The 132,121-nt window shown below is 44.2% G+C and overlaps 3 protein-coding genes across 7 annotated transcripts; all 3 read right to left on the bottom strand.

The window, feature by feature from the left end:
* Positions 1–20,901: 20,901 nt before the first annotated feature.
* On the bottom strand, positions 20,902–23,458 carry LOC142185171 (thymosin beta-10-like). The gene is made up of 3 exons (XM_075260446.1): positions 23,417–23,458; positions 21,851–21,955; positions 20,902–21,102 (listed from the first exon to the last, which is right to left on the bottom strand). Exons 2-3 carry the CDS (start codon positions 21,948–21,950, stop codon positions 21,065–21,067), a joined length of 138 nt encoding a protein of 45 aa, XP_075116547.1. The 5' UTR covers positions 21,951–21,955; positions 23,417–23,458; the 3' UTR covers positions 20,902–21,064.
* Positions 23,459–35,237: 11,779 nt separating this feature from the next.
* Positions 35,238–67,568, bottom strand: VSIG4 (V-set and immunoglobulin domain containing 4). Of its 4 annotated transcripts, XM_075259185.1 has the most exons (13): positions 67,483–67,568; positions 64,072–64,428; positions 63,330–63,386; positions 62,287–62,343; positions 60,760–60,816; positions 58,675–58,740; positions 56,244–56,300; positions 55,836–55,901; positions 55,594–55,647; positions 48,940–49,083; positions 44,070–44,171; positions 43,634–43,655; positions 35,238–37,306 (listed from the first exon to the last, which is right to left on the bottom strand). In XM_075259185.1, exons 1-13 carry the CDS (start codon positions 67,535–67,537, stop codon positions 37,117–37,119), a joined length of 1,284 nt encoding a protein of 427 aa, XP_075115286.1. In that variant the 5' UTR covers positions 67,538–67,568; the 3' UTR covers positions 35,238–37,116. The 4 variants fall into 4 exon arrangements, with proteins under 4 accessions (XP_075115286.1, XP_075115287.1, XP_075115288.1 ...); XM_075259186.1 differs by lacking the exon at positions 56,244–56,300; XM_075259187.1 differs by lacking the exons at positions 60,760–60,816; positions 62,287–62,343.
* A 15,086-nt stretch (positions 67,569–82,654) lies between these two features.
* Positions 82,655–105,066, bottom strand: LOC142184367 (heat shock factor protein 3-like). Of its 2 annotated transcripts, XM_075259182.1 has the most exons (14): positions 104,922–105,066; positions 100,192–100,300; positions 99,006–99,133; positions 95,937–96,061; positions 92,887–92,962; positions 91,298–91,359; positions 90,027–90,111; positions 89,522–89,679; positions 89,225–89,431; positions 87,513–87,618; positions 86,464–86,536; positions 85,694–85,731; positions 85,532–85,592; positions 82,655–84,274 (listed from the first exon to the last, which is right to left on the bottom strand). In XM_075259182.1, the coding sequence occupies exons 1-14, from the start codon at positions 105,030–105,032 to the stop codon at positions 83,982–83,984; spliced, it is 1,632 nt and encodes a 543-aa protein (XP_075115283.1). In that variant the 5' UTR covers positions 105,033–105,066; the 3' UTR covers positions 82,655–83,981. The 2 variants fall into 2 exon arrangements, with proteins under 2 accessions (XP_075115283.1, XP_075115285.1); XM_075259184.1 differs by lacking the exon at positions 86,464–86,536 and having other exon boundaries at positions 85,694–85,759.
* Positions 105,067–132,121: the final 27,055 nt, after the last annotated feature.

Here is a 132,121-nt window from a genome sequence, read left to right as displayed (position 1 = left end):
GTAATGTGTATGTAGCAGAGCTGGGTGTGTGGGAGGTGCATGTAACCCAGCCATGTATGTAATGTGTATGTAGCAGAGCTGTGTGTGTGGGAGGTGCATGTAACCCAGCCATGTATGTAACGTGTATGTAGCAGGGCTGTGTGTGTGTGTGTGGGAGGTGCATGCAACCCAGCCATGTATGTAATGTGTATGTAGCAGAGATGTGTGTGTGTGTGTGAGGTGCATGTAACCCAGCCATGTATGTAATGTGTATGTAGCAGAGCTGTGTGTGTGAGGTGCATGTAACCCAGCCATGTATGTAATGTGTATGTAGCAGAGCTGTGTGTGTGAGGTGCATGTAACCCAGCCATGTATGTAATGTGTATGTAGCAGGGCTGTGTGTGTGTGTGTGTGTGTGTGTGTGGGAGGTGCATGTAACCCAGCCATGTATGTAATGTGTATGTAGCAGAGCTGGGTGTGTGTGAGGTGCATGCAACCCAGCCATGTATGTAATGTGTATGTAGCAGAGCTGAGTGTGTGGGAGGTGCATGCAACCCAGCCATGTATGTAATGTGTATGTAGCAGGGGTGTGTGTGTGTGTGTGAGGTGCATGCAACCCAGCCATGTATGTAATGTGTATGTAGCAGAGCTGTGTGTGCGGGAGGTGCATGTAACCCAGCCATGTATGTAATGTGTATGTAGCAGAGCTGGGTGTGTGGGAGGTGCATGTAACCCAGCCATGTATGTAATGTGTATGTAGCAGAGCTGGGTGTGTGTGAGGTGCATGTAACCCAGCCATGTATGTAATGTGTATGTAGCAGAGCTGTGTGTGTGGGAGGTGCATGCAACCCAGCCATGTATGTAATGTGTATGTAGCAGAGCTGGGTGTGTGGGAGGTGCATGTAACCCAGCCATGTATGTAATGTGTATGTAGCAGAGCTGTGTGTGTGCGGGAGGTGCATGCAACCCAGACATGTATGTAGCAGAGCTGTGTGTGTGTGTGTGTGTGTGTGTGTGAGGTGCATGTAACCCAGCCATGTATGTAATGTGTATGTAGCAGAGCTGGGTGTGTGTGAGAGGTGCATGTAACCCAGCCATGTATGTAATGTGTATGTACAGAGCTGTGTGTGTGTGGGAGGTGCATGCAACCCAGCCATGTATGTAATGTGTATGTAGCAGAGCTGGGTGTGTGGGAGGTGCATGTAACCCAGCCATGTATGTAATGTGTATGTAGCAGAGCTGGGTGTGTGGGAGGTGCATGTAACCCAGCCATGTATGTAATGTGTATGTAGCAGAGCTGTGTGTGTGGGAGGTGCATGTAACCCAGCCATGTATGTAATGTGTATGTGTCAGAGCTGGGTGTGTGGGAGGTGCATGTAACCCAGCCATGTATGTAATGTGTATGTAGCAGAGCTGTGTGTGTGTGGGAGGTGCATGTAACCCAGCCAAGTATGTAATGTGTATGTAGCAGAGCTGTGTGTGTGTGGGAGGTGCATGTAACCCAGCCATGTATGTAATGTGTATGTAGCAGAGCTGTGTGTGTGTGGGAGGTGCATGTAACCCAGCCATGTATGTAATGTGTATGTAGCAGAGCTGGGTGTGTGGGAGGTGCATGTAACCCAGCCATGTATGTAATGTGTATGTGTCAGAGCTGGGTGTGTGGGAGGTGCATGTAACCCAGCCATGTATGTAATGTGTATGTAGCAGAACTGTGTGTGTGTGGGAGGTGCATGTAACCCAGCCAAGTATGTAATGTGTATGTAGCAGAGCTGTGTGTGTGTGGGAGGTGCATGTAACCCAGCCATGTATGTAATGTGTATGTAGCAGAGCTGTGTGTGTGTGGGAGGTGCATGTAACCCAGCCATGTATGTAATGTGTATGTAGCAGAGCTGGGTGTGTGGGAGGTGCATGTAACCCAGCCATGTATGTAATGTGTATGTGTCAGAGCTGGGTGTGTGGGAGGTGCATGTAACCCAGCCATGTATGTAATGTGTATGTAGCAGAGCTGTGTGTGTGTGGGAGGTGCATGTAACCCAGCCAAGTATGTAATGTGTATGTAGCAGAGCTGGGTGTGTGGGAGGTGCATGTAACCCAGCCATGTATGTAATGTGTATGTAGCAGAGCTGTGTGTGTGCGGGAGGTGCATGCAACCCAGACATGTATGTAGCAGAGCTGGGTGTGTGGGAGGTGCATGCAACCCAGCCATGTATGTAATGTGTATGTGTCAGAGCTGGGTGTGTGGGAGGTGCATGCAACCCAGACATGTATGTAGCAGAGCTGGGTGTGTGGGAGGTGCATGCAACCCAGCCATGTATGTAATGTGTATGTGTCAGAGCTGGGTGTGTGGGAGGTGCATGTAACCCAGCCATGTATGTAATGTGTATGTAGCAGAGCTGTGTGTGTGGGAGGTGCATGTAACCCAGCCATGTATGTAATGTGTATGTAGCAGAGCTGGGTGTGTGGGAGGTGCATGTAAGCCAGCCATGTATGTAATGTGTATGTAGCAGAGCTGGGTGTGTGGGAGGTGCATGTAACCCAGCCATGTATGTAATGTGTATGTAGCAGAGCTGTGTGTGTGGGAGGTGCATGTAACCCAGCCATGTATGTAATGTGTATGTAGCAGGGCTGTGTGTATGTGAGGTGCATGTAACCCAGCCATGTATGTAATGTGTATGTAGCAGAGCTGGGTGTGTGGGAGGTGCATGTAACCCAGCCATGTATGTAATGTGTATGTAGCAGAGCTGGGTGTGTGGGAGGTGCATGTAACCCAGCCATGTATGTAATGTGTATGTAGCAGAGCTGTGTGTGTGGGAGGTGCATGTAACCCAGCCATGTATGTAACGTGTATGTAGCAGGGCTGTGTGTGTGTGTGTGGGAGGTGCATGCAACCCAGCCATGTATGTAATGTGTATGTAGCAGAGATGTGTGTGTGTGTGAGGTGCATGTAACCCAGCCATGTATGTAATGTGTATGTAGCAGAGCTGTGTGTGTGAGGTGCATGTAACCCAGCCATGTATGTAATGTGTATGTAGCAGAGCTGTGTGTGTGAGGTGCATGTAACCCAGCCATGTATGTAATGTGTATGTAGCAGGGCTGTGTGTGTGTGTGTGTGTGTGTGTGTGTGTGAGGTGCATGTAACCCAGCCATGTATGTAATGTGTATGTAGCAGAGCTGGGTGTGTGTGAGGTGCATGCAACCCAGCCATGTATGTAATGTGTATGTAGCAGAGCTGGGTGTGTGGGAGGTGCATGCAACCCAGCCATGTATGTAATGTGTATGTAGCAGGGGTGTGTGTGTGTGTGTGAGGTGCATGTAACCCAGCCATGTATGTAATGTGTATGTAGCAGAGCTGGGTGTGTGGGAGGTGCATGTAAGCCAGCCATGTATGTAATGTGTATGTAGCAGAGCTGTGTGTGCGGGAGGTGCATGTAACCCAGCCATGTATGTAATGTGTATGTAGCAGAGCTGTGTGTGTGGGAGGTGCATGTAACCCAGCCATGTATGTAATGTGTATGTAGCAGAGCTAGGTGTGTGGGAGGTGCATGTAAGCCAGCCATGTATGTAATGTGTATGTAGCAGAGCTGGGTGTGTGGGAGGTGCATGTAACCCAGCCATGTATGTAATGTGTATGTAGCAGAGCTGTGTGTGTGGGAGGTGCATGTAACCCAGCCATGTATGTAATGTGTATGTAGCAGGGCTGTGTGTATGTGAGGTGCATGTAACCCAGCCATGTATGTAATGTGTATGTAGCAGAGCTGGGTGTGTGGGAGGTGCATGTAACCCAGCCATGTATGTAATGTGTATGTAGCAGAGCTGGGTGTGTGGGAGGTGCATGTAACCCAGCCATGTATGTAATGTGTATGTAGCAGAGCTGTGTGTGTGGGAGGTGCATGTAACCCAGCCATGTATGTAACGTGTATGTAGCAGGGCTGTGTGTGTGTGTGTGTGGGAGGTGCATGCAACCCAGCCATGTATGTAATGTGTATGTAGCAGAGATGTGTGTGTGTGTGTGAGGTGCATGTAACCCAGCCATGTATGTAATGTGTATGTAGCAGAGCTGTGTGTGTGAGGTGCATGTAACCCAGCCATGTATGTAATGTGTATGTAGCAGAGCTGTGTGTGTGAGGTGCATGTAACCCAGCCATGTATGTAATGTGTATGTAGCAGGGCTGTGTGTGTGTGTGTGTGTGTGTGTGTGTGTGTGGGAGGTGCATGTAACCCAGCCATGTATGTAATGTGTATGTAGCAGAGCTGGGTGTGTGTGAGGTGCATGCAACCCAGCCATGTATGTAATGTGTATGTAGCAGAGCTGAGTGTGTGGGAGGTGCATGCAACCCAGCCATGTATGTAATGTGTATGTAGCAGGGGTGTGTGTGTGTGTGTGAGGTGCATGCAACCCAGCCATGTATGTAATGTGTATGTAGCAGAGCTGTGTGTGCGGGAGGTGCATGTAACCCAGCCATGTATGTAATGTGTATGTAGCAGAGCTGGGTGTGTGGGAGGTGCATGTAACCCAGCCATGTATGTAATGTGTATGTAGCAGAGCTGGGTGTGTGTGAGGTGCATGTAACCCAGCCATGTATGTAATGTGTATGTAGCAGAGCTGTGTGTGTGGGAGGTGCATGCAACCCAGCCATGTATGTAATGTGTATGTAGCAGAGCTGGGTGTGTGGGAGGTGCATGTAACCCAGCCATGTATGTAATGTGTATGTAGCAGAGCTGTGTGTGTGCGGGAGGTGCATGCAACCCAGACATGTATGTAGCAGAGCTGTGTGTGTGTGTGTGTGTGTGTGTGTGAGGTGCATGTAACCCAGCCATGTATGTAATGTGTATGTAGCAGAGCTGGGTGTGTGTGAGAGGTGCATGTAACCCAGCCATGTATGTAATGTGTATGTACAGAGCTGTGTGTGTGTGGGAGGTGCATGCAACCCAGCCATGTATGTAATGTGTATGTAGCAGAGCTGGGTGTGTGGGAGGTGCATGTAACCCAGCCATGTATGTAATGTGTATGTAGCAGAGCTGGGTGTGTGGGAGGTGCATGTAACCCAGCCATGTATGTAATGTGTATGTAGCAGAGCTGTGTGTGTGGGAGGTGCATGTAACCCAGCCATGTATGTAATGTGTATGTGTCAGAGCTGGGTGTGTGGGAGGTGCATGTAACCCAGCCATGTATGTAATGTGTATGTAGCAGAGCTGTGTGTGTGTGGGAGGTGCATGTAACCCAGCCAAGTATGTAATGTGTATGTAGCAGAGCTGTGTGTGTGTGGGAGGTGCATGTAACCCAGCCATGTATGTAATGTGTATGTAGCAGAGCTGTGTGTGTGTGGGAGGTGCATGTAACCCAGCCATGTATGTAATGTGTATGTAGCAGAGCTGGGTGTGTGGGAGGTGCATGTAACCCAGCCATGTATGTAATGTGTATGTGTCAGAGCTGGGTGTGTGGGAGGTGCATGTAACCCAGCCATGTATGTAATGTGTATGTAGCAGAACTGTGTGTGTGTGGGAGGTGCATGTAACCCAGCCAAGTATGTAATGTGTATGTAGCAGAGCTGTGTGTGTGTGGGAGGTGCATGTAACCCAGCCATGTATGTAATGTGTATGTAGCAGAGCTGTGTGTGTGTGGGAGGTGCATGTAACCCAGCCATGTATGTAATGTGTATGTAGCAGAGCTGGGTGTGTGGGAGGTGCATGTAACCCAGCCATGTATGTAATGTGTATGTGTCAGAGCTGGGTGTGTGGGAGGTGCATGTAACCCAGCCATGTATGTAATGTGTATGTAGCAGAGCTGTGTGTGTGTGGGAGGTGCATGTAACCCAGCCAAGTATGTAATGTGTATGTAGCAGAGCTGTGTGTGTGTGTGAGGTGCATGTAACCCAGCCATGTATGTAATGTGTATGTAGCAGAGCTGTGTGTGTGAGGTGCATGTAACCCAGCCATGTATGTAATGTGTATGTAGCAGGGCTGTGTGTGTGTGTGTGTGTGTGTGTGTGTGTGTGTGTGTGTGTGTGTGTGTGTGTGTGTGGGAGGTGCATGTAACCCAGCCATGTATGTAATGTGTATGTAGCAGAGCTGGGTGTGTGTGAGGTGCATGCAACCCAGCCATGTATGTAATGTGTATGTAGCAGAGCTGGGTGTGTGGGAGGTGCATGCAACCCAGCCATGTATGTAATGTGTATGTAGCAGGGGTGTGTGTGTGTGTGTGAGGTGCATGCAACCCAGCCATGTATGTAATGTGTATGTAGCAGAGCTGTGTGTGCGGGAGGTGCATGTAACCCAGCCATGTATGTAATGTGTATGTAGCAGAGCTGGGTGTGTGGAAGGTGCATGTAACCCAGCCATGTATGTAATGTGTATGTAGCAGAGCTGGGTGTGTGTGAGGTGCATGTAACCCAGCCATGTATGTAATGTGTATGTAGCAGAGCTGTGTGTGTGGGAGGTGCATGCAACCCAGCCATGTATGTAATGTGTATGTAGCAGAGCTGGGTGTGTGGGAGGTGCATGTAACCCAGCCATGTATTTAATGTGTATGTAGCAGAGCTGTGTGTGTGCGGGAGGTGCATGCAACCCAGACATGTATGTAGCAGAGCTGGGTGTGTGGGAGGTGCATGCAACCCAGCCATGTATGTAATGTGTATGTGTCAGAGCTGGGTGTGTGGGAGGTGCATGCAACCCAGACATGTATGTAGCAGAGCTGGGTGTGTGGGAGGTGCATGCAACCCAGCCATGTATGTAATGTGTATGTGTCAGAGCTGGGTGTGTGGGAGGTGCATGTAACCCAGCCATGTATGTAATGTGTATGTAGCAGAGCTGTGTGTGTGGGAGGTGCATGTAACCCAGCCATGTATGTAATGTGTATGTAGCAGAGCTGGGTGTGTGGGAGGTGCATGTAAGCCAGCCATGTATGTAATGTGTATGTAGCAGAGCTGGGTGTGTGGGAGGTGCATGTAACCCAGCCATGTATGTAATGTGTATGTAGCAGAGCTGTGTGTGTGGGAGGTGCATGTAACCCAGCCATGTATGTAATGTGTATGTAGCAGGGCTGTGTGTATGTGAGGTGCATGTAACCCAGCCATGTATGTAATGTGTATGTAGCAGAGCTGGGTGTGTGGGAGGTGCATGTAACCCAGCCATGTATGTAATGTGTATGTAGCAGAGCTGGGTGTGTGGGAGGTGCATGTAACCCAGCCATGTATGTAATGTGTATGTAGCAGAGCTGTGTGTGTGGGAGGTGCATGTAACCCAGCCATGTATGTAACGTGTATGTAGCAGGGCTGTGTGTGTGTGTGTGGGAGGTGCATGCAACCCAGCCATGTATGTAATGTGTATGTAGCAGAGATGTGTGTGTGTGTGAGGTGCATGTAACCCAGCCATGTATGTAATGTGTATGTAGCAGAGCTGTGTGTGTGAGGTGCATGTAACCCAGCCATGTATGTAATGTGTATGTAGCAGAGCTGTGTGTGTGAGGTGCATGTAACCCAGCCATGTATGTAATGTGTATGTAGCAGGGCTGTGTGTGTGTGTGTGTGTGTGTGTGTGTGTGTGTGTGTGTGTGTGTGAGGTGCATGTAACCCAGCCATGTATGTAATGTGTATGTAGCAGAGCTGGGTGTTTGTGAGGTGCATGCAACCCAGCCATGTATGTAATGTGTATGTAGCAGAGCTGGGTGTGTGGGAGGTGCATGCAACCCAGCCATGTATGTAATGTGTATGTAGCAGGGGTGTGTGTGTGTGTGTGAGGTGCATGCAACCCAGCCATGTATGTAATGTGTATGTAGCAGAGCTGTGTGTGCGGGAGGTGCATGTAACCCAGCCATGTATGTAATGTGTATGTAGCAGAGCTGGGTGTGTGGGAGGTGCATGTAACCCAGCCATGTATGTAATGTGTATGTAGCAGAGCTGGGTGTGTGTGAGGTGCATGTAACCCAGCCATGTATGTAATGTGTATGTAGCAGAGCTGTGTGTGTGGGAGGTGCATGCAACCCAGCCATGTATGTAATGTGTATGTAGCAGAGCTGGGTGTGTGGGAGGTGCATGTAACCCAGCCATGTATGTAATGTGTATGTAGCAGAGCTGTGTGTGTGCGGGAGGTGCATGCAACCCAGACATGTATGTAGCAGAGCTGTGTGTGTGTGTGTGTGTGTGTGTGTGTGTGTGTGTGTGTGTGTGTGTGTGTGTGTGAGGTGCATGTAACCCAGCCATGTATGTAATGTGTATGTAGCAGAGCTGGGTGTGTGTGAGAGGTGCATGTAACCCAGCCATGTATGTAATGTGTATGTAGCAGAGCTGTGTGTGTGTGGGAGGTGCATGCAACCCAGCCATGTATGTAATGTGTATGTAGCAGAGCTGGGTGTGTGGGAGGTGCATGTAACCCAGCCATGTATGTAATGTGTATGTAGCAGAGCTGGGTGTGTGGGAGGTGCATGTAACCCAGCCATGTATGTAATGTGTGTGTAGCAGAGCTGGGTGTGTGGGAGGTGCATGTAACCCAGCCATGTATGTAATGTGTATGTAGCAGAGCTGTGTGTGTGGGAGGTGCATGTAACCCAGCCATGTATGTAATGTGTATGTGTCAGAGCTGGGTGTGTGGGAGGTGCATGTAACCCAGCCATGTATGTAATGTGTATGTAGCAGAGCTGTGTGTGTGTGGGAGGTGCATGTAACCCAGCCAAGTATGTAATGTGTATGTAGCAGAGCTGTGTGTGTGTGGGAGGTGCATGTAACCCAGCCATGTATGTAATGTGTATGTAGCAGAGCTGTGTGTGTGTGGGAGGTGCATGTAACCCAGCCATGTATGTAATGTGTATGTAGCAGAGCTGGGTGTGTGGGAGGTGCATGTAACCCAGCCATGTATGTAACGTGTATGTGTCAGAGCTGGGTGTGTGGGAGGTGCATGTAACCCAGCCATGTATGTAATGTGTATGTAGCAGAGCTGTGTGTGTGTGTGGGAGGTGCATGTAACCCAGCCAAGTATGTAATGTGTATGTAGCAGAGCTGTGTGTGTGTGGGAGGTGCATGTAACCCAGCCATGTATGTAATGTGTATGTAGCAGAGCTGTGTGTGTGTGGGAGGTGCATGTAACCCAGCCATGTATGTAATGTGTATGTAGCAGAGCTGGGTGTGTGGGAGGTGCATGTAACCCAGCCATGTATGTAATGTGTATGTGTCAGAGCTGGGTGTGTGGGAGGTGCATGTAACCCAGCCATGTATGTAATGTGTATGTAGCAGAGCTGTGTGTGTGTGGGAGGTGCATGTAACCCAGCCAAGTATGTAATGTGTATGTAGCAGAGCTGTGTGTGTGTGTGAGGTGCATGTAACCCAGCCATGTATGTAATGTGTATGTAGCAGAGCTGTGTGTGTGAGGTGCATGTAACCCAGCCATGTATGTAATGTGTATGTAGCAGGGCTGTGTGTGTGTGTGTGTGTGTGTGTGTGTGTGTGTGTGTGTGTGTGTGTGTGTGTGTGTGTGTGTGTGTGTGTGAGAGGTGCATGTAACCCAGCCATGTATGTAATGTGTATGTAGCAGAGCTGGGTGTGTGTGAGGTGCATGCAACCCAGCCATGTATGTAATGTGTATGTAGCAGAGCTGGGTGTGTGGGAGGTGCATGCAACCCAGCCATGTATGTAATGTGTATGTAGCAGGGGTGTGTGTGTGTGTGTGAGGTGCATGCAACCCAGCCATGTATGTAATGTGTATGTAGCAGAGCTGTGTGTGCGGGAGGTGCATGTAACCCAGCCATGTATGTAATGTGTATGTAGCAGAGCTGGGTGTGTGGGAGGTGCATGTAACCCAGCCATGTATGTAATGTGTATGTAGCAGAGCTGGGTGTGTGTGAGGTGCATGTAACCCAGCCATGTATGTAATGTGTATGTAGCAGAGCTGTGTGTGTGGGAGGTGCATGCAACCCAGCCATGTATGTAATGTGTATGTAGCAGAGCTGGGTGTGTGGGAGGTGCATGTAACCCAGCCATGTATGTAATGTGTATGTAGCAGAGCTGTGTGTGTGCGGGAGGTGCATGCAACCCAGACATGTATGTAGCAGAGCTGGGTGTGTGGGAGGTGCATGCAACCCAGCCATGTATGTAATGTGTATGTGTCAGAGCTGGGTGTGTGGGAGGTGCATGCAACCCAGCCATGTATGTAGCAGAGCTGTGTGTGTGTGTGTGTGTGTGTGTGTGTGTGTGTGTGTGAGGTGCATGTAACCCAGCCATGTATGTAATGTGTATGTAGCAGAGCTGGGTGTGTGTGAGAGGTGCATGTAACCCAGCCATGTATGTAATGTGTATGTACAGAGCTGTGTGTGTGTGGGAGGTGCATGCAACCCAGCCCATGTGACGTCTGGGACTTTAGGAAATAAGCCTGAAGTCTTCTGAAGGGCTGGCCCTCCGATCATTATACTCTAGGGTCTGGGTCTCGTTGTGTGCGTAAGGCCTTAGACTTGAACTAAATTGACTACACCTTCAGTCTGAAGCCCCAACGTTGCGAAATGCAGATTTTTTTTGTTGCCGTTTTTTGAGCCAAAGTTGGTTGAGCAGAAGGTAGAAGTATAAGAGCTTCTTATATATTCCTCATTTGTAGCCACACCTAAATTTGGCTCAAAAGAACACAGCAAAACCTGCAACAAAAGTAACTCTGTTTCCGCAACGTGGGGCCTCAGCCTCAATGTGCCACTACTGTACAGCAGAGTCATGCTACATGCCGAGCAACAGAATAATAAAGAGAAGGGTTTTATCTTATGGTACCTGATGATACGTGTTATCAGACATATCCTAAAGATGAAAGTCAATCCATATTTCTATAGTACAGAATTAATTAGGTAACCTGATGAGTCATGAATGAGGAGTCTGGTTGTACAACTTCAGTTACATGTACAGATTTGTTCACATCGTTAAATATTTCTTCCCGTAAAGCAGACAATTATTTTCCACATCTTGGGCTGAAAAGTACTGGAGAAATAATAGGGAGAATTTATTAAAGTAGTTTCTGCCGGTAAAATTTTGTTTCTTTGGCGCAGGCCCATATTTTGTGTCAAATTTGGGGGTAACTTTTTATACCCCACTTTTCCACTCTTAGTGGGAGGTGGTGTGACTCTCCCCTGTCCGGCAGATTTATTATAATTCATACTAGTTCATAGTTGGGATCAATTTGGGTTAATATAATTAAAAAGCATGTGTCTCTTAATAAAATGACTGTAGGAGTATTTGTACTCTGGTGCACAGGCAGTGGCATAACTACTACTGTAGGAGACGTAGCTGCTACGGGGACCGCGACCTTAGGGGAACCGGTGGGCCCCTATTTTTGTTTTTTCTCATGTTGCTTACCGATTCCCGCTCCTGCTCAAGGTTGCTTCAGCTTCTGCCCTCCAGGGGACCTCATGTGTCCCATATCATGTTGCTGGGGTTACACCAGCAGGTAACAGGGCCTATTTATTTACCGACCTCCATTCCTGCTCATTCCTGCCTCTGCTTCCCTTTCTGCCCTCCAGGGGGCCTGTGTGTCAGCAACGTGATATGGGACGCAAGAGGCCCTCTGGAGGGCAGAAGGAGTAGCAGCTATGAGCATGAGCGGGGATCAGTAAGTAAGGCCGCAGGCCTGCAGCAAGAGTATTTGGGGCCACTATGAGACAATATACTGTGTACAGGGGCCGCTATGTGACAGTACACTGTGTGCAGGGGTCACTATGGGATATTATACTGTGTGCAGGGGCTGCTATGTGACATTATACTGTGTGTAGGGGGCAGTGTGTGGCAGTATACTGTGTGAAGAAGCCACTATGTGACATTATACTGTGTGGAGGGGTCACTATAAGACATTATACTGTGTGCAAGGTGCAGTATGTGGCCTCTCACCTCTGCCAAGTCAGTCTTCTCTGCGCCGGGCTGAAGAGATCCAATCAGATCGAAACAGCTGTCCTCGGCTGAGAGACTGTACTTGGTAAAATCCCACATCATTGCATTGCAGCAAAGGCCTCTGGGAAGGTCAGGCATGATGTTAAAGGGAGCGCCCTCTATTTGGCTGCATGACTGAGGTACTGTCTTCCTAATTACATCATGGAAGACAGATTTGCATATTCTTCCCATGCAGTATGATGTGTGAAGAAGCCACTATGTGACATTATACTGTGTGCAGGGGCCACTATGGGACATTATACTGTGTGCAGGGGCCACTATGGGACATTATACTGTGTGCAGGGGCCACTATGGGACATTATACTGTGTGCAGGGGCCACTATGGGACATTATACTGAGTGAAGAAGCCACTATGTGCAATTATACTGTGTGCAGGGGCCACTATGGGGGATAATACTGTGTGCAAGGACCACTATGTGACATTATACTGTGTGCAGGGGCCACTGTGGGACATTATACTGTGTGCAGGGGCCACTATGGGACATTATTCTGTGTGCAGGGGCTGCTATGCGTCATTATAGTGTGTGTGTAAATAGGCGGTATACCGTGTGCCATTATGGGACATTATAGTGTGTTCAAAGTTTGCCGTAGAGTTCAGTCTTTGCTAGTTATGCCCCTGCACACAGGGGAGGTTTTAGAGCAGTGCTTTTGTAAGTCCGGACTGAGAAATTCTGCAGTCTGAACAGTTTTCTTAACCACCTTACTGGATACTACCATAAAAACACACAAAATTCAGAGTTAAAGTGGTATAAAGTTCAAATCCACCACTCATGAAGAGCTCCACTCATGTTGGACAATAGCAAAAACCAAAAAACCTCCTAAAGTAAATGCTGGAACTTGTCTCATTTGTTCTAACCAAACCCACAAGACATTCCTAAGTAGAGCAGATGTATACAGAACACGTTCTGATGATCTTACTTTTTTCCCCCTAAGGCAAGCTCTTGTAGGAGCAGGTAGAAATTGAAGGTGTGGTGCTGCCTGTGAGAACTTACATTCCTTCTCAAGGTGGGTTGATGAGGACACAGAGAAGAAGGTCCAGAGATACAGAGAGAGATAAAAGAAAGTATTCCTGTGTCATGGCATAGTAAACTGTGCATTTCTTGCCTTGTGTTACTAAATGGATGCTACGACCCTGGTATTTTTCTTTTTTGCATTACCCAGTGCAGAAAAATAAAGCTGTGAGGTTTGTAAAACCTGTATACTATATATGAGAAAGTACTGAGCTCCTTTACTGTAGCCCTATCTGCAAAATATAAAGTCCAGGTGTGTCGTACTTCAGCAAATATTGATAGACACTCCCTTAAAGTTAACATTTGGTAGGAATTGTTATTGTAATTTTATCATCCCCTGTAGGAGGACTGTGTCGGAGATCTGGCACAAGCTCCCATTCGCCTAAAGTACCAAAGAATAATTTATTGCATCCCATTACTCCGTGATTTAGCAATTTCTAGGAAGCAAAAAAAAAAAAAAATGCAATAATAAAACCTGTACTAACAAGTATGTCTAATTATATAATGTATAGAAACTCAGCCGAAATAGGAACCTCACCCCATTAGGGAAGGACACAGTCATTCCTAAAGGAACAGATCAAAAACTGTTAAAAGGATCAGGAATAGGATCTGTCCGAAATTTAGGATTTCAAGAACATGGTCATGTGTATGAGGCCATAGAAAAGAATGCAAAAACTCCAGTTCCACCCCATTTTCAATTTTTTTCCAGCTTCCCAGTACATTGTACAGAATAATACATGGTACAATGGTTATGAAGTGAAGAACAATTTGTCCCACAAACATTAATTCCTCATATGGCTCTCGGAACAAAAAAATTGAAAAGTTATGGCGTTGGAAAGCGATAGTTGAAAATCGAAAAATGTCTCAGGGCTCGTTCACATCTGCGCCCCGGGCCTCCGTTATACAGGTTACCGCTTCCTGCATAAAACTGGGCATGAGACGGAAGCCTGCCGGCATCTTTAAGTTAACAGAACCACAATTACTCCTGTCTCTCAGGCCCGATGTCTTGGGGTAACCCTGGACTCTGACCTATCCTTCAAGTCACATGTTCAAACCCTCAACACCTCCTGCCGCCTCCAGCTCAAGAACATCCATTGAATCTGCTCCTTCCTCACCCCTGAAACTTACCAAGATGCTTGTCCAGGCCCTCATAATCTCCTGCTTAGATTACTGCAACACCCTTCTCCATGGACTCCCAGCTAACACCCTCGCCCCCCTCCAGTCCACCTTAAACTGTGCTGCTCGCTTAATTCACCTCACCCCCCCGATCTTCATCGGCTGCTCCCCTCTGCCAGTCCCTCCACTGGCTACCTATAGCCCAGCGAATTGAGTTCAAGCTACTAACGCTAACATACAAAGCAATCAACAACCTGTCCCCTCCATATATCTCTGACCTAATCTCCCGCTACCTGCCCACACGTAACCTTAGATCCTCCAATGACCTCCTACTCCGCTCTGCCCTCATCCACTCCTCACACAACCGTCTCCAAGATTTCTCCCGTGCATCCCCCATACTCTGGAACTCCTTACCAAGACACATAAGACTGACCCCCACAATCACAGGATTCAAGAAGGCCCTGAAGACTCAGCTATTCAGGAAGGCCTACAACCTCCAATAACACTATCACCGCACCGCCATCTGTACAGTCTCCCCCTCTCCTTCTGTCTCTACCCCCTTCCCTCATAGATTGTAAGCCGTTGCGGGCAGGGCCCTCTACCCCGCTGTGCCAGTCGGTCACTGTTAGTATTATATCTACCTGTATATTTTGTGTAAATAGAATTAGTGGTGGTATATAAATAAACAATAATAATAATCTTTGAAACCCATTCATTTGAATGGGTTTGAAAAGTGTCCGGCCGTGAGCGGCGAAACCGTTTTTTTTAACCGGACATGCAGGAGTTTGTGTCCGGTTTAAAAAACCCGGTTTCGCTGCAGAAAGCATAAAACACTTACCGCTGCTCACGGCCAGACTTGGTCTGACAGGCTTTCGTCTTCTGCATGCAGAAGACGGAAACCTCAGAACGGAGACCTGAATTCTGGTGTGAACCCAGCGTAAGGCGGGAATGGGTCATATCATCCCTCGTCACAGAAAACTGGTATAGAGGGATTGATGAATTCTCCCCACTGTTTCTGGAATTTTTGTGTGTGAATTAGACTAAATCAAATACAGACAAATCCTCATTTTCAAGTGCAATATCCAGGACAACTTATTCTGAAGGAGTTGAAGGAATCTAAGAGGCAGTATGTGTAGAAGATTTAACCCCTGATGGCTCCTATTCTGATAAAGAGAAAGGTTAAAATATATATATTGTGGGGAAGGTATCTCGGTAGAAGCAGTGGTGCAGACTCAACCAGTCAGAGACAGGGACACAAATCTTGCAGCAAAATTGGTTTATTTAAAAAAACAAACAAACAGCAAAATAAATAAAAAGGCAAAACAAAACCCTGCTCGTCTGAGCACAAAATAACAGAAAATACTAACTGCATGTGAGGCTTACTAAGTTACCAGTCACATGACTTAACCAGAACAACACTGTACTGTAACACAAGGCTCTCAGTGTCAGGACAGACCCAGCCACTTCCTCTTCTCCCAGGATCTGCCCTGAAGTGCAGGATCTACAGGCTTTTATGGCCCAAGTAACGGACTTGTGACCCATACCTAGGGCTGAAACCTATTCCTGACCCGCCCTGGACCACATATATGTCAAGAATCTGGGGAAGATATACCGTGATTCCAGCACTCTGCCTGTCAGTATGAGGCTGAGTAGTGTGTGTGGCCTCCACGTGCCTGTATGACCTCCCTACAACACCTGGGCATGTTCCTGATGAGGTTGCAGATGGTCTCCTGAGGGATCTCTTCCCAGACCTGGACTTAAGCATCTGCCAACTCCTGGACAGTCTGTGGTCCAATGTGACGTTGGTGGATGGAGCGAGACATGATGTCCCAGATGTGCTCAATCAGATTCAGGTCTGAGGAACGGGCGGGCCAGTCCATAGCTTCAATGCCTTCATCTTGTAGGAACTGCTGACACTCCAGCCACATGAGGTCTGGCAAAGTCCTGCATTAGGAGGAACGCAGGGCCAATCGCACCAGCATATGGTCTCACAAGGGGTCTGAGGATCTCATCTCGGTACCTAATGGCAGTCAGGCTACCTCTGGTGAGCACATGGAGGGCTGTGCGGCCCTCCAAAGAATTGCCACATCATTACTGACCCACTGCCAAACCGCTCATGCTGAAGGATGTTGCAGGCAGCAGATCGCTCTCCACGGAGTCTCCAGACTGTCACGTCTGTCACATGTGCTCAGTGTGAACCTGTTTTCATCTGTGAAGAGCACAGGGCTCCAGTGGCGAAGTTGCCAATCCTGGTGTTCTGTGCAAAATGCCAAGCATCCTGCACAGTGTTGGACTGTGAGCACAACCCCCATCTGTGGACGTCAAGCCCTCATACCATCCTCATGGAGTCGGTTTCTAACCATTTGTGGCCTGCTGGAGGTCATTTTGCAGGGCTCTGGCAGTGCTCCTCCTGTTCCTGCTTGCACAGAGGTGGAGGTAGCGGGTTGTTGCCGTTCTACGGCCCCCTCCATGTCTCCTGGTGTACTGGCCTGTCTCCTGGTAGCGCCTCCAGCCTCTGGACACTACGCTGACAAACACAGCAAACCTTCTTGCCACAGCTCACATTGATGTGCCATCCTGGATGAGGTGCACTACCTTTGCCACTTGTGTGGGTTGTAGAGTCCGTCTCATGCTATCACGAGTGTGAAAGCACAACCACCATTCAAAGGTGACCAAAACATCAGCCAGAAAGCATTGGTACTGAGATGTGGTCCCCACCTGCAGACCCCTCCTTTATTGAGTATGTCTCGATAATTGCCAATAATTTCCATCTGTTGTCTATTCCATTTGCACAACAGCAGGTGATATTGATTTTCAATCAGTGTTGCCTGGCGTTACATTGTGTTGCTTAAGTGGTCCCTTTATTTTTTTTGAGCAGTGTATGTGTAGCTTGTGTCAAAAACAGACTGGAATGTGCAGGTACCAGACAACCTTGTTTTTTTTTTTTTCTAGCTCTGGGCACCTGGATGTTTCTCTTGTAAATCTTGTCCTGACACTTGCTTTGAGAATGAATATCCTATTTGTTGGCTGTACTATCGGAATCACCTTAAGGGGATTATATCACTAAAACCCATCATATTAACCCAGATAACGTAGGGTCACCTAAGTCAAACGTGTTTGTACCCTAGTGAATCGGTGCCTAAATTGCAGAAATATCACTGTTTTTGTCAATTTTCATATGAGCTTTTTGGGGCATTGCTGTTGCTCCAAACAGGTAAATGACATCACCCTCGTTGCTCTAAAGAGCTTATTAGATATTGACAAAAGTTGGAACATCTAGGTAACAGAGGTGCTGTTTCACAAGAGGATAACACAGTTTGATTCAGATTACACTAACCTATTTATCTGCAGGCTGGGGTGATATCTTGGTTCTGGTGACACTAACCTATCTATGTGATGAGCTGTGTATGTCATCCTCCGACGTGCGATACTGCGTGCTGAGCTGTGTATCTAATCCTACGGCATGTGATATTGTGTGCTGAGCTGTGTATCTAATCCTCCAACATGTGATACTATTTTCTGAGCTGTGTATCTAATCCTCCAACTTGTGATTCTGTGTATCTAATCCTCCGATGTGTGATACTGTGTGTTGAGCTGCATATCTAATCCTCCGACGTTTGACACTGTGAGTTGACCTATGTATCTAATCCTCCAATGTGTGATACTGTGTGCTGAGCTGTGTATCTCACCCTCTGACGTGTGATACTGTGTTCTGAGCTGTGTATCTCACCCTCTGACGTGTGATACTGTGTGCTGAGCTGTGTATCTAATCCTCTGATGGTTGGATATTAGTGTCGGATATCAGTGTTAGATATACATGGAGTAATGCTGTGTGCATGTGGAGTGACCGTGTGTATGGCAGTTGTAATATGAGTGAAAGAATCAGAGGTTTGTATTGTTTTGGGAATAGTGTACTTCAGGAACGGTACGTCTGAGAGAGTTGAGGCCCAGTCTAAAACCTTCCCGGACACCTGATGTACCTGTGTGCCAAATTTGGTGAAGATCGGTCCAGTCGTCTGGTCGCGCATAGAGAACAGACAGACATACAGACAGACATAAATTCATTGTTTATATATATATATATATATATGTATATATATATATACAGTATATACAGTATATATATATATATATATATATATATTCTTAAAACAGTCTTGAGGAGAAGGCAAATTGTTTCAAACAGCAAATACCTCCAAATTGTGTATAAGGAATAGAAATCTGCAAGAAAAATGCTGCCTTTCCACAATGTGTGGCCTCAGCCTTAATTAGTTAAAGGAACCCTCCAGTCCAAAGTAAAAATTTGAGTATTTGAAAGCTGGTCTGTTCTGGTCTATTCTGAAGCCCCATTTGTCACATATCTGCTACAGGGTAGATGCTACCGTAGAATGGAGTGGAATTTGATGGAAATTTGGAAACATTCACAAACAATATATCTGCTTTATATCGGCATCATCTTTTATTCGCTTTGGACATTAGAAGGCTTAGAAGTAAACTGCAATTTTCCAGATTTCTCCCGGAGGTCCCACATTGTGAAAATGCAGTGTTTGCCACGATACATTTCCGCTGCGGTCTTTTCAACAATATTTTTTGGCTGTGGAAGCACTACGTGGGGCAACAAGAAAATTTAGAAGATTTATCAAATTTACAAGAAAAACCCATTTGTTAGGGACCACTTCAAGGGACATTTTGGAAACTGAAGTGGAAATGGCAATTTGGTTTCCCAATGTGTTGACAAGAATGAATTGAGTCTGTGGACACTAGCAAATAATTCATGTAAGGCTTAAAATAATTTTGTTACTGAATTTTTTTTTTAAAAAAAGAGTCACCACTGCAATAACTTCTCAACATTATTCCTCCACAAGATTACAAACCTGCTGTTCTAGTTTTTAAAATAAAAAAACAACAATCTCTCTTTTCTGAGACAGCCTTATGGAGAACAATATGAAGTCTGTAACTAGTTTGTGACCTTGACCTCTCTGTGTAATCTTGATATAATATGGGACAGTACGTATGTCGCTGGAGGCAGAGACTTCTAATGGCAAAGATAACTATACAGCTAGGAGCAGGGTGGTAACTAGCAAAGATTGGGCCCCATAACAAACTTTGACTTGAGCCCCCCCATGTCATAGCACCTCCTTTCCTAGTTCCCTCCACACAGTATTTTGCACCATTTATGTACAAAAAGAGGTGTGTTGCCGGACCACACGGTCGCTAACCCTGCGGGTGCTGTGTTGTGGTTGCGGCGGTCACTGTGCGGCGCCGCACCCAGTAGAGTAGGGACCCACTATAAAGAGGTTGCCGTGAAGTCTCTAGTGGGCTTATACACATTGATCAATATGTATACTAAGCACCTCATTTTCGGTATTGTAAAATTTGCTGAGAAGCCTTAGATCAATGTATAAGGTTGGGATGTGCGGGGCATGTTTTTCTCTTTTTGCACACATTTTGCACCATTTAGACATACATTATAATGTCCTAAAGTGGCCTCCATGTTCCAAAGTGGCCTCCCCACAATATAATATCCAATTGTAGCCCTTCCTCACAGTATAATGTCCCATAGAGGCCCCTCCACACAGTATAATTTCCTAAAGGGCCCGTGCAAAAAATGCAGGGTGTAACTCATATAGTGGCCCCTGCACACAGTATTATGTCACATAGTGGCCCCTTCTCACAGTATTATGGCCCACCATGACTCCTGCATTGTTTGTTGTAAGTATTTAAAAAAATTCAGGTTTGGCAGAATCCAAAATTTTAGGTGTACACCCCAGGGGAGGTGACAAACATACAAAACAGTGTTACTTACCTCTCCTGTGCCACTCCCTGCTGTTTTCGGCCCTCAATGATGTCACTGGCATGTTACACCAGCGTCATTTTGTATCACAATGCTGGCCTGACCTTTGTGACGTCTGTGATGTCACTACAGAGACCCGAAGACAGCAGGAAGTTATGTCGGAGCCCAGGGAACATGAGCAACACTATTTTTCATGCTCGTTCACCTTACCTGGACCTTCAGTCATTCTACTCCAGGGTCTGAATAGGCCCCCTTACATCACAGGCCCTGTAGCCACTGGCTAGTAGTCTCTCTCCCGACACACTATTCAGGCTGGTAAATCTGGTCAAAACCTGAGCTGAGTTTCACAGCTGAAACAATGTTGTGTGAATTTGGGGTTACCAATTCTATATTGTAGCTGGAAATAAGTAATCTTAGTGCATTCCTAGGATAGTAAGATGGAGCCTGTCATAAAAATATGTGGAGAGTACGATTTACGGTTCGCTGAACACTGCGTGAACCGGTGTGTCAGACAGGAGATCACATGGGGTAGAGGTATATCACTCACATTATACTAATAAACCATTTACTTAGAAATGTGGATGTAAAAAATAAAATAGCGTTTCTGCTGGGCCTCCGTGGTCCACCGGGGCCCATGACGTCCCTGAAGAGGCCAGAAAATGACCAACGGAGACTCAGAAGGAGCACTGGATAGAGCGACGGAGAGTATAAATGTTTATTATTAGAGATGAGTGAGTAGTATTCGATCGAATACCTCGCTGCCATAGGAATGCATGTAAGCGGCCGAACACCAAGGAGTTAAGCTCAGTGAATATTCGACCCCTTGGTGTTCGGCCGCTTACACGCATTCCTATGGCAGCGAGGTATTCGATTGAATACTACTCACTCATCTCTATTTATTATGTTTATGCCCCTTCCATAGAACTCCACTTCCTATACTCCGGGGTCTGAAGATTCTCCATAATACAAAAGATTGACGATCTTGTGAATATCCATGAAAATAATCTCGTGAAATCAATGTGTCAACACTACTACTGGAACAGCTGTTACACTCTGCATTAGTATAAGAAAACCACTGAATAAAATATAAAATAAGTTGGATATAAAACATTTTAATCACAAAAAAGTATCTTTAAACTTTACAGAGGAATCATTCCTGGCAGATAGTCGGAGCAGAAAATCATGTTGTGCAGCAGCTCTTTCTACAATCGGCCATGTTAGAAGAGAAGCGATCGTAAGCGGTCAGGAGTCACGTAGGTTTAGGTCTTCTTATTTGCTTCTTTTTCCTGTTCAATAGCTGTAAATACATAAGTTATTATATGAGCAGTTTTCTAAAATACTAATAGGATACAATGGAGATCTCTTTTATATGGTACCTTTTACAAATATGCAGTAAAATTGACAGCTTGACATGTGTTGTCCATTTTTTATCTATGCAATGATATGCACCACCAGTATTCACTGTTAGCACTGGGTTAGAAGCTGACGCGTGTAAGGGCTAGTTCACAAGGGGCAAAATGGTCAGGATTTTGACGCGGAATCCGCGTCAAAATCCTGCTACAAAACCATTGATATCAATGGGAGACAGTCATTTCCAATGGGAACTGGTCATTTCCAATGGGAACTGGTCATTTCCAATGGGAGACGATCATTTCCAATGGGAACTGGTCATTTCCAATGGGAGACGGTCATTTCCAATGGGAACTGGTCATTTCCAATGGAAACTGGTCATTTCCAATGGAAACTTCAGGCTGATTCAGCCCTGGCCTCCGCCTCGCGACACCACCCTCTGAACTAGGCCCATTCATTTGGGCCTAATCCGGAGCGGAAAGCTGCGACGGAACATGTACATGCGGAATCCCGTGTGACATAGCCCTAAAATCTACAAATTCAGAAGAGCAGAGGAAAAAGCTGAGAATGAACTGAATATGTCGGCCAGTGCTTGCTTGCATTTGCCTACCACACTGACAAATACAAAGGTACAGGTGACTATAGTAGGATAAATAAATCACTACAGTATTTTAACCCATGCAAGATGTACTCACTCTCTTTAGAAGGAAGCGTATTCTTTTCCGCCGTGTTCGTTTTTTTGAGTTTCTTAGTATCAAAGTTGCTCACCTCTGCCATATCAAGTTTATCAGCCATTGTTACTATAAAAAAAAAAAAAAAAAAAAAAGTTAAAAAACCCCCATCTATTGTTTAGTTCACTTTGAGTTGGCACACGTTCTAGATCATGTGCCTGTCCCTATAAACCACACCCTATTACATATCAAAAAGTGTCTAAGGCTAAGAAACGCTGCTGAAATAAAAATGCATCATGTTTTTTTACTGCAGTGTTTTTCACTGCTAATTTTTGTCCCTTATTAATCCCATAGAGAAAACGCCAGCATTTCCGCTGGCATGCTGCGATTTAAAAAAAAATGTGAAAAAACAACCACCTAGCATGGGCTGACATTAGACATTAAATAGTTGGATGATCGGTTCAATGTTATGGCATAAAGCAAGTCAAGTAGGCCCTATGTAAACAATCGACATTGCACTGGAGGCTGTCCTCAAGCATGCACCAACATACATAGCAAGCTCTCTTGGCCATAATACAACGCGTTTCTGTCCCCATATAACAGCTGCAAATCTGAGCATGATCTGATTTTCCCAAACCAAAATAAAGAAAAGTGAAACTGGGTGATCAGTCCCATATGGTCTGCTATAGGGTACCCATATGGTCTGCTATAGGGTACCCATATGGCAAGCACAGGATTGTATCCCATCAGGATAGAACATTGAAATATTTCCAAAACAAAACCGTTTGGAACAGAATACTGTTTTGCATTGATCAGATTCATCTGCATTCTTGGCACCAACTATTACTGCACTACCCCCGACAGATTTAATAAATGTGGTTTGAGAAGGTTTCTCAAAACTAAACTGCGAATTCATGAGAAGACATTGACATTGAATCTTGTCTTTCCAAGAAAGTTTGCAGGTACGTGGAACATATGTCAGATTGCACTCTATTCACTGACATGAAACAAGACTGTAAGAGTACGCATCCACATTACTTGACTATGACATGGACTATTAGTCAAAACTAGAAAATAGCAATAAAAGCCTAAATTATACTCCAAAAGTATTTTCTGTAAATTCATAGCAGAAGCCTGTCACACTGTGAAGTGCCTGTACATATATATGAATTCCTCCTGGTATTTGGAAAACTGTACACAGCTACTTGCACAGACAGATCCAGTCATGTGGCAGCCGCGCCCTGTTGCAGTACAATATAGTCAGTGCACAGTTTTGTCTAAAGCAGCTGCAGGTCCTCTCTAGGTAATAATATCTATAGTACAGTATAGGAACAATAGGTTAATAATCTATACCAAGCACAATAAGTACAGCTGGTATCTGAACAGCACACTGCACTCCTGCAAAACCAGTCCATTACCGTATGGCTAAGATCACACGTAGCAGAAATCCAACAAATCTATTCCCATGAATGCAACTGTTACTTAGTTGTAGAAATTTCTGCAAAAAAATCTGTTTTGGGTGAATTCATTGTCTTAAGGCATACAGGGTGGGTCCTCCAAGCCAGAGGCATCGAAATTACAACAACTTACCCAGCACTGCCTGCACTGTCCAGCACACGAGATTTACACCAAATGCTGGGTGTGAGTTTTATATACGGTCCTTAATACACACCTTTCAGTGCTCATTGGGTTGAGTTTCCCCACCCCTGTAATGCCCGCCTTCATAAACTGATCACATTCTCCCTCAAGCCACTGTCTGTATATAGAAATCTAGACAACACTGCCATAAAAGTGAAGATATTACCCATGATTATTGCTGTGACCATATACTGTAGTTCCATCTTATTATTACAATTATATCCTATTATTTCTACAGTAATATACTCCCATTATTATTACTGCAATCATACACATTATTATTTCTACCCTCATATACCACATTGTTATTACTCTAATACTACACTGATCAACCATAGCATTACAATCTCCCACCTAATGTTGTGTAGGTCCCCCCTTGTGCCTCAAAAACGGGCCTGATTGTTTGATGCATGGACTGCACAAGACCATTAAAGGTGTCACATGGTATCTGTCATCAGTGGCAGCGTAACTAGGAATGGCGGGGCCCCATGGTGAACTTTTGGCATGAGGCCCCCCCCCCGACAACTGTCCCCTCGACTGACCCCCCACACATTCTTGCAAGCAGTATTATGTCCCATAGTGACCCCTGCACACAGTATTATGTCCCAAAGAGACCCCTGCACACAGTATTATGTCCCATAGTGGCCCCTGCACAAAGTATTATGTCCCATAGTGGCCCCTGCACAAAGTATTATGTCCCATAGTGGTCCCTGCGCACAGTATTATGTCCCATAGTGGCCCCTGCACACAGTATTATGCCCCATAGTGGCCCCTGCACACAGTATTATGTCCCATAGTGGCCCCTGCACAAAGTATTATGCCCCAAAGAGACCCCTGCGCACAGTATTATGCCCCATAGTGGTCCCAGTACACAGTATTATGTCCCCATAGTAGCCCCTACACACAGTATTATCCCCCATAGTGGCCCCAGTACACAGTATTATCCCCCATAGTGGCCCCTGTACACCGTATTATGCCCCATAGTGGCCCCTGCACACAGTATTATCCCCCATAGTGGCCCCTGCACACAGTATTATGCCCCATAGTGGCCCCTGCACACAGTATTATGCCCCATAGTGGTCCCAGTACACAGTATTATGTCCCCATAGTAGCCCCTACACACAGTATTATCCCCCATAGTGGCCCCAGTACACAGTATTATCCCCCATAGTGGCCTCTACACACCGTATTATGCCCCATAGTAATCCCTGCACACCTTATTATGCCCTATAGTGGCCCCTGCACACAGTATTATGTTCCATAGTGGCCCCTGCACACTGTATTATGCCCCATAGTGGCCCCAGTACACAGTATTATCCCCCATAGTGGCCCCTGCACATAGTATTATGCCCCATAGTGGCCCCTGTACACAGTATTATCCCCCATAGTGGCCCCTGCACACCTTATTATGCCCCATAGTGGTCCTTGCACACAGTATTATGCCCCATTGCTTCTATGGGCGAGTCCGTTCCGCAAAAAGTGAACAGAATAGGGACCTGTTCTATCCAATGTGGTACGGAATCACAGCTCGCACACTGATCAGTGAAAAACATGGTCATGTGCATGTACCCATAGAAATGAATGGATCAGTGTACCAAGCGTGAAAAACAATGATAGCACACAGATCTCACCCACGGTCGTCTGCAAGAGGCCCTGCTCAATTGTGGTCCTGAATGAGCTCCCTTATAGGGTGCAGTTTACCGCTTTAGTTTGCTAATAAGGGGGCGTTCCTACATGCGCCTGTGTCTGCCCGCCGGGTCTCCATCCTATTCCCTGGGGAGACTGGATAGGGGACGTCTTCCTGGTGGTCATTTTTAAAAGCCATTCATTTGAATGGCTTTTTAAAGCAAACCGCCGATGTCCGTATGCAGCCTCTCTGCAGGGAAACAGGTTTTTTTACATGGACACAAAGGACATGCAAGACTAGTGGGTAAGCGGATTTTGCCCTGCCGTGGCAGGCGGTAGCGGGGCACTTGTGTAGGACTTGTGACATTCCCTAGTGCTGGAGGCGCTGACTGTAACCAGGGCTTATTTTTCGAGTAGGGCTTATATTTCAAACCTACTCCAAAAACCCTGCAAAATCAAGCTCGGACTTATTTTCGGGGTAGTGCTTATTTGAGAAGAAACAGGGTATATATATATATATATATATATATATATTTATATTAGCTATACCCGTGACTTCGTCCGCAGCCCCCTCACCCCTTGCGTGCCCCAGCTGCTGTGCCGCCCGGCCCCCCCGCCTCTGCTTTGTGGACGCAGCGGGCCCATCCAACACCAGTGCGCCCATGGCCCCCCACCTTGCGCCCCGCTGGCCCACTTCCTCTCCTCTCGCCCCTGATCCCCACTTTTTTCCCTACCCACTCCCCATTCCCTCGCTCTCTCCTCCCTTCCCAACCTGTGACCTCGGGCCCCCTTACCCCCCCTCTTTCCCACACCACCCTGGGCCTCCTTTTCTCCCCCTTCTACATACCCTCCCCCACAATGTGTCCCGTTTTTGCCCTCCCAAAACCAACCCCGACACCCGAACCTGCGACCCCAGGCTCACCCCACCCCGGGCTCACTGTGTGCCGAGGTTACAGGGGTGCATAGGTTTGGGAGGTCGTGCAGCGCAGCGGCTGAAGCCATGCATGGCGCGCGGCACAGGTAGACGGCGGTTTGCAGGAGCTCAGCAGAATTCCATCCACCCCTTCCAACCCCCGGGGCCCCGGCGGACTCACCAGTCCACGCTGCGCGCTGGGCTCCAGCGATGCTGGCATGTGTGGCTCTCAGCTGTCGGCATGCACGACGCCATTTTCTTCATGTCAGTGTGTGGCCAGATTGTGGCTCTACAGCAGGGATTCTCTGTGGCACTTTATTTTCAAGAGGGAAAGCCAGGGTACTTGCCACGCTCCACCATTCTCATAGTGCATGCCCTTACTGCATAGGCTGCAATTATGGTTTTGAATATACACATATATACATATACATATATATATACACATTTGGCATTTATTATATAAATTATGCGGCAGTTCAGTTGATGGATTCCTCCGCTTTCAGAGGCGTCCAGAATTCATTCCGGATCTTGCTGAGGATATTGTACAGCATAACCTCTGTAATCCAACACCACAATATCACGTCTCCTCTGAATATGGAGGTGTGTACCTGGAATGGAAGTCTGCCAGTGGTATATTGCACAAGACTTTTCTTCATGTTCTTCCTATGAGGCTTGGCACTCAGTGTATACGGCCTCTTCCAATGATCATGATATGCCATTGTAAAGCCTGTCTGTCTGTGTGTCCTTGACAGCTTATACGCTGAGCCCATACAACATGCATTGCAAGGGAGATGGAGTTTACTTACTTAGAGGGGTTGTCCGGGATAAATTAATATTTCTAATCTAAGTTAAACACCCAACCCCTCTCCCCCACCTTCCTAATTACTTAGTGTACCAAAAATCTATATTTACCTAGATCACTTGGGCGGTCATGTGACTGCCCCAGGCACATTTCACGATTTTCCAGCGACATTAAAAGGAACTTGTGGTTTCCCTTCTGGAAATGGAACATAACCTCAATATCTCAACCCACCCCATCATACTTACCTGTGTTCCGGTCTGAGCCTTTTGGACACGAGATGTTACTTCTTCTTGGCACCTCCTCTACTGCATGTCTACCAGCCGCCCATGTCTGCGCAATTGAGCAGTAGAGTGAGTGGCTGGCATAAGATGCACAGGATGACGCACACTCTACTGAGCATGCCAACACTCCGTCTCCAATGAACAGGCATGGGCAGCCGGCAGATGTCAAGAAGAGGAGGTACCAAGAAGAAGTGATGTCCCATGCCCAGAAGGTAAGGACCAAAAGAGAGGTAAGTATGATGGGGTGGGGGAGGTTGAGTTAGTTAGGAAGGGCTAGTAGTGACAGGCCTAGCTAGGGATGTGAGTGAGAAAGGTAGGGGGAGGGAGGTGGTATGAGTCAGCTCTGAGTGAAGCCCAAGGCATCATGGTAGTTGTAGGAAAAAACAGAACAAGAAGATATGCATTTAAACAAATGCAGAAGATGCCAGGAGCTCACAGACAAACCCAGAAATCACTCAAAATACTGCTAAAGGTATATGGGTGCACTCATTAACCTATTAATAGCTCTAACAGACCTTTTTTGAAAAATTATTTTTTGCCCAGGTAACTAATACCACATAGGAAAAGTCTTAAGAAAGGCTATTCTTCCCCTACCTTTAGAATTCTCCACGTTGCTGTTCCGTAGATATCCTGGTTTTTCTTGGTATGCTAATGAGTCTCCAGACAGCACAGGGGGCGTTCCCTGTGCTGCTTGAAAACTCTCCAGCACCGCCTCGATTTTCTACATCCGCATTTCTCCGCCACATCCTCTGTGTTGTCTTCTTCCGGGGATGCAAATCTGGCGCGTGCACAGTTGGCTCTGCCATTGAGCTTCGGGCAGAGCCGACTGCACATGTCTGTTCGGCAATTTTATTGTACGATTCCTGTAAGCGGCCCTGGAGAGTTTTCAAGCAGCACAGGGAACGCCCCCTGTGCTGTCTGGAGACTCATTCGCATACCGAGAAAAAAACGGGATACCTACGGAACAGCAGTGCGGAGAAGAATTCTAAAGGTAAGGGAAGAACAGCCTTCCTAAAGTCTATTCCTATGTGCTGTTAGATTAAAAATGTTTTTTTTTCTAATGATAGAATCCCTTGAATTAATAACTAACTATACAATATGACCTAGCTTAATCTAATCTTCATACTTACAATCTAACTAACGTCCATGAACATGTTGGCACTTGGCACTATTTTTTTTTCCAATGCATGTATTACTCAATACGCTAAGGCTGCTGTAAGACACTATGGGGGTCATTCCTTATTGCTTTTTTTTTTTTTTTTCAAATTTTTTGTGTACTTTTTATCACTGAAAAAGAGCCCCATTTACCTGGCACCGGATGAAACCATGGTGCTATGCAGGATGCAAACAGGCCCAAAAAGATAAAACAGGTGCAGAAAGCTGATAATGCAACATATACAATCCACAATGTATACAAATAAAGCATGTATTAGGGGGCAGTCACTTGATAATTTAGGATGTGCATTGGAAACCTCCATATGTGCGCCCCATTAGGATCAGCATCCTGCACTATCATATTTAATACAGAATAGACAAGACAAAGCTCATGAGTATAGTCTCATTAATATTGCAGCTCTAAGTAGATTACCTGTTGTGACAATTGGGGGTAATTTAGCATCAAAGGTAAGCGGTTTTCCTGGATTTACAGAGGTGTTGGTGGCGCTGGGTGCCCAATAAACAGCAGATCGGGTAATGCAATCCTACTAATATTACAAATGTGAAAGTTTGTGTGTTTGGATGTTTGTGGGTTTGTGTGTTTGGATGTTTGTTCCCGAATCATGCCGAAGTGCCCCAATGGATTACAGTGAAATTTGACACATACCTCCAATGGCACCTGGAAAGAAAGATAGATGCATTAACATCACCTTAGGATGGCGGGTTTTCCAACCGCGAGCCCCGAAAGCACGGCCGGCGGAGGCTGAAGGACTTGCGATGACATCATCACAGCCATGCGCACTGTTACCCCATTGGACCATGTGATGGACGGGGCAGTGCTGTGTAGGCTCAGGCCAGCCACGGACCCTTCACGACAATCTGACATTGGAGCGGCCAATACAGGGGGCGGAGCTACAGCAGCTCACCCAGGGCACCGCGTGACACGAGCAACATGGCGTCGCATATGTGGGCTCCCGAATATACCGGCATTTGGAGGAGACCGGCGAACATCCGACATACCTCCCCAAAGCGCCGTTTACCTGCGGCACCCCTTGCATGGCTGTAGCTGCTGCTCTGGGGAGGGGGAGAACGGGGTCGCCGAACGGGGGCCCAGGGTCGTGGCAGTGTGTGTGTGTGTGTGTGTGTGGGGGGGGGGGGGCGGGAGCAGCAGCAGTAGGGGAGGGGCCAGGTGGGTCGCGCAAGGAGGGAGGGGGTCGCGGACGATGTCGCGGGTATTGCTAGTCCACATAAGTAGCTTTATTCATCTTATGCAGGAACAAAAAAATAACAAACAACCTAGCCCACACACAGGGCACTACCTCGCTTCTTGAACCCTGACTAATCTATTGAGGAAAGATACTCTGAGGTTTCTTCTCACCAGTCTGGCTCAAAGTCCTTTCTGGAATCCAGTCTTTTTGGGACAGACCTCCTCTCTGTCTCCAACTGGTCCACAGTGCAGCTGCTCCTGCAGGTCACCAGCAGCATTCTCCTGCTGTGTGCACTCCCTCTGGAGTGGAGCCCCTTTCTCTCTGGTATGGGTGTGGTCAGGGTCTTTTTTAACCCTGTTTTGGGTTGCTCTACAGCGCCCTCTAGGTTCACACCCTAGCTGATCCCTGACAGCTGTACTCATGTCAATGGCTAATACGGCCGTACATGACAGGGTTCTAAAACGCCTATATATTAGAAATCCACGGCACAAAATAATGATTGTCTTAGGTCACCCATAATATCTGTTATTGTTGACTCTAAATCATCTCAATGCTTGGGAAAAAACTTTGGACTTGAAGGTGCGGTATCAAAAAAATAATCATAAAATTCCATCATTGTACAAAAAAAAAAGATTTTTGTAAAAATTAACTTAATTTTCATGCTTAAAAATCAATATACTCAGGGTTCCCAGTTAGCTGTTGCTTATATGTTATAGGTAGCTTGCCTCCTACTCATAGCAGGTAACTCCATATTAGCATGACAAATTTATAACCACAGAACCACACCCAAGTTCATCTAAAAAATTACAAACAAGATCCAAATGTTGGTATAATCCGTTGCACGAGATGTATACCCGCTTACGCGTTTCAGGACTCCTGTCCCTTAGTCATAGCGTAACGTTCGGGTTACTGGAAGTTTTTTCAAACTTTTCACATATGCCGTAAAAATGTAACTTTTGATTAGCGCAAGTAACTCATAAAAATGAAGACATCTATATCATATAAGTAATGAAAATAACAGGTCATTACATTGTATGATCATATTCTTATAATAAGATAAGCAGAGAAACCTGAATGAAACAACCACCGATTCACAGCACATCTATGTCACGTTTGTATTGTATAAATGTGGCTTAGATGTGTTTTCTTCTTGCCTCTTATATATACACATTTATGGAATTTCATTGGTGATTGATATGTTATTGGATTTACTCGGGTCTCTGCGCCACCGTCCGCTCGCACGCTGTGGCGCAGGAGGCGTGTTCAGTTTGATTCTTTGCTTGGTGCTTTTCATTGCACTGTGTGAACACTGCTCTATTGTCCTCTGTGGTTGAATTCCCACCACACCCATCTCCTGCACTTTGTTTCACTCTGTTAATTCTAGCCTTGCCTGTGTAATTGACAGCCTGTCTACCAATCAAGCCTAAGGCAGATCCTGGACTTCCTATATACATAGGCTGGCTGGCTATTGTGACTCTGTCCTTAGACTTTGTCCCTGCTAAGCTCCTCTTCTACTACTATTGTATTACTGACCTCTGACCCTTGGCTTCCCTTGTGACTATTCTTTGGATTACGATTTTGTACTGCTTTGTCTCTCTGGCTTTGACCCTTGGCTTGCTGACTCCTCTTCTGTGTTGTATGTCTTGTCTGCATTCTGTGTCATCACATATATCTAGGAAAGGCTTGCCGACCAATTGTCCTCTACCGCCTAGGGCAGTGAGGCAAGCAGGTAGGGGTAGCGGTGGGCTCAGCTTAGGGCTCACTGTTTTGTAGTGCCCCTTCCCCCAGGGTTCACCAGCAGCTACTGGGGAATTGTTCCTATAGCAGTTCCCTTGCAATCGGATTGCTGAAACCGTACATGCGAGACTCACATAAGTGAGTGCCACTGAGCGTTCGAAAAGCAGATTTCCTGGGGGGTGGCATGGCACAGCCCAGCAGACGCCCCACAGGAGAAATGAGAAGCAGGAGAGGCAGACTAGGAGGTAGTGGCTGTGGTGGTCCAACTTGCACCTAACTGGGACAGGTAACAGCACCTGCCCAAGTCACTGGTGTGGTCTTGCAGGACGAAGATAGCCTGGGAATTGCCAGGAATCTAGGAGCTTCTCATCCAGAGGACAAGAAACCAAACTGAGGTGAGGTGGAGGCGTGGTCACTTTTATATTCTAGGTTTCCTGTTCTCAGATGGGCGGTGGTCTCTAGCGTGGGTGTTGTTATGAGTGAGGATAAATAAATCCACTATAAAATTGTAATGATGATACGATAAAGTAAGTTAATTATTAATTATGCATGATGCCACTAGTGCTCATTATATGTACTTTATACAATAGTATTGACATGGACCCAAGAGACACCAGGTAAACTATCTGGGCTCTGCAGCAAAAAAAAAAAAAAATGCAATAATAGCAATACCAGAGTGCCAAAGAGTAGACGCATACATAAATAATAAATGTAGATAGGCTGACTTCTTAAAGCGGCGTTCACACGGACAAAATTTGCACCCGGGTCACGACACTTGTTACACCACTGAATGTAACCCTATGTATCCTCATCTTACAGCTAAACCTTCTGTGAGGGCCATGAAACTGCCGCCTTTGTGTTTTTGACCACAGTATTGATAGAACACACTGTATATACTCAGAAAACACTCTGGTTTCTGACTGGCAACGCAGTGTGTTTGTTATAGAAAAGCCAAAAGTACACCTTGTCTTGTTACGCTTAAAGTCAACGTCCAATCGTGAGCACCTTGAACCGCCCTTATATTTTGAGACCATGTTTTTAATAAAGTTTTGAAACACATTTTACAATATAAAAATATAAGAAAAAAGTGAAAAACAGCAAAGTCAAGTGGGGAAGCCCTAGACTCAAACTGACCATGTCTCAAGTCTTAAATTCAGTAACCCGATAATGGTTAGTTTGTTGTCATCCTAACAAATGGAAAGAGAGAAGGAGAGAGGTTGGAGGGAGGGGAAGTGGAAACTGGAAATTCTGTCAATCCAGAGACGTCCACCAAAAAATGATCACGGGGTGTCCGAGCAGATGAATTTCCTAAAGGATATTGCTTATGGACTGTCGTGATGCCTTGTTAGTAGGGTTTTTAGTCCCCCAGCCGCTCTGAATGGTTTTGGTGCTTCTTATTTATTGATTTTATTTATTCATTTATTTGTTTATTTATTATAAATATTATTATTATTATTATTATTATTATTATTATTATTATTTTATTTATTATTGACTAGATTGGTAACCCATTAATAAAGGCATGGGGGCCAAATTTATTTCAAAAGTAAATGTTTTTATTTGCTTCTTTATGGTTTATAAGAGTAGGAGCAGGCTCTGATTTTGTAGCCCGAGTTAAGGATGTCCGTAGAATGGAGAACTTGACGGCCACACGTAATCATACTGTTGAGGCGTTCCAGGCTATATGGTCATCTTGGGATGCATACTGTATTTTGAATGGTCTCTGACTCCTTCCCCTTCCCTTCCTCCCCCACCCCCTCATTTCTACTCTCAGGTTTTTGTGATGTGTATACATTTCCAGTCTATTTGACGTTATATGCATTGCTTCATGTTTTTTAGGTTTTCAACTCTTGTGTTGTATTGTATTTTACAAAAATCCTTTCAATAAAAATTACAGTTTAAAAAAAAAAGTAGGAGCAATTGGGACTAGGGTTGAGCGATCGTGTTCGGGAAAGATCGGATTCCGATCGGCGATCGAGGAAATTTCACGATCGCGATCGGAATTCCGAACACGATCTTTTTGGGTGGGATCGAGATCGGTGATTATTTCCCACAATGCTTTGCTACTGGCCAAGCATTGTCGGAAAAGCTAGCAATGTTAGCCTTCACACTGAGTATACGCTCCAGTCATTCTGAGCGGAGTGTATACTCAGTGTGAAGGCTCCGCTGCGGTTCCATAGGAATGAATGGAAGCAGCCGGCACAGAATCTTAACCCCCTGCGAGCCGGCCTGCGTCCATTCATTCTTATAGAAGACTAGCTAACATCTCTAGTAGCTGCTTACCTGTAGAGATGGCTGGTCCAGTGCCCAGTGTTCTCGTTCTTCTTCGCCTCGCTGCCCCTGTGTTAAAGAGCTAGGAAGAAGGCGGGGCTTGTGGCTTAGGAGAGTGTGGGCGGGTACAGGGCGGGGAGACGTTATGTTTGGGGCTGGCATTCAGAAGCTTATTGCATCATGGGACTACCTCATCATGGAGATCCCATGGGGTCATGGTTATTTTTATTGATATTTTGGTCCAATCAGCAACTTTGCCTTGGAACTAAGGAGACAACTCTCAATGTGCAGGTTCCATAGTGCTGGGCTAATTGTCTGATAACTATTAACATGTTTATTTGGTTATGATATATACCTTTCCTCGGTCTTTTACCACACTGACTACTTCACATTATCTTCTTGGCCCTTGAAAACAGTCTTCTACTTGCCTGACATTTTGGGCACCTGTGCAACTAAAACTGTCTTCAAAGGCTTCCAGGCTTCTGCACTTTTGCGGCTGAATCCTCCCTCGCCAGGCCGCTCTTTTCTACTCCTGTGTAGCTCCGTTGGTTATCCGGCCCCACATTCTGCCTTGAGAGCTGTCATGTCATTAGATGAGATGATACCGACAATATCACAACATGATTACCTGTTGTGGTGATCTGTGGGAATCAGAATTTAACCCCATTTAACCCCTTTTGTCACAGACTAAAAAGCATAGCCTGCTGCCCCTGTGTGGAGGTGATGAACCTGCCGCTGTGAGATCAGGGGTGAGGCCTGCAGCATTATTATATGCTACCATGTGTCCTCCTGCTGGTCACTCCTCAAATCCTCTTGCAGATGCATCAGCCATGGTGGATGGGATTCTTTGACAAGGGCGTGCACCAGCAGGGGTCTCTGCGGTAATAAGGGGCACCAGCAGAAGCACGTAAAGAGTAAAAAATACATGTCCGCCATGTTTTTACTGCACCACACTGAGATTCTGTCACCAAAGGACCAATATAACCCTGGAGCCGACCTGGTCAATCTCTTTATATATTGTCTTGAGTCACCATATAACCTGCAATCTCTGTGTTATACTTGCACAATGCTGTTGTAAATATGTGGGAAATCCTCTTTCTTGCCTCGCCTGCAGTACTTCAGTGCCATCAAGTGTCCTGCTAGTCATATTGCAACTTAAATTTGGTATGGTGTTATATTGTATCAATCCCTGTGTATTGTTTACAGCCCTTGTTTAGGTTCGTCGCTCCTTGTATTATGATTGTGTTTGAATTATCTAAATTACTTGTACAATATTTTAGTATCAAACATATACATTTTTATTTAATACCCATTCAGAAAGTGCAAGGAGCGGGACAATATCCTCCGTACTATTACGGTGAATGTCGGGAAAGGGTTAAAATAGAATCTGTGTGGAATAAAATAATATGATTATATGATATAGAATATGTTGGCTCTATATAATGTTGTTGTTATTATTATTATTATTATTATCATTATCATTATTATTACATTGTCCATTGACTGGTGTATAAAAGAATGGAACCCTTTCATCTCCTGAACATTTTAACTGTGACCAAGATGGAATGGCGCCGCACTCCACGTTTTTCTATGGAGTCTCATATTTACTTGTGATGGTCTTGGAAGATTCTAAGCAATAACTTCATACACTTGTTGAAATGATCAGATATTAGGAAGACGTACTCAGCAGATAAAATATTTATTTTAAATCTTCCTCATATAATAACATTATTTCTACACAAAAAAAGAGAGACAGATTAATCTGACATATGTTGTATAAGATGTAATAGTACAGTTAGAGATGAGCGAACACCGTTCGATGGAATAGATATTCGATCGAATATTAGGCCGTTTGAGGTATTCGATTACAATCGAATACCACAAGGCAAATGCAGTAAAAATTCGTATCCCCTCCCAACTTCCCTGGCGCGTTTTTTGCACCAATAACTGTGCAGGGAAGGTGGGAGGGGATGGAGCAGAGCTGAGTGTGAGTTGAACCATGCTGCACACTCAGCACTGCTACATCTGAGATCGGACCACAATGGAAACTGCTGTGGACGGATCTTAGACTCCTTCTCCTCCGGCAGAACCAGTGTTGATTGGCCGAATACTGTACATTGGCCAATCAACGCTGGTCAATGCATTCCTATGGGAAAAAGTCAGCTCGCGCATATCGCAAGCTGACAGAGATCCCAACATAATAAAGGTACTTGATGCCCCCAGACATGCTTCCCCTGCTGTCCCAGTTGCATTCTAGAGGTGTTGGCATCATTTCTTGGGGTGTCATAGTGGACTTGGAGACTCTCCTGAGTCGAATGGTGGGATCCCCTGAAATGAAGCATTTTTCCCCATAGACTATAATGGGGTTCGATATTCGTTCGAATAGTTGAATATTGAGCGGCTATTCGAAATGAATATCGAATATTTTACTGTTCGCTCATCTCTAAGTACAATCCTTCTATTGCCTCCCTATGAACTCCTATTAACATGCGCACATTAGGAATATCAGGTCAATGTGGTCACTAAGGTAATAAGGTGAATAATGTGTCTTTAGAGACGGTACATATGAACATGCCTGTTATACATACTATATATTCATAGATAGAATACATAGAAGTATTATATATGTTAAAAATAACAAATGTCCCTGTGGTGCAGACTTACAAGAAGATCTCTTCTGCTCCTGTATGTACCTTGCAGGGATGTTATACTAGCTCGCTCACTATTGATGCTACCAAGTGCAGAAATACTAGAGTGGACAGGTTGGAATCACTGGAGGGCCGCCATCTTGTTTTTGTCTACATGCAAAGTTTTGAAGGGAATCAGAAGACACGTCGTTTCACATTCACAACAACTTACAGATGGCCTAACCACATAAAATGTGTATTAAAGGGGTTGTCCCATCACAAGGATCCTATCTATACTGCTTGTTAATGTGGATGTAAGACTTTTCCTAAATACACTGCTTCAGCAAAACTGATTTGTTTGTCCACTATCTTACTTTATTCAATTCATTGTTGGCACAGCCCTGACTTATTTGCTCAAAAGTCAAGTGATGTGTCTGCTGCTCTCAGGGGGGAGGGAGGAGGGGCTAAGTGCACGGGAGCGAGCCTGTGTGTGTAGCTATGCCTGTGTAGGGGGGTAGTTTACACTTTGGGGGGAAGGGGCCGCCAATACAGACCCGGCATCTGCTGTAATAGAGAGGTGGATGCCGGGGCCTGCGACATCGCTACGCTCCTGCCCTGCATGAAGCCAGCAGCGGCAGGAGCGATGCTGCTATTTCGGAGGGAGGGGGGGGAGGAGCTATGAGACCTAATCTTTGATAGTTATGCCCCTACATGCCCCAGAAATTATATCTACACCAGTCAGGGACAGTTTTTTGGCTAATGAACCCCTGCCCACTTTAAACATTGCTCACAAAAGCGGCTAGCATATTGGAAATATGGCCATTTTGTAGTGCAAACCAATAATGTGCCACAAAACTGACATCTCCAATTTAAGAAATTCCCTCCACAGGTAGATCAGAAGCCCATAGGATATTAAGGGTTGACCATTTAGTATCCATACCATACAGATCTCCAATGTGATTATTTTTTTGTATAAGCCCTTAGGTTGGGTTTCCATATTGTTCTTAAAGAATTTTGCTGCCTTAAAGAGTTTTAGGAACAATTATTTTCTGCTTCTTTTTCAAGTATAAGTGAATCATATTCACTGGAAAAAGGGAGAACTATTCCTTCATACACCGACACTGGTGGATTACAAGGTTCATAGGTGTTAGTAGCTCTTGCTTCATCTGCAGATGATTGGACTCCATTTCCACAACCTTCTAAAGCCGACAGCTGGCTCATCCTAAGGATAAACGACATAACAATAAGGTGCCATAATATTATTTCCTTTCAATACTCAAATTCCAGTCTGTGGCTGACATCATGCGTCTCGGACATCACTGCTGAGGCCTGTGATTGGGCCTCAGTGGTCATGTGGGGCCTATTAACGTTAGACATCAGTGTGCCCCACTTACCTGCCCCTGCGGTGGCATCTGTAACGTGTGATGTCAGCCACTGGCCTCATGATGATTCTGGCCTGCCGGACGCCCAGGAGAGGTGAGTATAAATGTTTGTTATTTTTACACAAGTTATGTGGCTGGGCCCTGGCCCTGCTTGAGCCCACATGAGGATCCCCGGTGGGCCGGTCCAACAATGGGTTTGCCTATTACATGTTTGTTCTTCTTCTTGCTGTGACCAATCAGAAATACATTCCTAGTATGGTCTGCAGTAAGATGATGGAAAGTTCCATTTACCATATTGCTATAAAGAGTTCAGTTAGCATTGCTCCGGATTTACAGAGCTCATGGCCATTGTACTGATTGTGTTAGGAGTATTTAGGTTCATTGCTTTCTTTCCTGGTTGATTAGTCTGTCCTCCCATTTGCACCTGGGAGGAGTGGTCTCTACTCTGTATATAAACCCATGCCTCCCATGGTTCTGTGCTGAGTGTCGCTTTTACAGAGCTAGGCCTTAGCAGGAGGAGTAGGTGGTGTTCTGGGATAGAGGAAGTTCCGTGGTTGGTTTTTTGGGAGGTTTGGGTGAACGAGTTGGTTTGTGTGTTTTCCCTTCTGTGTTCACCAATCCTCCCTCTGTGTATAATTGACTGTGTGAGTGAATTGCCTTATCCTTTGATTTCTACTCAGTTTCCCTGTGTTTGTTTCCTAGTGTACGGTTCCTTCCCATATTGGTTTGGGGAATTCCTTTCCTACATGTTTCCTGTGTGCTGCTTGTGTTGTTAGTCAGCACACACCCTTGTCAGTCCCTGTCAGTAGCAGCTTCACTTGTTCGTTAGGGGTGACCCCCTTTAGTCTCCAGTCCCTAGAGGTCTTATAGGGCATTCCTTCTCCCACTTCCCTCTAGGCCTACGGTATCAGTGAGAGAGGAGCTGTCGGGGTCAGGCTTAGCCTGAGTACAGCCGACCTACACCCGTGAGGCAGGGACCGGGATAGCTAGTGGGAGTAGTGCAGGGCGAGATTCCCTACTGCAATCCCTTAGCCCCGTTGCAGCTACCTGGACTGACATAACAGTACACTCAGCCGGTAAAAAAAAAAAAAAAAAAAAAGGTTCGTTTGCATTATGACGGACCTGAAACAGCTGTACCAGGCGGTGCAGCAGATCTCCACTGAGATGGAGGGGATCAAGCTACGAATGGATGCCATCCAAGCTTCTGGCGTATCTCAGTTACAGCAGTTGGCTCAACACACAGCCTCTCAGGTGGAGGGCATACAGAGGCAGGTGAGTAGCGCCCCTGTGGGTCGGCCTCTGGAGCCAAAAGTCAGCTTACCTGAACCCTTCCGAGGTAAGAGGTCAGATTTTTTCCGATTTCAAAAGGACTGTCTTTTGTATTTCCGGCTACGGCCGTTTTCCTCCGGTTCTGAGGTACAGAGAGTTGGGATTATTATTACTTTATTGAGAGATGATCCCCTCATCTGGGCACATTCGTTACCAGCCGACTCAGCTTGCTTACTAACTGTAGAGGCGTTTTTCTCCACAATGGGGTTACTGTATGACGACCCAGACAGGGTACGCACGGCTGAGTATAACCTACGACGTGTGGTGCAAGGGGATCACGCTATAGAGAAATATTGCACAGAGTTTCGTAGGTGGGCAGCAGAAGTACACTGGAATGACCCCGCTCTACTTAGTCAGTTTGAGACAGGGCTCTCAGAACAGGTTAAAGACCATCTAGTTTCTCACCCTGTTCCGGGAGATCTAGATGAGGCCATGCAGCTGGCAATTAGAGTTGGACGGCGCCTCCGGGAGCGTGGAGACAAGAGTCCTGGGGGGCTTAGCCCTCCTCAATTCTCTGTTTTTAGAGAGGACCCGGGGGACCAACCCATGCAGATTGGGGCCACTGTGCGAAGTGCAAGACCCAAGAGTGAAGGGTCCCGCACAGTACGCTGTTTTGTGTGTGGAGGGATGGGACATGTAGCAAGGGTATGCCCCTCCAGAGAATGGTTCGCCAAGGAGAGTAATAACCCCAGGTCTATTGAGGGTAAAGGGAGAAAACCTACTAAGGAGGGAGGTGTGCATATTTCCTGTACTCAGACTGCCGGGTTGACCCTTGAAGGATGGGTAAATGGGCAGAAGTGCCGGATTTTGGTTGATTGTGGTTCGGCAGTCAACCTTATTGACTCAGAGTTTTGTGAGCAATTAAGGGTGAGTCCTTTGGTCTTGAAGTCTCAGATACCGGTGTGGGCTATTGATAAGACCCCTCTACAGCAAGCTGTCATCTCCAAACAGGTGGAGGGTCTGGAGTTTGTTGTGGGTGGCCACCGGGAAGAGATTGACTTGTTCTTATTGTCTAAGTTACCAGCACAAGTAGTGTTGGGGTGGCCCTGGCTGAAGCAGCATAACCCTATTATCAACTGGGAGACCGAGTCAGTAGTTTCTTGGGGGCAGGGGTGTAATGGTCGATGTCTGCCCATATCCGTTATGTCTTTGTCTATAGACAATTTGCCTCAAGAAATATGTGAGTTCAGGGAGGTCTTTGAGGAAAGGGCAGCCAAGACATTACCACCACATCGCACCTATGATTGCTCGATTAAATTTATACCAAATGCAGTGCTACCCAAGACACGATTGTACAATCTCACTATTCCGGAGAGGGAGGCGCTCAAAGAGTATATTGAGGGGAGTCTAGAGGTGGGGCATATTCGCCCATCTAAGTCCCCAGTAGCAGTGGGGTTTTTCTTTGTAAAGAAGAAAGATGGAGGGTTGCGCCCTTGTTTGGATTTTAGGGAGATTAACAAAATCACGGTGCGGAATCCCTATCCCATTCCGTTGATCTCGGATCTATTCAGCCAGATTACGGGAGCCCGCTGGTTTAGTAAAATAGATTTACGTGGGGCGTATAACTTGCTGAGAATCAAGAAGGGGGATGAGTGGAAAACAGCGTTTAACACACCCCTAGGACACTTTGAGAATCTTGTGATGCCTTTCGGTCTAACCAATGCGCCTGCGTTTTTTCAGAATTTTATTAATGATGTACTAAGTGCCGTCATAGGGAGGGGGGTTGTGGTCTATCTGGACGATATACTCATTTACACCCCGGATTTGGAGACTCATTGGGAGAGAGTGAGAGAGGTTTTAGATCTCCTGAGGGTTAACCAATTAAGTGCTAAGCTGGAGAAATGTGTGTTCGCGGTCAATAAGTTATGTTTCCTTGGCTATATCCTATCGGACAAGGGGTTCGAGATGGACCCTGAGAAGGTCAGGGCAGTCTTGGAGTGGCCGCGACCCGAGAACCTAAAGGCGGTCCAACGGTTCTTGGGGTTCTCCAACTATTATCGCCAGTTTATCAAGGGATTTTCTGAGGTTGTGAAACCTATCTCGGACTTGACTAAGAAGGGGGCTGACTGTGCTAAGTGGTCGCCAGAGGCGCTAGCGGCGTTTGAAGAACTGAAGAAGCGATTCTCGTCCGCTCCCATTTTGAGACAGCCGGATGAGAGGTTGGCCTTCCGAGTGGAGGTGGATGCCTCCTCGGTGGGGGTGGGAGCAGTACTTTCTCAGGAGTTCGAGGAGGGTACGCATCCCTGTGCCTTCTTTTCTAAGAAATTCTCTGCCTCTGAACGGAATTATGACATCGGAGATAGGGAACTACTGGCAATAAAACTAGCATTCGAACATTGGCGTCATTTCCTGGAGGGGGCCAGAAGGCCAGTCCAGGTATTTACTGACCACAAGAATTTGGTTTATCTTGGGTCGGCGAAGAGATTAAATGCACGGCAGGCCAGATGGGCTCTATTTTTTGCGCGGTTCCATTTTACCGTGACTTATGTGCCGGGTTCAAAGAATGTCAAGGCTGATGCTTTATCCCGGTATATGTCGACTGAGGAGGAACGAGAGGCGCCTGCCACTATTCTTGGGGATGGAGTGGTGGTAGCAGTATTGGGCGCGAAATTGGAGAAGGCCTTGATCGAAGCGCAACACGCTGCACCTTCCAAGATACCTAGAAACAAGCTTTTTGTCCCAACTACTCTCCGACAAAGTCTCCTGAGGGAGTGTCAGGAGTCGGTTCTTGCTGGTCACCCGGGGGTTTCAGAGACCATGAGATTGGTGTCTAGGAATTTTTGGTGGCCAGGGTGGAGTAAGGATGTCTTGCAGTTTGTTCAAAATTGTTCGGTCTGTGCAAGAGCCAAGGCGTCGCATACCCGTCCCCACGGTCTTCTACATCCATTGGAACCTCCTAAGGCACCTTGGACTCATCTGTCTATGGATTTCATCACGGGCCTTCCGGTGTCTAAGGGTTTCACGGTCATTTGGGTAGTCGTTGACCGCTTCACGAAAATGTGCCATTTGATCCCGTTTTCCAGGCTGCCATGTGCCAAGACACTATCTGAGGCGTTTATTAAAGAAATTGTAAGGTTGCATGGTCTTCCTGAGGATATCGTTTCGGACAGGGGACCGCAATTTGTGGCTAAATTCTGGCGGGCTTTTTGCAGCAGGTTGGGAGTTACACTGTCGTTTTCCTCCGGGTTTCACCCAGAGTCTAACGGACAAACAGAGAGGAAGAATCAGGATGTGGAACAGTTTTTGAGGTGTTTTGTTCGAGAGAACCAGAATAATTGGGCTGCCTTTCTCCCCCTGGCAGAATTTTCCCTGAACAACCATGATTCCAATGCCACAGGTACCACACCTTTTTTTTGCTCCGGTGGTAGACATACTGTTTTCGGAGTATTTTCTTCCATTTCTTCCCCAGTTCCGGAGGAGGAGCTATTTTCTAAAAAGCTGCAAGGGGTATGGTCCCGTATCCGAGAGAATCTGGTGCGGGCGTCGCACCAGGCTAAGGTCCAGGCGGATCGGAAGAGAGGAGAGTTGCAGTTCTTCCCTGGTGAGATGGTTTGGTTGTCCACCAAGAATATCAAGTTGAAGGTTCCTTGCAAGAAGCTGGGTCCCAGGTTTGTGGGTCCTTTTAAGATCATCAAGATGGTAAATGAAGTGGCGGCGCAGCTGCAACTACCTAAAAGGTGGAAGATAAACTGGGTCTTCCATGTCTCCTTGTTAAAGAAGGCCAAGAAGGGAACGTCTCCTGTTAAGGTTCCACCAGTTTCTGAGTCCGGGGAGTATGAGATATCCCGAGTTCTGGATAGCAAATATGTTCGGGGGAAGCTACGGTATCTGGTGGCATGGAAGGGATAATTCTTGGGTTCTGGAGTCGGATATGTCAGCCCCCAGACTCGTGGAGAAATTCCACAAGGAGTTCCCGAAGAAGGATGCTCCTAGAGAATCCGGAGTCTTCTCCTTGAGGGGAGGATCCTGTTAGGAGTATTTAGGTTCATTGCTTTCTTTCCTGGTTGATTAGTCTGTCCTCCCATTTGCACCTGGGAGGAGTGGTCTCTACTCTGTATTTAAACCCATGCCTCCCATGGTTCTGTGCTGAGTGCCGCTTTTACAGAGCTAGGCCTTAGCAGGAGGAGTAGGTGGTGTTCTGGGATAGAGGAAGTTCCGTGGTTGGTTTTTTGGGAGGTTTGGGTGAACGAGTTGGTTTGTGTGTTTTCCCTTCTGTGTTCACCAATCCTCCCTCTGTGTATAATTGACTGTGTGAGTGAATTGCCTTATCCTTTGATTTCTACTCAGTTTCCCTGTGTTTGTTTCCTAGTGTAAGGTTCCTTCCCATATTGGTTTGGGGGAATCCTTTCCCACATTTTTCCTGTGTGCTGCTTGTGTTGTTAGTCAGCGCACACCCTTGTCAGTCCCTGTCAGTAGCAGCTTCACTTGTTCGTTAGGGGTGACCCCCTTTAGTCTCCAGTCCCTAGAGGTCTTATAGGGCATTCCTTCTCCCACTTCCCTCTAGGCCTACGGTATCAGTGAGAGAGGAGCTGTCGGGGTCAGGCTTAGCCTGAGTACAGCCGACCTACACCCGTGAGGCAGGGACCGGGATAGCTAGTGGGAGTAGTGCAGGGCGAGATTCCCTACTGCTATCCCTTAGCCCCGTTGCAGCTACCTGGACTGACATAACAGATTGCACTTTGCTACTGTATCTGTCCTCTACCCCCTTACCCATTTTTTGGTGCAGATGGTGCCATTTCATCATTATCCTCAGGAAGCGGATAGGTTACATGTTACTGCTGTTTTACTATACTAATTATGGAAATGTTTCAAATTATGAGGTGTGAATATGGACTTACGTGTATGGTTCATAGAAGGAACCTAAAGAAAAGGAAACCGATCTTTGATAAATAAACAAATGCAATAATATAACTGGTGCAATATTTTATTCTCATATACTTTAACATTTTTGTCTAATAGATACAGTAAAAGTTATTTATTAAGATAACGTCGTAATAGTGCGATAGTGCACAGGAGCAGTGTCTGCGGCATTACTTCCATCATTCAGCTGTGTAACAGGCTGCCAGAGCCAACTCTGGTGGATTAACTCCCTAGATGCTGTGATCAATAGCAATCACAGCATAGACGGGGTCTTGGGGACAAAGATTGCCCACCCTTGCCACCCAATAAGATTGCAGGCTCCAAGGTCTGCCATGGCAGCCAGGAGGCCGAGCAACAAACTATTGGACTAATTGACTATAATATTTAGTAATACAGTTTGAGTTGACAATTTACCTTTCTTTTTCTTCTTGTTGATGATGAGAACAATAACTACAATCGTGATGCAGAGAACACACAGCGCAATGAATATAAGCATGTATAATGATATCCCGAAGCCTGCAGAAAGAGAAGATGGGATTGAAATCAGCTATTGAGAACTACATAAGATATTAAGGATTATTCCCTCCCCTCTCTACTGCCTTCAATTTGCATTTAGACTCTTGGAACATTCTTCTTGTATTTGATCCTGATCCTGAGGTCTTCATGGTTTCTTAAAGCTGTATCATGTAATAAACATATTATCTATGCACAGCATGGCCTTATGCGATGTTACACAACCTGACAGACTTTACAGTACCTTTATAGTAGACATTTGGCATTTGGGGTATTCTTATCTGGGACATTTATGGCAGATCTACAGGAGGTGCCATAAACGTCTGCTAGATTCAGGTCCCCTCTCTGGCATCTAAGAACCCACATGCACTTTTCTGGTGTTAGGGAATTGCTAGATGACAATTCCCCAGTAGCTGCTGGAGAACCCTGGAGGAAGGGGCACAAGAGACAGTGAGCCCTAAGCTGAAGCCCCCCACTGTCCCTTCCTCTTGCCAGGCCCTATCCTATGTCATAGGTGGCAACTTGGAGACGATCCCTTCCTATATATGTGGCACACAAACCGCAGACAAGACGAACAACAACAAAGGGAGGTCAGCTAGCCAGGGTTCGGTAACAGTCGAGCAATGCAGTGCCAAATCGAAGTCCAAAGGAATAGTCAATAGGAAAAGCCAAGGTCAGGATAAGAATACAAGTAAAATAACAGCAAGAGAAAGCCAGCAAGCACGAGGCAATAACAGGCTCCATTGTGAATGTGAGCCAAGACTAAATAGGGGAGGATGAACCCGCCCTGGACCAGACAGGAAGGCAGGCTGTCAATCACAGGGCAAGACCAAATTAACTACTTCATGGACAGAGGCAGACAAGGGCAGAAGACGGGTGTGGTGCAAATTCATTTGAAGAATTTGAGCCATGTTCACACAGTGCAACCAAAAACTTTTGTCGGCCGTCATAGCAGCTGGATGTCTACTGCTTTAAGCAGTAGACAACTGGCTTTAATGCCTCTGATCGGTCCCCGGACCGATTGGAGGCATTAACCCCTCCGGCGGCCACGGTCAAAGGCGCCGGAGGCGCCATTTTCCTGGCGGCGCATGGGCACCACCATTTTGCTGGTGATTGCCGGCTCCTGGAGCATGCTGCAGGGCCAACGTCACGTTGGCATGACAGCCAGGAGCCTTTACAAGGCTCCCAGGCTTGTCTGCAAATTCTCTCTTTTGCAGGCTGGTCTATGCAGCCTGCAAAAGAAAGGATGATTTTTTGCAATGCATTGCAATGCATTAGCATTGTAATGCATTGCATTAGTGATCAGACCCCCTGGGGTTCAACACCCCTAGGGGGTCTAATAAATGCAAAAAAAAAAATTAAAAAAAAAAGTAAAAAAAAAATATAAAAATAAATAAAAATATTAAAAATTCAATTCACCCCCCTTTCCCTAGAACAGATATAAAAGTAGTTAAAAACTGTGAAACACATACATGTTAGGTATCCCCGCGTCTGAAATCGCCCGCTCTACAAATCTATAAAAATATTTTTCCTGTTTGGTAAACGCCGTAGCGGGAAAAATAGTCAAAAGTGCCAAACCGCCGTTTTTTCACTGTTTTGATTCTGATAAAAATTTGAATAAAAAATTATCAAAGCAATAACATTTCCCGAAAATTGTAGAACTAAAAAGTACACCCGGCCCCGCAAAAAACAACGCCCTATATATCCCCATACACGGACGTATAAAAAAGTTACGGCTGTCGGAATATGGCAACTTTTAGAAAAAAATTTTTCTAACACAGTTTTGGATTTTTTTTTAAGGGGTCAAAATGTAAATAAAACCATATAAATTTGGTAACCCTGGAACCGTACCGAAACACAGAATACAGGGGACATGTCATTTTGGTTGCACAGTGAACACCGTAAAACCAAAGCCCGTAAGAAAGTCGCAGAAATGCATTTTTTCTTCAAATCCACCCCATTCTGAATTTTTTTCCTGCTTCCCAGTACATTATATAGAATAATTAATGGTAGCATCATGAAGAAAAATTTGTCCCGCAAAAATTAAGACCTCATATGGCTCTGGGAGCGGAGAAATAAAAAAGTTATGGGGTTTAGAACGAGGGGAGTCAAAAACAAAAAACGAAAATCAAAAAATGCCATCGGCGGGAAAGGGTTAAGCAAGGAACTAAACCACACATGCCTCCTGCACCACCGCAGGCGAGCAGTGGGTAGCGCAGTGACCTGAACAGGCCGAGATGTTACATCTGGTTAGAATTCCTTGCTTAATCCTTGGTTAGTACCATTAATAGGTTAATAAGTGCAACCAAATACCTTTAGCAGTGTTTTGAGTGATTTCTGGGTTTCTCTGGGAGTTCCTGACATCTTCTACATTTGTTTACATGGTAGCTTCCTCTTCCTTTCCCCTACAACTACCATGATGCCTTGAACTTATCTCAGAGCTGATTCCCTTCCGCTCCCTCATTCACTCCCTTCCCCCTCCCATTCTCACTCACACCCCTTCCCTGTTTCCCTAGCTAGCTCTAGGGAAAATGGAACGTCACTGGAAAATCATCAAATGGGCCTGGGGCAGTCAAATGACGGCCCCGTGATCTAGGTAGATATAGCATTTTGGTACAGTAAGTCATTTAGAAGGTAGGTAGGTGGGTGGGGGTGGGTCAGTAGTCTAGATTAGGAAGATTGGTTTATCCCGAATAAATCCTTTCAGCTGTTCACCTAGATGTTGGAAGGTATTGAGTATAAATACTCCTCAGTCATTTGTCCCCATGGATGGTATGATATTACTTAAACATTGTATAATATATAGGTGTATAAAGTTTTATTTAATTTATACTGTCACATTACAATAGATTCATCGTAATTTCTGCCTATGAGTATCGATTCCACCTTCTTGCTGACAGTAGCAGCTTTTTAAAGCCTCTAGCCTAGGGTTGAGCGATCGGGATCGGAAAAGATCAGATTCCGATCGACTATCAAGTAAATTTCACGATCGTGATCGGAATTCCAATCCCGATCTTTTCCGGCGGGATCGAGGTCAGAGGTTATGTCAACATCAGCTCAATCCTATTCATGTATAGATCATTAATAGGGTTGAGCGATCAAGAAAGATCAGATCCCGATCGGTGATCGAGCAAATTTCACGATCGGGATTGGCTGGAAAATGATCAGAAATCAGATTTTAAAATCGATCCTGAAATCTCAAAATCGACTCAACCCTACTATAGCCAGTATATCCTGCCTCACCCGTTTTATATACACTTTTTACATTAAGCATATAATGCCACAAGATACCTTTCTTTTGGGGCAACTCTGGAGTCCTGGGTTCAGATCCCGCCAGGAACAATATCTGCAAGGAGTTTGTATGTTCTCCCTGTGTTTGTGTAGATTTCCTCCCATTCTACAAACACATACTGATAGGGGAAAAAATGTACATTGTGATCCCTATATGGGACTCACAATCTACATTTAACCCCTTACCGACATGCGCCGTAATAGTACGGCGCGTGTCGGGTCTGTAACTATGGCGACCGCTCGGGAGACGGGCGGCCGCCATAGCCGCCGGGTGTCTACTCCTTTAAGCAGTAGACAACCGGCTCTAATGCCTCCGATCGGTCCCCGGACCGATTGGAGGCATTAACCCCTCCGGCGCTGCTGTCAAAGGCACCGGAGGCGCCATTTTCCCGGCGGCGCATGGGCGCCGCCATTTTGGCAGGGATCGCCGGCTCCTGGAGCATGCTCCAGGGCCGACCCCGTTGCCATGACAGCCGGGAGCCTTGTTAAAGGCTCCCAGCCGGTCTGCAAATTCTCTCTTTTGCAGGCTGGTGTATACAGCCTGCAAAAGAGATGATGATTTTTTACAATGCATTGCAATGCATTAGCATTGTAATGCATTGCATTAGTGATCAGACCCCCTGGGGTTCAACACCCCTAGGGGGTCTAATAAATGCAAAAAAAAATAAAAAAAAAAAAGTAAAAAAAAATATAAAAAAATATAAAAAGTATTAAAAGTTCAAATCACCCCCCTTTCCCTAGAACAAATATAAAAGTAGTTAAAAACTGTGAAACATATACATGTTAGGTATCCCCGCGTCCGAAATCGCTCGCTCTACAAATCTATAAAAATATTTTTCCTGTTCGGTAAACGCCGTAGCAGGAAAAATAGTCAAAAGTGCCAAACCACCATTTTTTCACTGTTTTGATTCTGATAAAAATTTTAATAAAAAGTGATCAAAGCAATAACATTTCCCGAAAATGGTAGAACTAAAAAGTACACCCGGCCCCGCAAAAAAAGACGCCCTATGCATCCCCGTACACCTATGTATAAAAAAGTTACGGCCGTCGGAATATGGCGACTTTTAGAAAAAAAATTTTTTAACACAGTTTTGGAATTTTTTTTAGGGGTCAAAATGTAAATAAAACCATATAAATTTGGTATCCCTGGAACCGTCCCGAAACACAGAATACAGGGGACATGTCATTTTGGCTGCACAGTGAACGCCGTAAAACCGAAGCCCGTAAGAAAGTCGCAGAAATGCATTTTTTCTTCAAATCCACCCCATTCTGAATTTTTTTCCTGCTTCCCAGTACATTATATAGAATAATTAATGGTAGCATCATCAAGAAAAATTTGTCCCGCAAAAATTAAGACCTCATATGGCTCTGGGAGCGGAGAAATAAAAAAGTTATGGGGTTTAGAAGGAGGGGAGTCAAAAACGAAAAACGAAAATCAAAAAATGCCATCGGCGGGAAGGGGTTAAAAAGAAAAAAATACCTTTCTTTTGAGCAGTTGGTGCCTTATTGTCAAACATTTCCACAGTCTGTGTGGGTATCAATGGCGTGGTTTCATGAAAATCCATGATAGTTGTAGTACTTTCCATTGTACTGACTGGACTAAAATGTGAGACGTCACCGAAATCTGAAATAAACAGAACAGATTTTTATTTAAATATATACATCTTTCTATACTTATATTTGCAAGTGTGAAAATTGCTAAATAGAAGCAAAAGGCGTTCAATATTTGTGTGAGAATATGGATATCTGATCATTGCAAAAACCAAAAGTTGCGACATCATTCCACAGAGAGAATCTGCAAACGTGGGTTCTTAGGCTGCACTCTTGTGAGCGCCGCCATGTTTAAGAGGATTACTATGAGAGCTTGGAGCCCACTGGACACTCCCAGGTTGTGATTTTACTACATTTCTATTACAGACTGTCAGGTATTTTACAATATACAGTAATATTGCAGTATATTATACCAGTGAGATTTTCCCCTAAAGTTTATGTTCACAAATCCTACTCCTACTAATATTATAAAAAGTTTGTGGGTTTGGATGTTTGTGGATTTGGTTGTTTGTTCCTCAATCACGCAAAAACAGCTGAACGGATTTGCATAAAATTTGCCACATACATAGATAGGAACCCCGATTAAAACATAGGCTACTTTTTATCCCGGTAAATGACGTCACTACACAACCGCAGTGAAGGAATTTAGGGTCACACAACACTAAAGGACCTGTGATGACGTCATCACAGGTCCTTGAACCATTCTCGGATAGGATCATGCAAGGCAGTGGGCGGAGCTAAACGCTATTTTGTGGGCGGAGCTATATAGGATGAAGCTGGACAGTGTGAAAGCTGAAGAAAATGGAGTCTCATGGAAGATCAGGAGACTACACAATATGCAGGCTGTGTTTGGGCAAGAGGAGTATAGCGGGTGTAGAGTTTCAGTGAGTACAACGGGGAATGTGTTGTTCTGCCTCTGATGGGGGAGAACTTTGCACATTTCAGCCATATCCATTCAGCCCTTTGTAACACAGAAGCTGCTCAGACAGTTACATAACAAAACCCCTGTAATCACAACTGCCCGATGTAGCAGAGTTTAGGCAGCGCTGTAGCACACCTCTGTAGGCTCTCCATATACAAACATGTACATACAGCTGGGTATCCTACGCATATGCAGCGATGTAGCAGAGCCGAGACGCGGGAGCAGGCTGATCAAACTGTGGCAAATCTCTACAACATCCATTCAGCTGTTTCCAACATTGAAGCTTCTCACACACTGACATAACAACACTCTATAATCCAAATGGCCAGATGTAGCAGAGCTTAGGCAGCAATGTAGCACAGCTGAGTACACTCTCCATATGCAAAGATGTACATACAACTGAGTATGCTGCACATATGCAGCGATGTAGCAGAGCCGAGACGCGAAAACAGGCAATTGGCTAAATATAAGCGGCTCAGCGCCAACACCAACCTGCAGACGAAGTCGCGGGCAGATGCAAGTAAATAAATAAATTTACAATCACAGATAAAAAATACACAAAAAACATTTGTTTTTCCTACATCTGAAGATGTCCGAACTATAAACATGTATTAAAAAAAAAAAAAAAAAAATCGCTAGAATCCCATCCACTTTGCCCAGTGCAATTTTTCCTTTGGCGTTGCGTTTATGTCCCGTGGGGCCCCGGGCTAAAATACTGAGAAACTCAACACAATAAATTTTTTATTTTTGCATAATATATTGGAGTAAGAAAACAACTCTTACTCACTTGCCTGGTATTTGTTTTGTAGCCACTAGATGGCTCTAACATAATGATTAATCTTTCAGGTCTAATCCTAGAACTATAATACAAAATTATATGTATTTGTTTGCATAATTTACAGACTATGTAGAAACGGGAATTGTTTTATCTGGCACAGACTCATTGACAAAAAAAACACACATCCAGATAGAAATGTTAGATTTATGCAAAACTTGGCAGCAGTTATGTCTCAGGCAGATACTTAAATGCATACAGGTATGGTCTGATTAGATATAATTGGTCTTGCCCAGTAAAAGTGCTTAGCCCAGTGCACTATAAAAAGGAACTTAGAGGTTACTTTTGGGTAGTGTACCTCTTGGCGAGAGATCATGGTTATTAAACATGCTTGCATGATGCACTTTAGGACATTTTGACCATTTGACTGATTTCAAGATGAAGCATTCAGAGATGCAGTATGGTCTTTGGATTTATTGTTGTGACCTGTCTGTTAGGAGGTGTTATCAGCAGTGGTTATTAGGGTTCAGTGATGGAGATTGGAAAAAATCGGATCCCGATCAGCGATCGAGTAAATTTCACGATTGCGATTGGGTTCCGATCCCGCCTAAAAAAGATCTGAATGGGAATTCTGATCCCGATCGCTCAACCTACTTACCTGCACAGAACTGCTGCCTTTTCCCGGAGCTCCGAACTGTTGTTCTCGGTCTTCTCCTCTCTTTCACAGCAAAGTGCCATGTGTGCCTCCGCCTCCCTAGGCTAGTGTTACTGATGCTGGGAGTAGGTGAGGCTTGTAGTGGCTTAGGAGAGTGTGGGCGGGTACAGGGAGGGGAGACGTGAGTGATGCACTCACGTCTCCCTGCCCTGTACCCGCCCACACTCTCCTAAGCCACAACAAGCCCCACCTACTCCCAGCATCAGTAACATTATCCTAGGGAGGCGGGGGCGCCCGGAGCTCCGAGGAGCGACATACACATCGGGAGGGGAGGCGGCGGCGGGTCTGTGCAGGTAAGTGGGGGGACTAAGTAGTCGGCAGATTTTTTAATCACTACACAGCGTGGAGTCCAAAAATTGAAGCCTTCACGCCATGTAGTGAACAGGATCATTTTTTAAAATCTGATTTTCGATCATTAAAAAATCCCATTGACTTGCATTAGGATCGTAATTAGGATCGGATGGAAAATGATCTTAAATCGTATTTTAAAAACAATCCTGAAATCTCAAGATTGGCTGAACCTTAGTGGTTATGTGAACTCATACACTTGCAGCAAACAGGCTCTGGATGGTCCACACAAACCACCAGTAGTCAAGATCACTCGATCAACTGACCATCCAGACACAGATGGCACCTTCATTACACACCCCTGTCATTGTGCAATATTAACCCTGTCATGCAAAATCACGTCTATGTACCTGATTAAGCGTAAAGTCAATGGATTTCACTATACAGTACACTGCAATACATTTCATATAGCATTGTATAATGTGAGCGATCAGAACAACCAAGATTCAAGGTCCCTAGGGGGTCTGAAAATAAAAGTGGCAATTTTTTTTTTTTTTTTTAAGTATACTAAAAACACATAAGTTTAAATCAGCCCCCATTCCTAGATCACATGTTAAAATAAATAAGCATAAGTAAAGTTAAACACTATAGAGATGCCCAGACTCAAAAATTCCCAAACTACTAAAACATAAAAATATTGATCCTATATGGTGAAAGCCAAATCAAGGGGAAAAAAAAATCAATGGGGTCAAATGACTTTTTTTTCATTACTTTCCAATTTTAAAAAAAATGGAATAAAATGTGATAAGATTATCAAACCTTTCCCCAAATAATATCAATAAAAACGCCATCTCGTCCCACATAAAAAAAGACGCCTTATCCAGCTCCATACACAAATCTAAAAAAAAGTTACAGGTGTCACAATAGGGCAACACAAATTTTTTTTCCATTTTGCAAATTTTAAAATTCTTTGACAGATATCAAAACATTACAAATTCTATGTTTGTTTCTCAATGTCCTCAATGACACCTAAACGGGCAAACGGATTTGGCTGAAATTGCGCACATACATACCTTGTGTCCCGGATTGAAAGATAGGCTACATGGTATTCCTGTACACCACCGGAATTCATTCCCGTGACCGGTGATTTTCACTTTTGAATTTGCTGCAGGACCTGGGACGCTGTAGGATCTGCGATGATGTCATCCCAGCTCTTTCAGCCGGTTGGCTGATGCTTCTCTGTGGGTGGAGCTATCGGCCGGCCAGCATGCCGAAGAACATGGCGTCTCTGAGAGGTCCAGAGCATCTGGAACAAGCGGCCGTACTCTGAGGCAGAGAGAAGTGCATCGGCTGCCCCACCTGTGTGGGGTGACCACGGGACCGCAGTGTTCTGCCGCGGCCGGACAAATGGCTGCCTGCAACGTTGTCTGGAACACCGGTTCAGCCTGCTGTCCCGCAGCGGCTGCAGCCTATGGACTCTGCATGTCCGTCGGGGATGTCGCCTATGTCTGCGGTCCCACACGGTGTCAAGTCGCAAGCTGTAGTCATTCGGCTGCAGGAGAGGGGATGTGACTGCAGATGAGTCAGGGGACTTTGAGAAGGGAGAGGGGTGGGGTGTTGGGGCTGCCGGTCTGGTGGGGGACACCAAAGGGGGGGCTGGGGTGGTAGACCCGGGGGCACCTGGGAGTGGGACGGGGACAGGGGCACCACAGCGCTTACGGATGGAATGGGGACACAGTGCCATGGGGGACAGAGAGGGCCCGGGGGCGCCGGGGTGGGAAGTGGCATGAGCGCGGGGGAGCAGCCAGTAGATAGAGAGGCCGTAGGGCCAGGCGAGGAGCATATGTGGCGGGGGCACGCAGGGGTGGACGTGGCAGCACACGGCAGATCCAAGCCAACGGTGCACGCCTAAATATTACCAGTTCAGCGCCACCGCAAACCCGCAGACGAAGATGCTAGTAGTATATAAATTTGGTATGGCCGTGATCGTACTGACCCGCTGAATACAGGTAACATGTCATTTTTGCCACATAGTGAATGTCGTAAAAATTAAACCCATAAGAAATTGGCACAAATGCGTTTTTTCCAATTCCATCTCATTCTGAATTTTTTTTCCAGCTTCCCAGTGCACTGCACAGGATATTGAATGCTGCTATTGCAAAGCACAATATGTTTCGCAACAATAAGCCATCATATGACTCTGAACTGAAAAAACTGATGGCTCTTGGATTGTAGGGAAATGCAAAAATGTAAATTGGCCCGGGTATTTTATGACCATAGTATGGCCACAGTTTGCTATGAATGCTACCATTAAAAAAAAATAAAAAATCAGGGCATCATATATATTGCTGGGCTGAGAACAAACATATATATGCATGGAAAGATTTCTGCTGTACTTTCTTTCTTCCATGCTTAGGTATTCTGAATAGCGAATTGCCTTTCTTGATGACATCACACTTGACTCTATGACACTTTCACAACAATTGAACTTTTATTATACTGTTACTGAGAATCGTTGCACTTTTACACAACCAAAATGTCAATTCTTCAAATTCTTATCACTCAAACCACTTCTCCAACTTGGTCAGTTTACGACATTTCCTCTCTGCATTACAACCCCTGCCTCAGAATCCGGTCCAAAAAAACGGCTAGCTGCGACTGATGCCGGTACAGTGCACTGGCATCCACTCGCAGCATTCCGCTTCGGATTAGGCCCAATTTAATGTTAATGGAGTTTGGCTGACTATCTAATGTGTATAGGAAGTCTCAATCTTCCCTCAATGGGTTGTGTCAGTGAGAAAAGATTGGGCAGGTTGATTTCGGCCTACTACCTGGGGCCTTAAAATTTTATATATTTTATATTTTATATATTTTTTACTAACAGGATTGACTTGACAATGTGTAAACACCCTGTAGACAGATGAAACTGCTCTATTGCAAAACAGACAGACACAATTAGATTATTGGCAATGAAAATGTTAAGTGTCCTTAATCTATATTACAGATAGTTTTCCTTACTCCTATCTATGATTTCTATCACTAATCTGCCTGTGATTTTAGTCCTGAGATTAATCGCTATTTATTTAATTTGGAATATTCGGATTGTACACAGCTCACGATGAATTGGTTTGTCATCTCTATTCCTAATCTTATATTTAACCTCACCTCTGCCTAAGCTTTCAACTAGAGATGAGCAAGTACTATTCGAAATGTTTCGAATAGTTTCGAATAGTACGCACCCATAGGAATGAATGGAAGCGGCCGGCACGCAGACTTGGCCGGCCGCCTAACCCCTGCGTGCCGGCTGCGTCCATTCATTCGTATGGGTGCATGCTATTCGAAACGGGAGTTTCAAATACTACTCGCTCTTCTCTACTTTCAACCTATCCAGATATACTTCCAATAGAAATACTGCCATTTTTTTTGTTGTTGATCACTATACGCAGTTTAGGGGCAACATGGTGGCTCAGTGGTTAGCACCGTTGTCTAAGAGCAACATGGAGGTTGTGCGTTCTCCCTGTGTTTTGCGTGGTCTCCCCTTCGGATACTCCATTTCCTCCCATACTTCAAAGACATACAAATAGGGAATGTAGATTGTGAATTATACTTGGAAAACGTCCTTCTAGTACCATGAAATAAGCAATACGCATATTAGTGTGTGAATTTTTTGTACTGCCCACGTTTTGTCTCTGGCAAATTGTATTCTTTTCTCTAGTTATGTATCAGTTTCATATACAATATAACGTCATGTTACAGATTGCATTTTATTATTGTCCTTTTTATGCATGTTGTTGTGTAGTATTAGGTATTAGTAGAGAGACACAGACTAGGGAGGTAGAAATACTTTGATACAAGGTAATACATTGTACATTTTATCAATTACCTGTTGTCATTTCAGGTAAGACGGTAGAAGCGCGGTTTTCAGTAGGTGGTATTGCTAAAATTACAATATATAAATAGATATTATGAGTAGGTGATCTGTATTCTATAAGAATTATTATTATTATTTTTTAAAGGGATTGTCCACTTTTAGAACAGTGAGAGACAAATATTATTGTTTGTGCAATAAAATGTTCTACAATTTTCCAATTTACTTACAATCATATAAACTGTGCAGTCACTTACTTGTCTCATCTTCTTGAAGTGTTGTTGTAATAATTTTTTCATCAGGTTTTTCAGTTTTTGGCATCGCTAAGATAAAAACCATAAATGTAGGTGAGTTATTATTATGAGCAGCGCTCCACAATGTGATGGCAGATATTGTAAGCACAAGGACCTACAAGGCAAGACGTTAGCACACCAACATAGTATAGCGTATACAGTATACACAATATCACAACCTGTACTGACATGAAAGAAAGCAGGTGCCAGAAGCTGAGACCTCAATGGTTACAAAATGTGCACAATATTTATGAGCAGAAGACTTCTTTATAGCGTATATAAGGAGCAGCCAGGGACTGACACCTGCGTATAGCACAATAACAGGCAAACTACAATGCCAAACAAACAAGTTTCTTTTGAGGAACTAAATACTTGTTTCCAGGATTGCTTCTTCTGTAGTAATGAAGTCCACAGAGGTTTCTGAATTTGCTGCGGTACCAAAATATACATATGGTGAAAATGTTTCCTGTGCGGTTGTAGATGTTACATTTTATCACAATCACACACATACACGTTCACTCCTTCTACGTTTCTCACCACAATGACTTATTAAGGAGGACCTTTCACCTCCTGGGGCACATGTGGTGTAAGACACCGCTAGAAAGCCGACAGTGCGCTGAATTCAGCACACTATTGGCTTTCCCGTTCTCATACCGTAGCTCTTCACTGTCAGAAGGACGTTTTTGACAGTCAGTGAGGAACGCCCTTCTTCACAGTAGAGTCTATTGCGCTGTACTGTGAGAGGGGGCCCAGTGATGACACTGAGCGGTGAGGAACGCCCCCCCCCCCATACCTGTCTATGGACGAATACTATCAGAAGGGGAGGAGGCGTTCCTCACCGCTCTCACAGTACAGCACTATAGACGCTGTTGTGAGGAAGGGCGTCCATGACTGACTGTCAGAAACGTCCTTCTGACGGTGAAGAGCTACAGTACCGGCACCGATACGGGAAAGCCTATAGTGCGCTGAATTCAGCGCACTGTCGGCTTTCTAGCGGTGTATTACACCACATATACTCCAGGAGGTGAGAGGTCCTCTTTAATAAAGATTTCTTTCAACTGCCCAACATGACTCAAAGTCAGATCCATAATTGAGGATTTTATACAAGAATGTAAAAATGCACAATCTATAATTCCTACCTTTACACATAATTTTCTGGGTTTTTCTTTTTTTGGGGGGGGGGGGCAGACTTAAAAATGTTTTAAGAAAAATTTGAACTTTTTTAAGTGACCTAAGGCGAAGACAGGAGAAAGAACTGGAAGGCAACATATACACTGACCAAAACAATGCACCAATGGAGAAATGCTATTAGAAATACACACCTATGGAAAAAGCCATCAGAAACCAGTCACTGCCAATCCTTTACCTTAGATTGTATTCACCTAGTATCTATTGTGCTAGAGCATAGTCACAGAAGGAAACAGCTGCTACCTGGAGCCATATAACACTGGAGTACCATTCCATAGGTTAAAATTGGATACAAAAGTTATTGACTAGAGATGAGTGAGTAGTACTCGATCGAGTAGGTATTCGATCGAATACTACGGTATTCGATCGAATACTACGGTATTCGAAATACTCGTACTCGATCGAGTACCATTCACTATTCGAATGGAAAAGTTCGATGCAGAACCAACATTGATTGGCCAAATGCTATACAGTCGGCCAATCAACGCTGGTTCTTCTCCTACCTTTAGAAGTCTTCTCCATGCAGCTTCCCCGCGGCGTCTTCCGGCTCTTCATTCACTCTGCCAGGCATCGGGCCTGGGCAGAGCCGACTGAGCATGTCCACTTGTAGTGCGGGCATGCGCAGTCGGCTCTGCCTAGGCCCGATGCCTGGCAGAGTGAATTCAGAGCCGGAAGATGCCGCGGGGACGCTGCAAGGAGAAGACTTCTTGGAGGATCCAGCCCGACCCTCACTCGTGGACTTGGTAAGTGTAATTTGATCGAACGTTGCCTACCCCTGAAACGAGCATTTTCCCCCCATAGACTATAATAGGGTTCGATATTTGATTCGAGTAGTCGAATATTGAGGGGCTACTCGAAACGAATATCGAACCTCGAACATTTTACTGTTCGCTCATCTCTATTATTTACATGTTTTGAGTGATACTTACTCTTCACCATAGCTATAACTAAAACGTGGCAGGTTTAATATTTACCTGTTGACTTGCTGCTTATATCTTGCTACAAAATCTACTATTCCTTAAACTCTGTTTACATTGGCTCTATCATAGGAGCAGTGCCATTGACTATAATGGAGTCTGTCCAGTTTTCGGGACACATCTATCCTCTTATTGTGCATATTTAGAAAAAAAACTTCTATATACCATCACACCTAATACTGATGTACTTGCCCATGTTTATTTTTTTTTTTAATATCTGCTCCATAGAAAATTGAGACATAATACAGCAGTGCGCACACACAAAGCTTTAGGCTAAGACCCCATTGGACGTCCCGCAGTAAAAAAGGGCTGCAGGAAAAACCACGGCAGTAACACAATGCGGATCTTCCCGCAATGTTTTAGACAGAAAGTGTGCGGAGGTTTTCTCTTCCAATTATACCGATGGGGAAACCGTTGGTGTTTCAATTGACATGCTGTGATTTCCAAAACCATGCAATGTTTGGAAATCGCAGCATGTCTGCACTGCGACTTTTACCGTAAAGTAGGCATGGGATTCGCCAGAATCTTATCCACTTTGCCCTGACTTTAAAACGTAGTGATTTACCCACAGTCAAATCACGGCGTTTACATCCCGTGGGGTGAACTTCAAAAATCAGATGGACGGTACAAACACTTACTTGTCTCATCTTCTTGAAGTGTTGTTGTAATAATATTTTCTTCAGGTTTTTCAGTTTTTGGCATCACTAAGATAAAAACCATAAACGTAGGTAAGTTATTATTATGAGCAGCGCTCCACAATGTGATGGCAGATATTGTAAGCGCAAGGACCTACAAGGCAAGACGTTAGCACACCAACATAGTATAGCGTATACAGTATACATAATATCACAACCTGTACTGACATGAAAGAAAGCAGGTGCCAGAAGCTGAGACCTCAATGGTTCCAAAATGTGCACAATATTTAAGCAATATTTAACATGACTTCTTTACGAGCAGAAGCAACAGGTAGATGTCTACAAGCTGTACCCAGACCTGTTCAATGTGTCTATTAAGTGTATCCACACTTTACAGTGCTTACAGTGTACGGCAGAAGTACAGGGGTGTTCCCGGGGCTTAGAATATTGAATTATTTATTACTTTAATGATCAGAACTTTTGAAACAATTCTAAATAAAAAGATGGAAAAATAAACTGTAGAGCGAACAAGAACAGTGGCGTAACCACCACCGTAGCAGCAGAGGAAGCTGCCACAGGGTCCGGGACATTAGGGGCTACGCCACTGCATACCTCCCAACTTTTAAAGAACTGAAAGAGGGACAAAATGTGCGGCGTGCTTAGCACGCCATGGCAAATTTAGCTCACCCACTTTTATGTTGACTCTGCCCATTCTCATTCATTTTCCATGTGCCCCCACACAGTTACCCATAAATTATATGTCCCCCCCTCTATCTCTCCCCAATTTCATATACACCCTTCATATGCCCCCAGTTTCATGTCCCCCTCCATCTCTGCCCCCAGTTTCATGTCCCCCCCTCCATCTCTGTTCCAGATTCATGTCCCTCCATCTTTGCCCCCAGATTCATGTCCCCCCCTCCATCTCTGTTCCAGATTCATGTCCCCCATTTCTGCCCACAGATTCATGTCCCCCCTCCATCTCTGCCCCCAGTTTCATGTCCCCCCATCTCTACCCCCAGATTCATGTCCCCCCATCTCTGCCCCCAGATTCATGTCCCCCATTTCTGCCCACAGATTCATGTCCCCCCTCCATCTCTGCCCTCAGTTTCATGTCCCCCCATCTCTACCCCCAGATTCATGTCCCCCCATTTCTGCCCCCAGATTCATGTCCCCAATCTCTTCCCCCAGATTCATGTCACCCTTCTCTTTCCCCAGATTCATGTCCCCCATCTCTGCCCCCAGATTCATGTCCCCCCATCTCTTCCCCCAGATTCATGTCCCCCATCTCTGCCCACAGATTCATGTCCCCCATCTCTGCCCCCAGAATCATGTCCCCCCATCTCTTCCCCCAGATTCATGTCCCCCATCTCTGCCCACAGATTCATGTCCCCCCATCTCTGCCCCCAGATTCATGTCCCCCATCTCTGCCCCCAGATTCATGTCCCCCATCTCTGCCCCCAGATTCATGTCCCCCCATCTCTGCCCCCAGATTCATGTCCCCACATCTCTGCCCCCAGATTCATGTCCCCCCATCTCTGCCCTCAGAATCATGTCCCCCCATCTCTGTCCCAGTTTCATGTTCCACCTCAATGTCTACACACAAAAACCACTTAAACTCACCTTTTCCTCGCTTCCCCGCAGCTCTCTCCACAGTTTCGCTAACACAGTTGTAGACGCGATGTGACCTCATCACATCGCATCTACACAGCCAGTAGCCGAAAGTGCAGCGGCAAAGCAAGGAGCTGAGCTGTGACAGCTCCTTGCTTTAATCGTGTATGTATTCAACTCAGATCTGGGTCCTCCAGACGCAGATCTCAGTTGAAATGGGGACATAACTCCCTCCGACCGGGACCGCGGGACACGTCACCGAAATCGTGAATGTCCCGTGGAAATCGGGACGGTTGGGAGGTATACCACTGAACAAGAATATACACCTAGCTAACTCAGCACATAAGAGATATAAAGAGCAGCCAGGGACGTATACATATACAGTACATATACATCTACAGTACATATACAGTACAATAATAGGCAAACAAGAAACTACAATGCCAAACAAACAACAGTTTCGTTGGAGGAACTCAATACTTGTTTCCAGGTTCGGTTCTTCTGTAGTAATGAAATCCACAAAGGTTTCTGAATTTGCTGTGAAACCAAAATATACATATGGTGAAAGTTATAGATATTACATTGTATCACAATCACACATACTTGTCTCACCATAGTTAGGTTCACACTTGCGTTCAGGTTTCTGGAGATCCTCTCTGCTTAATAAAAAATAGTTAAGCATGGAAACCCATGGACCCCATAAACTATAATGGTGCATTCCACTGGTTTTATGTTGCGGATTCTGATACGGACTCTCCTATGTAGACTCCAAGTGTGAACCCAGCCTTACAAAGGTGAATGGATTTCTTTCATCTGCTTATGATGATTCAAAGTCAGGTCCATTGTGGGATTTATAGTGGGACTCCATTGTAGCAGCAGTACATGAAAATAACAGCAGTATCTGATCCCTAATATGACAGACACCTATTGACTACAATGGGATCCATTGAGGTTTAGGCATGGTTACTGTACAAATATAGGAAAAACTACTATATGCCATCACATGCAAAAAAAAAAACAAACAAACCCAAAGGCAAACCAATGTTCTGTAACTATCCTATTATTGCTTCATAGAAAATTGAGATATCTAGTAAGGTTGAGCCGATCTTGACTTTTCAGGATCGATTTTGAAATCTGATTTCCGATCAATTTTCATTCGAACCCGATCTCAATCCCAATTCCGATCCCAATGCAAGTCAATGGGATTTTTTTTACTAATCGGAGATCGGATTTTAAAAACAATCCTATTCACTATACAGCATGAAATCTAACAATTGAACGCTTTAATTGTTAGAATCCACGCTGTGTAGTGATTTTTTTAAATCACTAAGTAGCCAGAGGATTTTTTTTTTAATCCTCTGGCTACTTAGTCCCCCTGGTGTCCACTTACCTGCAGAGATGGCTGGTCTGGTGCCCGGTATTCTCGTTCTTCTTCGCCTCGCTGCCCCCTGCCTCCCAGGTTAGGAGAGTGTAGGCGGTTACTGGGAGGGGAGATGTCACGTCTCCCCACCCTGTACCCGCCCACAGTCTCCTAAGTCACAAGCCCCGCCTTCTTCCTAGCTCTTTAACACTAACCTTGGAGGCGGGGGCAGCGAGGTGAAGAAGAACGAGAACACCGGGCACCGGACCAGCCATCTCTGCAGGTAAGTAGCTACTAGAGATGTTAGCTAGTCTCCCATTAGAATGAATGGACGCAGCCGGCGCGCAGGGGCTGTGTTAAGGCTGTGTGCCAGCTGCTTCCATTCATTCCTATGGAACCATAGCAGAGCCTTCACACTGAATATACACTCCGCTCAGAATGAGCGGAGCATATACTCAGTGTGAAGGCTAACATTGTTAGCTTTTCCCACAATGCTTGGCCAGTAGCCAATTTTCTCGATCGTCAATCAGAATCCGATCTTTTCCAAACACGATCGCTCAATCCTAATATCTAGCCATGTGCATAAAACTTTAAAGTCTATGCACTCCAACAATGAGATGGACTGTACAAACACTTATTTGTCTTACGTTCTTCAAGTGTTGTGGCAATGATATTTTCTTTGGGTTTCTCAGTTGTTGGTTGTACTAAGATAAAAATCACAAATGTAGGTAGATATTATTATGAGCAATGTCCTGCCACCTCCGCAATGTGATGACATATACAATGTAAGCAGAAGGACCTACAAAGCAAGACCTTAGCACGGCAGCATAGCATATATAGAATACTTAGAACAGGGGGCGTAACTAGGAAAGACTCGGGCCCCCTTGCTCCCTACACAATATAATGCAATTCCCCATTTATTGATCCCCCCCCACATACAGTATATTGCCATAGAGTAACACTGGCCAAGTACAGGTCCCAAAATCCCCATTACAGGTCTCCATATATTAAGTGCACCCATTACAGGTACCCCATACGGTACGGCCCCAACACCACATAGTCCCCCCTACAAAGGCCACTACCTACTGAATTACTGCATCAGGTAACAAATTTTCTTTTACCTATCCCTGCTCCTGTACATGGACACCTTTGCTTAGGTCTCTAGGGGGCAGTGTATATTACACCCTGATGCTCAGTATCACAACATGAAATAACATAGGTTACACAAATTGAGACACATTAACATCTAACATGAGCAAAAGCTGCATATGGTTGTCCACAGGCTATGCACAGACTTGTTTAAAGTTTTTTTGAGCCCCAGATCAATTTTTCATACTGATAACCTATCCTGTGGCTAGGCCATCAGTATGTGATCTATGGGGGGTCTAACACCGGGACCCTGTACAGATCAGCTGGGTGTCAGAAACTATTTTAGTGGATGAGAAGCTCGTGCAGCACCGCTCCTATTGAAGTCATGGAATGGCACATCAGCCCCATCCCCTGTATAGCGGCGGCTCCACTTCCACTATGGGCTGCCAAAACATCCGATCCGTGCAAGCTTTACTCACAAAGCTGACTTAGCGGGCACAAGCTACAAAACGCAACCAGGGGCTGACACCGATTTGAAGTTATAGGTAAAAGATGCAAAAACTATCACGCCAAACACACAGTCATGTCTTTGCAGAATTACTTGTTTCCAGATTAGGGTCTTCTGTAGTAATGTCGTCCGTGGATGTTTCTGAATTTGCTGCGATACCAAAATACACACATAATGACAATGTTTCCTGTGCAGATACAGTTATATATGTTACATTGTATTGCATCACAATCACAAACATTTTGTCACTCCTTCTGCGGATTGACGTGGGATCCAAGTGTCAGAACCCAACCAATCTGTTACTGATGACCTATTCTGTAGATAGACAAGTTGGTAACTGATGACCTAGGTCCTGGACAACCCCTTTAAATACAATCAATCTGTCTATATTCTGCTGTAAAAAGAACCAAAAAACCCCTTTGTGATAATCAACACAAAGTAGCAGATAATTGTAAAGTGGAACAAAAATGGTTACATACATACATACATGGTTTATATTTTAATCAAATAAAAATCTGAAAATTGTGACGTGCAAAAGTCTTCAGCTCCCTGTACTCTGATAACCGTAATAAAATCCAGTGCATACAATTATCTTCAGAAGTCACTTAATGAGTTAATAGAGTCCGGCTGTGTGTAATGTAGTCTCAGTATAAATACACCTGTTCTGTGAAGGCCTCAGTGGTTTGTTAGAGAACACTAGTGAACAAACTGCATCATGAAGACCAAGGAACTCACCAGACAGGTCAGAGATAAAGTTGTGGAGAAGTTTAAGGCAGAGTTAGGTTATAAAACATAAATCTTCAAGATTTTATACATTGAAAAAGACTTAACCTACCTCTGGCCACCTTAAGTATTGACATTTCCTCTTTAGAAATCAAAGACCCATCCTTTTTCTTCCAGGTGACTTTGCAGTTGACGTGACCCCTGTCATCAGTGTCCAGCTTACTGATGGTCAAGGACACAATCCCTGGAGACTTGGATAGTTGGACTCTTCCTCTAAACCGAGTGAGTGGGATGTGGTCTTCTGACTCAATGCGTTGAATGATCACTTCCGTCCCTTTGGTAATTAAGGACCACTCGACCGAATGCTCCTCATAATCCTTGTTTGGTGTGTACGTGCAGGGAATTTCCACTGAGTAACGTCTTACACCAGTCACTGTGTTCTTCATAGTTAGGGCTAGGTCACAAAAAGCTGTATGGGGAGAAAGTTATCATTTTCTTTTTAATAGGAAGATCTATTGCCATAATTCTGCAGTACAGAGAACATTCATACACAACTTACATTATTATTATTATTATTATTATTATATAGTCACTAGAGATGAGCGAATAGTATTCCATCGAGTAGGTATTCAAGTGTTGCATATTGTCAATATAAAATCCAGATCACGCCCTGACGTTGCACGGTGCAATTGGTCGTGCCTTAATTCATCATCGGGAGTGCGGCTGAGCGTAATGGTAACCAAACACGCTGGACCCGTATCCTCCAATCTCACCGTAGAGGAAAACCACATCCGAGAGATAAGTATTAACTAATAAAAAGTGAGCTATGCTAATTACAGAGACAGGTTCACCGACAAACCCTAATAGCCGAATCATCGCTATTATAGATCACATAAAGCCTAATAGCAATGACATAAAAATTACCAAAATGTCATAACGCATCTATATCGATAATGGGGAAGTGGCTTGGTGGCATGGTAACCACAGACACTAAACTTGCGTGCCAAGTCCCACTTTTACCACAGAAGAGTTATTAGCATTATTAGCAGTCACAGGTCCACCGTTATAACCGGCGGACCTTAAACCATGGATCACGGCCATAGTAAAATGTAGAGCCCCCGATGTAACATACTCTGCATGATGTTATAAGTAACAGCTAGAGATGAGAAGGTATTTGATCGAATACTATGGTATTCGAAATACTCGTACTCGATCGAGTACCACTCGCTATTCGAATGGAAAAGTTTGATGCAGAACCAGCATTGATTGGCCGAATGCTATACAGTCGGCCAATCAACGCTGGTTCTTCTCCTACCTTTAGAAGTCTTCTCCGTGCAGCTTCCCCGCGGCGTCTTCCGGCTCTTCATTCACTCTGCCAGGCATCGGGCCTGGGCAGAGCCGACTGCGCATGCCCGCTTGTAGTGCGGGCATGCACAGTGGGCTCTGCCCAGGCCCAATGCTTGGCAGAGTGAATGAAGAGCCGGAAGATGCCACGGGGACGCTGCACGGAGAAGACTTCTCGGAGGATCCAGCCCGACCCTCACTTGTGGACTTGGTAAGTGTAATTTAATTGAACGATGCCTACCCCTGAAACGAGCATTTTCCCCCCATAGACTATAATAGGATTCGATATTCGATTCGAGTAGTCGAATATTGAAGGGCTACTCGAAACGAATCTTGAATCTCGAACATTTTACTGTTCGCTCATCTCTAGTAACGGCATATCGTCGCGCCATAGGATAAGACGCACCTACATTCATTATAAGAGAAATAACTGGGGGATAATGTAACTAAAATCACCGAATCAACCTCCCCCAAGTCCAGCTCTCACCACCGAAGAGGACCAACTATAGGAGGCAAGTATAAATTAATAGTTGACAAGCTGCATTATATACAGTGCCAGGACCACCGTAATACTCTGCAAACATAGATCATTGAATGACAGCCTAATAGATATTGTGGAGCTCCAGATATACGGTAATATACTCTACATGAGGTCATACCGCTATGGAACATCCAAGGTCAGATAATTTCTCAATACCAGATGACCACTAAATGAACCCGTGAAATTCCATGTGAGGCTCAAGCTCTAGACTAAATTACCCCATAATGACACTATAAAGGGGCTCGATGATAAAAATAAATGGTGCATCCACAATTTGAAAAAGGGAATGACATAATTTTGTATTTACAGAGGATCGACTTCAACACCTGGAACGCCCCCTCAGCCATTTGGGCATTACGGAACTCATTCCCTTAGTCAGATCTGTCAGTGGGGCTGCAATAGTCAAAAAGATTGGGATGAACCTGTGGTAATAGCCAACGATTCCCAGAAATGCTCTCATTTCCTTTTTATTTAAGGGTCGGGGCCAATTTTGAATGGCCTCCACTTTGTTATCCTGGGGTTTTATCATCCCTTTTCCTATTGCATACCCAAGGTATCTGGCCTCTTCAAGACCCAAAGCACACTTCTTTGGGTGTTAAATCGGCTGCCTGGAGGGAATTTAGCACGGCTTGTACCTTTGGTAAGTGATTTTCCCAGTCCATACTAAAGATGAAAATGTCATCTAGGTATGCCTAGCCCCTTTGATGGGGCTTAAGGACTCTGTCCATCAAGCTCTGGAAGGTTGCTGCAGCCCCATGTAAACCAAACGGCATAGTCACATAGTAGAATAGACCTTCCGCCATGACAAATGCAGTTTTTTCTCTGGCTTTTTTTTAATGTGGTTAAGTCTAAGGTGGAGAAATACCTGACATGTCCAAAGCTCTAGATTAACCTATTGACTCTGGGCATCGGGTATGCATCAAACTTGGAAACTTCATTAAGCTTATGGAAATCATTGCAAAAACTTATGGTACCATCTGGCTTAGGAATCAAAACAATGGATTTGGACCAGTCACTCTTACATTACTGAATTACCCCAAGAGACAACATATCTTTGACCTCCTTAGATATGGCTTGTCTACGAGCTTCAGGTGTCCGGTATGGTTATGCATCAGGGGTTAAATTGGTGCCAAATCTACAAAAAAATCTGAATGTAAAACATGCAGATTTTGTGACATTTTTGTTTGTTTGCTATACATACTATTTGGATGTCATCTGAAAGGGTTTTGCAAAATGAAGCAACCCCTGACTATAACAATAGTAGCTTCAAAACAGAAATAAACATTGCCAGGAACTATATAAGGAGGTCACACAAATTATATACAACAGATGAAGTAACTTATAAGCGGATTTTGATCTTTTACTGTTGTGAATAATCACAACAGCTTTTGCGCAAGGTATTGGAAGACAGGTGTCAGGGGACCACCATAGACTTATCCTGGTGAATATCGGGGACCAGTCCCTTCTGCCCAGGGATCTTCCCATCTTGCTATATATCATTATACACATAGGATATGCCATAAACATCTAACAAAGCTAGGTCTCTGTTCTCAAGATGACTGTAGATCGCAAACGCCAAGATGGGAATAATCCATAAAATCACATCTGGGATCAAAAGCATCAACATTTGCGACTCACCACTTCTGCCTGTAAAACAAATGACAAACGCGAAGAGCCATTGGATGTGTCCCATGATCCAGCTTTCTGCCACTCTTCTTCTTGGCAAGTCATACACGGCAATGACAAGAAGGATGTGAAGATTTCCTTTTTTGCTTTCTATGTGTCCACGTTTTAGTGATAAAGCTTCCTTCCCTTTTCTCATGTCTTGTGAGATAATAGAAGAGCAAGCATTTCTGATATTGATTTCAAAATATAGGATACTTGTGACCTCAACCCTTTTACCGTCACCGGGGCTGAGGATGGTTTTCTGTCTAGTTTGTGACCTTTTGTATGTATTGTACAATATTCCCTGCTTACAACATGAAAACTTACACAACATGGTGAAGGCTTTGTGCACCTTTGCAACCAACTCAAATAAATAGAAATCGAGCAACTCTGCTTATAGTCTTGGTTATAAATATCCTAACAATTCTGTGTATTCAGCCGTGAACAGTTCATTTGCATATGGAATAAAGGATGCATGGTTTTCATTTAAAACAGAAGACAAGAAACATGTTACATGTGCTGAGAAACAGGTGATCTACTTTGGTCTACAGTTGATTCCCACCAATCTAAATGATAGGCCATCAATGGGGTTGAGCCGATTTTGAGATTTCAGGATTGATTTTAAAATCCGATTTCGGATCATTTTCCAGCCGATCCCGATCGTGAAATTTGCTCGATCCGATCTTTCCCGATCCTGATCGCTCAACCCTATTAATGATATATACATGAATAGGGTTGAGCCAATCTTGAGATAACCTCTGACCTCGATCCCGCCGGAAAAGATTGGGATTGGAATTCTGATCGCGATCGTGAAATTTACTCGATCGCCGATCGGAATCCGATCTTTTCCGATCCTGATCGCTCAACCCTAGTCATCAATTTTTAAAGGTGGATATCCCCTCTAAAAGAGTCTATCATTTTCATACTATTGATATTGTATCCTCAGGATAGGTCATCAATAAGAGATCAATGGTGGTTCAGCACTCGGGAACCAAGTTGATCAGCTGTTTTAAGGGATCTTGTCACTTGTGCGAGTGCAGTGACCCTTTCACTGTTTTATATTGGTTATGCAATGTAGTTACCGTATATACTCGAGTATAAGCCGACCCGAATATAAGCCGAGGCCCCTAATTTTACCAAAAAAAAGTGGGAAAACTTATTGACTCGAGTATAAGCCGAGGGGGGGAAATGCAGCCGCTACTGGAAAATTTCAAAAATTAAAATGGTCAGAGTTTTTGGGTGCAGTAGTTGCTGGGGGAGGGGAGGGGGTGTTTTGGTTGTCTATCTGCCCCTTCCCTGAGCTTGAGTACTGAGTTTTTGTTTCCCCCACTTGGAATTCAGCCTGGCTGACTATAGGGTATCTGCAGTGCTCCTATTAATCCCTTCCTGACGGAACAGGAGCACTGCAGATCCCCTATATTCAGTAGATCGGGCACTGTCAGACACAGGGATACCTAATGTGCTTGTGTTTCACAGTCATTTTCTACTTTGTATGTATTCTAGGGAAAGGAGGGATTTACAACTTTTATTTTTTTTTAAAGCTTCTTTTTTTCCCACTATTTTATGGGAAATTCTATACATTAATATTGCGGCTGGTCATAGACCCCCCCCCCCCCCCCTAAAAAAAGGAGGAGGGTGTAAAGTTACTTTATGGGTCTTTACACGTGCAAGAGTGGTCATGGAATGAAGTATTCTCCCTACACGTACGCTACCTTCTTACTGCTGTGTCCACGTCGTGTAAAATACTGTATACTTGGGTGAATTCTTACTCATATGTTGACCCATATGGTAACATTATTGGAGGAATCAACTTCTTATAAAAACATTGACATTTATTAAAGCTTCATGGAAAAATAGATACAGGAAAACTTCCAGAATAACAGAAATATCATTCAATGTCTTATTAGCTGATATCATGGGAGAAGCTCATAGTTGGGTTTCTGTAAGTTTCCTCTCTTGCAATTTCATCTCGGTTTATGCTTGTTCATCTGTGTGACAAAACCAGACGTGTGTCTGTCAATAAATTATATTCATAGGGCAACACGGTGGTTCAGTCGTTAGCAGTTAGTTAGTGCTGGAGTCCTGGGTTCGAATCCCACCAGAAACAACATCTGCAAGGAGTTTGTATGTTCTCCCCGTGTTTGTGTGGATTTCCTCCCATTCTACAAAGACATACTGATAGGAAAAAAAAGTACATTGTGATCCCTATATGGGGCTCACAATCTACATTAAAAACTAAAATAAAAAATCATTTATATTCATGAGAAGCGGTGTTCCCCAGCATCCTTAAACTCTTTATAACTGTATATGGACAACACTAAAATAGTGTACTCTAACCACACCCATGTACTGTAAGATACAAAAACTAAGAGGAACTATTATATGCCATGAATATTTTAATCAAATAATATTTAAAGGGATTCTATCATAAAAATGCTATTTTTTTGTAGGAATAGCCTTAACCCTTTCCCGCCGATGGCATTTTTTGATTTTCGTTTTTGACTCCCCTCCTTCTAAACCCCATTACTTTTTTATTTCTCCCCAGGGGGTCTGTGCAGCCAAAATGACATGTCCCCTGTATTCTGTGTTTCGGTACGATTCCAGGGATACCAAATCTATATGGTTTTATTTACATTTTAACCCCTTAAAAAAAATCCAAAATTGTGTTAAAAATTTTTTTTCTAAAAGTCGCCATATTCTGACAGGCATGTATTTAACTGTTTTTATATGTGTTATAGGGAAAGGGGGGTGATTTGAATTTTTAATACTTTTTTAAAAAAATGTATTTTTTCTTACTTTTTTTTAATTTATTTTTTGCACTTATTAGATCCCCTAGAGGTCTTGAACCCCAGGGGGTCTGATCACTAATGCAATGCATTGCAAAAAATCATCATTTCTTTTGCAGGCTGCGTAGACCAGCCTGCAAAAGGAAATCACTGCAGACAATCCGGGGAGCCTTTACAAGGCTCCCGGCTGTCATGGAAACGTGATGTCGACCCTGGAGCATGCTACAGGCGCCGGCGATCACCGGCAAAATGGCGGCGCCGGAGGACCACGGCGCCGGAGGGGTTAATGCCTCCGATCAGTCCGGGGACCGATCGAAGGCATTACCGCTGGCTGTCTACTGTGTAACACAGTAGACACCCGGAGGCTAAGGCGGCTGCCCGACTCCCGGGCAGCCGCCATAGTGAAACACCCGACATGTGCCATACTAGTACGGCAGATGTCGGGAAAGGATTAAGAAAGGCTATTCTTCTCCTACCATTAGATGTCTTCTCCGCGCCACCTTTCGGTAAAAATCCCGTTTTTCTTCTATATGCAAATGAGTTCTCTCACAGCACTGGGGGCGTTCCCAATGCTGTGAGAGAAATCTCCAGCGCTGCCTTTATTTTTGTCTGGAACGGCCTCTCCCTGCGTCTTCTTCCAGCGCTGGCTTCAAACTTCTAGGCATGCGCAGTCGGCTCTGCTGTCGGGCCTCCGGTAGAGCTGACTGGGCAAGCCCCAGTTTACTGTGTAAGTGGCCACAGGAAAATTACCACGGGCAAGCGCAGTCGGCCCTACCTGAGGCCTGACCGCAGAGCCGGTTGCGCATGCCTAGAAGTTTGAAGCCAGCGCCGGAAGAAGACGCAAGGGGAGGCCGTTCCAGGTGAAGATGGAGGTGGCGCTGGAGATTTCTCTCGTAGCATTGGGGACGCCCCTAGTGCTGTTTGAGTGCTGCGGACAACCCCCGGTGCTGCGAGAGAACTCATTTCCATACAGAAGAAAACCAGGATTTTTACCAAACAGCGGCGCAGAGAAGACATCTAAAGGAAGGAGAAGAATAGCCTTTCTTAAGGCTATTCCTACATGTTAGGGACAAAAAATAGCATTTTAACGATAGAATCCCTTTAACATTTCCATCTCTTGAGGGTGATATGCATCCATTTGAACCCTCAAGATACATATCATTAGACAATATTCATAGACCATAATTAGACTATATGGAACTCAATTTTCATAATTTTAATTGTCTATATAACAATATTTTTCAGTTTGCAATCAAATATGACATTAATCTTAATGCTTCAGGATACCGAGATGTTTTGGACAATTGAATGTTTCCTATTTGGTTGTACACTTTGAGTAAAGCTTTTTGTTTCCATTATGATTGTTCTCAATTACATAAAGTAAAATCCTTAAAAGCATGGTGGAAAAGAACTTGACTGGTCCACGTAAAACTCTCACCTCAACCCTTCTGAGCACTTCTGGGATGAACTAGAATGAAGATTTTGAACCAAACTCTCTTGTCCAATAGCCGTGTCTAACCTCAAATCTTCATAGAGTAGAGTAGACACTGTTTTAGCTAAATGGTGAAAAGAATATTAAAGGGGTTGTCCCATCTTCCTCTCTGAGCATTTTGCCTGCTGTCTCTTCTTCCTGCAGTAACTCAATGTTATCTTTACATAGAAAGATTACACACTGTCTGAGCCTTTATCAGCAAAATACAATTAGGTATCCTGATAACAGCAGGAGTTAAAGGGGTATTCCCATGACGCTTGTTCACTAACCTGCAGGCTGTTGTGCTCTCTTCACGTCCTGCTTTTCTCGGCAAATTGGTGGGCGGGGTTTCACTTGCACGGGATTGGTTGTAAATGAATTACCACAGTGTGAAGCTGATGTAGCAGAGCTGGATTTGAGTCAGTTTGCATTACCTACAGAGGTAACGGACTCCCTATCTCAGCCCTTATCAGCCAAATTCAATTAAACCGACTGATAAGAGCTCAGATATCCCGGAGCTCTCACCTCCCCTATCTGAGAAGCTCCGCTACTTATCAGACACAAACAGCTTAGAGCTGCTCCCAGCCCCCCCCCCCCCCCCCCCCCTGAGAGCAGGCAGCTATATCACTTGACAAATGTGCAGATAATCCCAAGGGCCATAGAAATGGAGTGTAAACAATGAAGTGAATAAATTAAGATAGCGGCCAAACAAAGCAGTTTTGATAAAGCAATGCATTTAGGGAAAAGTCTTAAATCCACATAAACTAACAGTATAGATATGATCCTTGTGATGGGACAACCCCTTTAACAGCTCAGAAAGTAATACAGAAAACTTAGCCGCCCTCTTCTCCAGAGAGCAATGAGTCATTTGACCCGGGTTAGGCTTGGTGCCTTGACAACACGGTATAAACAATGAGAGGAATAAGGTCACATAGCAGGCAAACTAAGCAGCATTTCTAAAGCAAAGTATTTAGGAAAACTGAATTTACATATGCTAGCAGTATAGATAGGATCCCTGAGATGGGAATACCCCTTTAATACCTATGGATTTAGAATAGGATGTCACAAAAGATACTGTAGGTGTGGTGTGTATGTATTTTATTACTTTTTTTTCCATATAGTGTCAATCTAATAATAATCTGAAGGGGTTAAAAATGATTTGCCTTGCCAAGGTTTACTGGTGGTTTTTAAATACATTTAGAAACAACTATGATCCCAGTCAATACCTCATTGTTGGAGGATCCTTTATCACATCGTTAATACAGATAAGTCTTTGTATTATTTTTGAGTCACAGATTGAATGAATAAACTGACTTAATATTCCCAAATATTCTGACAAATAAGAAAACCTTAAAATATCCCCCAAAATTCAGTCCTGTAGCATTACTGCTTTTATTGCAGTTTCAGTGAAGGTCTACATTTTCAACAATAATGACCACATTGTTGATATCTGCTTTTATGTTATACTTGAAAGGTCTGTGTATTGTGGAGCTACAGTCCGATGGCGTCAGGAAGAATTCTCAAAGACAAAGGGGCAATTTATCAAACTTAGTGTCCCTAGTTTTGTGCTATACGCTGTGCACATGTGTTGAATATCCAATTTAAAGAGCATTCAAACCAATGGGTGTGCTGGCAGGAACCAGAGGGTGGAGCTTAAAGGGATTTTCCACTTTTCAGACCAATATGAAGTGAAAAATGTAAATGTTTGAATAATGAAAAGTTGTACAATTTATCATCGTTTTCTAGATATCTGCTTGCTGTCACTCATTCTGCTTGTTTCCAGTAGATAAAAATCAGTCCATGGCCATGTGATATACAGTCCACGGTCATGTGATGTACAGTCCACAGTCATGTGATATATAGTCCATGGTCATGTGATGGACAGTCCACGGTCATGTGATGGACAGTCCACGGTCATGTGATATACAGTCCCTGGTCATGTGATATATTGTCCACGGTCATGTGATATACAGTCCCTGGTCATGTGATATATTGTCCACGGTCATGTGATATACAGTCCCTGGTCATGTGATATATTGTCCCTGGTCATGTGATGTATAGTCCCTGGTCATGTGATATACAGTCCCTGGTCAAGAGATATATTGTCCATGGTCATGTGATGTACAGTTCACGGTCATGTGATATACAGTCCCTGGTCGATATATAGTCCATGGTCATGTGATGTACAGTCCACGGTTATGTGATATATAGTCCATGGTCATTTGATGGACAGTCCATGGTCATGTGATATATGGTCCATGGTCATGTAATGGACAGTCCACAGTCATGTGATGTACAGTCCATGGTCATGTGATATACAGTCCATGGTCATGTGATGGACACACAGGTGCACAGCTCGTTACCAGGCAGATATCTGATTACTGTGCTGTGTCTATAAAGAACTTTGCACCTGCATTTTCATCACATGATCATGGACTGACCAGTAGATTTTACAGAGCAAGAGTTGTTGAGAAGATTGATCTATAGTGAAAGATTCAGTAGTCAAGGAGTGTTTGTATAAGTGAATGACAGCCCTCAATGTATGCTGTCAGTCATTGATAAGGACCGCCATCTTGACTCAATTTAGAAAAGCAGCCCTATAATTGAGTAAAACAGTCAGTTCTACCAAATCTTTTGCCATCAAACTATATATCAATCTTCTCAGTAACGCCTGCTCTATAACATACTAACTGCAGGTTATACCACAGATTCATGACAGGTTCCCTTTAAACATGGTAGTTTGATTTTTGTGTTTGAGACTGAAAGGGGAAGGAGATTTTGGCTGACAAAACTTCTGTGGTCTATGTTGCTAAGGAAATGGGTGGATGTGAAGTCACAATTGCTTAAAATAAATATTGCTACAGATTTAAATTGAGTCTTATAATTCCATCATGTGATAAATATTTATTAGATTTTGACTATTTTGCAATCTTTATTATGGGTGTGACATGCTTATGGGAATAAGCGGGACAGAAATCATAGAAAACCAATATGGCTAACTACAAGAGTAAGGAGTGCAGTGAGGGATAAAAAGGAACCATCTAAAGTACTAAAACAAGAAAGTAGCGACACAGCATGAAAAAAACTAGGAGAAAAATAAATTGCCCAAAATAGGCGAACGTTGAGGCTGAGAGAAAAGTTGCCAAGGAAAGTAAAACATAATCCAAAATTATTCTTCAATTCCATAAATAATAAGTGAATGAACACTGACAATGTAATCTGGGAGTAATGGTGGAGGAGGATGAGGAAAAAGCACAACTATTAAATGTCTTCTTCTCTACAGTATTTACACAAGAAAATCCAATGGCCGGCAACATGATTAGGCGTAATGTCAACCCTCAAATAAATTTCACCTGGTTAACCCAGGAGGAAGGGCGGCGCCGCCTGCAAAACACTAAAATAGAGAAATCGCAAGGTCCAGATGGAATACACCCCCGAGTTTTGAGGGAATTAAGCAACAGTGTATTTGACTCACCTTCACCCCACATATTCAGGCACTTGAAGGCTCTTGCCACCTGCACTTAAACTTCTTTAGAATTCATTTGGATACGGTGTCCCCCCCCCCCCCCCCTTGCCATAGCTACTAGAGATGAGTGAGTAGTGAAATATTCGAGATTCAATATTCTTTTTGAGTAGAGCCTCAATATTCGACTACTTGATCGAATCCCATTATAGTCTATGTGAAAAAATGCTCGTTTCAGGGGAAACCACTATTCGACTAAAGGAGAGTCACCAAGTCCACGAGTAGCAGGAGGTGAGTGTTTAGGAGGAGGGAAGTGCAGTTGAGGAGTGTTGAGGAGGAGCACTTTGCAGTTAAAGCACACAGACCCCATAGACTATAACGGGGTCCATGTGCTTGCAGCACACTGCTCGCATGAATCATTCGTGCGGGCAATGCGCTGCAAGCACACGGAACCCATTATATGCTATGGGGACTGTGTGCGCTTGCAGTTGTGCTGGTATTCCGTTCAGGTGGGTCCTCCTGTGGACTCCTTCCGGACGGGAGGCATGCGCTAATGTGAACCGGCCCTAAAAGCAAAGTGGAAGGAGTAGGACACGGCACAGGGAGAATGATAGACCCGCAGGATAGTATTGCAGCATCCCTCCTGCAGAACCAGCGTTGATTGGCCGAATGCTGTACACTCTATAGCATTCGACCAATCAACGCTGGTCAATGCATTCCTATGAGTTAAAAGTGCGCTCCAGCATAACGCAAGCTGCCAGCTCTCCTGACTAGCAAAGACGAGCCTGCTGCAGAACCAGTGTTGATTGGCCGAATGCTATACTGTATAGCATTCGGCCAATCAACGCTGGTTCTGAATCAAATCTTTACTGCGAATAGGAGTAGTATTCGATCGAGTACGAGTATTTCGAATACTGTAGTGTTCTATCGAATACCTACTCGATCAAATGCTACTCACTCATCTCTAATCGCTACACCTCTGATTCACATATACCACATATACAATATATGACCATGTTTATTAAAATATGGCTGGACCATTCTACTAAACAAGCCCTCTTATCTCTTGTGTCTCCCTATTACCCTCTTTATAGATTGTAAGCTCTCAAGCAGGGCCCTCAATCCTATTGTTTGATATGTTAATTTCTTTTTCACATTGTAATGTCAAATACTGTCATTCCACTTACCCTTTGCAGAATATGTTGTTGCTATATAAAGTTATTATTGTATTATTTATTATTTATTCTCATTATTAAATTGACACACAAATTCTGATCAAGAAATAACTTTTAGGAAATGGCAAAATCAATAAGATAATAGTACAGGATAGCTTTCTAGAATTCAGTAACAGTTTTCTGACTTGTACAATATATTACTCTATTTCTCGAGAACAATTTGTTTTGTTACATTTACGTCGTAAAGACAATGAACTTGTGAACGCTGCTAAATGGGAAGTTCAGTATTACAGTTTCAGCATTTAAAATCATTGCAAAACCTACAAAGCATTGATACATCTATTTTGTAAACTTGTACAAGAAAAGATATTATATGTGCAAGTCTTCAGAATAGAGAGAGACCCCTTCATCTGGCAGTGAACAAGTTAATGCCTTACAGTAGGAATACTTGCCAAGAACAGTGCTGTATATTGTATAGCGGCTGTACATAGCACTGCAGTGAAGTCACATTCACGTGAATGGAACTGAACTGTCAACAGGCCACATGACTAGTAATGGAGGTTTCACCTGGCCTATGAAGCCCGAATTGGGAGGACGTATTACTTAGATTTGGTACAACCGGCCATTCATTATTTAGATCAATGATTTCTTGAAAAGTCCGAAAGGCATGTGTCTGGATGGAAGACCATAGCAGTTGCACTTGTGAAAATCCCATAACGTCTGAAATATATCAAGTAGATTGCATTTGGCACAGGAGAAAGACTCGCAGGACTGTTTTGTATGCCATATGGAACACTAGGAAAGCCTTATCTTGGTAGGAGCTTACAGGAAGTATTAAGTGAAATTTGTCAGCTGAAATCCACCTGGACATGGAACGTCACTACTACTACCCCCATCCCCTCCATTATACTTACCTCTCCTCTTCCTCCTGTGGGACAGCTCCTCCCTCTTCTCTGACTGCCGGTGACTACAATAGTCCCAGCACTTCTGTCTCTCCCTGGCTCCACAGCACTCTCCGCTACTTTTATAAGAATGCCGGCCTGGCCTGTGTGACGTCTGGGACATCATGAAACAGGCCCACAGACTGCTGGAACACAGGAGAGGTAAATAACAGTGTTTTTCATGTTCCGTCACCTCCCATAGACCTCCGATCACTATACTCGGGGGTCTGAAAAGACCCCAGAGTATAATGATAGCTGTGTATGTTGGGGTTCGCAAGCCCTCAGCCTCATTTACCGATCCCCACTCCTGATCACAGCCACCTCTGCTCCCGAAGAAGAGGGGGTGCAGGTGGCCATGAGCAGGAGCGGGGATCAGGCAGTAAATAGGGCCTGCCTGATGGGGTTACTCCAGCAGGTAATGGCCTATTAAAAAAATAAAAAATCGGGGGCCTTCCAGGCCCGCTAATGTCCTGGGCCCTGTGGCTACTTCTGCTACCCATGGGAGCTTTTCTTATACACACTCATTACTGTCTGCATTTCTGCACTGTAACAGCAGACAGAAGACATGGTGGGAAGAAGCATATGAAAGGAGACAGGAATCTGCTCATCCTTTATCTTAAGAGGAACTGAAGCTGTTTACTGATCTTACCTAAATTGAATCTTAGAGGCTCCCAGTCCTCCCCCCTCTTCCCCAATATACAGACCAGGCTGTATATTGAGCTTTTGGGTTTCTTTGAGGGATGACCTGTCAATGCAGCTACAGGGTTCTGCTAGAATTGCTTTGCCATACATCGTGGGTGAGAGTCTCCTCCTATGGGTCCCCGGGCTTAGGGACTGTTGTGACCCCTATAGCTTCATCACTATCTACACTGTGTGTGATAAGAAACATAACTCCACAAGATGTGCAGGATGTCATCTCATTTTTAGTGCAAATGTTTTCACCTAGATGAAAAAAAATTAACTTGAAACAAAGTTTGTTGCTGATTTTGATGTAGAAAGGCCTCATAATCCTCTCCAAAAATGCAGTGTCAAATGTGTGACAGGACAGTAAGACCTATGGCTGTGCTTGAATTCATGACATCGTAGATCACCCTGGTACAGTGAGGTCTGGAAGCCAAACCACAGTCTCAGAAATGTGGCTGTCACATGGACCATAATAACTTCAGGACCACAATCTGGCTTGAGGCCAAAATAATGGTATTCCTGTGGTTTAACTAAACTCAATATACAGAACCCTATAGAAACCTGGTTGTTTAGTACGGCTGCAGGCGGTGAGGGTGTTGCAGCTGTAGACAAAATATACAGGCACTTGTACAAGAAAAACAAAAAGTGATTCTTGGGGTTATACTCTATTTCCTTTACAACAATGACTCCTTTTTCAAGAGATTCTATCATTACAATCCCCTTATCACGTCGGAATAGCCTTTAGAAAGACTATTCTTCTCCTACCTTTCTTTTTCTGATCCGCGCTGCCGTTCTTGAGAATTTTATTTTTTATTCCTTATGTCTAGATGAGCGAGTACTGTTCGGATCATAGAAATAAATGGACGTAGCAGGCACGCAGGGAGTTAAATAGCCGGCCGCCATCAAAGTGGAAGTACCAGGTGCATCCATTAATTTCTATGGAGCGTGCTGTTTGGATCGACTGATCCGAACAGTACTCGCTCATCTCTACTTATGTCCCCTGTGCTCCCCGAAAAAGTTCCAGAGACGTCTCTGTCTTGTTCTGCCAACGCCTCTCCGTCACATCATCAGCCAGCAGACTGTGCATGTCAGTTCGGCCATTTTCCTGTGGTTGAACGGACGCTTGTGTAAGAGGCCAAATGGACATGCGCAGTTGGCTGTTTGCTGGTGACGTGGTGGAGAGAGGTGTCGGCAGGAGAAGACAGAAGCGTCGCTGGAGTGTCTTCGGTAAGCACCTCTGTGGCTGAACGGACATGAGCAGTCATCTCGGTCAACTGATGACGCGGTGGAGAGGCGTTGGCAAAAGACAGAGGCGTCGCTGGAGCGTCTTTGGTGAGCACAAGGGACGCCCTTGTGCTTTCTGAAGGCTCATTTGCATAAGGAATAAAAAAGAAAATTCTCAGGAACGGATCAGAAAAAGAAAGGTAAGAGAAAAATAGCTGGCAGAAAAAGGAACCTATTGAAGTCAATGGGAGGCTTGTTTTTTCAGCTGTTTTTTGGCTGTCATCATTATAAGTTAGCCATTAAAAAGGTATCACCTACTGAAGATTATCAAGTTTTCTTGTTTTTTTATAATTCTAAACTCTCTTAGGCAGGGTGACTGTGGACACAAATTTTATCTGACGATTCTCCATCATTCTCCACCCTTAGCCTGGTGGTGTATTTGGGATCCTTTTGCAGAATGTTGTGGTAGCCGTGCAGGTTAAATGGAAATTTATTCAAAATTCAAGGCACCCTCACTTCATGGTGGAGTTGATACCTATAGAAAGCAACCATTCATCATTTCCAACAAAGATATGGTTGGAACCAAAAGTCTCAATTGTCAAGCAATTATGAAGGTTCTAGTTAAAGAGAACCTTTCATGTCCTCAGCACACGTGGTTTTATGTACCACTAGAAAGCCAACTGCCCTGGGTGAAGAGCCATTGATGCCGTTACCGATAGCTCTTCACTGTCAGAAGGGCGTTCCTGACAATCTCGCTGGGATCGCCCCTCCTGACAGTAGTGTCCATAGCACTGTAATGTCAGAGGAAGCGTTCCTTACCGCCAAGCGATGATGCTGAGCAATGATTAATAAGACAGTTCCTATAACAGCGTTATAATAAAGGAGGGCACAGTTCAGGCTCACTGGCTGAATACTTAGGCCGAGTTCAGATGGAGTTTTTTGGTCAAACCGCTCAGGACTTTTTTTTCTGGGAGCAGTGTGTTCCGGCTCCCGGGGAAGAAAAAAAAAAAAGAACAGACATGCTCCTTCTTCAGGCCAATTCGTCTGAAGACACTCCCTCCTACTGACTAGGCCCATTCTTTGGGCCTAATCCGGAGCGGAGTGTGCGGCTGGATGCCGATACACCGGGATCCAGTCGTGGCCACCTGTTTTTTGGTCCGGAACCTGAGGCAGCCTCCGCCTCCGGACCAAAAAAAAAAACCTGTGTTCACTCAAGTTATACAGGAGAATATACAAGGGAAGGCTATCTATGAGCAACAGCAATGATACGGTGTCTAGCAACCCAGGTGATACTATATGGGATTAATAGCACAAAACACAAAGTGACATATAAAGCTTTACATCAAGCCAGTATCGTGAACTGTACGGTTAGGAATGTAATATACATAAATAAAATGGAAAATGTAATTTAAAATCAAGTGCCATTAGCCGAAGGACTTTCTATTCTTCGGGACTGCTTGGGGATCCGAAAAACGGAAATCTAACCTGCTTGGAAAGCAGTTACCTGTAGACATCAGACTATAATGGAGGGCGTTGGGTTTCCACCTGAAAAATGCAAGACTTCTTTCTCCACATTTTATTAAAGCAGGTTCAGAGGATAAAGTATCCTTAAAAAAAAAAAACGTTGATTTGGAAAATGCAGAAGGTTCCAGGAAGGTGAACAATTTTGGCAGCTACGGTAAGCAGTAACGTGAAAGTTTTGTAACTGGATTGGAAAAATAAAAGCAGACAACCAAGTTCAATTCTTCAATACTTAAATGTGCAATATGTAAAAATATCATCTAAATTATAAAAACACATTACATTGAATTGTGTCATGGACAGAGCAGTTTACAATCACAAGAGTCACTGAATACAGATATTACGGTAGGTGGTAAAGTAATGCAATTATTATAGGCAAATTCAAGTGTATTTATTCTAAAGTGCGTAAGGAGGGAAAAGGAACATTTTACAATGTGGGCAAAGGATTGCTACTCTGAAACTACAAAATAATAATAATAATAATACATACAATCAGTATGACCAATGCAACAATAGGCTGAATCAAATGAGCATGTGTCCTGTCAATATATACGCATACCAGCATGGACTATAATAGACTGAAATGCCACCTGATAAGAGTAAAATGTGCATAAAAACCAATAGAAGCAACCTAAGCAAACCCTACCACAATAACTACTCAGACTGCCAACACTATACTCAATGGACAAACTGCCCTGTATAATCGGGAACAGAAGTTCTGCCACTTAATCACTGGGAAAAGTCATTTTTAACTACCGTATATACTCGAGTATAAGCCAAATTTTTCAGCACAGGGGTGGTGGTCTATGACCAGCCTCAATATCAATGTATAGAATCTCCCATAACATAGTGCAAAAAAAAAAAAAAAAAAAGATTAAAAAAATAAATAAATAAAAGTTGTAAATCCCTCCTTTCCCTAGAAGACATATAAAAGTAGAGAATTACTGTGGAACACATACACATTAGGTATCCCTGTGTCTGACAGTGCCCGGTCTACTGAATATAGGGGATCTGCAGTGCTCCTGTTCTGTCAGGAAGGGGTTAATAGGAGCACTGCAGATCCCCTATATTCAGAAAGACTGAATTCCAAGTGGGGGAAGAAAAAAAAACAAAAAAACCCCTCAGTCCTCAAGCTCAGGGAAGGGGCAGACAGACAACCAAAACACCCCCTCCCCAGCAACTACTGCACCCAAAAACTCCGACCATTTTAATTTTTCAAATTTTCCAGCAGCTGCTGCATTTCCCCCCTCGGCTTATACTCGAGTCAATAAGTTTTCCCAGTTTTTTGTGGTAAAATTAGGGGCCTCGGCTTATACTCGAGTATATACGGTAATCGCATCTTTGCATAGGCTTTAGAAATGCTATTACCAAACCTACATTTAGTATGTAGATTGCTTCAGTGGTTTCTGAATAAGCCCGTTTTTATTCATCTGCTAATTAGTCTGGTGCACAATACATCGTGCACTCCTCTCCTATTGTTTCCTATGAGCACAGCACAGGCTGCTGCTGATGACTCCGCTTCCTGTTTGTACACATACATAGGAGATAATAGCAGGGACGAGTGCTGCTGGGAACTTCCTGTGCTGGCTGGAAGCTCATTAGCATATAAATAAAAACGGACTTGTTCAGAAACCACTGAGGCAATCTACATACTAAAGGTAGGTGTGGAATAGCCTTTCTAAAGCCTATGCAAGGATGTGATTAGTTAATTACTTTTCCCAGTGATGGAGCCCCTTTAATATCAAAGACTTTGTTAGGCTAAGGTCAAACATTGCAGAAAAGCTGCATTTTTTTTTTAATCCAAAGCCAAGAGTGGCGTAAAAAGGAAATGGAAATATAAAGGAAGCCCTTAAACGTCTGCCCACTGGCTTTAGCTCAAAAAAAAAAAAAAAAAATGCAGCTTTTCCACAACATGTAGCCTAAGGGCCAGTTCACATGGAGATTTTGGACCGCTGCCTCAGAATCCACCTCCAAAAAAAGGCCACGGCAGTGCACCGGCTTCCAGCCGCTGAATCCATGGCAAAATAGGGCAGCTTGATTCTTTTTTTCCACGAGTGGGGAAAAAAAAAACGCTAGCGGAAAAAAAAAAGAAAGAAGAATTGAACGGCTCTCATTGAAGTCAATGGGAGACATTTTTTGGAGCCGGGTGCTGAGGTGGATTCCGCATCAAAATCCAGAACCAAAAAAACTCAGTGTGAACTCAGCATAAGCCTTAAAGACTAGAGATGAGCGAGTACTATTCGAAACGGCAGTTTCGAATATCACGCACCCATAGGAATGAATGGACGCAGCCGGCACGCAGGGGATTAAGCGGCAGAACGCAGGCCCTGTCTGCGTGCTGACCGGCTCCATTCATTGCTATGGGTGCGTGCTATTCGAATCTACGGTTTCGAATACTACTCGCTCATCTCTACTAAAGACATTTTAAGGCTGAGGCCCCACGTTGCGGAAACGCAGCTCTTTTTGTTGCAGATTTTATTGCGTTTTTTCGAGCCAAAGCCAGGATTGGATTGAGCAGAAGGTAGAAATATAAGAACTTCCTATATATATATCCCATTCCTTATGTAGCCATTCTTGGCTTTGACTCAAAAACCTGCAATAAAAAAAAGCTGCATTTCTGCAACGTGGGGCCTTAGCCTTAAAACGGCCATTTTTGGCCTAGCTGCAGGCTCTTTATACTGAGGTCTAGATGTAAGCTACAGTAGGAAAGAAATTCTGGCTTTTGCTTCCACCTTGTCTTCCGATGCGACACTTACCTAATGTTAAGGGTTTATATTCTCCTTCTATCCTTTGTATATTAGCCTTCTGATTTTACTGTATTCCTACATGTGCAAATGGACCGATAAAAACCCGACGCCCTCAAACTTAGCTCTTGTAGATAAATAGTGAAGTCTTTTCTACACAAAACATCAGTGAGCCCTAATGCAGTTGCAGGAGCGATGCTCTGCACGTTGGCATTTCCATAGCTTATGGTAAAACTCTCGTTTTATTCTGTTTTTAAAACAAAAATTAAAAAACAAAAACAAACTTCTCACCATCCAGGGTTACAACATAGCAAATAAACGTATCCTTTTAAGAAAAGAACATGATACAACAGTAATATCTGCGGACTTATTGCAGGAGAATGATGTAAAACAGTCTATAGTTAGGACACTCGCAGAGTATATCACCTAACACGCAAGAGGTTCAATAAAAACTAATCTGCTATTAAAGGCTTTCAGAGTCTGTGACTTCCTCTAGAAGTTTGTTGACCGGGCTGAGGACGAATATGGGTTGATGCTCGTTGGAGCCGCTGAGATCTTCTACCAGGAGGTCTGTGGCTTTGCTGGAGTTATTCTGACCGCTGGTGTTATTCTGGGCTGCCGAGCTGCAGGGATACATCCCATCTTCTAAGGTCATCATAAAGTCTCCCGGATCTATTGCCCCTGCTCCGACATTGTCTGATGGGGCGTCAAAGAGGGACAGCAAAGGGTTCCCCATGTACTGCATCAGCTGCTTGTCTAGAAGCAAAAGACAAATATTTAATAAGAAAATCAGCATTTGCACTCACATCACTGTAATACGGAGGGTCCGCAGATCTGTTACCAAGACTGATGAGAGGACACAACACTGAAAGTCAATGGTGGTCTCTTGAAGTACTGCATCTGACTAAAAGAGACCTCTAAGGCTGACTTCAGGATTTTGAGGTCGAATTTGCCTCAAAATCCTGACCAAAAAGACGACTCCCATTGAAATCAATGGGAGCCAACCAGGTCTTTTTTTCCGAGAGCCGGAACAAATGGCTCCTGGACAAAAAGAAAGGACATGCTCATTGTTTGCGAATCCGCCTGAAGACGCTCCCTCCTCCCGACTAGGCCCATTGGGTCTAATCTGGAGTGCAGTGCGCGACTGGATGCCGGTGTACTGCACCGGCATCCAGTCATGGCTACCCATTTTTTTTTAGTCCGGAAACTGAGGTGGCCTCCAAAAAAACTCAGCCTAAAGTATTCACTAATGAAATTGACCGTTTGCTACTGGCATAACTCTTATTCCCATTGCTACGCCCCCTTCCGTTCTTCCCCGGTCTCCAAGCACAGCTTCTGACTGTGAAGATCTACGGTACCGGGACCGAAAGCTCTTTACCCGGGGCAAAGATCGGGACAGCCAGCAGTGCGCTGAATTCGGCGCACTGTCGGCTTTCCTGCAGTTGGGCCTGTGCCCCAAACCATGAAAGGTCCTCTTTAAATCAGACTGCAAGCTCTCGTGGGCAGGGCCCTCACTCCTATTGTTTGATATATTCATTTCTTTGCCACATTGTAATGTTAAACACTGTCTGCTCAAGTACCCTCTGACTTGTAAAGTGCTGTATGAAGTATAATTATTTATTATGTTTTAATACCTATAAAAAAAAAAAAAAAATTGAAAAAAATAAAAAATTCTTGGAGTCACTATATTCTGACACGGATTTCTTTTTAAATATTTGCATATACAAGGCTGCATAAAACATTTTTATGCTAGGGGCTAGAATCGTTGCAGTGCTTGTAACTACAAGCCTAAGAGGCTTTCAACAAGCTACTGCCTGTTTCACTCGTCTCGTTCCATGGCAAAATGGTGGCACCCATTCGCCATTGGCAAAATGATGCCTTAGTCAGCTTTGACCGATGCGTCAGAAAGATTCATACCCTCCATCAATGCGGGCATTGCAGCTGGGTCTCCACTAAATAATACAGCGGAGACCTGGCGGCCGCTCAGCTCCGGAAACTCAAATAAACTCAAACCTTTATTCAAATGATCATCGTTGCTCAGTATGGCAGTGTCTCCAGGGTTCTGTTGTATATCCTACAAAATAAAAAAAATAATATGTATTTGTACAGGTCAAATAAAAAAATTTCAGTAAACTTACAGCATGGAAACACTAATCCACCAGCATACGTACTCACATTGACTATGCTGGCGTTGGTTACAACATCTGGATTATCTGAGGATGATAAGTCAGGTTTAAACAGCTGCAAAAAGCAAGTTGAAGAGATAAAACAAGATTTTCCACCTGTTCTGTTTTACGATCTACACTGGAAAGCGGTATAATATAGGAAAATCGCAAATAAACAAGGCAGTGTACACAGCCGTGCGCAAGCAGAACTTTTCTCTCCGCTGGATTCGTGCGGACACCATGCATGGTGCGATCCGTGTGGGTTCTTAGCTGACCGCTTTTTAATGCGCATAGGTTTCCCTTTGGGGGGGTCCCTAAGCGGACTCCTCGAACGGAATACCAAATGCAGATGTGAACCAGGCCTTCCGCTCCAGATTAGGTCCAAATGAATGGGCCTAGTCGTGAGGGAGTCTTCACGCAGAGGCTGATTCAGCTGTGGAATCCACGGCAAGATAGGGCAGCTTGCTTCTTTTTTCCCGCGAGCAGGAAGAAACTACTAGCGGAAAAAGAAGTCAACGGCTCCCACTGAAGTCAATGGGTGGTGTTTTTTGGAGCCGGATTCTGAGTCGGATCCCGTGTCAAAATCTGGATCCAAAAAACTCGGTGTGACCTCAGTTTAAGAGGTTTAGCTTACCGACTTCAATACTCTGAAATAACTAAACTGACCTGCGCACCCTTCTTGGTTTCATTTGGAAAAACATACAGATTCCTGAAAACTGTCTTTTCTGACATTGAAATTATAAGGAGGTTGAAAGGACAAAAACAGGAGATGCTACTTACAATAAACCAAGACTGTGGAGTTGGAGTCTGAACCAATTTTGGGTGGAGTCGACTTTGGCTTTAATAAAAAGTTCTAGAAACCAATTAAAAATAATTCTTATTTTAAAGAGATGTTTAGTTTGTTACATATTTACTCTCTTAGGGGGCTCACACTACCGTTGGTGTAAGACAGGTACTTTCCACTGTTAATGTCCGTTCAAAATCTTGTGCGGACATTAGCAGCGGACACTAGCTGTGTCCGTGACATTTTGCATTGATTTAAATGGGCATCGGGTGCGTTTTACTGTCAGTGTCTGTCCTTAAGTGTCCGTTCCCAACGACGTCTGACTTTTCAACCCGACATGTCGGGTTTTGCTGTCCGCTTGAAAAGTCGGACATCTTTGGGAACGGACACCCATGGAGTGTAAAACAACGCACCCGATGTCCATTTATACCAATACAAAATGCCACGGACACAGCTAGTGTCCGCTGCTAATGTCCGCGCAAGAGTTTGAGCAGACACTAGCTGTCGGACACCGACGGTAGTGTGAACGCCCCCTTGGATGAGCCTTACTTAGGGTTGAGCAATCAGGGATCGGAAAAGATCGGATTCCGATCTGCGGTCAAGTAAATTTCACGTTCACGATCGGAATTCCGATCCCGATCTTTTCCGGCGGGATCAAGATCGGAGGTTCTCTCAAGATCGGCTCACTCCTATTCATGTATATATCATAAATAGGGTTGAGCGATCGGGATCGGCAAAGATCGGATCCTGATCGGCGATCGAGCAAATTTCACAATCGGCTGGAAAATGATTGGAAATCGGATTTTTAAAATCGATCCTGAAATCTCAAGATCGGCTCAACCCTAGCTTTACTGCTTCTGACTGACCATGGATAAATGGTGGTGTCTGGGTCTCTGGTTTGGCCTCCTGACTCCACAGCCTTGCAATAAACACTTAGTACCTGAGCTTTATTATAAAAGAAAACTACAAAAAAAAAAAACTAGCACAAGTACGCTGTGCAAAACATTACAGATTTAATATTTACAGTCGCCAGGGCTAGTCTCACCTCATCAAGAACATCTGTGTCTACATTCAGCTTCTTCCGGGACAACATGGCTTGCAGATCTTCCAGACTAGCATCAATGCAACTGAGGAAATCCTGGATTTCATCTCTAAAAACCAGAAGACATCATCATATCAGTTTATGAGAAACACAACACATCTTGATCTAATGGTAAGCAGTTGCTCCTATGGTTCGGAGGTGTCCTTGCATTGCCATAATGCTTTGCTTTTAGTGCACTGCAAGCTATCATTGTAGACTGGCTGATATTTTGATAGATTGGATTTGGGGGTTTTCCTGGACTTACATATTGATGACCTACTGTATGCTTAAGTCAATATCAGCTGGTGGGAATCTGACACTTGGCACCTCCAGCGACTAGATATGGCAGAGACAGCAGTAGTCACATTCCGCTATTTCAGTTCATACACACAACTATGGCATCAGATGTCTGACCCCCAATGCTCGGATACTAGTAATCTATCGTAAGGGGAGGATCAATAGCAAAGTATGACTCCCAGGGTGAGAAGGACGTAGGAGGAGGAAGAAGAGATCTGTATAGCTCAGCACATAGAGCAAAGCTCTGACGTGACATCAGGAAAATCCAATTGACTCAGCAAGAATAGAGAAGTTTCCTAATGTTACAACATGCGTGCATTACTAATATACTAATAGGTAGTTGTGCAAGAATATAACTTGAGGTTGGCTTACCATACCAATAATAGTTTGTTAACAGAACTATTTCAGGTCATACAGTCAGTTTTTATTAGAAATTTTTAATTCTTTAAAGGGGTTTCCTTCTGAGACACCTTATTCATATAAGCCATTATGCATTAAATGGAGCCGGTGAGGTCTATTTGGGATCCTACTAAACCACCTATGGGTTCTTATGGACTAGTGGTTTAGTGTACCAAATAGCCCTCGGATCCAATTCACAACCTCAGCTGTTAGCCAGAGTTGAGCACTGTTACATAGAGTAACGTTGTCTGAAGCACCAGCCCCGTATTACAAAAGACAACCCATTGTTTTAAAGAGGACCTTTCATGGTTTTGGGGCACAGGCAGTTCTATATACTGCTGAATTCCGCGCACTGTCGGCTTTCCTGATCTGTGCCCCGGGTGAAGAGCTAGAGGTCCCGGTACCGTAGCTCTTCACAGTCAGAAGGGCGTTTCTGACAGTCAGTCAGGAACGTCCTTCTGTTCAAGCAGCTCCTATCGCGCTGTACAGTGTGAGCGGGGAGGAACGCCCCCTCCCTCTGCGCACAGTGCTCGTCCATAGACGAGTATTATCAGGAGGGGAGGGGGCGTTCCTCCCCACTCACACTGTACAGCGCTATAGGCGCTGCTTGTATAAAAGGATGTTCCTGACAGTGTCAGAAACACCCTTCTGACTGTGCAGAGCTACAGTACCGGGACCGCTAGCTCTTCAACCGGGGCACAGATCGGGAAAGCAGACAGTGCGCTGAATTCAGCAGTATATAGGACTGCCTGTGCCCAAACCATGAAAGGTCCTCTTTAAAGGGGCTTTATGCCTTGATTAATTTCAGCAGCGATCGGAACATTTACCGTCACGTTTCCCTACAGATTTCCGCCAATTCCCCAGTGTCCCAGGAGGGAGACTGCTGATTGGGATAAGACCCCTCTAACAAGGAGAGACTACGGAAAGCAGTTTTAATAGCTTTGCTGTGTATTCTAGTCATTGGTATATAGTGTACTTACCTGTCCAGAAGGTCATAGTTGTTCCCTGCACAGTTTTCATTCAGAATAGAGTTAATGACGCTGTCGGGGTCTTCAGAGGCGTTTGGCTGTACAACATCTAGCGCCAGCTCATCGCTTACACCGGCATTGCCTGGATTCAGGCTTTGATCTGCTAGTGACTGCAACTGCAGAACTGAATCATCAATGACGACTTCTTGTATTAAATCACTACAGAGGGAGAGAAGAGTAAGATGTGAGATCCTGACATCACGCCACAGTCTATAGTGACTATACCCTCCTGCAATGTGCGGTCCTTACTCGGTGCCTGCTGAAGGTGCTGGAAGGACTGCCACATTCTGTTCTGGCTCCACAGTATGGATGGAAGTTTTTGAGGTCCCCTCTCCAGGACTGAAGATCTCATGGATCTCTAGCAGGTTATCTCTAGAGCTCCCAGGGTTTTGAGTGGAGTAGCGCACCTTGCAAAAAAAAAAAAAAAAAAAAATTATACAGATACAAGCTCGGCTGAATGGTGCACATTTCATAAACAGGTAGAGGGGAGAAAAGAAAAGGACAAAGCAAGAACAAATGCATTGCACAGTAGAAATCCATCTTCCGAATCCTAATCTCTCCCAACATGTACCTTAGGGGTCATTCGGTTAGGTTAAGGGTTAAGATGCATTACATTGCTCTATACCATTTGACTGGCCAGACATGGGTAAACCGCATGGATATAAAAATGATACATAAGCATAGCTTTACATGATAGAAATGCAGACACACAAAACACATCAACATGACAAGTTCTGAAATGTAGATTCCTCACCTCTTCCCCCACACCTTCAGGAATCTGCAAGATTTGTCGACTGTATTTTGGTGGAGATGACTGAGTTGGCTCGAGCGTTAACTGTCTGCAAGCAAAACAAGTTAGACATGAAACATGCCGCCTGTAGGGAAATATTCTTATTCTGTGCTATTGCCGCTGTTATAGGTGTGTGGAATGTAAACCCAGAAGTCAAATGAAAAGGTATGCAAGGAATTATAAGAGAATATTCAGAAAAGGTTTGGTACTAGCGCTCAATAATCTCCGCATTCACATTTGTGAAAGCAACAAAAACAAATCCCAACGAGGACAAGCAACGAGAAGCAGAGCTTAGGCTAAGGCCCCACGGGGTGACCCACAGCGATAAAGCGAAGCAGGAAAAACCGCAGTGGGAATGCATGGTGGTTCTTCCCGCAGCGCTTTAAACAGAAAGTTTGCGGAGTTTTCCTTCGCAGACTGTTACAATTATATCTATGGAGGAATCACTGGCATTTCTGTTTTGGAAATTGCAGTGTGTCCACACCACAGTATTTAGTGCAAAGTGGGCATGGGATATGCTTGAATCCCTTCCACTTTGCCTGTATTGTAAAACACTGCGGGAAAATCAGTGGCGTAACTACCGGGTAGCAGGGGCAGCAGGTGCCACAGGGCCCAGCGACAGCAGATACCCCTGCGGGGTTTTATTTCTTATTAGTCCATTACCGGCTGGAATAACGGGCCCTATTTACTTACCGATCCTGGCAGGGGCCGGGATCGGTAAGTGACACCGCGGGTCCCAGAAGCACTATCATTATAGTCGGGGGTCTTTTCAGACCCCCGAGTATAATGATCAGAGGCCCCGGAGAGGTAAAGGAACATAATAAACATGTTGTTACTTACCTTTCCACGCTCCTGGCAGGCTTCGGGCCTAGTTGTGTGACGTCCCATGACCCGGGCCTGCGTCCCGGGTCAAGTGATGTGATTACGTCATTAAAGAAAGCCGACACCACCGAGGACTGCCGCAAAGCGGGAAATGGGTAAGTAACAGAGTTTTTTTATGTTTGTTTGGGGGTCGGTTGGTTGAGGTCTTCGATGTCGGTCAGGAAGGGGGAAGGAGGGGCCCATGTCAAACGTTCGCCATGGGGACCCGCCATTCCTAGTTACACTACTGGGGCAATTCGTCGCGTTTCCAGGACCATGGGGCCCCGACCTAAGAAGGTTTTTCAGTCTTCTCGCCAAGAAGCAAACAGAAATATGCAAGAAAAAAAAAAAAAAATGTAGGAATTTACATATACCTTTTCCTTTTTGGCGTCATTACAAGGTTTCCCCGCATTAAGCTCAGGATGAACTGAAGCACCTAGAAAATGATCCAAAAAAAAAATATAACAGGTTGAGTAGTGTACTTCTGTAGGAGGCACTAAATGTAATATTTGGGACCCACAACAGTCGAGATCAATGTTAAAGACGACCTTTCAAAAATTCTGACTCTCTGCATCATTTAATAGATGTAGCTCCACGGATTTTGGCACAGTTGTAGTTTTTTTTCTCTAGCCCCTTCCATGGCTGAAACTAACAGCAACGATTGCTGAGGAATGGTGGGGAAGGAAAAAAAAACCCAACAAAACAAAACAAAAAAAAAAAAAAAACTCATAATATGCCAATACAAAACTTTTTTTTTTTTTTTTTTTTTTTTTAAGTACTATAGCAATACAAAGCTTACATAAATTTGGTATTGCTGTGGCAAACAAGCTGTGCCCTTATGGGGTTAAGATGCCTTAGAAAGGGACAAATTTTTGAACTATTTATATGGGAAATAAATATGTACAATAAAAAAAGTGACAGTTTTGAGGCAGCCACGTGTTTACTGTACAGAATCTGTAGAAATGAAAGGCATGCTACTGGATTCAGGGGCCCATGTGACAATCCATTCAGGAATTTGACGGATGTGCCAAGTCTTGGTCATGTGACAGACTCCATTCTACACAATGGGTCTGAGGAATGTGGTGTTGGTGACATCTACAGGGGAACAAGAGGAACACGCTGTTCTCCACACAAGTAACTTCAGGTTTTGGGGGTGTATAATGCACTGGTAAGCTGTATAAGGCTAAGGCCCCCACAGGCCGTAATCGCAGTGCTAAAGCGCTGCGGAAAGAACCGCTGCGTGATCGCATTGCGGTTCTTTCCGCAGCGCTTTGAAGAGAAAGTTCACAGAGATTTCGTCTGCGGACATTCTCTTCCCATTATATCTACGGGAAAGCCGCCGGCATTTCCGTAGATATAATTGACATGCTGTGATTTGCAAAGCCGCAACGGCTTTGCAAATCGCAGCGTGTCCGCACTGCATTTTTTCCCGCAAAGTGGGCATGGGAGTCGCATGAATCCCATCACCTTTGCTTGCACTGTAAAACGCCGCAATTTTTCCCGCAGCGTCTCCGCTGCGGGCAAATTGCGGCATTTACGTCCCATGGGGCCCTGGCCTTACTCCGTTAAAGAGGACCTTTCACGTCCTCATAGATATGTGGTTTTATATACCGCTAGGAAGCACAGTGCTCTGAAGTCACCCTGGTGCTGGAGAGATCAGAGCAGTGCTCTTCCATAGACTTGTACTATCAAGGGAGTGTATTCCTCACAGCCCGGCGATGACGCCAAGATGTAAGGTCCACCTTTCTGACAGTGGGGAGATACTGGTGCCAAAATTAACGGCACAAATATCTCTAGCACACTGGGAAAGCCGAAAGTGTACTGTCTGATTTCTAGCAGTATATAATACCGCATATCTAAGAGGATGTGAAAGAATCTCTTTAAGAAAGCAATAGCACAGACCTTATACACTAACACCACACTTTGCAGTTGCTGGCAGCAGTAAGGATGCAGTGTAACTTACCTTGGAAAGAAGCTTCTGCTGTTGACTATGTCTTCTTCTGAGCATGGAAACTTCTTTCCATAGAGCTTGATTTTCTCTACAAACAAACATTGTGTTAACATACAAATCAATAGAATAAAAAGTTTACAGAATGATAACATACGTGCTGCAAACACAAAAAAACATACGTGCTGCTAAAGCAAAAAACAAACATTAGCTAGCATTATAGATTGATCACCAACCCCGATAGTAGCAAAGCAGTGCTAGACTATAGCAGGTAGCACTCAGGAGTAGAGATGAGCGAGTACTATTTGATCAAATACCTTCCTGCCACAGGTATGCGTGTAAGCGGCCGAACACCACGGTGTGAAACGCATTGAATATTCGATGTGCTTAACCCCTTGGTGTTTGACCGCTTACACACATACCTATGGCAGGAAGGTATTCGATCGAATACTACTCGCTCATCTCTACTCATGAGCGATTTTGAGACTCTGGTGTACTTTTAGACAGTCTAGTCCAAGACTACACCACTTATTAGATGGCTTAGTTTACGACAGGGTGTCAAAGAAAGGTCAGTCCTCGAAGTATGATGTTTGGATCGAGTATGGAGGGATCAGAAGCAGATTGAAAGTGTCGACAGCTTTCGCAAAATATGGGAATTCCTTCTCGTCATCTTCTAAGGGGGTTTGAGAAGAATGGTACTGTCTGTAACAAGTATAGCAGCTTCAAGAGTTCAGCAGTTTAAAGTTGGTTGCACGCGACCATGTGCTAACCGGCTGCCGAGAATGAATGGCACGGGACCCGGGCTATTGTGTGATCTTAGGTTGGATGACGGATTCACTGTTGCCTGGAGAGGAGGGGGGCAGAGATCTCTGTATTTTTTTCGGAACAGTTATATTCTGCTCTGCATCTGGACAGTCCAGAAGGCTAATTGTAGTTTGCTGACAAAGGCTCAGGCAGTGTCTGTTATTTCTCTATGTAAACACAAAGATAACATTGAGTTGTTTGTCCTGGTAGGAGGTAAGTGTTTTCCAACCCTGTGTATTATAATATACATTTACTGTACATATTTGATCTACATCATTAAAGATTTCTAGTAATGGTAAAGGCAATGTCTATATCTATAGAGGTGCGTCACAGTGTCCTGTCCATTAAACAGTCCAAGCCCACCAATCAACTTGTTGAAGAATACAGGAAGTGAGAAGAGGAGACAGCAAGAAACCAGCTGAGTTGGGGAGATGGGAAACCCCTTTAAAGCTGAATGTAACAACCTTCACGGCTGGGTGGTCTGGTTTCACCAGGCTGGATAACCCGAGAGAGGATAAGATGAGGTTCCAACGGCTATGGGACAAATATGACACCCCACATCGTACCTTCTATCATTTTCTGCAACTGAGACATGCCTTCCTAGTCCAGTTCTCTGCCTCCCCCTCTCACAGCCTAACTGGGCCTAGGTTAAGGAGGCCTGGATGTCGATAGCTGGGAGTCCGACACTGAGGCCACTGCGCTAACAATTGGCTCACCGAACTATATAATACTCATTCTGCTTATTTAACTCCTTTAGGCCTTCATAAAATGGCTATTATGTCCAATTCAAATTGCCCAAGTTGTAGGTCTGAGAAGTCCGACTTTGGACATATTCGATGCGCTTAAGCCCTTAGTGTTCGGCTGCATACACGGATACCTATGGCGGGGAGGTATTCAATCGAATACTACTCCATTACTGTACATTGCAACTCCATTTTCATGAAAATCAAAGTTTTATCCTTATGCCCATTTTAGCTAAAAAGAGGCTTCAGAGGAGTTTCTTCTTCTGGGGCTTCACTTTTCTGTTCTAGATAATTGCCCCCCAGTTTCACCCCCCCCCCATTCCTCTAGTGACAACTTCGCTATGTCTGCAGTCAAAGGTAGCTTTCTGGAATGGACAGTGAAGCCCTAGCAGGAGAAGAACACCCCAAAGCCATGATTTGCATGAAAATGGAGATGCAAAGCAGAATAAGAAAGACATCTTCGGAAAGCATACAAGCAGCACTATAAGGTAATGTGATTAGTTTGATACCAAGTTTCCTGCTGCCAGAATGCTTTTGAATGGGACTGACAAAGTTAGCAGCTATCCACATGACTGGGGGGGGGCTCTATTTTTACCTGATGTTTGAAGCAGCATGTTGTGCAGGCACATTTACGCTCTCCTTCATACCCATTAGCAGAGCACTTTAGTCATCTAACTTTGGCTGTCCTATGGAGATGAATGGAGAGGCATCATAGGTGACCTACTGTGCCAATTATACTGGGAATATAGGACTCCCCCGTTCCGTGATCTTGTGGATAGGTGAGAACTTTTACATTTGATATAACTCCTTTACTGGAACAAACCTTTCCTTTAAAGTGCATGTGTCTTTTCTGCGGACTTTAGAATAATCCATTGTGTGTGTATTAGAGATGAGCGAGCACTATTCGAAACAGTCGTTTCGAATAGCACGCTCCCATAGAAATGTATGGATGTAACCAGCACGCGGGGGGTTAAGTCTACGTGTCGGCCGCTTCCCTTCATTTCTATGGGAGCGTACTATTCGAAACGGCTGTTCCGAATAGTGTTCACTCATCTCTACTGTGTAGACATGAGCAGAACTACCAATTTCTTTCCATCAAATGAATGGTTGCCCCCCCCCCACCCCATCCCCTTTAGTCTCCACATCTAATTGCCAGTTGTCCCTGAACTCAGCACTGAGTGAGTACAGAGTGGCTGCTATGATGTCTCATACACATATAAAGAGATTCTGCAGCATGGAGGACATTATACAGCAGTACTGAGCAGCGTTTCTGTGAATATAACAGTGAAGGGCTACACTTAGTGGAACCAGAAACGTATCTATGCCATTCATGTTTCTTTCTTCAGTTACTCCCTTCGAAATCCTCCAGTGCTACAAAGACTTCTACGGACAGCACATGTCACTTGCTCCCTCTGTCACTGACTAAGAGCGGGTAGCCGGTGTAACTAATGAAACCAATGCCGAGCAGTAGAAATGATCTTAGTAATGTAGTTGACATTGAGTGGGTCTGCTACTTACCTTCTCATATTTTCCAGCTTTGAATCCAAGTTGCTCTGCACATCTTTTAGATCTTGCAACTCTGTGACCACTTTCTGTAATTCTTCCTGCGTGAGATGCGGCTCATCAGACTTCACTGAAGTTATCTATAATGCAAACAAGTCAAAATCTATCAATTCAAGAATTTTGCAAAGACGCTCGACAGAGTAATAAATCAAGTGTGTTAAAGAAATGGAAAAAAAAAAAAAAAAAGTAAAAATTTCTTTATATATATATATATATATATATATATATACACACACACACACACACACATATATATATATATATATATATATACACATACACACACAGTGGGTGCGTGTGAACGCTTCAAAATGTCTGATATTTTGATAAGTCATCCATCTCTAAAGCGACAACTGACTATTTTGCCAAATGTGACCGACAGATGGCTTTCAAGTAACTGGACTCGCCTCAATCCGTTTGCCTATGTCAGCTTAAAATATTTAAAGGGATCCTATCATTAAAACTACATTTTTTTTTTCTCAATAAGACATAGAAATAGCCTTAAGAAAGGCTATTCTTCTCCTACCTAGAAGTCTCCTCCGCACCGCCGTTCGGTAGAAATCCCGGTTTTCTTTGGTATGCAAATGAGTTCTCTCCACGCACTGGGGGTGTCCCCAATGCTGCGAGAGAACTCTCCACCGCCGCCTCCATCTTCTTCTGGAATGGCCTCTCCCTGCATCTTCTTCTGGCGCTGGCTTAAAACTTCCAGGCATGCGCAGTTGGCTCTACCGTTGGGCCTCAGGCAGAGCCGACCGCGCATGCCTGCCTGGTTTAAGCGGCCATTTTCTTGTGACCACCTACACAGTAAGCTGGGGGAAGCGGCCATAAGAAAATGGCCGCACGCATGTACATTCAGCTCTGCCTGAGGCCTGATGGCAAAGCCAACTGCGCACGCCTAGAAGTTTGACCCCAGCACCGGAAGACGACGCGGGGAGAGGCCGTTCCAGAAGAAGATGGAGGCGGCACTGGAGAGTTCTCTTGCAGCATTGGAGACACCCCCAGTGCTTTGTATGATGGAAGAATTGTAGGACAGCGAATAAGGCTGGTAATGGTGCAAACAGAGAGATGCACTATAAGGATTTTTTTTTTTTTGCAGTGCATATTCAAGTATTTCATTGTGACGGCTTCCCAGAAACCTTGGGCACATGTTTCATGGATGACAACACGTGGCAGTCATGAAACAATCAACTGTGAGTGTTAAAAACAGAACTGCCAGCATACACCAACAGCGGCAAAAAGAAAACTTTAGGCCTTTATCCTATCATCTAGGAGCTTTGCCTACGTATACAGTATATATCATCTGTAGAGTGTAGACATAGCTTCAAAACAGGTTTACAGCACTATAGCAAAGCTACATGCAAACACAAGCCTTCCTTTTTTGCTGTGGCTTCCACAACTGTGGTCGCCATAAATAAAACTGATCATGGGTGAAGAAACAGCGCTGATAAATTAGGCTCTTTAAGCCATCTGTCATTGTGCAGACTACACAGTAGGCACCAGTTGGAGGTAAATTTAGTTACTGAGGATAACGTTTACCAGTGGATGATTCAGCAGTAGGAAAACATGTCCTATTTTAAGAAAGATACGTATTAGAAGTTACAGGGAGTCTATCGCCGCCCCGGCTGCTTTAAACTGCTCCCATAATGCTGTAAACCGAATAAAAAGAAATAGCGGTGACAGACTCCCTTTAATCTTATGTGCCAGATGGGATAGATTTCTGTGGTCACCAATCTGCATTAAATAGATACCGCAGATTGTATGAGGTTTTGCCTTTGGCTTTTTCCCAACATTTCTGACTTAGAAAGTGGGAATATCAGCGAATTGGTCATATTTAGAAACTGAAAACTTAAACTGCTGTGATACTTCATATGGTGTGAATACATATGGCATGTTACGTCTTAAAGGGGCTCTATCAGCAAAATTTTGCTGTATGAGCCCCACACATATGCGTGAATAGCCTTTAAAAAGGCCATTCAGGCACCGCTAATCTTATTTTAAATCCCAGTCCCGTTTTAAAATAAAACTATAAAAACATATGTAAATCACACCTATCGTGCACCCTGGGCGGTGATGCACGATCCGACGTCATCTTCTGGCACGCCTACCCCTTCTTTCTTCTTCTTTTGGCGACGCCCTCCGGTCCTGGCTCTTCCCCGGCTTCATCTTCATCCTCTTTCGGTGGTTCAAATCCAATTGGTTGAAATTCGGCGCGTGCGCAGTAGCGCTCCTCCGGAGCTACCGCGCACACTCCGGTGGCACTGCCATTGAGAAAAATGCCGCCGGAGTGTGCGCAGTAGCTCCGGAGGCAGCGCTCCTGCGCATGCGCCAGATTTCAATCAATCAGATTTGAACCGCCGAAAGAGAATGAAGATGAAGCCAGGAAGAGCCAAGACTGGAGGGCATCGCCGAAAGAAAGAAGAGTTAGGCGTGCCAGAAGATGACGTCGGATCGTGCATCTCTGCCCAGGGTGCACGATAGGTACGATTTACATATATGTTTTTTAGTTTTATTTTAAAACGGGACTGGGATTTAAAATAAGATTAGCGGTGCCTGAATAGCCTTTTTAAAGACTATTCACGCATATGTGGGGCTCATACAGCATAATTTTGCTGATAGAGCCCCTTTAATTGCCCTGTTCTTTGCTGAATGACACCATAATATATTTCTATATTATTTTATTGATATTATAATAAAACAAACAAAAATACAGAAGATTATTATATCCTGACAGGGTAGATGGGCAAGTTGGGCAGCCTGTATATAAAATTCAGAGTAGGAAAGAAAGTTATGATACATAGATGGTCAGACATCAAAGGAGGAAAAAAGGAAGTGATGCGAGGGTCGTTTGCACCCCCCCCATGCACCTTGTTGCAACCGTGATCCCTACAGATACGCCATTGTTGATCCTAAACCTGCCAATAGCTATAAGGAGAACTTAATGCTTATGTAATGAGAGGATCCACATGTCCACATCATCCTACATTGTTCAAGAACCATCTAGAACACAGTGATAACCATATATACCTTTCGCTTGATATTTTCCAAAAGTTCTGCCTTCCCCTTTTTAAAAAATGGATGCTGAAACTCAATACAGGAGCCACGATCAGATTTCATAAGTCCACTCTCCAGACTCATCACTTTCCTGAAGCCATCTGTAAGGATGCAAATCGTATGAATTATTAGAAACCTTGGAAGTATTTCAGAGACTAACGCTGGGTTCACACCAGTGCCGAACTCCATTTTCAGGTTTCCGTCTTCTGCAGACAGAAGACGGAAATCTGTCAGACCATGTCTGGCCGTGAGAGCCGGTGAGCATTTTGTACTCTCCACAACTAAACAGTTTTTTTTTTTAACCGGACATAGAGTACCGCATGTCCGACTTTGTGTCCGGTTAAAAAACAAAACAAAACTGTTTCGCCATAGACAGCACAAAACGCTCACCGGCGCTCACGGTCCGACACTTTTCAAACCCATTCAAATGAATGGGTTTGAAAAATGACTGCTGGTCAAAACCTACCTGCCACGACCGTGGCGGTCGCGGCTTCCCCCTCCGGAGACGGTGCAAATGAACAGGCCGACTCCGGAGGTTGCTGCCGCCAGGTGGAAGCCGCGGCAGAAACGGCAGCTCGCTTCTTGCCGCTCGCAGAAAAAAAGAACGCTAGTGGTCTCCATACACCACCATTGTATGGAGGCGGATTTTGAGACTAAATCCGCCTCCTTGCCCCCCATGTGAACTAGCCCCTAATCATAGTACCTCATAGAGGGGAATGTTCAGTTTCCAAATCTCACGTAAATCACTTTTATTTATACACAAATGAAGCGAAGAGTACCTAGAGCTGAAACCAAAGCCCAGGCAAGCCAAGACAGACCTCAAAGAACTTTTCCCTTCATTTCCATTTGAATAAAAGCAGCAATTTATATGAAAGTAAATCTCCAAAGATGAATAACTGAGGCGTACTTGGAAACCACAGAATCACCTCTGCATAGATTACATTGAATTTCCTGCTGATAGACTCCCTTTAAGTCAAACAATTGCCCTAGGACAGTCCTGTATATATAAGGGACGGCAGGTGTGATCATACACATTCAATTAACAACCCAGAACGTTGTTAATAGAACGATAAGGATTTGGCGTAACAACCCAGAAGCGCGTTAGATATTTCCTTCCAACCACTTTATGATGAGGATTTGGCAGAGACATTATACATACACATGTTGAGCTGGCGGATGAAGCTGGACAAGTTGTTGTGCTTGAAGTACTTGGGGAGAATCTCTTTCGAGAATCTCTGCTCATCCAGGATACAAAAGTTCTGGCCATTCTGTAATAGAAGAAGCACAATCATTAAGTGCAGGCAGCGGAAAAGATCAAGACATGCAGAGACCATTTGAATGGGTATTTAAAGGTAACCGCCGGTGTCCGTAGGCCGCCTCTCCCCCAGGAAACTGTTCTTTTGTTTCTTTTTTTGCATGGACACAAAGTCCTGCATGTACAACTTTGTGCCGGGCAAAAAAAAAAAAAGTTTACAGGCGGAGAGGACGCATACGGACAACAGCGGTTCAATGAATGGGTTTTAAAGTTGACCACCGGCAAGCTGCCCCCTGTCCAGTTTCCCTGGGGTTTAGGATAGAAACAAGAAAAGAAAACAACTTCTAAAATATTACCTCCATGTTTCGGGACAAAGCACATTATAGCGTCATAATGTCCTCGTTTCATTCCACCACAGTAATATAGACCTCTATGTCCCCTATGTAACATGACATGGTTTCAAACATAGTGTCTTATTGATGTGATAAGAGCGGGTATATATATATATATATATATATATATATATATACACACACACACAGCTATTATTTATGTGTGTGGTTTGTGCCTGCTCATTTGTTTGTCACCCTTTTGTTATGGCCATACCCCCATGTTTATGGCCTTCCTGGTAATACACACATCCATTGGACAGAGTGTGATTTCCTTAGCCCTTTCATGTTGATTTCTTATGTCCAGCTGCCCAGACACCGCTGGAAACCCTTCTACTTAGTTCAAAATTAAGATCAATACCTAGAAATTGGCCTTTAGTGCGGCTTCTGTATTGGGCCAGGATTGCGCGCCGTGCACCTCTGGAAGTCACCGAACGATGGGAATATATCAATGCATGATATATAATGGGACTCCACATCCACTGAGCCATTACACAATGTGTAACCACAGCTAAGTATAATATCTTTGTTTTATTATATTTTGGTGTGATTATAGTCATTCCTTGACCATTTTTGAGCCAACTTGTTAAAACCTGTTTGAATAGACCCTACAAGGGCAATAATATCATCTGTGTAGTAAATGTCTTTACAGGCAGGGAAGGGGCGGTATTCAGCATTTGTGAATGGGGGCTCCTTCATAAGGCTGGCCCTGTGTAATAGTGATGTAAGGACTGTTAGGCTCTTCACACTGCAGTGCTACTATTGCCCCCTCCTCCACATCTAGGCCTGGCTGCAGTCACATTCCCAGACACCATGATTGTTACATTCCTGCTCTCTAGTATAATGAACATATTGGGAAGCTTGATGGCACTTTCAAAGCTTAAAGGGGATGACCTAGTTCTAAAAAAAAATAAAAAAAAAAATAAAAGTTTCCCCAAGTGCAGACAATGCTTTAAAAACCACATATAAGGCCACATGTACCTATCCAGCGTCTTGTGACGAGATCCCCTGCACTGAGATTTGTGAACATGACTATAGCAAGTAAATATCTGTATATATACTAAGGCCAGTGATTGGCTGCAGCTATGTGGGGTGTATACGGATAAACATGCTATAGCCATGTAAAGAAATCCTGGGGGTGAGGAGTAGAGATGAGCGAGTAGGTATTCGATCGAATACTACGGTATTCAAAATATTCGTACTCGATCAAATACCTACTCGCTATTTGCAGTAAATATTCGATTCAGAACCAGCGTTGATTGGCCGAATGCTATACAGTGTATAGCATTCGGAAAATCAACGCTGGTTCTGCCAGAGGCTCGTCTGTGAGGAGGTGGAGTCAAAGATCGGACTACAGCAGTCTCCATTGTGGTCCGATCTTAGACTCTGCCTCCTCACAGACGAGCCTCCGGCAGAACCAGCATTGATTGGCCGAATGTTGTACACTAGCCAATGCATTCCTAGGACAAAAAAGTAAGCTTTCTCTTAACCAGCGTTGTTTTACCATGGGCTCATCTTTGCTAGTTGGGAGAGCTGGCAGCTCGCGGTTACGAGGGAGCTTACTTTTTATCAGCACAACTGCAAGCGCTGTGGAGTTAAAGTGCATGAACCCCATAGACTATAATGGGGTCTGTGCGCTTTAACTGCACAGCGCTCCTCCTAAACTCTCTCCTCCGGCTAGTCGTGGACTTGGTGACTCTCCTTTAGTTGAATAGTGGTTTCCCCTGAAACGAGCATTTTTTCCCATAGACTATAATGGGATTCAATATTTGATCGAGTAGTCGAATATTGAGGCTCTACTCGACACGAATATCGAATATTTCGCTGTTCGCTCATCTCTAGTGAGGGGGGGGGGGGGGGAGGAGAGCTCATCACTAGTAAAGGTCATTCAAGTGTTGCCTGCACTTGGGCAAACTTTTTCTAGGCGATTCCCTTAAAAAAGTCACAACCTAAACGAAAACAAGCCCTTATTACTGGAAACAGTAACACCAGCCCCTTGATAGATGACCCCGGACAGTTCTAGCCGCAGCAGCTCCTGTTGTAACTTGTCCTGGCCCTGCAATCCTACAGCCCGACCTCTACAGGGATACAGATTATTCAGAAAACAACGTGGCAAATGGAAGACGACATTGGTTTTATCCTATTAATATTATAAATGTGAAAGTTTGTGAGTTTGGATGTTTGCATGTTCGGATGTTTGTTCCTCAATCACGGAAAAACCGCTCCACCGATTTGGCTGAAATTTTCCACAAACATAGTTAATACACCAGATTAAATAATAGGCTACTTTTTGTCACAATAGCGCACATACGTTTTTCCCAGGACCCCCACAAAACCCAAACCACCATCTCTGCAATCTCACACACTTTGGACCCCGATTTGGCTGAAATTTTCCACAAACATAGTCCCTACACTCGATTGCGCAATAGGCTACTTTTCGTCACAATAGCGCACATACGTTTGTGCCAGGACCCCCACAAAACCCAAACTCACATCACTATCTCTGCAATCTCACACACTTTGGACCATAGCAAGCCACAAAATTCATATTGCCCTCTCCAGCCTCGCCCCTAACCCCACACAATCACATATACATAGACTTTACCACTTTGCCCCTCACCTTAACGATTCTCTAGGAGGCGCTCTTTAACGCTCCGGAGCAGCCATGTTTGCCGACCCCCACCACTCTGACAATCCGCGACACCGCCCACCCATGTCAATACCCCTAGGCGGTCTAATAAATGCAAAAAAAAAGTTTTAACAAAGTAAAAAAAATATAAAAAAAGGATTAAAAATTCAAATCACCCCCCTTTCCCTAGAACACATATAAAAGTAGTTAAAAACTGTGAAACACATACATGTTAGGTATCTCCGCGTCCGAAATCGCCCGCTCTACAAAGCTATACAAATATTTTTCCTGTTTGGTAAACGCCGTAGCGGGAAAAATGGTCAAAAGTGCCAAACCGCCGTTTTTTCACTCTTTTGATTCTGATAAAAATTTGAATAAAAAGTGATCAAAGCAATAACATTTCCTGAAAATGGTAGAACTAAAAAGTACACCCGGTCCCGCAAAAAAAGACGCCCTATGCATCCCCGTACACAGACGTATAAAAAAGTTATGGCTGTCGGAATATGACGACTTTTCAAAAAAAAAAAAATGTTTTAACACAGTTTTGGATTTTTTTAAGGGGTCAAAATGTAAATAAAACCATATAAATTTGGTATCCCCGGAATCGTAACCAAACACAGAATACAAGGGACATGTCATTTTGGCTGCACAGTGAACGCCGTAAAACCAAAGCCCGTAAGAAAGTCGCAGAAATGCATTTTTTCTTCAAATCCACCCCATTCTGAATTTTTTCCCTGCTTCCCAGTACATTATATAGAATAAATAACGGTGGCATCATGAAGAAAAATTTGTCCCAGGAAAAATTAAGACCTTATATGGCTCTGGGAGCGGAGAAATAAAAAAGTTATGGGGTTTAGAAGGAGGGGAGTCAAAAACGAAAATCAAAAAATGCCATCGGCGGGAAAGGGTTAACTTCAAATACTTCTGTCCCAAAGTCACTATGTAAAGTTTCTCACAACACCGTATATATAGCGGCTCAAATACAAAGTAACTTCAACACAAAAGTCTCACGTATTCTCAGAATTACAGCAAAAACAAGATACAAACTTACATTTCATATCCCATACCTTATACACAAAAACTACACACTACAAAAACCTTACCCGCGCCTGTATATACCCACTGCTACAATCACCGCAGACGAAGTCGCGGGTACCAGCTAGTTAGCTCATAAAAAGCCAAACCATAAGGCAAGGGCGCCCCTATAGGACACCATAGACTTAGCCCAGGGCTCCATGCACGGCCATAGATCATAGACAGGCGATGGGTCCATGGTAACCTACAGGTTGAGGTGACTGATTCAGAGACTTGGGGTCATTACGCAGCTATGTGGGCAGTGCAGTGATGGATACAAGGTAGCCATTGTCTATAAGGGTGAGCGGTCCTAATACACAGCTCAGGCACTACTCTGTATACAGGCAGGCTACTACAGGGTCCATATGGCTTGTCCATCATGACACACACTAGTCACGATGCCACCTGGGCTGTAATGGCTCTGCCTGGCCCCGTGCATTGTATACAGAGTGGGCGTGACTCCCGCACCCGGGCCAGCACACCGCTCCATGGCCACACACTATGACTCAGGACCGAGCAGGTCACCGCACACGTCTTATTACCCAGCTCCACGTAATGACGTCATTATTACTCGGGTCCTCCACCAGCGCCCACAACTTCATGAGGAAGGCCGGGACCAGCGGAGATCCCACCGCAGTGCTGGGCTCCTTCATCCCGACAACGCGACCACCGACTCCGCCACCTCCTGAGGGAAGACACACAAACTACGCAAACACTCCAGCCAGCGCACTTCCGGGAGACTTGTAGCCCGCCCACAGGGCGGACCCGAGCGAGCTCCTCATTGGTCGAGACGTGGCGGTATAAAGATGTTAAAGCCACGCCCCTTTCAGATTGTTTTGAGGAGAGTTGGTGGGCGCGGGTTGTGAGGAGAGTGCGGCCGTGTGCCTCAGGAAATAGTCACTGTACACGGACACACTGCGGGTCGGTGGTCTCAACTTTTATGAAGAGACCACCTGACGTGACGGGAGTCCTCTGACTTACTAATAATGACCCTCATGGTGTGTGGCTGACCCATTGTCTGTGTAGTTAGACACTTTCTACCAGTTCCTGCACCTCCCCCCCCAACATGGAGATGACATACCTGACAACTTAAAGGATTGAAAGGGAGAAAGAATGTGGGGTGCACAACACGTACCCCACTTGCTTCCACTCCGACTCCATCCATTTCGAATTGTGCCCCCCACACAGTATAATGCCCCTATAATCACCCTGACATGGTATGCCCCACATTATAATGACCCCCCCCCCCCCCCAGCTATGACCCCCCCGCCCCACAGGGTGGCATCCCAAATTTATTATCCGGCTCCAGTTTTATGACATATGGATATGGAAAATTTACACCGCTTTACGACTGGTATAGGTTACCGTTCACATCGGTTTGCCTGAATTGTTTAACCCTCTCACTGCCAAGGGTCTCTGGAAATTTTGCACCTCCAGTAGCCAGAGCAATTTTCACAGTTTTGAGATGGACAAATCAAAGCTAAATTGCAAGGTTAAAAAAGCATCCAACCCCCCCCCCCCCCCCATATATATATATTTTCATAAAGTAGACACCTGCAGCATTGTCTCAATGCCTCTTGGTACTGTATACAAACAGGCACCTTCATGCAATTTTGATTTAAAGTGAATGTTGTAGGAAAAAATGCAAATAAATATATATTAGTTGTTAAAGGTGGAAACCAAACAATAAATCATATGCACAAAACCTCCTAAAAATAAGGGTTCAACATGTGCAGAGTTCATTCATATCACTATGGCCTACACCCGCATGCACGTGTCTTCAGTAAATCACTAGAACTGGGAGGAACAAAGATCTACTTTGAAGCTAGAAATGTTAAAAAAGTATCATGATATAATAATAAATTTTATTTATATAGCGCCAACATATTCCGCAGCGCTGTACAATTTGTAGGGTTCAAATACAGACAGAAAGATACATTACAAAGTAATAGTCATTTCAGACAATGGGACTGAGGGCCCTGCTCGCAAGAGCTTACAATCTATGAGGTAGAGGGGGTGACACAAGAGGTAGCAGGGGCGGCATTGCTTATGCAGAGGTCAGACACTTTTGTAATAGAGGTGACTGTCATTACACAAACATAAGACTTTATGAGCCGTCACTAGTCCTGTCCTTTAACATGTGGATAAGATAATCCTTTAATAGTCCCACAGTGGGAAAACTTCAGTATGTTACAGCAGCCTAGTAATACAGATACAGGATAATACACAGTAATATATTACAGACGTAGACACACATATGCTGAGAAGAGAAGATGTACTAGGAGTCCATAGCAGCTAAGGAACAGAAGGAGACTTCATAATCATAATCATTAGTTTTCTATGCGGAGAGCTCTTCGTTTGGCCTGATGTAGATTATACAGCCTGGTCGTGGTTGGAAGGAAGGACCTGCGATAGCTCCTTCTCACACTTGGGGTGAAGCAGACGGTCACTTACAGTGCTGCTAAGTGCCATCAATGTCCCATACATGGGGTGAGATTTGTTCTCCCACATGGGGGTCACCACAGACAGTATCCTTCTGTCACCCACCACCTGTACTGGGTCCAGGGGGCTCCCCAGAACAGAGTTGGCCCTTCTGATCAGCCTGTCAAGTCTAATACTGTCCCTGGTTGATATACTGCTCCCCCAGCAGGCCACACTGAAAAAGATGGAGCTTGGACCTATAAAGTTAGCCTGAAATAGCATCATATCATGTGGGGAAATGTGGGAGCGGGGACAGAGGAGGGTTAAATTTTGGGGATTCTAATTATAGTACAGAAGGGTTTACCTTAGAAATTGTGATAGGCTTGTCTGAAAAGATGTGTCTTTAGTTTGCGTTTGAAACTGTAGAAATTGTGAGTTAATCTGATTGTCCGGGGTAGAGCATTCCAGAGAAGTGGTGCAGCTTGGGAGAAGTCTTGTATACGAGTGTGGGAGGTTCTGATAATAGAGGATGTAAGTGTTAAGTCATTGAGTGAATGGAGAACACGGGTTGGGCGCAGGGGTGAACCTGGGCTTTCTGCCGCCTGAAGCGGCGTCAGAAAGCCGCCCCCCCCTCCCCCGAGGAGGGGCGGAGCTGAAGGTGCGGGGTCGCAAGAAAGGGGTGGGGCAGAGCGGAAGGAGGCGGGGTCGAGCGGAAAGCGGGCGTGGCGGAGCGAGCGGCGTTCACAGGCAGAGAGCAGGCAGGGAGAGGACCTGCTCTCTGCCTGAGTGTGAGGGGCAGCCGCTGGAGCAGCACTGCGTCCAGCAGGGCTGCCCCAATACACCGCTCGCTTCCCGTGTCGGGCTGCAGACACGGTGACGCTAAGCCAGTCCAGGACAGCTTGTCCTGGACTGGCTTAGGTCAGCAAAAATGCCGCCCTTCCGAGGCCCTGGCATAGCGCCGCCTGAAGCGGTTGCCTCATGGGAGGTGTGGCGCTGGTTGGGCGGTAGACAGAGATGAGGGAGGAAATGTAGGGAGGTGCGGCATTATGGAGAGCCTTGTGGATGAGAGTAATAACTTTATATTTTATTCTATAATGAATAGGCAGCCAATGTAGTGACTGGCACAGACCGTATAAAATGTAGCGATTGCACACCATGAAAAGCAAGTGAACCCCTACCTAAACTGAAACATTTAAATACACACTTACTCCAATTCACACTAAAGCGGAAGTGGAACAAAACAAACTTAAATTTAATCTCGCTCTACCCATTTCAGCCATACTCTCACCCAATATCACAATATCATCCATATATCCCATAACTTTTATAGACTTACCGCCACTTCCATTCACAAACAAACCTCTCATCACTTTTTCTTTCCTAATCATGCTCCTCAACACCTCAATCGCGCAAACAAACAAAACAGGGGACATAGGACATCCCTGTTTTACACCAGAATGAACACTCAATTTCTCACTGAGATTACCATTTACTAAAAACTCACTCGTCACACACCCGTACAACGTTTGTACAACATTCACAAATTTCAAAAGAAAACCCATTTTACCGAAAACATAAACTCATGCAAAACCCTATCAAATGCTTTCTCAAAATCAACAGATAATACTATACATTTTCTCTTACGCCCCAATCACCAATCAAATCCCCAAATAAAACAAATCAGTCATACTCCTTCCAGGGACCGCACACACTTGGTCTTCTCCAATCTCCTTCTCAATCACACCACGTATTCTATTTGCAAGCCCTTTACTGAGTACTTTATAGTCAGCGTTCAGTAACGTAATCGGCCTCCAATTTGTCAAATCACGGCCCCATTTAATGAAGAAGTTTTTAATTTCACGCTTCACCCAATCCCACCATGATAACACACTCATAACGCTCATCTTCTCCTCTTCCACGTCACTTACAATCTAGAAAACCCATCCATAATCCTTGCATCCTCTAATGTCACATTCAGCTTCCAAACACCCCTTCTATACAACAAACACTCATTCACACCAACAGTCACATTCATATGGATATGATCCGAAAAGCCAACAGAAATTTGAGAAAATGTAAGACACTTAACTTTTGGAGAAACAAAAAACCGGTCAATTTGAGAAGAAATCCCAATCCCTATCTGCATAATATGTAGTGGGTGGTGGCTTCCCCAATTTTTCTGCTGCATCTTAAAAACAAAAATCAGAAATCAAGGAATTCAATTTCCTGCTACTGGCATCCATATTGGCGCCTTTGGCAGCACAATTAAAGTCGCCCAACAGAACCATGGGTACTCTACCTTCAAGAAAAAGAGGTAATTGAGCAAATAAAGATAATCTTTGCTCTTTTTTGAAGAAGCATATAACACAATGAATCTAATCTCTCTACCCACAAGATCCTATCCTACTAATATTATAAATCTTGCAAAAACGGCTGAACAGATTTGAATGAAATTTGGCACATAGATTGTAACCTCGATTAAAACATAGGCTACTTTTTATCCTGGTAAATGACATGGCTTCAAGACTGTTATGAATTTATGTTCACATACTATATTAAGCAGCTCTAGGCAGCTGTTTATCTCAGATTCTGATAAAGCCAGGTCTGTTATCTCTCTGTGTAAACACTCAGATAACCCTCATTGAATTCTATACACGCATCTGTGTATTATCTGATCTGCTCCAGGCAGTGCTGAGACACTGGATGGGAAAACACCTTTAATCCAAATTGGCAGTTTGCTACTTTTAAACATGCCGGGAAAAAGAAAATCTAATTTGTTGCAAAATTCTAAAACAACGAGAGCTATGAAGGTAGCCAGGAGTCACAGAGCTCTCCTCAAGCGGAGCTGATAGGGATCATCGGCGCCAACAACACGTTCATCATATGGTGTCCCAGCGAGCTGCTGAGATGACGGAACAATCACGGGCACAGCGCGATGAATGAGTTCAGTGGCATGTCAGCTCAACAGCTGCCGAAACGCCGGAGCAGGCGGATCATCGATGCCAACAACACGCTCATTATATGTATTCCCAGCGAGCTGCTGAGATGCCGGAACAATCATGGGCACAGCGTAAGGAACAAGTTCATCAGCAGGACAGCTTAAGAGCTGCCGAAACGCCGGAGCAGGCGGATCATGGATGCCAACAACACACTCATTATGTGGAGTCCCAGCGAGCTGCTGAGATTCCAGAACAATCACAGGCACGGTGTGAGGAACAAGTTCATCAGCAGGACAGCTTAAGAGCTGCCGAAACGCCGGAGCAGGCAAACCATCGATGGCAGCAATTTGCTGAATGTAGGTGGATCATCAATGCCAACAACACGCAGACGAAGTCGCGGGCAGAGAGACACACACAAACAACATACAAAATACAGGAGTGCAAAACTGGGAAATTCTTTTAGGGCCACTACACAAACAAAAAATGAAATATACCCGTGTGAAGCCGTGTCCTCCTGCTAGTAAACAATAAGGAATCTGCCTTTTTCAACAACTACCGTATATACTTGAGTATAAGCTGACCCGAATATAAGCCGAGGCCCCTATGCCGAGGGGGGGAAATGCAGCAGCTACTGGAAAATTTCAAAAATTAAAATGGTCGGAGTTTTTGGGTGCAGTAGATGCTGGGAAAGGAGAGGGGGTGTTTTGGTTGTCTGTCTGCCCCTTCCCTGAGCTTGAGGACTGTTTTTTTTTCCCTCCACTTGGAATTCAGTCTGGCTGAATATAGGGGATCTGCAGTGCTCCTATTAACCCCTTCCCGACGCAACAGGGGCACTGCAGATCCCTATATTCAGTAGACCGGGCACTTTCAGACACAGGGAAACCTAATATGTATACGTGTCACAGTAATGTTCTACATTTGTATGTATTCTAGGGAAATAGATTCTAAAGATTCTATACATTGATATTGTGGCTGGTCATAGACACCCCCCCTTAAAAAAAATATATATATAATTTTTTTTGCTGACTCGAGTATAAGCCGTGGGGAGCTTTTTCAGCACAAAAACTGTGCTGAATTAATTCGGCTTATACTCGAGTATATACACGAAACGAAAATCCCACCCATTCACCAATACCCCAACCCCATCATTTTTCTTTAACTGGGAGCCTGACCACGCAGAGTCCCCATATGGCCATTCTGACTCGGGTATGGACTCACCAATACCACATTCTTGCAAACATATCACTTTAGCCCCAGTATTTTTAAGCGACTCTAAACCAGCTGCTCTCCTGGTGTGTGCACCTATCTGACGCACATTTAAAGAAATAATATTGGTGCCAAATCTTTATCAACAGTTCTATCTGAACTAAGACTTGTCTCCAACTCTTTCCATTTGGCATAGTTAGACAAGTGGTTGCAAGATATTTCGTGGCAGTACAAGGACCCCATACCACGGACATGTTTCCAGTCTTTAAATTCATTTGTGCTTGAGAAAATTGATTTAGTATATCGGTCAAATAACGTACAACAAAAACAAAAGTTGGTGTCTCTAATAACGGAGTCAATTAACCAATTGTGCAAAATCCGCCTCAGAATCCGTCTGCAAAAAAGGCTCCCATTCATTTCAATAAAAAAAAAAAGACGTTTATTTTTCATAAATTAACTTTTATTTGAATTATTTTATTGTCTATTACTCAACTTTATACCATCAATATATTCGAAAAATGAATTTTGCATCTACATCTTGAGAGTTGTTATGCTCAGAAAAAAAAAGTTGCAAATAATGGATGGCATCCGTCATACGTCCGTTATCCATAGACATTAATGTTAAAAAGAATGGCGGCATAACATAAGTCTGTAATTTTCAATAGACCGAAAAGTCCCGCAGCGGTGTTATTATGTCCACTAAAATAACAGACTTGTGACGGATTTGGTGAAAACGGACACTAATGAACAACAGATGAAATAGCGGAGGTATCTTACACTTGTACAATGAAACTCAGTGGTTTTATGTCAGAATTATTGCAGATAAAAAAGAAACATATATTACACAGTCCAGACATATTAATGTGACCACCAACTACTTCTGACGTCAACGTTAAATAACCAATGGCAGAAGGCACGTGTCATCAGCCATCTGGGTGCGCTCATCATTGTAGAAGGCACGATGGATCAACACAAGTATGCATCAATCCTTGCGGACCATGTTCACCCCTACATGCGAATTGTATTTCCTCAGGATGATGGCATCTACCAGCCGGACAATGCGACGTGTCATAAAGCTCGCAATATACGTGCGTGGTTCAAGAAGCACAGGATGAGTTTACCGTACTCCTTTGGCCAGCAAATTCCCCGGACTTGAACCCAATTGAGAATCTGTGGGACCACCTCGATCGGGTTGTTCGCGCCATGGATGCTCAACTGCGTCACCTAGCGTAGCTGGCCACGGCACTGGAGTCGGCATGGCTCAGCATCCCAGTGACCATCATCACAACATCCCCTCTCTTCCTGCACGTCTCGCCGCGGTCCGCTCTGCCAAAGGGGGTTATTCTGGATTCTGACAGGTGGTCACATTAATGTATATGTGCTGCATAATGCCTGCTATGAATGCCTCCTTTTTCTCATATAGATATTAGCAATAGGTCCAGTAGTTGGAAGTCGATTGATCACTTGGCTACAACAACAATGGCGTTTGGCCATCCTTTTAGTAACTTGAGGAGCAGTACATATGGTATTTAAAAACATGCAGTTCCAATAAAAACCAGCAGAGGGAAGGCTTTGTCTATAAATGGTATGCGGCCATTCCTTATGGCTGGAGTATTATCTATGTGTATTGATTCATACACTCAGCTGTCCAGTCCTCTCGCCGACGTCCTCCTGTTTTATAGATACGTTTTATCAATATAAAGCATATATGTGACTCCACACGGTGCCTCAGCCAGAGCCACTTTGGCCTGGGAACACACTGATGTGCCCGATAAAGCAAGAGAGATGGGTTAAAAGCTTCCTCATTAGACCAAGCGCTTGATGTTTATAGTGTCATTTCCTAGCAATATACCGTACCAGCAGCATCAGTGTATGTCATAATAATCGCTGCACGTATTTGTTGCCAAACATTCCCAGGGTTTCTCAACAGACAAAATCTGTTACATCCGTTAAGATAATTTATCACTTTATTGGAGAATTGCTACTCTGTCAAATGTCTAATAGGACTCGAATTGTGCTTACACTGTTGTCAGTCAAGTCAATGAAGCAATTATGTCATTGTGAACAATGGCAGTGTATGACTTGAAATTTGCAGACAATGGAAAAACACTGGAAACAGCAGCCTGTCTGTAAATGGCGCTCAGATATTACATTTCCATCTACTTTAATAGGGATAAGCTAAAATACATCACAGTCATTATTCCCTATTAGTTTATAATTAGTGCAGATGAAAATAGAGACTCCCAGCTATGCTGCTTGTAAATCCTCCAGGGATTAGCAATGTAAGCATTACCCCATTCATGTGTATCTGCGGGATTTGTACTGCTCGTATTCCTGACTCATCTGCATCCTCAGGGGATCAGGGCTGTAGTGAATGTGATCAGAGAGGGGCGATGGTATTTAGACTCTCAGTATATATCACTTGGGACTTGTGCCTAATGGCATTCAATCACTATGCTTACCGTCAGTGGCGTAACAAGGAATGGCGGGGCCCCGTGGCGAACTTTTGACATGGCCCCCTCCCACCTGCCTGACCCGGATGCCTAAGACCACGACCGACCCCTCCTCCCCCACACATTCCTGCGTGCTCTATTATACCCCATAGTGGCTCCGGCACACAGTATTATGTCTCATAGTGGCCCCTGCACACAGTATTATGCCTCATAGTGGCCCCTGGACACAGTATTATGTCCCTTAGTGGCCTCTGCACGCACTATTATGTCCCACTGTGGACACCCATGAACAATTATTATATTCTGGGGTCTGAAAAGACCCCAGAGTATAATAATTGTCCATGGGTGTATAATGGGGAGTATAATAATTGGAGACCAAGGGGTGATACAAACATAAAAAACACTGTCACTTACCAACCCTGGCTCTGCTGCAGTCCTCGGTGGTGTCGGCCATCTTCAATGACGTCAGGACGTCACATGACCTGGGACGCAGGTCCCAGTCATGTGACGTTAGATACGTCACACAACTAGGCCGAAGCCTGTCTGGAGCACAGAGAGGTAACTAACTCTGTTTTTTATGCTCCCTTACCTCTCCCGGGCCTCCAGTCATTATGCTCGGGGGTCTGAAAAGACCCCCGAGTATAATAAGAGTGTTTGTGGAGCCCTCGGCATCACTTACCGATCCTGGCCACTGCTAGGATCGGTAAGTAAATAGGGCCTGTTACCGGCTGGAGTAACTCCTACTGGTAACAGCCTATTAAAAAAAAAAATAAAATAAAACACAGGGCCCTGTGGCAGCCACTACCCCTGCTACACTGGTAGTTATGCCACTGCTTACCATTCATTGCTCTCACTACTAAGTCCTGAGATGATGTGACTTTTCATACAATGAAATTTGCCTTACTCATAGCAAATTGAAGGAGGAATGATGCATATAGGCAAGTTGCGATGGTGCGCTGTTTCGATTATCCTGATTTAAAGCTTGGAACGAACAAGGATATTATTGGTAACTGGAACAATATTTTGTGATTATTGACAATTGGAACTATATTATGAGAACAGGAAATAAACTATTTGGACATTAAATTCAGGTGACATTGCCATAGGTGTAGCAAATGCAGTACATGGCCGTGCAGTCTGCCTTTACAAACATTTATCAAACAACGGATCGTTCTAATGAAATCCGGCATGGTACTGTAGTGGGATGCTGCTTTTGGAATAAATGGGCTTCTGAAATGTCTTCCCTCCTAGATATTCCACAATCAACTGTGAATTTAAAAGTGTAAGTGTTTGGGAAGCACAGCGACTCCGTATAAAGTTACAGAGCAGGGACACTATTTAGTGGGACGGTCCTAGATTTTGGAGGCTGATCTGCCATCTCAGATGGGGTGTGGTATGTCCCAGCTTCAACTTTTTCTATGTCTTCTGGACACAGATTGAGTTGAGTACAATGGTGAAGCAGAGAGCACTCAGCTCCTTATTTCATCACTCATCCCTGTCATAGCCAATGGCATCCCGGACACAGGCAAGTGATGTCACAGGTACAATGTAGATGATGGCTCATAATACTGTGTGGGGACCACAAAGGGGTCACATTATACTTTGAAGAGCCACAAGAGGGACCATGTATAGTGTTGAGGCCACAAGATGAGTATTACTTTGGGTGGGGGCCACAAGGGAGATTATATTGTGTTGGGTTCACAAGGAAGCATGATATGGTATGGGGCACTAAGGGGACCACTAAAGGGGCATTATATTATATGGGGCACAAAGAGACTGGGTGGAATTAGGCAAGGTCAAAAGCGGAATGGGCAGTGTTATAGTGTATATATATATATATCATTTGAAATGATATCTCATCTGTATTTATACTTGAAACAAATTTAGTGTGATGCTAGTGCTAAGGCAAATAGGAGCTTTCTATCACAGCCAAGGTACTTTACACACATCTATACATGTCAGTACATCTCTGTTTATGTCCTGCATGATCCTGGCGTTGGTTCTGAGTGAGAGATAGACAGATTCTTCTTTACTTATTGTGCACTGTATGACAGCTAGTCTCCACTCTTCAGCCAGGGAAAGCTGCCAACTACAGATATAGGCTGCACAGTGGAAAAGTGCATTATAATATGGAATACAAGCAGAAATAATGCTATTCCCCTTGTATACACACTGTACTATTGATTTATGCACAGCTTGTTTAAAGGTTACACTTTTTCAGAAAAAAATATTACATTTGCTATATTTAGAGCCATGTATAGCTCCCCCTTCATATCGTCAGCAATATTAAGTGGAGGACCCATATCCCACCTTAAGCTTAGAGCCCATGTTGCAGAAACGCTGCATTTTTTTGTTGCAGATTTTTTTTACAGATTGTTTTTTAGTCAAAGTCAGGAGTGGTTTTACCTGAAGGGAAATCTCTGCTTCCTTTATATTTTCCATTCTCCCTCAAGCCACCCCTGATTTTGACTCAAAAATTGCAGCAAAATGTGCAACAAAAACCGCTGCATTTTCCCAATATAGGGCTTCGGCCTTTCATAACCATATTTAAATTTGTAGAAAATTAAAAGTTAAATATTTTTGCAAATATAAGTAATTAAACATTTTGCAGAGTCTTAAAGATGTTCTCTAACCATCTTAGCAGTGATAGTCTTTTGTCTTGATCAGTTGTCAGTGAATGTAACGATGAATGCAGGCACTTTCTATGGTCAGGAAATGCTAAATATTATGTTACAATATTCATGGCATATAGGGTTAATTTCTAGAGATGAGCGAACAGTAAAATGTTCAAGATTCGATATTTGTTTCGAGTAGCCCCTCAATATTCGACTACTCAAATTGAATATCGAACCCTATTATAGTCTATGGGGGCAAAATTCTCATTTCAGGGGTAGGCAACTTTCGATCAAATTATACTTACCAAGTCCACGAGTGAGGGTCGGGCTGGATCCTCCGAGAAGTCTTCTCCGTGCAGCGTCCCCGCGGCGTCTTCCGGCTCTGAATTCACTCTGCCAGGCATCGGGCCTGGGCAGAGCCGACTGCGCATGCCCGCACTACAAGTGGGCATGCGCAGTCGGCTCTGCCCAGGCCCAATGCCTGGCAGAGTGAATTCAGAGCCGGAAGACGCCGCGGGGAAGCTTCACGGAGAAGACTTCTAAAGGTAGTAGAAGAACCAGCGTTGATTGGCCGACTGTATAGCATTTGGCCAATCAATGCTGGTTCTGCATTGAACTTTTCCATTCGAATAGCGAGTGGTACTCGATCGAGTATGAGTATTTTGAATACCGTAATATTTCATTGAATACTACTCGCTCATCTCTATTAACTTCTAGTCTGCTGACTTCACTCTTCTACCTTATGGTACATGGGTTTGGTTAGGGTACACCATTTTAGAGTTATCCTAATATAAAGTAAGCATCTTTAGGGGGCATTGACACGGAGTAAAGTGGCGCTGATTCCGCCACGATGATTCGCGGCAGAAACAGCGCTGATAAAAAGACTCCCATTGAGTTCAATGGGTTCCGTCTTCCACGCAGAAGTCATTGAACTCAATGGGCTAAAAAGCCTCCGCGGAAGACGGAACCCATCGAACTCAATGGGAGTCTTTTTATCAGCGCTGATTCTGCCGTGTGTTATTGTGGAAGACTCAGCGCCACTTTACTCCGTGTGAAAGCCCCTTTAGAATGATGGGCAACACCCCTCTCATGAACATAAATGAGTGACAGACACATGTCTGGGTCATCTCTGGGGGTAATCCATGGAGGGGATCTATGGCGGGTCTGCTGCTATCTCTCCTCTGTCTCCTGGAGAAGACCATCCCACAAGGGTCCTTCAACCAGATGATCAAGCATGAACCAAACTGGAACTGTACAAGATATCCAGATGGAGAAACCCAAGTATGAGCTTCTCTGATGATGTAAGTTTTCTGTTATTCTGGAAGATTTCCCTGTAACAATTCATCCTTGAAGACTTGAATAAATCTCCATTTTTTTTTTAATATAAAAATCTGAGTCCTCTCTCTTAAGGCCTATCAACACGTGATTACGGATTTCACCAAATATCGTATATTTTACAGGAAAACCAGTCATTCATGATTTCGTTATTGTGGCCGGGTTATTTTCTCATAAATGTAGTGTTCCCGTCTGATAATCTATCCACATTGAGGAAATTATAGCTAGGTTTTTGGCAAGGATTAGACTATGGAATGTTTCTGCATTCATGGTCACATCAATTGGCAACTGATTAAGACAACAGACTGTCGTCATGAAGATGGTTAGAGAAAATTTAACAACTCCACAAAATGTTTAATTATTTCTATTTCCAAAAATGTTTAACTTTTGTCCACAATTTTAATGCCAAGGCCCCATGCAGCAAATCGCAGCCAAAAAACACTGCAGAAAAGATCTCAGTGGAATCAATCAGCAGCTGAGATGTAATGCTTAAACCCTCGTCCTCCTCAGCCAGGTGCCTGCTAATTGGTTACACCTAGTGTGTTTTTCTTATCCTGATCGTGGACTGCGCTAAATTAACCTTTGACTTGTTACTGGAAATACGCTTGTCTTCTGATTTTGGATCTGACGTTACCTCTTGGAACTGACCTTAGGCTTGCTACTGGAAATCTGCTTGTCTCCAGATTTGGCCTCTGACGCTTCCATTCAGACTGACTTTTTTGCTTGGATGTTCACTTTCCTGATTATTCCTGCTGGTTCTGATCTGCCTTGCAAGGTATCGCCGGCTCTGGCTTGATTTTAGTTAGTGGAGCGTAGGGTTGAGCGATTGGGATCAGGAAAGATCAGATCCCGATGGGTGATCGGGATCAGCTGGAAAGTGATTGAAAATTGGATTTTAAAAACGATCCTGAAATCTCAAGATCGGCTCAACCCTAGTGTACATAGATTACATTACTAGGGTTTAGCAATCGGGATCAGGAAAGATCAGATCCCGATCAGCTATCAACCAAATTTCACGATCAGGATCGGCTGGAAAATGATCGAAAATTGGATTTTAAAAACGATCCTGAAATCTCAAGATCAGCTCAACCCTAGTGGAGCATTTATTTCTTGCACCAGTTTCTGTGGTGATACGAAGACCACCAGAGAACAAATTTTGTTGAGCCGCTGTGTTTCCGTATCTTCACAGTTACTATAACAAATTAGTTAGATGTTCTACATTGTTTTTATATTTACTATTCTCTTCTATGGGTATTATGGAAACAGCACTGCTTGGCCGTTCCCATAAGTCTTGCCAAAGGGGCTGGGACCTGGGAGTAGTTATTCCCATCTTCTCAGTGATTTGTCGAGCTTAGAATAACCCGTTAACCTGTCCACATACATTATTTAATTGTTGGCATATTCTAGAACAATTTGGACGTACTCTTCCCTTTCTTTCCCCATTACATTAACATTATAGGATATCTTTGGTGTAGCATCGTATCTATGTTCTGGAACAGGCTAGAATGAGATGCTTGAGAGGTCTTCTAAGTCCCTGCTCACACGGGGCAAGAGGGGGCAGATTTTGGCGCTGAATCCACGTCATAATCTGCCCCCTCACAATACCGGTCTATGTAGACCACTAGCTTACTTTTTTCCATGAGTGGTAAAAAAGAAGCGAGCTGCCCTTTCTTCAGGCGGATTCTGCGGCTGATTCAGCCCCGGTGTCCGCCTCGCAACAGCACCCTCGTCAGAATCAGGACCAAAATCCGGCCCCCGTGTGAACTAGGCCTTATAGTGGAATCTATAGAATTAATGGTACTAAAAATCTATTGTAAGGGAATTGCTAGGGCGCCAATTCCCTAATAGTTGCTGGTGAACCCTGGGGGGGGGGGAGCGCAAGAGACAGTGAGCCCTGAACTGGAATTTTCCCCCCCCTGCTGTCCCTTCCTGCTTGCCGATCATATCCTAGGCAATAGGCGACAACTGGGCGACGGGCCCTACCTATATAGGTGACAACACAGAATGCAGACAAGACAAACAACACAAAGGGAGGTCAGCAAGCCAAGGGTTTGGTAGCAGTCGAGCTATGCAGTGCCAAATCAAAATCCAAAGAATAGTCAATAGGGAAAGCCAGAGATCGGAGGTCAGTAATATAATAGTGGAAGAAGTGAGGCTTTGCAGGGACAAATTCAATAGCCAACAAGTCTATGTGGGCTGATGGCCTGTATATAGGAAGCCAAAGACCACCCCTAGGCTTGATTGACAAGGTTAGAATTAACCATTTCATGAACAGAGGTAAACAAGGTGCAGGAGATGGGTGTGGTAGAAATTCAATTACAGAACTAGAGACGTGTTCACATAGTGCAACCAAAAACGCCAAGCAAGGAATCAAACTGCACACACGTCCTGCGCCGCAGCATGCGAGCAGAGAGTGACGCAGAGACCCGAACAGGCAGAGACGTTACGTCTATAGCACATCTATAGAATTAAGTACAAAACGAGCAGACGTCAATGGATGATGTGTAAATAATATAAATAAGACATCAGTCTATTTTCTTGAATTCAAGTTCTGTATGTTCTAATAAAAGACATCTTTAGATTTTGGTTGCATGTGTTGAAAAAGATTGACACGTTGTTTTCCCTAGATGAAATGATTCCCCATTTGTCACTCAAAATTTTCTATCAAATTATTTGGAAATATAGCCAAAACCTTTGTGCATAGCTTTCTATTGAACCCTCATCGTTTCATTCATTCCTTGCCCATCGCTAGCCTGACACTCTCACAATCACTTTGAAAAGAAACTAACAAAGAAGACTTTAAAAGCGTAGGAAACACTTCCAAAAAGCTATTATTGTGAAAAGCAGATGCCATTATATGAGTTGTCAGAAGTGCAGAAGATTACCTGCAAAACGATAGGTGCCAGTGTTTATGCAATATACAAGCTTGGCACCTGAGTCCAAGTCTTTAATTTTCTACGATGAGCTCTAGTAGAAAAACAGCTTTATAGCCCATGAAATTTAGGATTTTATTGTTATTTTCTTCACATTAAATTTTGCAATTTTAGGTAATCAGAAGAGATGGGGGTAAACGTTTGTCTAACTGTGTCAGATGTGAAATAGCTCTTAAAAGGATGGCCCTATTGTATCAGAACAGTAGAATCCTGACAATGTTCTGTCCTCGGCATGAAAGCTCAAAATCATACAAAGCAGCTCTACATTAGCACATGGATGAGGTCTCTGCACCATTTCTTAGATTTTAGAACAAAAAGCAGCCTCATCAATATACAGTGTTATGCACTTTATTGTTACATGTATTCACACTGTGCATTTCTGTTGCATGTTTGTAGCTTCTATGATTGCTCTGAGGCAAAACTTAGTTTCACCTATTGTCTGTGCCAGGGACAGTGTCTTTTCCTAAAGTAAGGCCTATGTTAGGAACCTGATGCAACAAATAACTCAGTTAGTCCTGGGCAATTAGAACCCCCAAGCGCTGTGGCAAAAACAATCCGGGGTGTGCTATACTCTCTTAACCAGAGCAGAACCGGGCCCCGGAGTTCTTCACCAGATCTCCTGATGATGGAGTTGGACTTGGCCCAGATCCGCAACTGCCTAGAGAGCGACGCACACCCAGCGAACTTCAAGGAGGAGGACCCAGACACTAACCTTAGAGTGAGGTCCAAGAGGGCAAGCAGGAATGGAGTAGCAGATGAGCAGGAGGGTAATCCAGTGAATAAACGCAAATACTCGAGGAGCAAATCTATGGTCAAGCAAGCCGGGTCGGTAACTGAAGGTCACGTGGTAGCAGAAGGCAGAGGCAGAAGCGTAGTCAGAGAAGTTGGGTCATAAACAGGAGGTCAACGGAGTAGCCAAATTAGGATACAAAAGGGAGGTCAGGTTGAAGCCAAAGGTCATACATAGGAGGTCAGGAACGTGCCAAATTAGGATCACAGAGGAGAGGTCTGTAAAGCAAGCCAGGTCAAACAATCCAGGAATCCAAGAGCAGGGACAGGAGGCAGGAAACAAGTGACAGGGAAGCAGGAGAGGCTCGTCACTAGGGAGCTGATACCACGGGGACAAAAAAATAACCAGCTACGAGCCGAAACTGAAATGAGACCTAAATAACCTCAAGCCCACCGCTGAACCCGGAAGTGCCAGACCCGGTGCTAGGGGGAAACTGGAATCTCTGCACACTCAAGCAGAGGCTTCCGGCCTACCCCAGCGCTGGAACAGGCTGACACTCTGGCACTGGACAGGAACCGGGTTGGGCGCCTCCGCGCAGCACAGCAAAGGCCCCGGCCTGTCCTAACATGATGTGGCCTGAAGCTTTACTGTTATTGCAATGCAGGAAAACTGACTACTTTAAGAGTGTAGCAGTGACTTTCGGGAGACTGGTCATGAATTTCAATTTGACCAGTGCTGTTACTCAACAGTGATCATAATATAACCTGGGCTTTCCTGAAAGCCAGCAAAGCAAGCAACAGTAGTAGCTTGGAGTCATCGGGTCTGTATGAGTTGAGTGCAACTCCTATGCGAATCGAAACGCTCTTGTGGCAGTACAGGAGAGCGACTCCAACATTGTCTGACTAAGGTAAGGCTAATTGAGAAGATGTTTAGAGGGCTAAGGGTAAGTTCAGACTGAGTTTTTTGGTCCAGAACCTGAGGTGGCCAAAAGCCGGGTAGCTGCGACTGAAAGCCGGTGCACTGTACTGGCATCCAGCCGCGCACTCTACTCCGGATTAGGCCCAATGAATGGACCTAGTCCGGAGGAGGGAGTGTCTTCAGGCCGAATCGCGAGGCGACTCCGCCTGAAGAATGAACATCTCGCTTCTTTTTTCCGGGAGCCGGAACAAACGGCTCCCGGAAAAATTCCTGAGCGGTTCCCATTGATTTCAATGGGAGCCATCTTTTTGGTCAGGATTTTGAGGTGGATATGGCCTCAAAATCCTGACCAAAAAACTCTGTGTGAACTTACCCTTAGTCTGGGAACCCGAGGACATAAAGTCCAAGGAGGCTGAACCATTTGGGAAGAGGCCAGAATCGAGAGATTTCTGGGGGATGAGCTGATGCCATTCTGCAGGAGGTGTGAGCGATTCTTGCTGAGGAACCTAACTTTGAGAGAGTCACATACAGTAGTGGCCACAACCCCCAGGTCCACCATCAGCAATCCCACAACCAGATAAGTCAATTTCACCTTTTTGAACAACCCCTTTAAGCAAATCTCACTTCGTTAAGTTGGAAGCCTTGTTACATTGTCTTCAGTATTGCTACTTTCAATTTTAGGAATGATTGCAATAGAGTAAAGACTGCTGTTAAAGCAGGCTTGATATTCCAAAGCTTGAGGAAGCTCTAGTGTACTAGTAATGTATCTTCATATTACACTATCAGACTTGTATTGCAGCAGTTTTGGCTTCTCCGGAGATCTTAGATAGTCAGCAGGGTGGCAACATCAACTAAACCACATTGCTAAGGCTTCTAATGTTTGGACGTTTCCAAAAAAAAGTCTTAAAAGCCAATAGACTGTGAAAAATAAAAAAGAATAATGCACACCTGAATCTAAGGGCAAATTTCATAGGAAACCAATTAACCTTTCTGTACATGTTGAAATAAAAGTGTGTATGAGATGTTTGTCTGAAATAAGGAAATTAAATTGTGAGTCGCCTTAAAGAAGGGGACGGATGTGAGCGATTACAAGTTGTGACACCATTGTGTACGTCCGCACTATTAAACCAAATGCAAAATAAATAAGGACGTATTAAAATCAGTATATGTGCGAAATAGTATTGTCAGCTGTTCTGGTTCACACAAGGGCATTCACACCTAAATTTTTTTTCATAAAAGTCTATGGGCAATTTAGGATACTGTAAGTCTAAATGGAATACGTTGGAGGTTTCATCAGTTTCAAAGTCTACCTTCAACATACACCGCAAGCACAGTATAATGAATAATGGATGAGAAAATAATCTCATCATCAGATAACTTGAGCTTAATATACTGCACCAGTGGATATGGAGAATGTCCTATGTGCAACTTTTTTATGCATCTTCCTATTCTCCATGCACTATATTAGCATTTCTAATTTGGATTCCTGGGTAACGAGGAAGATTAGCATGTCTAATGCAGACTGTGGCCTCAGAATCGGGATCATCTACTTTCTGGCTTCGAGGAAACCTTGCTGTTTGTTTCGCAGAATGTTTTAACTTGCAATGGAACTAATTTGTAATCTTACCTCCGCACACTGATTTCCTTGCAAGATTAAACACAGAATACATATGCACATCTATAACGTTTTTGCGGGTAATTATGATAATTTTTTAATTTTATTTGAACATAATATTCCTGAATGCAAGTTTACTGGCAAGAGCTTTAACTGTCTGTAAGGGAAAGCAAGAACTGGGTTTGTTATTATGACGTAGAGATTGTTTTGGAATGAACAAGTGGACAAAATGATCTGAAAGTGTAAAGCTCAGGGCCCCACGTTGCGGAAATGCAGCTTCTTTTGTTGCAGATTTTGTTGCGGTTTTTTGAGCTAAAGCCAGGAGTGGATTGAGCAGAAGGGAGAAGCATAAGAGCTTCCTCTATGTTCTCCATTCCCTGGCAACCAGTCACAACATTTCGCTCCGGATTAGACCCAAATGAATGGGCCTAGTTGGGAGGGAGTGTCTCGAGGGGGACATCTGTGGTTGAATCAGCCGCGGAATCCACCTGAAGAAAGGGCATGTCGCTTCTTTTTTCCACAAGCAGGAATAAACCGCTTGCAGAAAAAGGAAATGACAGACTCCCATTGACTGCGGATGCGGATTCCGCATCAAAATCCATCTCAAAAGACCCTGTGTGAACCCGACCCAAAAGGTTTCCATGGGTAATTGCTTTTTAAGTAGACAGGGTCTCTGTCTTTTGGGTCCCAATGTGGACTAGAATGAAGGAGACCCAAATGCTAGTGTGAACCTAAAGTCACCCACATGGAAATGTTAGTTTGTAGACCTTACCCTTTTTTCACATCTGCATTCGGTATTCCGTTCGGGGAGTCCGCATGGTGACCCCCCGAACGGAATACTGAACGCAACTGCAAGTGGTGTGCAGTAAAAGCACATGAACCCCATAGACTATAATGGGGTCCATGTGCTGGCCGCACGAATCATGCGGGTAGGAAAGTAGATTGTAAACTACTTTCCTGTCCGCACAATCCCTGCAGAGATCTGGCAGTAAGCACACGGACCCCATTATAGTCTATGGGGTCCATGTGCTTTCACTGGTACATCGCTTTTCTGTTTGGGGGGGTCCTCACGCGGACTAACCAACGCAGATGCCTTAGCAAAGCAGTCCTCAGTTTTATGGGACCTTGCTTAGAGAAACCCCCTGAGTCATCAGATTCAATCCATGTACCCATTTCCATTGCTGTCACATTGACATGACTAAGGTTTACTGTGTGTTTTCATTACTATAGAAAGAGGTTAATCCTAGGAAAGTCTTCTTATATTGTTATGGATAATTGGTAAAGTTCTTGAGGCTCAGTGTCAGTGATTCTTGTAAAACATTTGGTATTTAAGCTGTGCCTGCAACCCTATATTTGCTCACAAATAAATGTTTGCACAATGGTGTCACAGATCTGGAGAAAAAGGAACAGCATGTGGGAATGAGTCGTGCACATAACAAAGCTGCTTTCCTGGGACCTTCATTCGCTTGTTTAATTTCCACCTCTGCTCGTTTTTTGTGGCCAGCACACTGCGCTCAGTAGTCTGCAATCATTGACTCACCGCACATATGTGAGAGACCTGATCCAGCAAATGAACCAAAGAAGGAAGAAAATGAGGGCTTGGTGTGCTGCGAATTGATTACCCATTCTCTACAGCAACCACAGCGTGGAACGAATTTGACCCTTTGTCCTGACTGTTTATATATAGTAGGCTTAACACAAAACTACAGCTGTAATATCTTGTAGTTTACAGATGAGTATTATGTCTGCTAGTTTATATGGACCGCTCTTTGAATTGCGATGATGATCATTATCAGGATTATGGCAGTCCGATAATCTACAGTAAATGAGATTTTTGGCTTTCACAAGTACATCTAGCTGGATCAATATACTAAAGATCATTTCTGAAGACTAAACCGGATTAGCAACTGAGGTTAAAATCTTCGACTTAGTTCACTCATCTGTGTAAGTAACAAACTGCATTCTGTTTTTCCTGGATGTTGCAGGAATCAGATCATTACACTGAGTTATAGGATCTGTAATAAGGCATCCTTACACCACTGTGGATTTTAATCTACCTCCGTATACCGGTAAGGGGTATGTTTATGGCCTCCGTGACCTGAGTCTATCATGAGGCAACTGACTTGGCAGTAACAGTCTATCTCAGTGAAGACACAGATAACAACAACCGAATACAGTCTTTGTGTAGAACATAGCTCCTTTCCAAAACCTTTATGCCATTGAACTTGTAATCCTGAAGGCCTTACATTTGCAATCCATAAGAAATGGACCTGCAACATGGCAGTATGGCCCAAAGTCCAGTTTGGCGCACTGCTGCAAGTTTCTCAGTGTGTACCTTGTGTTTCCTGGCAGCAGGGTCACAGGTGACATCAGGGCGTAGGTCAGTGAAACTCTGTCCTTGACCACAGATAATACACAATGTCTCAATATAGTATTCACTTTGCCTCCTCACCATTGTCATTGGGCATTGGACCCTCACTCTGGGTTAGGTTAAGGGTTAGGGTCTAATGAGTGTTACTTACCTGTCTTTATTATGATTAAAATGTCACCTGAGGCTTGAAAGAACAGAGATGTAGTTACTGTATTTCCTGAATTGCCCACCACTCCAACATTCAGTCATGGCTGTTCCCTTGACGGAGTTGCAGTGACATCACATCAATGCTGCTCACTGTTGCCATTCATCATTGGCCTCAGCTGTACACCACTTGTCACCAACATGGCATTACTGCGACAGCCCTATCAATAAACTTAATTTATCCAATTAAAGTTTTTCTTTCATGTTACCAACCCCTCCAGGAGTATCAATCCTACTACACTTTTTTGTGCTATGGGCAAACAGGCATACCTTACTGAACAAGCCTTATTTCATATTGCCTACAAAACTATTAAAAAGAGTAGGACCTAGGACACCATTTGTATCTTGTTTTTCCAAAGAGTACACACTTTTAACACACTGAAATCTATTCAACAGCAGACTATAAACCCACTAACTATCCTGAGTAAATCCAATTTTCAATAAATTATCAGTCAGCCCTTATGTGTAACCATATCCAGAGCTTTGCTGAAATCCAGGTAGGGAATATTGGTATCCATGTTGCTACCTTAATCCAAAAATTTTACGACATATTCAAAGAATGCAGCATTGCCTGTGAAGCAGGAGGAGTAGCACTTACAGAGTGCCTCTGTTGCTTCAAAGTGCTGGCCCCGCATGGGCCTTGAGTGTCAGACTTCTGCTAATCTTATCTTTAAAGGGACTGTCCAGTTCTTTTGTGTAATATGTTCTAGAGTGGCCATACACAGTATAATATGCTCCACAGTGGCCCCACACAGTATAATATGCTCCACAATATGCTCCCAAGAGCCCCCTGACCTTTCATTGATGACCTATCTTGAGGATAGTTCAGCAATAAAAAAAATAACTGGACAACCTCTTAATCTTCTCTTCTCCTAGCTTGTCTTAGGATAGGTCATTGACTGAAGATCGGCAGGGATCCAATAGCTGGGATCTTCATGGATCAGCTGTTTGAAGTATCAGCTGCACTTTGAAAGTTGCTTCCTCTTCACAAGCCATGTGACCTGACATTCATCGGTCACATGGCATGAGTCCCATTCAAATATACAGTGCAGTTTTTTATTTTTTATTTTTTTACTTTTTTAATGTAGATTGTGAGCCCCGCACAGAGCTCACAATGTATATTTTTTCCCTATCAGTATGTCTTTTTTGGAATACGGAATGGAAATCCATGCAAACACGGGGAGAACATACAAACTCCTTGCAGATGTTTTTTTTTTGCCTATGGCGGGATTTGAACACCAGGACTCCAGTGCTGCAATGCTAACCACTGAGCCACCACGTGGCCCCATAGAGATTCTTATTCTTGTAGGTACTGCTTTATATACCTTTAGGGAAACCCAAACAACTAACAAGCATCCTACCACCACCGTATCTCGCCCTATACTTAGGGTAAATGATCAGATGATGACTTGCAGGGGTCTGACTCGCAGCATGATGTTATTAAAACTTTGAAGTTTCAATTACATGATACTACAACCTCAAATATACCGTCATTCATACATTTAACCTCAGTAGTAAAAAAACCCCTAAAACAACAAGAACATGCAAGTATCAAAGCTAAACCTTCTGCCTGAGATGCAACTGCCTGATGTGAACACTTACATATTTTGGAACAGCCCCAGTCTGCTATCACTTCAGACTATCATTCTTCACTATCCTTAAGCACAGCATGTTTTTCACTAACTGCTGTCACTGCTTTGATAACATGGGATTACTGTGATAGATGCCGTAAGATCTCTCAAGTGCGATGTGAAGTGATAAAACCTATATTGGCAACTAAATAAAATTACAACGAGAGGAACCAGAACAGCGCTGGAAAAAGAAAGCGTATTTAAAACACTAGAAACACTAGGTCTTATTCACCAAGCCGATGTAACAAAATCCTTGGCCTTTTTACCCACAGTATTGAATTAAATCCTAGCTTTTATTTGTTAACCTGCTCTGGAGAAAAATAAGCTGCATTGTCATTGGTTACAAAGCGCAACAAGGTCACTGTTTCTGTTACAGTTTTGATAAACTAGATTGTCTACAAACTATGAAACACAAGGACAGAAACTTCTCCAAAGAATGGCTTTAACCACACAAATGCATTATGGTTCCATTCAGGCGTGCATTTAGAGATGGGAACTTTGCTATGGAGGCAATTGATTTGTTCAACAGATGATGGAGGATTCTAGTAATTCCTGATTCTTTGTCATCTCTCAAAGCTGTTGGACTGAGTCCACGTCAGGACATAATAACTGTTGCAGTTATACAATGTGTTAGGACTATGTGTGAAACGGCACCTGGACCTTTAAAGGGGTATTCCCACGTCGCACACTCACCAGTCTTCACTGCTGTAAAATCTTCTTTCTTCCTGGTTTCTTGCATCATTTGGTGGGCGGGGTTTCACATGCAACCTGCCATTTAGCTCCACCCCCAAATTAACGTGTAGCTCCGCCCACCCATATTGGACTATCAAGTACAGGCAGGAGCAACTCCATTCTGTGTTACATACAGACACTGCCTGTCTCTGCCATAATGAACACAATTGAATTAGCTAGCCTGATAACTGGGAGAACAGAAGAAATGAAAGCAGCTCCTCTCCCCTATCTGATAGCAGGGAGCTAGGTCACATGTGTGGTGTAGACACAGGAATAGCTAGATACACAGGCTCGCTCCCTGCATTTAGCCCCTCCTCCCTCCCCCCTGAGAGCAGCAGATACATCACTTGACTTTTGAGCAGATAAGTCCAGGGCTGTGTCATCAATGAATTGAATAAAGTAAGATAGTGGACAAACAAAGCAGTTTTACTGAAGCAATGTATTTAGGAAAAGTCTTACATCCACATTAACAAGCAGTATAGATAGGATCCTTGTGGTGGGACAACCCCTTTAAGGAGATCCTTCATTGGGCGATGAACTGTAGTAACCCTTCCGTGAGAGGTGACAGCACTGGACCAAAACGGGTACACTAATTAGGCTAATTCCAACCTCCTATTATTACATCAGTATTGAGTGGCACCATGAAGAGGCAGGTATGGTCCAGTCTCTAACCATCTCATGATAGTATGGCTGCAGACTGGTATTATTAGTTTGGGAAATCCCAAATATCATAAGTTTACCACACTCCAATGCCAGGCTGCTTTATCATATCTGGCTAGTTATGAAAATAAAGGGGTAAACCCTATTTTTTCTTCAATTTTTTATTTGTAAAAAAAAATTATGCAGGGTCCATTTCTGGGTGCAAGAAAGCAATGACACTTTTTCTACTGGACATTTTTCTACATGGTGGCCCCGACCATTTCCCATCACTACGCCACTGATTGTAAGGCATGTACATTCTTTCTTGTAGGATTCTTTCTCATGCAAGTTATATTTCATGTGGGCCCATCTCAATCGTTGGTTTTGATGAGCCTAGCTTGGATAATTCCTCTCCTTTTATGAAGCAAATGTCACAATAAAGATGAAGACCACAGGGTGTAGCACATACACAGAAGAATAATTCTGGAAAGCTTCCTGACATTAAACAGTATAAAGGTAGAGTGCTTATTGACCTCTTCTGTGAATGTGCTATTAGTAAGCAAGAAAAAACATCTGTTCAATCACACATGTTAATTCTGAATTGGAGCTGAATGCATGCTGATAGCCTGAATGTAATACATCTGTTAGAATCAATAACCCAGTTCACATTCACTTTCTTTACAGTAAAAAACATGGGGAAAACATACTCGATATCAACCACAAGTAAGCATATTATACACTTATTATGTCACATCCAGAGGTATAACTAGGGGTTGAGTACATGGGGGCGAACATGTTCAGGTTGGCCCTCAACTTAAAGGGGTTGGCCACTTTCAGACCAACATTGACAAACAAATGGACAATAAAAAGCTATACAATTTTCCAATATACTTTCTGTATCAATTCCTCACGGTTTTCTAGATTTCGGCTTGCTGTCATTCATTCTGTTACTTCTAGAGGATAAAACTCTGACCATGGTCATGTGATTTACGGTCCATGGTCATGTGATCAGGACACAAGTGTCGCTCGTTACAATCACAGCACAATAATCAGACATCAGCCTGGTAATCAGCTGTGCACCTGTGTGCTCATCACATGACCATGGACTGTAAATCACATGACCATGGACTGTAAAGCACATGACCATGGACCGTAAATCACGTGACCATGGACCGTAAATCACATGACCATGGACCGTAAATCACATGACCATGGACTGTAAATCACATGACCATGGTCAGAGATCTAGAAAACCGTGATCCTTTGGTGAATGGAGCCGCCGCCGCCTCCTCGTCTTCTTGGCCCTACTGTCTATGCACAGGGTCCAAGCATAGGACGTCTGCATCTTGGCGAAGGAGGCACAACGCTATGAGGTTATCACACCAGCCTGTGCTGAGAGCAGACATGTTTTGTCTGATTTAGGTGTCTTGTAAACCGCAGGCCTGATGTGGCTTGCGGGTTACAAGACAGGATCGGTTGTAACTAGATCGGTGTCTGCAGTGCCAGGCTACTATTGGCTACTGGTATGAGTTTCATACTGTGATAGGTGTTTGGTTTAATATCTGTTCAATGTGTCTATTTTTTGATAAATCTTTGGGCTGATTGAGATCTGTGTTATTCATTACATATACTGTATATCACACTATATACAGTATATTACATATAGAGACCCTGTATTATGCCATATATACTACATATCTCTGTACTATATAGGCTTCATCTGTTAGGTATGTCATGCTTGGGGGTAATTCTCACCTCCATCTATTATTGGTGTGTTCCTTTTCTAAACATATACATTGGTTGTAACCTTTCATATACTGTAGTTAGCACTATTATGTGTTAATCAGGTGTTTATATGTATTGTAGCTATTTCCAGTGTGTGCGTGTGTGTGTGTGAGTTTCGGGCCGTTTTTTTGCACATCTGGCCCACGTCTCTCTTTTTATCTGATGTAGTTTTCTATCGATAAAATATTTTCTAAAGTGTAGATACAGAACGAGGGCAATGTAATGTAACTGGGGGTAGAACGGGGTGGGGTGAAAGCAATAGGGATAAGGATAAACACATAAAATGCATGTATACTAACGCTAGTAATCTCACTAACAAGATGGAGGAAGTAGAAGAGGAATATAATATAGTGAGGATAAGTGAGACATGGCTAGACTCTAGCTATGGTTGGACTATAAATATACAAGGGCACAGTATGTTTAAAAAAAGAGCAACCAAATGGAGAAGGACAGAGGAGTTTGCTTGTATGTGATGACAACTGGGAAGAAAATCTATTAATAAAATCTACAAATAGATGACACCAAAAAACATAATGAAGTCATTGTTATGGTGAAGGATTTCAACTACCAAGTTGTAAACTGGGAAATAGCGTTGAACTGAGATATTCAATTTTATTTTGGTTTACAAAAGAAGGCATATAAAACATTGTGTTATGTGTTTTCATAAGAGGCTAGGTGGACTATCGGTACCCCATCTATACAGATATTATGTAGCAGCTCAGCTTTCATGGCTCTCTGTTGTCCATAATGAACACAACTGCCCCCAATGGTTAACACTGGTGGCCCCGGCTTCCCTGCAGGCGCTCCTGTGGGATCCCCGTCTATGGCCTCCATTCTCCCAGTTGCTGCAAAGGTGACTGACTATATGCTGCAATTGTGGTGGAGAGTTTGTTTTCATTATGGATTGCAGAGCCCAATTTCACCTCTGATTCCAATATTCTATAATCCCCTCTTCTCTCCTGGCCTATCACCTGAGGTATTTGTTTGGTGGCAGCACGACTGGCTTCGTCGCCTCAATGATTTCCTCTGCCAACGGCGGTTCTTCATCAATCAGCATTTTATGTCCCCCCCTACACACACACACTCAATCCATAGATATCTCCCACTAGTTTTGAGAAATTATGTTTCTTTAGAGCTGCCGATAAGGGCTCCCTTTACTATATATATGGCTTGCTCATCACCCCACCCTCTGATGGTAAGCTTGACTTTATGGTG

The sequence above is a fragment of the Leptodactylus fuscus genome, chromosome 11, assembly GCF_031893055.1.
Source record: "Leptodactylus fuscus isolate aLepFus1 chromosome 11, aLepFus1.hap2, whole genome shotgun sequence".
NCBI lineage: Eukaryota > Metazoa > Chordata > Amphibia > Anura > Leptodactylidae > Leptodactylus > Leptodactylus fuscus.
The sequence above is the reverse complement of the archived record's forward strand: the minus strand, read 5'-3'. Positions and strand labels throughout refer to the sequence as shown.

Bases quoted from the DNA above. Each gene is read 5' to 3' on its own strand.
- LOC142185171 (XM_075260446.1), bottom strand. From the start codon at position 21,950: ATGGCTGATAAACTTGATATGGCAGAGGTGAGCAACTTTGATACTAAG. The intron at 21,103-21,850 runs GTGAGTACATCT...ATGTATTTACAG, and splicing joins TACGCTTCCTTCTAAAGAGA to CTATTGAACAGGAAAAAGAA.
- VSIG4 (XM_075259185.1), bottom strand. From the start codon at position 67,537: ATGGGACACATCCAATGGCTCTTCGCGTTTGTCATTTGTTTTACAGGC. The intron at 58,741-60,759 runs GTATTGAGTTCC...TTTTTATCTTAG, and splicing joins AGAACCGAACCTGGAAACAA to TGATGCCAAAAACTGAAAAA. The intron at 49,084-55,593 runs GTAATTGATAAA...TGTTTATTTCAG, and splicing joins CTTACCTGAAATGACAACAG to ATTTCGGTGACGTCTCACAT.
- LOC142184367 (XM_075259182.1), bottom strand. From the start codon at position 105,032: ATGAAGGAGCCCAGCACTGCGGTGGGATCTCCGCTGGTCCCGGCCTTC. The intron at 92,963-95,936 runs GTAAGTAGCAGA...GTTTGTTTGTAG, and splicing joins AAGCTGGAAAATATGAGAAG to AGAAAATCAAGCTCTATGGA. The intron at 89,680-90,026 runs GTGAGGAATCTA...TTTTTTTGCAAG, and splicing joins CTGAAGGTGTGGGGGAAGAG to GTGCGCTACTCCACTCAAAA.